At 47.6% G+C, this 142,740-nt stretch overlaps 7 protein-coding genes, 8 non-coding genes and 2 pseudogenes across 15 annotated transcripts; 6 read left to right on the top strand and 11 right to left on the bottom strand.

Moving 5' to 3' along the window:
• Window positions 1-27,151: 27,151 nt before the first annotated feature.
• LOC136474478 (probable WRKY transcription factor 12) lies at window positions 27,152-31,014 on the top strand. Its single transcript, XM_066472046.1, has 4 exons — window positions 27,152-27,645; window positions 27,733-27,785; window positions 27,893-28,066; window positions 30,542-31,014. Exons 1-4 carry the CDS (start codon window positions 27,328-27,330, stop codon window positions 30,708-30,710), a joined length of 714 nt encoding a protein of 237 aa, XP_066328143.1. The 5' UTR covers window positions 27,152-27,327; the 3' UTR covers window positions 30,711-31,014.
• Window positions 31,015-61,696: 30,682 nt separating this feature from the next.
• Window positions 61,697-64,512, top strand: LOC136474477 (cyclin-P4-1-like). Its single transcript, XM_066472045.1, has 2 exons — window positions 61,697-62,161; window positions 63,678-64,512. The coding sequence occupies exons 1-2, from the start codon at window positions 61,791-61,793 to the stop codon at window positions 63,940-63,942; spliced, it is 636 nt and encodes a 211-aa protein (XP_066328142.1). The 5' UTR covers window positions 61,697-61,790; the 3' UTR covers window positions 63,943-64,512.
• A 1,606-nt stretch (window positions 64,513-66,118) lies between these two features.
• Window positions 66,119-69,071, top strand: LOC136474476 (histone-lysine N-methyltransferase, H3 lysine-9 specific SUVH5-like). Its single transcript, XM_066472044.1, has 2 exons — window positions 66,119-66,314; window positions 66,420-69,071. The coding sequence occupies exon 2, from the start codon at window positions 66,462-66,464 to the stop codon at window positions 68,811-68,813; it is 2,352 nt and encodes a 783-aa protein (XP_066328141.1). The 5' UTR covers window positions 66,119-66,314; window positions 66,420-66,461; the 3' UTR covers window positions 68,814-69,071.
• Window positions 69,072-70,436: 1,365 nt separating this feature from the next.
• LOC136474475 (glycine-rich cell wall structural protein 2-like) lies at window positions 70,437-72,206 on the bottom strand. The gene is made up of 2 exons (XM_066472042.1): window positions 71,047-72,206; window positions 70,437-70,799 (listed from the first exon to the last, which is right to left on the bottom strand). Exon 1 carries the CDS (start codon window positions 72,080-72,082, stop codon window positions 71,240-71,242), a length of 843 nt encoding a protein of 280 aa, XP_066328139.1. The 5' UTR covers window positions 72,083-72,206; the 3' UTR covers window positions 70,437-70,799; window positions 71,047-71,239.
• A 14,369-nt stretch (window positions 72,207-86,575) lies between these two features.
• On the bottom strand, window positions 86,576-86,694 carry LOC136478936 (small nucleolar RNA SNORD14). Its single transcript, XR_010764582.1, has one exon. It is a non-coding gene; the product is annotated as a small nucleolar RNA SNORD14 (small nucleolar RNA).
• A 55-nt stretch (window positions 86,695-86,749) lies between these two features.
• Window positions 86,750-86,868, bottom strand: LOC136478943 (small nucleolar RNA SNORD14). The gene has a single exon (XR_010764588.1). It is a non-coding gene; the product is annotated as a small nucleolar RNA SNORD14 (small nucleolar RNA).
• Window positions 86,869-86,914: 46 nt separating this feature from the next.
• Window positions 86,915-87,064, bottom strand: LOC136478908 (small nucleolar RNA snoR2/U65). Its single transcript, XR_010764566.1, has one exon. It is a non-coding gene; the product is annotated as a small nucleolar RNA snoR2/U65 (small nucleolar RNA).
• A 65-nt stretch (window positions 87,065-87,129) lies between these two features.
• On the bottom strand, window positions 87,130-87,317 carry LOC136478868 (small nucleolar RNA Z112). Its single transcript, XR_010764536.1, has one exon. It is a non-coding gene; the product is annotated as a small nucleolar RNA Z112 (small nucleolar RNA).
• An 85-nt stretch (window positions 87,318-87,402) lies between these two features.
• LOC136478899 (small nucleolar RNA snoR77Y) lies at window positions 87,403-87,485 on the bottom strand. The gene has a single exon (XR_010764559.1). It is a non-coding gene; the product is annotated as a small nucleolar RNA snoR77Y (small nucleolar RNA).
• A 107-nt stretch (window positions 87,486-87,592) lies between these two features.
• LOC136478891 (small nucleolar RNA snoR31/Z110/Z27) lies at window positions 87,593-87,690 on the bottom strand (annotated as a pseudogene).
• On the top strand, window positions 87,687-88,639 carry LOC136470460 (uncharacterized; annotated as a pseudogene).
• LOC136478906 (small nucleolar RNA snoR31) lies at window positions 87,749-87,846 on the bottom strand. The gene has a single exon (XR_010764564.1). It is a non-coding gene; the product is annotated as a small nucleolar RNA snoR31 (small nucleolar RNA).
• On the bottom strand, window positions 87,904-88,001 carry LOC136478556 (small nucleolar RNA R30/Z108). Its single transcript, XR_010764282.1, has one exon. It is a non-coding gene; the product is annotated as a small nucleolar RNA R30/Z108 (small nucleolar RNA).
• LOC136478893 (small nucleolar RNA Z107/R87) lies at window positions 88,110-88,215 on the bottom strand. The gene has a single exon (XR_010764554.1). It is a non-coding gene; the product is annotated as a small nucleolar RNA Z107/R87 (small nucleolar RNA).
• Window positions 88,640-103,744: 15,105 nt separating the features above from the next.
• LOC136477851 (protein ORANGE, chloroplastic-like) lies at window positions 103,745-118,326 on the top strand. Its single transcript, XM_066476106.1, has 8 exons — window positions 103,745-104,264; window positions 113,615-113,729; window positions 116,413-116,529; window positions 116,612-116,698; window positions 116,784-116,860; window positions 116,987-117,114; window positions 117,649-117,908; window positions 118,009-118,326. The coding sequence occupies exons 1-8, from the start codon at window positions 104,038-104,040 to the stop codon at window positions 118,084-118,086; spliced, it is 1,089 nt and encodes a 362-aa protein (XP_066332203.1). The 5' UTR covers window positions 103,745-104,037; the 3' UTR covers window positions 118,087-118,326.
• Window positions 118,327-118,958: 632 nt separating this feature from the next.
• On the top strand, window positions 118,959-121,347 carry LOC136474474 (uncharacterized). Its single transcript, XM_066472041.1, has 6 exons — window positions 118,959-119,410; window positions 119,508-119,591; window positions 119,965-120,214; window positions 120,379-120,475; window positions 120,614-120,679; window positions 121,056-121,347. Exons 1-6 carry the CDS (start codon window positions 119,260-119,262, stop codon window positions 121,248-121,250), a joined length of 843 nt encoding a protein of 280 aa, XP_066328138.1. The 5' UTR covers window positions 118,959-119,259; the 3' UTR covers window positions 121,251-121,347.
• A 12,576-nt stretch (window positions 121,348-133,923) lies between these two features.
• Window positions 133,924-139,367, bottom strand: LOC136474473 (SNF2 domain-containing protein CLASSY 4-like). Its single transcript, XM_066472040.1, is given in 5 exon segments — window positions 133,924-134,298; window positions 134,640-136,509; window positions 136,621-136,761; window positions 136,986-138,830; window positions 138,832-139,367. Coding segments are annotated over 5 exon segments (4,377 nt in total). The 5' UTR covers window positions 139,315-139,367; the 3' UTR covers window positions 133,924-134,260.
• Window positions 139,368-142,740: the final 3,373 nt, after the last annotated feature.

The raw sequence follows: 142,740 nt of genomic DNA, 5'->3' as shown, positions 1-142,740 counted from the left end.
CGGTCTTTACCGCGCTAGCCCGACACCGAAGATAGCCACGACCACGCTTGGAAGCGAGCTGAAGGTCACCGGCAGTGTAGCTTAGGCGGTGAACACTGTTCCACTTAATTACAGAATTGCCATTCGTGTTCAAATTCAAATTACTCCCAAATTTGTATAACAACTCAAAAATCTCTAAAAATAAAAGTTGTTCAAAATCCAAAATTCTACAACTTTGCTTTTATAACTAACCCCTATTTTGGTCTACATTTTGAAATGAACTTTTGAATTCAAATAGGGGACATTTAACGAATTACGCCTTTTCTAATTACTTCAAATTTTTCATAATAACTTTGAAAACTCCAAAACAAACTTTGTATAACTTGACAAGCTCTACACTTTTGCTTTTAGGCTCAACCCCAAAATATACTTAGATTTTAAAATGAGTTTTTAGGGTAGGATTTAAATGCTAAAAATCAGGGTTTTCTTGAAAATTCAAATCCAAACCAAATTTTTAACTTGATTCAAACAATTCAATTCAACACTCATAACATAAATGTAAACTTGTTTTAGTGAATGCATATCAAAGTTTGCAATATGACCAAATGCCTTGTAATGCATATGATGACATGTCCTGTTTTTAATATTTAAACACCCGGGGTGTTACAGAAATGCTCACAAAATGAAGCCAATCTTGATCTTGTTTGCACACCTCTTGAAATATCACCAATGATAGTGTCCAATGGATGATCTCTTGCAACATTGGTTGGTTGAAGCACTTGCACTTGATTGCTTGTATTTGATAGATCACTTGGTTGAGATGATGAACTAGCCACTTGTTGTTGATCTTGCACTTTGTCATCACTAGTTCTTGCTTGAACTTGATCATGAGAACCACTAGCTTACACATTTGAGTTAGAGAGCACTTGATTCTTGTTATCCTCAACATCAATCACCTCTCTAGGCCTTATATCACCAATGTCCATGTTCTTCATTGCATTGACCAACTGAGTGCCTCTTACATCATCTAGATTCTCATCTTCCTCTTGGGAACCATTTGTTTCATCAAACTCCACATCATGAACCTCCTCAAGAGTACCACTAGCCAAATTCTAAACTCTATAAGTCTTGCTAGTAGTGGAGTAACCAAGCAAGAAACCTTCATCACATTTCTTTTCAAACTTGCTCAATCTAGTGCCTTTCTTGAATATGTAGCATTTACAACCAAAGACCCAAAAGTATGCTATGTTGGGCTTTCTCCCATTCAATAGCTCATAAGGTGTCTTCTCCATTATGGGATGACAATAGAGTCAGTTGCTATAATAGCAAGCCGTGTTGATTGCTTCGGCCCAAAATGAATGACTCACATTGTACTCACTCAACATTGATCTTGCCATGTCAATCAAAGTTCTATTCTTCCTTTCAACTAAGCCATTTGATTGAGGAGTGTACTTGGCCAAGAATTGATGTCTAATTCTAAATTCATCACACAACTCATCAATTCTAGTGTTCTTGAATTCACTACCATTGTCACTTCTAACTTTCTTGATGGTTGTTTCAAACTCATTGTGAATGCCCTTGACAAATGATTTGAATGTTGCAAACACATCACTCTTGTCAACAAGAAAGAATACCCATATGTATCTAGTGAAATCATCTACAATCACAAATCCATATTTGTTTCCACCAATGCTAGTGTATGTGGTTGGTCCAAACAAGTCCATGTGCATTAACTCAAATGCCTTAGATGTGCTCATCATGCTCTTCTTAGGATGTGTGTTACCAACTTGCTTTTCAGCTTGGCATGCACTACATAGCTTATCCTTCTCAAATGTGACATCTTTCAAGCCTCTAACTAAATCATGCTTGATCAACTTGTTCAATTATTTCATTCCAACATGACCAAGCCTTCTATGCCATAACCAACCCATGCTAGACTTAGTGATCAAACATGTTGACAATTGAGCTTCTCTAGCATTGAAATCAACTAAATATAGATTCTCATATCTAAATCCTTTGAATATCAAGTTAGAGCCATCTACACTTATGATCTCTACATCATCCACACCAAATATGCACTTGAAACCAAGATCACACAATTGAGCTACCGACAATAGGTTGAAGTTCAGGCTCTCTACTAGTAGCACATTGGAGATGCTCAAATCATTGGATATTGCAATCTTACCAAGCCCTTTGACCTTGCCTTTGCCATTGTCACCAAATGTGATACTATCAATCTCATTGCTCTTGTTTTCATTGATTGAATTGAACATTCTTGGATCACCGGTCATGTGTTGTATGCACCCACTATCAAGCACCCAATGCCTTCCTCCGGCTTTATAATTTACCTACAAAAGAAGATCAATTCTTTTTAGGTACCCAAACTTGCTTGGGTCCTTGTAGGTTAGTTACCAAGGTCTTTGGTACCCAAATGGCCTTCTTTTTTGGGCCCACAATTGGTGTACCAATAAACTTAGCATTCACACCGTTGGAACCCTTATAAAGCATGTAACAAGAATCAAATTTTATTGAGGATACATTAGGTAGCTTGTTCTTGTTAGTCTTGCAATTTTTCTCTATATGCCCAACTTGCTTGCATCTATTGCAAAACCGACCATTGCCCTTCACAAAGCTAGCTTTGGGAGTGACAAAGGCCACCTTACCTTTCTTGGGGGTATAGCCTAATCTCTCTTTATTGACAGAAAACCTTTGGCTACCCAAGCACTTTAGCAAGCGGGCATCATCACCATAGGCATTACCTAAGGCACGAGTGAGCTCATTCACCTCCTTCTTGAGGGTCTCATTTTTCACTTTTAGTGAGTTTTCACAATTGAGACCATCACTCAAGGGTGAAGTGGAAGTGGTAGTGCTACAAGAAGTGTTTGTGGGAGCAACAAAAATAGATTCATCAATAAGATCACATGTTAGTCCCACATCATATGATATGATCACTTGCTCCTTCTTGGCTTCCTCCACTTTGACTTGCTCAATGAGAGAGGAGTGAGCCTTTTCAAGATTAGAGTGAGCTTTGTCAAGCTTCTCATGGGCTTCCATTAGCCTCTCATGAGTAGCATTGATCTCATCAAAGGATTGCTCAAGAAATTTTACTTTCTTGCGCAATTCTTTGCACTCCTTTCTCTTCATCTCATTGCAAGCATACACTTGCTCACACATGTCCAAGAGCTCCTCCTTGGTGTACTCCTCATCCTCATCATCATCATCATTATCATTCCTACAAGAGTCACTTTCACATTCATCATCATCACTCTCATCATATTTTACCTTGATAGGCTTTGCCATGAGACATGTCGATGGAGTGTCAAAGATGGAGAGCTTCTTGTTGATGGCGATGCTTGCTAGTGCTCTCTTGATAGATTTCTTGTCATCATCACTAGAGCTATCACCATCCGAGGAACCATCACTATCCCAAGTGACTACATAGCCTCCACCCTTCTTCTTCTTTTGGAAGGTCATTCTCTTCTCCTTCTTTTCATTCTTATATTTCTTGTGCTTCTTCTTCTCATCTTTATCAGTATCACTATTGTAGGGACAATTTGCTACAACATGATCGGGGCTCTTGCAATTGTAGCATCTTCTCATATACTCTTTGCTCTTGGTGTGATCTCTTCTCTTTCTTGCACCATAGCCCTTCTTCTTCATGAATTTCCCCATCTTGCGGACAAAGAGGGTCATAGCTTCATCATCAATATCACTAAGATCATCATCATCGCTTGATTCTTTCTTGGACTTGCCCTTGTTCTTGGATAATGATGAGCTAGCTTGGAATGCTATACTCTTCTTCTTCTTGTCTTCTTCTTCCTTCTTGTCATCCTTGTCATCCCCCTCCCTTTCCACATGGTATGTCTCTTGGGTCATGACATCACCTAGTACTTGGTTGGAGTAATCTCCTTCAATCCTCCTCTTATGATGAGCAATCTCAACATCTCAAATCTTGGAGGTAGGCACATCAAGAACCGATGAGAGACATCATCATCCTTGATCTTCTCTCCCAATGCCTTCAAGTCATTGACAATCACTTGCAAACGATGGAACATCTTCGGAATGCTCTCATCTTCATTCATCTTGAAGCTTGTCAATTTATCCTTGAGGATATATAATTTGGCACTCTTCACCACCGGTGTGCCCTCATATGTTTCCCCCAATCTCTTCCACACCTTATTTGCTCTTTCACAATCCTTGATTTGCTCAAACACCTTGGAATCAATGGCATTGTATATGGTGTTGAGAGCCATTGTATTGCATTGCTTGTTGATCTTATCTTGGTTGGTGGGATCATCGGGATCAATGATAGCATAGTCATTCTCGGTCACTTCCCATACTTGATCATTGATTGAACCAAGATACATCCTCATCTTTCTCTTCCAATAATCATAGCATGTGCCATCAAAGAACGGTGGTTTGCCCCCCCCCCCCCCCCACATGGTTGAACACAACTTGAGCCATAATTTGACACCGAGGTTGTTAAGCCTTTAATCAAACGGTGACCACGGCTCAGATACCACTTGAAAGGTCCTAATATGGCTAGAGGGGGTGAATAGCCTATTTTAAAATTCTACAAATCAACTAGAGCATTTTGATTAGTAAGACAAATAGCGAAATGCAAACTTGCTCTAGCTCTACGAGGGTTGCAAGCCACATATCCAACAAATCTAGTTGCAATGATTACTAGACACACAACTTGCTATGATACTACTCACTAAGAGCTCTCAATCTTGCTACACTAAAGAGCATGCCACAACTAGTTTGCAAGAATATAGAAGAGTAAGTAGGGTGATTATACCGCCGTGTAGAGGGATGAACCAATCACAAGATGAAGATGGAATCAATCACCGAGAGAATGCCAAATGGAAAGAGACAATCAATTTTCTCCCGAGGTTCATGTGCTTGCCAACATGCTACGTCCCCGTTGTGTTGACCAACACTTGGTGGTTCGGTGGCTAAGAGGTGTTGCACAAACCTCATCCACACGATTGGACACTGCAAGAACCAACCCACAAGTGAGGTAACTCAATGACACGAGCAATTTACTAGATTTACCTTTTGGCTCTCCGTCGGGGAAGGTACAACTCCCCTCACAATCACCGGAGACGGCCATGAACAATCACCAACTCATGCTGATCCTCCACCGCTGCACCATGTCGTCTAGATGGTGGCAACCACCAAGAGTAACAAGCAAAATCTGCAGCGCAACACGAATACCAAGTGCCTCTAGATGCAATCACTCAAGCAATGCACTTGGATTCTCTCCCAATCTCACAAAGATGATGGATCAATGATGGAGATGAGTGGGAGTGCTTTTGCTAAGCTCACAAGATTGCTATGTCAATGAAAATGTGCAAGAGAGTGAGCTACAGCCGGCCATGGGGCTTAAATAGAAGCCCCCATGAAATAGAGCCGTTGTACCCCTTCACTAGGTACTGATCGGGATGACCGGACGCTCTGGTACTACTGACCGGACGTAGGGCTCAGCGTCCGGTCGCCCAATGGCGGCCACGTGTCATCCTGCGTTCAACAAGAATCGTCTGATCTCAATGGTCAACAGTTGACCGGACGCTCTAACACAGGTGACCGGACGCTGAACCTCCAGCGTCCGGTCGTTTACAGTAAGGTTCCAAAACCAGCTATCTTCGACCGGACTCGTCCGGTGGTACTTGATCGGACACATCCAGTGTCCGGTCAGTCACCCTAATCACTGTGCAGCTACATCACCTTTGACAGAGTTAGAGGCCCAACGTCCGGTCACATGACCGATGCTGGGTCATTACTACAACGCCTGACCGGATGCACCGGTCCCCCAGAGATAGACTGGCCCTTTATCATCTCTATCTCCTTCACCCTTACTCGTATGTGCCAACCACCAAGTGTATCACTTTGTGCACATGTGTTAGCATATTTTCACAAATATTTTCAAGGGTGTTAGTACTTCACTAGATCCTAAATGCATATGTAATGAATTAGAGCATCTAGTGGCACTTTCATAACCGCATTTTGATACGAGTTTCACTCCTCTTAATAGTACGGCTATCTATCCTAAATGTGATCACACTTACTAAGTGTCTTGATCACTAAAACAAAATGGCTCCTACATTTTATACCTTTGCCTTGAGCCTTTTGTTTTTCTCTTTCTTCTTTTCCAAGTTCAAGCCTTTGATCATAACCATGCCATCACCATTGTCATGATCTTCATCATTGCTTCATCACTTGGAATAGTGCTACCTATCTCATGATCACTTTGATAAACTAGGTTAGCACTTAGGATTTCATCAATTAACCAAAACCAAACTAGAGCTTTCAGCGGGTCGCATAGCTCATAACACAACAACAGATAAAGGCCCAAATGACCGAGGCCCAACAAAAGCCAAACAGGTCAGGCCAGGCGCTGAGGTCGAGGTTATCCAAGACCCCTTCCACCTGCCTTGGTCTCGCCACGCTCGTACGGCATACAACATCTCTCCGTCACGACCTTAGGAAGAGACAGGAAGAGATCGCACCTTGCCAGGTGAGCCTACCCTGATAGGGCCAAGCACGCCGCACTGACCCCGTAAGGACCAAGGCAATAGCCGTCACCTCAGCCTAGTCAGACGCCAACCCTATGCCACGCTGCATGGACAAGACAACATTGCCTCGATGTGGCAATGAAGGGTACGATGACCACCGACCGAATACGGCCCAACCAAGCAGGTATACAGTCCTACCCACTGTGGAATGGGAGTCACAACAAGGGTCTCAGCGTAGAGGCCGACCAGGCCGGTTGAAAGCCCCAACCCCGATGATCGGGGTCGTGGCCCTCAGCCTCGAGAAATGACTAGATGAATGACGACCGGGGCAGCTACCTATTGTGGGTATGACACGCCGGGGAACCTAGAACTGACAACAAAGACCATGACGGACACCACAGTGCATAGGATGGCTGACGAACCACCGATGTGCCTACAGTGCCCGCCACAGTTGGCACAGTAGCGCCACATCTCGCTCTACTGCAATGTGGCCACACGACCATGACGATGGCCATGCCCAGCTGGACACTAGAAGATGGCGTAGCTTGTAAGCCAAGTTAGTTAGGACCTCCCTTAGGCTCATGACCCTTCGATCGGGTGAACCTCCTCTTTGTATCTAGCCCTGGCCCCAAACTCTATATAAGGGCAGCCAGGGCACCCATCTCGGGACATCTTGACATTCTTCATCCTCTACCATTCCATCCATAGCAGTAGGGCTCCTGGAGCTTCTCTTCGGGCTACCCCTCGTCTAGCATAGATTCTACTACCTCTTTCACCATTCTTGCACCCCCATTGTAAGAACTTCAGAGCATTCAAGCGAGGAACATGCACTAGATCTTCTCTGAGACTGGACGCAGGGCTCCGGCCTGAACCAATATAAATCCTCATATCTATTGGATGCAACCATCGTCTTCCTAGAGCAGCACGGCAATCATATAAATTTACTAGTCCAGTTTACGAAACACCGACACAACCGATAAACATTGTTGAAATACAATTTGGCCACTTGTAGAGCAGTATATGGATGATATAGTGGTAAGAAATGGCCATATCTAGTTAATTTGTCAATCGACATCGGCACCATTAGATTTAGGAAGACCCTCAACAAAATACATAGTGACTATAGTCTAGGCTCTTGTAGGAATAGGCAATGGTTGCAATAACCGCGAGGAAGCTTAACATGCTCACCTTTATCTTGTTGGTTGTTCTCATAAAGACTGGATGTAACTTATGACAGATTGCTTCAACTTAGGCCAAGCAAAAAGGCTTTTAACTCTATGGTATGTGACATGAATTTCAGAATGCCCTCCAATGCCCTAGCATGTAATGCCGGGAGAATATGATTCTGAGCAAGGGCATTAATTTTCTGAAAGGAAGACTGTGGAGAAGAGGTCCCAAGTATATATTTAACCTCAGCTCCCACGGAAAAAGGTCAGTTTTGCCTGTTATTAAAAAAGTAAACAAATAAAAAATCATTTTTGCCTGTTATTAAAACTCAAGTCGTATATTTTACCACTTTACGCTTTCCAGCATTATAAAACATATTCCGGTTGTTACACTCGCGAACCTATAAAATAGGCTTAATTTTGAAAAAGGAAAACAAAAGATGATCTCATCGTAATAATATCCATCATCTATAGCAATAGCCTATGGGTGGGTATGGGCAAATATATGCACCAACATACAGTGCTGCTGCGCTGCATGCCTTCTTAACTTGCTGCCCCAACCTAGATCTAGCAAATAGTAATGCCGATATACTAGCAGGGCCTAGCTAGTAGTAGTAGCTAGTTGCTTACCGACCTGAAGAAAGCCACGTAAGCTAACTGTTTTCTTTTCATCCGGATATATAGGGATAGGTTTGTTTTGCAACTTGCACAAATGCAAACAATCGACACCGAAAGCAACATGCTATAGCTACGATCGAGGACGGACGGCAAAAAGCGAGAGAGAAAACAAGGAGAAAAAGGATCAGGGCTAGCTAGCTATGTGTGCGCACAGACACACATGCATGTACAGAGACAGCAGTACGCGCGCCATCATTCGTACGTGCGTATTTCCCGTTTCGTTTTCCCCTTGTCACCTTGCGTTTTCCGCCCCCTTCTCCATGCACGCATGCATGTTAATCATCTCCATCGCTGTCTCGACGTGCGCAGCGGTAAGCTACGACGACACCGGCACACCGCCGCCACTTTAGGGTTTCTATTCTTTTCTTGCCGCTGCCGCCGCTGCTTGCCCGGGCAGTACGCGGCAGCATATACGTACGTACGCACTGTGCCTGTTCACGGTTATCAGCTCCTTGTGCCGCGCAGTTTCTAGGGCACGCCATGTGAGCTGAGTTTCAAGGACACTTTCGCTAGCTCTCACATGTGCGTGACATCATAGCCACTTCAGTTCATGAGATTACACATATGCGTAGCATGCGGTTAATGACGATTTATTAGTACTTATTTGCATGACAGTAGTGCGTGCATTTAGCATTTGAAAGTTTATATAAACGTGAACTTGGAATATAATATCAGTGACAGGAGTATTTGATACCACCGTACCTGTGCTGTGCACATTGTTGAGGGGCAGTGGACCGGCCAGTGGCCCATGCCCATATGGGGACCTGAAGAAGAGGCTTTGGCAGCAGCTCGCAATGATAGGAATTCGCCCCTGCCTCCTGCAAACCGTGGCTCAATCTGGATACATCAATGTGCGTGCCTGCAGCAGCAGCTGCTGCTGCCACAGCCAGCAGCAATGTGTTTGGTTTGCCAACATCTTTTGCAGCCCCACTTACGCAGGAGTACATAATTTATCTGCATGCTTCGCTTTTGAAACCTTTTTCAGCATTTTGAAGGAAGTGCTAGTTGACCACAATTATGATGCGTTACTTATGTGTGTTGTTTGTGACGTGTTTACATGATATTTTGCATTTGTTCTTTTGTTATAAAAAATCCCAGGGAGAGCACTTTTGGAACCCATGTGGATTTTTCTGATACTACTCGATTCCACTATGAATCTGAGCTCTAACGATATTGATAGGGCTTTTTTTTTTTCATCTTATTGTCAACGAGTTTAGAGTGCAATGCATCGACTAGAGTTAATTCGGCGTTAACTAGCTAGGGTGTATTGTGGTGGAAGGGACAAATTCAACTGAGAACATCATTGGAGTCGTCATCAGGGTCAACTTCACTAAAACATTGATTTCTAAGTCCTAAGAGAAACTCCAATAGACTCTATATATACTTTCTAATTGCTAGAATACAAATTTTGGTAAAAAAAAATACCCTCCAATAACTTATTTAAATATAGCCATCTTCTATTTCGAATTTCTCGCTAGCCAACAATAGAAAACGAGAATGACTCTTTAGAGTGCACTATGCACACAAGATATAGAAAAACTGTTGAAGGGTGGAAAGATATAGAAAACGGATTTTATAGAAGTGACTCTCCAAAGGATAATTTCAAGAGTGAAATTTAGAAAGACTCTTGGAGATGCTCTAACACATATTTTATCAAATAAAGATGTCGGTGCAAAAAGTGACCAACATGTAAATATTTGTAGTTTTGCTGTACGTTGTGATCGGATGTGGCCTAGCACTCAATGACAGGGTTTATACTGGTTCAGGCAATGTGCCCCACGTCCAGTTTGAGTCGGTCGGTGAATACGTCCGGTTTGAGTCGGTCGGTGACTTTATTCCTGAGCCCAGGTGCTCGAAGTTTGTTGTGGGGTTACAAACGAGAGAGAGAGAGAGATGGGGGTGCAAGAGGTCCGGTCGGACTCCGGACTGAAGGGCCGAGAGTGACGGGAGCTCCTACGTGCGCTAAGTATTCGAGCGTGTGCTCTGTGTCACTTTAGAGTGTCTAAAACTAGCAGAGGGTGAATCGATCGTTGGTTGTTCGAATCATTCAAGTCGTTGGAGGGTTGTCGATGGATCATGTCTGTGAGACCTATCTATTAGGAGAGAGCGCATCCCCTTTTATAGATAAAGGGGACGGCCTGACAAGTGAGAGAGAGAAAGTACGTCTACTAAGTCTTGTCGCCCACGCCGTCAGGTACAAGATGATTGTAGGCGCCCACAACACTGTTTTTGCCAGACGCATGTGAGAGGTTTTACCGCATTCACCATGTATGGCAAATGACGGCGCCCACAATATTGTTGATGCCCAGAGGCATGTGGGGGGGTTTACTTTGTTCGCCTGGTATGGGAATTGATGGCGCCCATAACACTGTAGGGCAAAACGTCGGCGCCCACAACACTGCTTGGGTTCTGACGTGCCTGGAAGGTTGCAGGGCACCCTTTTGACATGTCCTGTCGGTACTGTCCTGCAGGTGTACAGGGTACGGTCCTTGGTTTTGCAGTTGACTTGAGCGCCCCGCCTTACTTGCTCCGTCCGTTTCCTGGGTCCTCACCGAGCGGGCGTCCCCGGTCGATTGGTCCTAGTCGGCTCTGACTGCGCCAGTCGAAGAAGAGCTGTAAGCAGAGGTTCGGTGCATCCCCGGTCGGAGACGCTGGTTGGAGTCGGAAGTGGCGTTGGCTAGGCCTTCCGGTCGAAGAAGCAGGTCGGAGTCGGAAGCGAGCGACATTCCTCCTTGGTCAGGCCTTTCGGTTGGAGAGGCAGGCCAGAGTCAGAAGCGAGCATTGTTCTTCCTCGGCCAGGCATTTCGGTCGAAGAGGCGGGCCAGAGTTGGAGGCGAGGCCTTCCGGTCAGAGAGGTGGACCGGAGTCGGAAGCGGGCACCGTTCCTCCTGGTCAAGCCTTTTGGTCGAAGAGGTGGGCCGGAGTCAGAAGTGGGCGTCATTCCTCCTTGGCTAGGCCTTCCGATCGGAGATTGGATCACCTTTCTGGTCTGTCGTTAGGTATCTGGGCCGACCCAGGAGTTGCGCGTCGTTCGCAATCATCGTATGCTGGGCCGAGCTTTTTTTGGGAAGCAGGTCCATGAGGGACCCGGGTTTATGAACCCAATAGGAGCCACCGAGCCCTCGGCGATTCAGGTAGAATTGTCTAGGGGATTTTTCTCTTGACAGCGGGTGCGCACGAGCGCACCCATGGGTGTAGCCAGCGAGCCCCCGGGTGATTCAGGTAGAATCGTCTGGGGGGGGTTTCGTGTTGCTAGCGAGGGAATTTATATTTTGACAGCCCCAGGGCGGTGTAGCCCCTGAGCCCTCGGGCGATTCGGCCAGAATCACCTAGGGGGTTTTGTTAGTGGGCATGAGTGTGTGCACCTTGGTGGGCGTAGCCTCCTCTTTCTAGTTTCTGACCCATCATTTCTAGGAGCATGGTCCTAGGCGTTTGGTCGTGGCTTAGGGATCGAGCGAGACAGACTCATCAGTCAGGGCGTCGGGTGTGCCAAGGGCAACCGAGGGATCGAGCGAGACCGACTCGTGGACCAAGGCGCTGGGCGCAACGAGGATCGGGCGAGTCAGAGTCGTGGATCCAGGCGCTAGGCGCAACAAGGGATCAGGCGAGTCAGAGTTGTGGATCTAGGCGCTGGGCGCAATAAGCGATCAGGTGAGTCGGAGTCATGGATCTAGGCGCTGGGCGCAATGAGGGATCGGGCGAGTCAGAATCATGGATCCATACGTCGGACATGCTGAGGGATTGGGCAAGTCATGGATCTAGGCGCTAGGCACAACGGAGGATCAGGTGAGTCAAAGTCATGGATCTAGGCATCAGACATGCTGAAGGATCCGGCGAGTCAGAGTTGTGGATCTAGGCGCTGGGCGCAGCTGAGGTCGTGCCGAGGTGTTGGGGCGTCCTGAGCCCCGTTGGGCTCGGTAGGGGTCGGTTGAGTTTCGTGTGTTACCCCGTCCATGGTTTTCTCAACCGAAGGGGCCGAGCTAACATCGCTTGTCTTGATGGCTCGAGTAACGCACTCGGTGAGCTCGCTAATGGGCACGTTCGAGTGAAATCCGGGTCCGTCGTTCGTGATGGGGTCGGCATAGCCCTCATGTGGCATTCCACTGCTCCTTTAACCTATGTCCCGGTAGATGCCTGGGTCATTCCAGAGACCGACCCAGGTGGCCCACTGGTCTTCCCTCGATGGAGATTCTGTGGGCATAGCTCGAGGTTAGGATCAAACAAGAAGGTTGAGATAACCCTGTCTGCTTCGGAGTAGACTGGGCAAGGGCTGTTGGGGCTTATCTACATTTTCTCCCCTGGCTCTATTTGACACAGGTGGCCTCGAGCCCTTCATGGGCTGACCTTCGAACCCTGGTCAGTCGTTGCTCATGTTGAATGAGGCAACTACCGTTTCATGATGCAACACGAAGTGTTGTGATGCATTTAACTGCATATGCGATGCTTTAGATGTATGGAATGAATGCATGCATGCATGGATGAATGTGTGAATGCGTGCATGAATGTATGAATGACAGCAGATGAATGAATAATTATATAAAGAAATAGTAGGGGTTGGTAATGTTACCTTGATGACTCGAGTGACGGAGTTTGAGGAGCTCCTATTGGATATGTCTGACCGGGATCCGTACTTGTCGTTCATGATGGAGTCGGCATGGCCCACATGGGGCATCCCTTTGCTCCTTACATGTCTCTTGGCGTTTGCATGAGCCATCCGATCGACTCAAGAAACCTGTTAGTCTCTCCTGGGCGGAGATCCCATAGTTGAGCCTTTCCAAGTCCCGCCTAAGAAGGCCGAGGGCCACCTATGCGCAGTTGCGCCTTATTTCTCATGCTCGGCGTGCAACAGTGGTGGGCCATACCTAGGCCACGTCCCATCTGATCAGGCGTCGTCTCGTCGGGCAAGGTGTGTCCCATCAGTCAGGGCACATCCCATCGTATCCCATCCTCATTGAATGGGGGAAGGGAGAGGGTTTCTCGCCCCAATCCTTTGCCTTTCCTCAACTGCTATGCCTTCTCCTTAAATAGGGGAAGGGAGAGGGCTTTTTGCTGCAATCCTTTGCCTATTCTCCAACCGCTGCCTCTCGTCCTTCTTCCTTCTCACCAAGAGTGCTTGTGTGCCATGGTGGTTCCTAAGTGAGAGAGAGGGAAAGCAAGAGGGAGAACTCATAGATCTGTTTGTGAATCCAGAGCACAATGTTGAGCTGGAGGCCATCCGAGGTGGCACCAGCTGCCTTCATTGAGAAGGGGCCGCTTCCGCTGAAGGAAGTGGCGCACTGGATCCTGCGTGGGCTCCTTAATTAGTGGTGCCTGGGGCTGTAGCACCTCAATTCGATTGGGGTGCTGCACGTCATCGATTTCATCACCGTCTGCGAGGCCTTCTTCGGGATGGAGCCATACATGGACTCTTTCCAGCAGATCTTCACCAGGCGAGCCTTATTGAAGGGGAAGCCGCCTAGGACCACGCCGGTGGGGGGTTTTGCCCCTATAGCTGCTCAAGTCGGCCAGTTCATAAAGTTTGATGAGATGTCAGAGACATCCTCCAGCCATGGTGGCCATACTATGGTAGGTAGCGTCCCTGTCCAGGGGCTACCCTATCTGTATGGGAAAGTCTGGAGCTCCATGTTCTTCTACTAAGCATCTATGGGTGCGATGCCCTTGAGGTACCCGTTGCGCTCACCGAAGTTGAGGGAGCAAAACTGGGCAGGGGCCCTTGCGGTGGTGGTTATGCTTGGTGGCAGTAAACGCTCTTGGATGATGCCCATGAACTTATGAACTTGTTGCGGTACTTGGTGCCTGCTTCCGAAAGACACCTGGACCTAGACTTTGCTGCTATCTACAGAGGGTATGCCGACGACTAGAGTGCAGACGCCATCTATGCGCTTAGGGAAAGTTTGCAGCCACATGCACAGTTTGGTGGCCAAGCAAGTCTCTATGTTGTGGGTGATGGAGGCTCGCCGTGCGAGCATGGCTGAAGGCATGCATCAAGAAGACGTCACCTAGCCTACGGATGGAGTGGAGGTTGGGTCGGAAGCTCCATCCGAGCTGAGTGTTGCCCCATTGGAGGGCGAGCAGCCTTCATCTTTGTCGGTCGTGTCATCAACCGATGCCACCGGGCGGCCATAGTAGAAGTACCCAGCAGATATAATAGTTTAAGTTCATGGGGGAGCCCACATGTGGATTGTTGTTTCGACAAATACATCAATTTTTGTTTTGTGATGAATTACTTCGTTCAGGGAAGCTTGTCCCATCTGTTCCTTATTTTTACCTTAACATAGCTTTGTTTTTATTCTTTCTTTTTTGCACCTACCCATTCCTCCCATAGGTTGCAGCCTTAAGAGCCCAGGCGTGGCTCACAAGGCTAAGCTGCTCATAACCGTAGGTAGAGGCGGGGTGCGATCGGTCAGAATGTTGAAACAAAGTTAAGTAAGATAATTGAAGGAATGGACTATCCTTCCATTCGGGTAAAAAATGTTTTACCATATGATAGTAAAAAAGAGGTGGTATCGCACCTTTGTGGAGCCCCCAAGCGACCCGGGCCAAAAGTGTTTGGGCCGAGGTGCTTTCCAGGAGCGAACATTGAATGAAAGAAAAGCGGTAGAGACCAAATTTTAGGGGAAGAAATGACATAATTGTTTGATGTTCCAAGTGTTGGTGAGAACATCGCTGTCGTCGTCCTTTAGTCGGTAGGCACCCGGTTAGCTCACTTCAGTCACCGTATAGGGACCTTCCCATGGTGGAGAGAGTTTGTGCTTCTCCTTGGTCGATTAGGTCCTTCGAAGCATGAGGTCTCCGACCTTGAGGATCCTTCCTCTAATTTTCCTCTTATGGTACGTACGGAGAGTCTGCTGGTAGCAAGCAGAGTGGATGACAGTGGTCTCATGGGCCTCCTCGAGTAGGTCAACAACATCCTATTGAGCCTCTACGGCTCGATTGTGGTCGAAGGACTTCACTCTTGGGGCACCGTGGTCGATGTCGGGGAGCAGCACTGCTTCAGCTCCATAGGCCAAGAAGAAGGGTGTGAACCCTGTGGATTTGTTTGGGTCATTCTCAGGCTCTAGAGGATTGCTAGGACCTCTGCAACCTATCGCCCAACGTACTTGTTGAGTCAGACAAAGATGTGTGGCTTAAGTCCTTGGAGGACCATGCCATTGGTACGCTCGACCTGACCGTTAGTACATGGATGCCCGACTGAGGCCCAGTCGATCCTGATGCTATATCCATCACTGAAGTCCAGGAACTTCTTCCCGGTGAAGTTAGTTCCATGGTCAGTGATCATATAGTTAGGAACACCAAACCAGTAGATGATGTCGAGGAAGAATTTGACCGCCTCTTCCGAGCGGATATTGGTGATGGGCTTCGCCTCTATCCACTTGGTGAATTTGTCCACTGCTATGAGTAGGTGAGTGAAGCCGCCTAGGCCCTTTTTGAGGGGTCCTACCATGTCAAGGCCCCTGTGGGGTGTACGACCCCGGATAGCCATGCCAGATCACATGGGTTGCGTCCCCAGGGGTGGCCTAGCCCACAAGACGAAGCCTTGTGGGGCATGACTCTGCTCGGTGCCTCCTGCAAGACACCGGGAAGATATCCTGAAGATACAACGAGATCTGTTAGGATATGTATGATCCCAAGATTCCTATAATTAGTTATTACTTTCCGGTTATCTCTTAGATCTAACCGACTTGTAACCCTACTCCCCAGACTATATAAGGCGGGCAGGGACCCCCTCCAAACTCATGCAATATCATACGATAGCTAATACAAATCAACAAACCACAGGAGTAGGGTATTATGTCATACTTATGGCCCGAACCTATCTAACTCGTGTGTCTCTATTACCTTCTTGTTCTTGATCTCACGCTCCTCTACCGATTAATCTACCTTCATGGGATACCCCTCGGAGGACTGCCGATGATATTTTGTCAACAGTTGGTGTGCTAGGTAGGGGTGTGCGTGCTATTTCCTTGTCGAACAAGATGGCTTTTTCTATAGGCTCTTCATCCCTTCTGCAGCCTGGCTAGATCTTCATGGTCGGATCCATCTCGTGGATCATCAACGTTGACAAAGTCGGAGAGCTCCTCAAGCCAGGGCAGATTGGTTCTGCGCCAACCACCCCTGCACCTACTACTGTAGATCTGATCTCAGAGCCAATTCTGAGGTCTCCTTCAGCAACAACTCGTCGTCCGCTTCCTCGCTACCAGAGGAGGCAGATCAACAATGATGATCTGATCGAATCCATCAATCGGGTCGGACTGAAGCTCACCGATTGTCTCTCCATCACTGAATTGGCCCTGGACACTCTGGTTCAGCGTCGACCACCCTCTAATCCAGATCTATCAGAGGCTACTCGGGAAACTGCAGGGGTTATGGCCCTACCCTTTGGGTTCACCAACGTCGCCGCTGCTCACCAACGCGCCCCGAGGGGCAAACTCACCAACCAGGTGGAGTGCAACCATCTACTCACCGACCAGGTCGCCGTCTAGCTTCTGCCAGCCGTCAACATGCTACACTTAGGTTGGAGCCCTAGGGAGCCCCTCCAGACCATCTTAGAAGAAACTCCATGCTCTGAGTCTTAGGGCTCTATGGAGACCCTCGCAGAAACCTTCTCTGAGCAACTCCTCCTTCCACCCTTTTGGGGTGGTGCGATCTTCAACATCAGCATCGATAGCCCTCCTCAGAATGGCAAAGCTGAGGAGGAGCACGTTGCTCGGGAGAACCAGAATGTCAACCACACGCAGTGCCAAGAAAATGAGGCAGCCATTGCGAGGGCTGAGGCTGCTCAGAATAATCGACTCGATTCACAAGGAAGACCGCTCTCGCTCCACCGCAACCTTGATGAAGAATTTCTCCACATTGACGGCCATGACGTCTTCAAGACTCCAAGCGCCAATCTGGCAGTAGCCACCAATGAACTCACTCATTTCCCTCAAACGCCCGAGCTCACCAAGATCACTGCCATGCTTAAAGCATCTCACTGTTAGGTCAATGAGATTCGCAGCGATCAGAGACCTTTGTGCTCTATGAGCATGATTCACCGATCAGCTGCGCCGAGATCCAATCACCGCCCTAGTCAAAGTCGTTTTGCCGACCAATCGCTACCTCTCTAGGGGGAGCCGAGGGTCATTGCGTCGAACACCATCGCCAACATGACCAAGAGGTCAAACAGGATGCTCAAGGGCACCTCAGCAACCTTTGGGATGCACGACGGCGTATCGAGCAACGTCGCTTTAGTCACCACGAAGATGAAGTGCATTGCTGCTAGGAGTATGAGCAGGAGTATGGCAACCCAGACTCAGCCCTCAAGCCTATCCCTGACCACAATGCTGCAGACGACAGTGTCGACAACCCTAAGGGGCCTTCGGCTTTCACAAGGGCACTCCAAACACTTTGGTGGCCCCGTGGTTTTAAGATCACTAGGGTCGAGCCCTATGAAGGAAGAATGAACCTGACATAATGGCTACAGGCTTACGCCACTGTTGTCTGTGCCACCGGAGGAGACACCAGCGTCATGGCGAATTATCTCCATGTCTTGCTCACACCATCCGCCATGAGCTAGTTTACTAGGCTTGTGCCAGACTCCATCAGATCCTGGGAAGAGCTGAAGAAAGTCTTCACCGACAACTATATGGCCACGTGTACTCGACTCAGCACCAAGCATGATCTCAGCTGCATCAACCAAAAGCCGTTCGAGCTCCTCCACAGCTACATCTAATGTTTCTCTGAGATGAGGAACTCTATTCCCAACATCATGGAAGCTGAGGTCAACACTGCCTTTATCCAAGAACTCCACCATCGAGAGCTCCGCTCCAAGTTCAACCGCAAGCCGCCCACCGGCATGGGTGAGATGATAACTATGGCCAATTAGTACGCCGACACCGAGGAAGCCGAGGCGCACTTCAACGAGGATGCAGGCACTCATCGCCCGTCTCACCACTACGATGACCGCCCCGACGATCGACGCCATAGCGACCGCTGCCCCGACGACCGTAGCTACCATTGCAACAGCAGTCGTGATCAGACAGGAGGACCTAGGCCTGGCCAAAATCGCTACCGCCGACCAGACCACATAGTCGCCGCCATCAGTCAACCTTGCAACAAGTGCAACTACGATGAACAGTACCAAAAGATCCTCGACGACCCATGCCCTCTTCATAAGAATGCCAAACACAAGATGAAGGACTGCATTGGTTTGGCTAAGGAGTTTCAGGACAAGAGGCTCGATGACAACGCCAATGATGGAGCTAGAGGTCACCGACCACCTAGGGGCACCAACAATGCCTTTTAGGACCACGATAAGGTGGTCGCCACTATCTTCGGGGGCCTTGCCTCCACTGAGACCACGAACAGTCAGGTGATGGGGATGGTTTGGAGCTCCTATGCCAGAAAATAAGTTTGCTGAGCATAGAACTAGCATCCCTTGCACCTACGGATGACCTCCTCTGCATCTCGTAGTGTGGTGGGCTAGTAAAAACCTTGGTGAAAGGATTTTCTGACCAGCGACCTTGGGACTATGTGATGTCCGCAGATTCTGGCATGGACCTCGAGGAGGAGTTGTTTCCCTTGGTTGGTAGGGATGCACTTCATGAGTACCCCTAATGGACTTCGCTTGTGGAGTTCAACACCCATGGCGATGAACGTCTTGGCGCATCGAGCGATCTGTTGAGCTTTAGTTCTTTTGGGTGGGAGAACCTCCTTAAGGAGGTAGGCGAAGTAGCGACGCTCGCCAGTCAGTTTGATCGAGTGCCAACATGGCGACATCAGTGGGCGACATCATCATGGAGGCACTGGGGTCAGAGCCCCCAAGTGCTAGTTTAGCATTGGGGTAGGAGCCCCTGAGCACTGGGTTGGCGTCGAGATATGTCTAGATCAGACCTTCCATGATGCGGGCAGATGGCTCATGGAGGTCATTGATGAAGACCCCGCTCGAAGACGAATCCCGCCTAGCGGCCAATTTTTGTGAGAAAATTGGCGACATCGTCGTCTTTTTGGGGGACATAATGCAGCTCAATCCCCTAGAATTTGTCCTTGAGCTTTCGCACCTCTTGGTAGTATGCTGCCATGAGGGGGCTTTTGCGGGAGGACTCCTTCATGACCTGGTCGACGACTAGCTCCGAGTCACCATGAACGTAGAGTCACGTAGCTCCAAGCTCGATGGTGATGCTCAGTCCATTGATGAGGGCCTCGTATTCTACGGTGTTGTTTGAGGCCGAAAAATGAAGGCGGATGGCATAGCGAAAACTACTCCCATCTAGGGAGATCAGAACCACCCTAGCCCTCGAGCCAAGCACCATTACGGACCCATTGAAGTACATCATCCTGTACTCGTGGGTGATGTCTGGGGTCGGTAACTGGACCTCCATCCATTAGGCGACAAAATCCACGAGAGCCTAAGACTTAATAGCGGTATGGGGGATATACCTGATGTCGTGGCCCATGAGTTTGAGTGCCCACTTGGAGATCCATCTTGAGGCATTGTAGTTGTGGATAATGTCTCTGAGCGGGTATGAAGTGACGACCATGACTTCATGGTCGGTGAAGTAGTGCAGGAGCTTTCAGGTCACCATCAGCACAGCGTATAGGAGTTTTTGCACCTAGGGGTACCAAACCTTGGGGTCAGTGAGTACCACTCTAGCGAAGTATACGGGTCGTTGGACCTTAAGGTGGTGTCTTGGCTCCTCCCTTTTGATGACTAGGGCGGCGCTTGCCACGTGGTTGCTTGCCGTGACATAGAGGAGGAGGGGTTCTCCCCGTTCGGGAGCGACGAGAATTGGGGCCGATGTCAGTGATGCTTTGAGGCTCTCCAAAGCCTACTGTGCTTCCTCAGTCTAGACAAACATGTTTGTCCTTTTGAGTAGCTTGTAGAGAGGCATCCCTCGCTCGCTGAGCCAGGAGATGAACCAACTCAGGGCGGCCAGACAGCCGATGAGCCTTTGTATGCCCTTGACGTTGCATATAGGGCCCTATTGGAGATGGCCATGATTTTTTTAGGGTTGGCCTCGATACCATGTTCAAACATGATGTATCTAAGCAGCTTCCCCTTCGAAACCCCGAAAACACATTTTTTGGGATTTAATTTGATGTTGAACCTTCGGAGGTTCACGAATGTCGCGGCCAAGTTTATGATCAAGTCACAAGCTTGAGCCATTTTGACCACTATGTCATCAACATAGATGGTGATTGCTGGTTTCGGTAGCTTAGCTTGATCAAGCTGATCGAGCGGGTCGATTTGATCAGCGAAGCATTGCTGAAGGCACCTTTGGTAGGTGGTGCCAGTGTTCTTCGAACCGAAGGGCATAGTTACATAACAGTACAAACCATACGAAGTGATGAACAAGATCGTGAGTTGATCAGTCTCTTTCATCGTGATCTGGTGATAGCCTGAGTAAGCATCTAGAAAGGAGAGGATCTCGCATCCTGAGGTGGAGTCGACTATCTAGTCTATGCGCGGCAAAGGAAAGTGATCCTTTGGACACGCTTTATTGAGTCTAGTATAATCAATACATATTCTCCTTTCCCCGGTCTTCATTTTAACAAGAACAGGATTGGCAAGCCAATCGGAGTGGAATACCTCTCTGGTGAATTTGGTTGCCAAGAGTTTGGTGACCTCCTCGCCTATGGCCCTATGCCTCTCATTATCAAAGCGGCGTAGGCGACCTCCCATGGTATGCCTGGCATATCAGAAGGTTTCCATGCAAAGACATCATGATTAGCGCGCAGGAAGTCGACAGGCTCGCATTCCTATTTGGCTAAGAGCTGGGTCCTGATCCGCACCATTTTGGTTGGATCAGTGGGGTCAATCCCCACTGCCTTGGTTTCCTCGAGTGGGTGGAAGGTCGTTGAGGAGGTTGGTTTGTTGTAGTCCGAGACTGTTGGGGCCGACAACTCCCCGAGCCATGGAAGCTCGAGCGAGTTGATGATGGCAGTGGCAAGCTTGAAATGCTCGTAGTCGTACATGAAGGCATGCGAGAAGGTGCTACCCACAGTGATGATGCCATTCAGTCCTGGCATGTTCAGCTTCAGGTAGGTGTAGTTGGGGACCACCATGAACTTGGCGTAGCATGGCCACACCAAGATGGTGTGGTAAGACCCTAGAAAGTCCACCACCTCGAAGGTTAGGACCTCCGAGCGAAAGTTGGCTCGGTCACCAAACATGATGGGCAGGTTAATCTACCCGAATAGGTATGCCTGCGCTCCTAGGATCACACCATGGAAGTGAGAGCTCGCCGGTCGGAGCTTCGACCGAGGGATGCGCATGGCGTCAAGGGTGTCAACGTAGAGGATGTTGAGGCCACTGCCTCCGTCCATTAGCACCTTGGTGAGGCGCTTCTTACGGACAATGGGGTCGACGATGAGTGGGTAGCATCCTGGTCTGGCGATGTGAGATGGATGGTCCCTCTGATCAAAAGTGATTAGAGATTCCGACCAGCGAAGGAAGGAGGGGACGGTCGTTTCGGCGACGCACGCCTCTCGGTAGCGCATTTTGTGTTGGCGCATGGAGTAGACAGCATCGGATCCCTCGAAGATCATGATGCATTCCTTGGGGTCAGTGAAGCAGTCGCCATCCTTGCTCGTCGTGCCTCCTTTCTTGGCTACTACCTCCTTGCCTTTTCCTTCTTTTGGCCCTCCAGCCTATCGCAGGAAACGCTTGAGGAGCTCGTAGTCCTTATAGAGGTGCTTGATGGGGTAAGCATGGTTGCTGTAGGGGCTATCCATGAGCTTATCGAAGTGGTCAGGCAAGCCCTGCTGGGGCTACTTGGTCGCGCAATCAGCTACGGCGACCAACTTAGAGTTGGTCGGTCGGCGCTGATCCTTTTTGTTCTTTTTGCCCCTCTATGTGGTGGGGCCCTCATCTTGGTCCTCGTGCTTGGCCTTGCCCTTGTCCTAGCCTCTATTGAATACTGCTCCAATTGCCTCCTCGTCGGAGGCGTGGTTCATGGTGAGGTCGACCAGGTCATGAGTGGTACGGGGCTTTAGGTAGCCAAGCTTGTGGATCAGGGACTCACAAGTCGTCCTAGAGAGGAATACGCTGATGATGTCCATGTCGACGACATCAGGTAAGGAGTTGCACCGCTTTGAGAACCTACGGATGTAATCCCATAGGGACTCACGGGGCTCCTGCTGGTAGCTCTTGAGGTCCTAGGAGTTTTTAGGGTAGACATATGTCCCCTAGAAATTTCTGACAAAGATCATCTTGAGGTCCACCCAGTCGCAGATGCTGTCATGCGGGAGGAATTTGAGCCATGCTCGAACATGACCCCCCATGCAGATGGAGAGGTACTGAATGATGAAGTGATCATCATCCACTCCCCCGACTTGGTAGGCGAGCTAGAAGTCTTCAAGCCATATACCAGGATTCGTCTCCCTGGTATATTTGGCGATATTGGTCGGTGGTCGGAAGCGCTATGGGAACGGCACTCTCTGGATGCGCCAGCCAAAGGCCCATTGTATCAGGCCATCCGGGCTGGGACTCTAGTCATTGGGTCGGTGACCACGCCTAGGGTGTGTTTCATCGGTCCCCTCGATGGCCCGATCAGAGCCCATGTCATCTGCTCTCACCACCGCCCGATGGACGTCATCGTCATGCTAGGCCCGACGCCAGTTGTTGATGACGTTGCGAGCATCTTAGTTTGGTCCAAGGCGTTCACACATAGGCGGTCGGTGTGGAGCAGGCACCAGGTTAGGCCATGGTGCAACTATGGCCTCCTGTTCCATGCCTGGTGGCTGCAGCGGTGAGCAGATGGAGCGATTTTGTCTAGTGCGTCCCCACTCCCCTAGTGGGGAGAGAGACCGTGAGTCGGTGGCACGATGCGGAGCTCTTCGCCTGTTGAACAGCGGTGGTTTCCACCAGTGCCTAGAGGTTCCGGTGGATCGCCTATTCCTAGGGGTTGTTCGGCTCGAGAAGGTCACGTAGGAACATCGCCGCCGCGACGATGTTCTGGCTAGCCTGAGCAAACTGTGGGGGATCGTTCCCCCTGTCGATGATGTTGCGCTGGACCTGGCGGGCATGACCCTAGGCACCGCTCACCGGGTTATGCTCATGGGGCACATCGTGGTGCGTTGAGCGCGCCGACGCAGGTGGTGGCTGGTTCTACCGCCTTTGTCGTAGCTCCTCACCGTGCGCCTAGGCACACGCGAGGCCATCCACGCGAGGGTCTGGAGGGGTGTGGGTCTGTAGAGACTCCGCCACCACCGGCGGCTGTCCCGGAGCGTCTGCCATAGCGCACTCCCAGGATAGAGGGTGGCTGGGTGCCGCGACATCGCCGATGCTGGAGCCGTCACTCTCAACATCGTCATCCATGAGATCGTAAAAAGAGGCAGGAGCGTAGCTCGCCATCCCCAAGAATTCAGATGTGAGAGGGGGCGGCGTCCGCATCCTTCGAAGCCCCCAGGTGTACGCATCCGTGGGGGACGCGAGGCCATAGGGGAACCAGTCGCATGGCGGTCACGGCAGAGGCAACAGGGGTCCCTCTTGAGAATCGACGAAAGACAGTAAATAGCGAGTAAATAACAAAGCGTACGTTACTCATAGTTGGGTTTGAGCCCTATGCGGGCTCGAAGCGAAGCGTAGGCGCCTCGTCGTTGAAGTCACCGAGAGTCCTGGAGCCGACGGAGGGTCCGGAGGACAGGCGCCGGAACAAGTGCCTCCTCGCGGAGGTGTAGCACGCCGAGCCGGTCGGCGACGAAGTCCAGGCTTCCGAAGACGAAGGCCTGGGATGGCTCAAAGATGGGTGGAAGCACATCCCAATAGGTGGAAGTGCGGGAAACTCCAGTGAGCCGAAGCGAGTCATATCGCTTGAGCCTGTCATGGTGAAGATGGCAAAAAAGTGGTCCATCCGATGACCAAAAGCGTGAACGTACGATGTCTTCCCCACGGACGACGCTAATTGTCGGTGCAGAAAGTGACCAACACATAAATATTTATAGTTTTGCCATACGTTGTGATCGGATGTGGCCTAGCACTCATTGACACAGGGTTTATACTGCTTTAGGCAATGTGCCCTACGTCCAGTTTGAGTTGGTCGGTGACTTTATTCCTGAGCCCAGGTGCTCAAAGTTTGCTGTGGGGTTACAAACGAGAGGGAGAAAGATGGGGGGTGCAAGAGTTCCGGTCGGACTCTAGACTGAAGGGTCAAGAGTGACGGGAGCTCCTACGTGCGCTAAGTATTTGAGCGTGTGCTCTAGTGTAGCTTTAGAGTGTCTAAAACTAGCAGAGGGTGAATCGATCGTTGGTTGTTCGAATCAGTTTGAGTCGTTGGAGTGTTGTCGATGGATCATGTTTGTGAGACCTATCTATTGGGAGAGAGCGCATCCCCTTTTATAGATGAAGGGGACGACCTTACAAGTGAGTGAGAGAGAGTACATCTACTAAGTCTTGTCGCCCACACCGTCAGGATACAAGATGATTGTAGGCGCCCACAACACTGTTTTTGCCAGACACATGTGGGAGGATTTTACCGCATTCACAATGTATGGCAAATGACGGCAACCACAAGATTGTTGATGCCCTAGAGGCATGCGGGGGTTTTACTGTGTTCGTCTGGTATGGGAATTGATGGCGCCCATAACACTGTAGGGCAAAACGTCGGCGCCCACAACACTGCTTGGGTTCTGATGTGCCTGGAAGGTTGCAGGGCACCTTTCTGACATGTCCTGTCGGTACTGTCCTGCAGGTGTATAGGGTACGATCCTTGATTTTACGGTTGACTTGAGCGCCCCGCCTTACTTGCTCCGTCTGTTTCCTGGGTCCTCACCCAGCGGGCCTCCCCGGTCGGTTGGTCCCAGTCGGCTCCGACTGCGCCAGTCGGAGAAGAGCTGTAAGCAGAAGTTCGGTGCATCCCCGGTCGAAGACGCGGGTCGGAGTCAGAAGCGGCGTTGGCCAGGCCTTCCGGTCGGAGAAGCGGGTCGGAGCCGGAAGCGAGTGACGTTCCTCCTTGGCTAGGCCTTCCGGTTGGAGAGGCGGGCCGGAGTCGGAAGCGAGCATTGTTCCTCCTCGGCCAAGCCTTCCGGTCGGAGAGGTGGGCCGGAGTTGGAGGCGAGGCCTTCCGGTCGGAGAGGTGGGCCGGAGTTGGAAGCGGGCGCCGTTCCTCCTGGCCAGGCCTTTCGATCGGAGAGGCGGGCTAGAGTCGGAAGCGGACGTCATTCCTCCTTGGCTAGGCATTCCGGTCGGAGATTGGATCGCCCTTCTGGCCTGTCGTTAGGTATTTGGGCCGGCCCAGGAGTTGCGCGTCGATATGCTGGGCCAACTTTTGCTAGAAAGCAGGTCCACGAGGAACACTGGATTTATGAACCCGACAAAAGGATTTACAAATTTTGTCAACTCGGTAGCACTACCAAGATGGTGTGATGGCATATGGCATCATATCCATACAGGAAGGTAGTAGCGTAAGGCGAGCTGACTGCATTGATGTCGTTAGCAAAAAGAAAGAAGTGGGCAAGGATATGTGGGTGAGGATGAAATCTGGATCGACCTTGATAGATCAAGGTTGGGGGGGGGGAGGAAGAGTATGCTAGGGACAATTATAAGGGCAGCTCCAGTGTCGCGTCAAATCATGCGCCTCGAACAAAAGTAGAGTTCGTTGCCTCCGGTGTACGCATCGACTTGCGGGAACTGAATGGAATTAAAAAAACACTGTTTATCAGCAATGCTCGCGAGAATAGGGGAGTTGTGGGAGGCGACCTGTCCGAAAGAATTCGCCCCATTCGCTTGAACTTACCAGGCTGGCTTATCAGTCATGGTACAAGTATTTTTCTCTCACAACTAATCAGCTTCAGCCGGCTTATCAGCCGTAGAAACCATCAACCGGTGCGACTCATCTACAAATTGCAATTTTCTTCACATAGTTCGCTTGTGGCCAACACTGGAGCTGCTCTAAGTGGGTTAGGGTTGAGGCTGCTGTATTTCATTGAACGATGAAAAATGGCACTATATATATGGAAATAAATGTTAGAGAAATAGTACTGCTATTGTAGCGAAGTATCGACGTGGGTGTCTAGATATATTTTCCCTGCAAATTAAAGCAATAGAGCGAAATGGGTGGCTATTTTTTCGGAAGGGTTAGGTGGAAAAGCTAGCAAAACCTGCCCTGACCCAGCCCACTCTGAACACGTACCCAAGACGGTGATGATTCAAAGGAGAGGAAAGGCCGGACTGCAATGTGCGCGCTACAGAGATACTGAAAACGAGTGAACCGGCCGGCCAGTGCATGCTCTTTTTGTGAGGAGAGCATCCTATAGCTAAAAGGACATGCATGTAGATCGATCGGTCGATTGGGCAATCGATCGCAAGGGACAAAAGGTACAAATCAGTGCTATCCCTGTACGCTGAACAATCGCTGCAATAATATGTGCCCTGGCTGATGAAAAGCCTTTAGTTTGCTGCGGTTGAAGCGCCACTGAAGACGCAATTAGCTTGAAAGAAAGCTGATCGAGGTAGTAGAGAAGCATATGCATGCATGCAACGACTGATGATCATCAACATTCAACAGTTAGTTTCCCCGTGCTTTTAACAGAAACGAAACGTGATGATCGAATTGTACTATATAGTTAGTTTCCCTTTATTAATTACATCAGCGCGCGCATCTATGATGATAGATGAGATAGAAATTTAAAAAAAGGCAGATCTCTGACAGCATATGAAAGCTGCTGATGAATTAGCACGCACTAGCTGGGGCCTGCAGGGACAGGCCAACAGCTAGTACTGATGCAAGTACTGTACACTACAGCACAACTTGAGCTAGAGGCCCTTTAAAGGGCTTGCCTAGGCTAGCTGCTTGCTCCGGTACCCATAGTACTCGATCCTCTGAAGCGGCCATATAGCTAGCCCACACCACCACTAACCCCAAAGCATCATCGTCATCGTCAACCTTATCGTGCACAGTTATTGACACCAAAAGGAGAGAGATCCATTCCGATCCATCCTGCGAATTTTCTGCCCCTGCCGCCCAACCAAGAACCACACTTTGATCATCAATCGATCGCTAGCGCATATGCAGGCATATATGGAGGGAGGGCAGTTGAGTGCTTGCCTTCCTGGCTTCTTTGTGCCGGATCACTACGCCGCCTTCCCTCTTCCTCTCCTGCTACAACTCCCTAGCCAACCAAACAACAAGCTTTTCCAGATGCCGTTTGTAGTTGACCAGGAAGAGACCAAGAACCATGGCGGGATGCTCTCCTCCGACCATTGTGGTGAACTATACCCGCTGCCGGCACTGCCCTTCGTCAGCAGCTCCGGCGCCGCCACCGCAACAGCATGCGGTGGGAAGCCTACGGCCGGTTTCATGCCCAGTACTATTGGCGCTGAGGAGGTGAGGTGATCTAGCTTAGCTTGAAGCTTTTCTGTCGTCGGCGACCTTTCTTGCTTGTTTCTTATGAGAGGTTTCGTTCTTCCGCAGGTCTGCACCTCGGTGACTACTAAATTAGGTTGCAACGAGAGTAATAGCACATGGTATGCTCTCTTGTAAATGTTTCTGAAAACTTTATTGGCTATAGTTAATTAGGGTACGGTTTGATGGTGTGTGAAGCTAAGTGGGGAAGTGGCGTGTGATTGTGCAGGTGGAAGGGCTCAGCAGCTGCGACGATAGCGGAGAGAGGGAAGATGAAGGTGAGGAGGAAGATGAGGGAACCGAGGTTTTGCTTCCAGACCAGAAGCGACGTGGATGTACTGGATGATGGCTACAAGTGGAGGAAGTACGGGCAGAAGGTTGTCAAGAACAGCCTCCACCCAAGGTATCTGCAATAATCCAAATCATATTCCATGAATTAATTTGATTTAGAGGTTGTTATCCATGACCAGCTCTACTAATTGTACACACTCCATGCATGCATGCGGCATGCCATGCTTTTCTTTTGTTGGTTATGAATATGTGGAATCTGTTCATCAAAAAATATGTGGAAGCTAGCAGATTAACAAGTAAACCTTAGATGATTAATTTTATAAGGATCCAATAACAAGTATGTTTGCTTCACTCCAAATGCATGCTAGAATTAATTCGAGTTACATTTCATCTCTATTTTTGCAGAATCATACTACTATATATATAGGACGAATAATGTTCTCCTTTAACACGGTTACAAACACATTTATGCTAATAACAACTAGCTAGTAGTTTGTGATTTAATTCCTATTATTCTATCTTACGGTTTTCTTTCTCCTCTAGAATTTATTTAAGTGATATATTAGACTTCTTAATTGAGCATATAGCGAATTGTATAATGAGTGAAATTATTGCAAGAGGTAGCATCATATATGTTGAAGAAGAAAACCAAAGAGTGGGAAACGAAAAAAAGATGTGCCAGTGCATATTAATGGCTGATCGGTCGAGTTAGTTCTGAACCGTATAGGTGGGATAGACACTTAATTAGATAGTGGATCAGAAGTTCAGTCTTTCAGATGATAGTGTCCCATGCCTGGTCTACCCTAGGCTACAGCAAACAGGTACGAATGAAGTGTGTGCACATGCACATATATGCACACACAGACAGGTGTATCAGAACTGTCCCACAGTCTCTAGATCCTAGCTTGTGTAGTTGTGTTTCTTCAAAGATCAGATGCACACACATATATAGCTAGCTAGATCGAGCTAACCTAGCTAAGAGATCTATATATATGCACCACGATGATAATCATTTAATTTGGTGTAACCTACAAATGCACAGGGTCTGAATACTACAATCTTGATTATTATTGCCAAAAGAAATGCCTTAATAGATGGTCATGTTTGGTTCTTTAGACGCTCCTAAAATTCTTGTCACATCGAATGTTTGGATACATGAATGGAGTATTAAATATAGACTAATTATGAAACTAATTAGCACAACTTGCGACTAATTTGCGAGACGAATCTTTTAAGCCTAATTAGTTCATGAGTTGGACAACGTTGTGCTACAGTAAACATGTGCTAATGACAGATTAATTAGGCTTAAAAAATCATCTCACAAGTTAGCCTCCATCTATGTAATTAGTTTTATAATTAATCTATATTTAATTCTCCTTATTAGTATCTAAACATTCGATGTGACATGAATTTTAGAAAGCGACTAAAGAACCAAACACCCCTAAATTTAACACTTCGAAACACAGAATTAATTAAGTTGATTTCTACTGTATGAACTACCTCTGGTCACTTGATGCTTTGACCAATATCCAATCAGTCTTTTGAAACTTGACTGTTTTATAGTAGTTTTCAAAGTATTCAGTTTGCAAGCGTAAAAATCATGCATAGATTCATCTTTTAAAAATCGCTTTGATTATCTCATACCTTTTTTAGATTATAACTGCTTCCTTTTGTTTGAAATTACAAGGCATCATATAATTTGTTCAAATATATAGGTAAAGTAGTGGCCAATGTTTCACCTCGGGCATTGTTTGGATGTAGTCGGATTCACATTAATCCATGTGTGTTGGGATTGATTGGAGTGGAACTTAAACTAAATTCCACTCCAATCTACCCCCGCACATGTGAATTGAGATGAATCCGACAACATCCAAACAAGGCCTCCAAGAGCCTGTTTAGATCGGCTAAAACTAACTGTTAGCCGCAGCTAAAAATTAGCGTGCTAACTATATGTTAGCAAGTGCAGATCTGTAGCCTCAGCTATCCCTAGCAATGTACTGCTATTAGCTCTCTTGTTAATTAGATGGTTATCCCTAGCTAAGGGGCAAACAACTAGCCAGCCCTAATAATAATGTTTATACATGACAATTAATAACTTACAGGTCTTGATGAATAATAAACTACGTATCAGTTGAGAGAAGAAGAAAATCAGAAATATATGATAACCCAGGTAATGATCAAATATATCTATATATGGCAGGTAAATGCTCCTATCATGGATAAATTTGCATGCATGTATCTTATTTAGAGTAGGGAAATTAAAATTTAAAGATCAATACGTTGTCTCGCTAGTAGAGACTATATATCTAAGTAAATAACTAAATACGTATCATATTAGTCATCTTGCCTGAAAAAATATATGAATTTTGTATGTTTCCTTTAATTACTATGGAGAAATGTGAATCTGATCGAGACGACTTATTAGATGTGAAACATGAACATGCCGAAATATGTATGGGCCCAAGCCTGAGGGAGCTTAATTGCTGTTCAATATATATATATATATTATAGAAGGTATCCTCTATATATCTGATTAACGCCGGCGCGCGCCTTGTTTCGCGCTTGGCATGTCATGTGCATTATGCAGGAGCTATTTCCGGTGCACTCACAGCAACTGCCGCGTGAAGAAACGGGTGGAGCGGCTGTCGACGGACTGCCGCATGGTGATGACCACGTACGAGGGCCGCCACACGCACTCTCCCTGCAGCGACGACGCCTCCTCCGCCGACCACACCGATTGCTTCAGCTCCTTCTGATGAATCTATCTGTCCCAACTACGACCACGATTGAAGCTGCCGGCGAATCTCGCAGTTAAGTAGTTCTGAGTTGATGCAGCGAGGTCGATTGAGGGCAATATATCTCGATCTTCAGTTTTAACGGATGGATGACCCAACGCGATCGATGAACCCGTGTCATGCATGCGTACTACCCATCATGCATGTATGTAATCCGATGTGATCATCCGCCACCGTGCAAATGATCCATCCGTCGATGTATGCGGTCATGTAGTATTATGTCAAATAAAGCTACACTTATTTTTTCACTTAGCACGTTTTATTTCTGCGTGTATGCTATATATATATACCTGCTCCAGTGAATTCCTGATATCTTGCAGTGGTTATTAACCATGCATGCTGAAGTGCAGAAAGAAAACAAGCACACAGGCATGACTGCAATGTACTGTATATGACCACTCCAGTTGGCCGGCCAATATATGCGTCATGCGTGTTATGAAGATCGTACTGCCTGCTGCTAAGTAACGTTAGAGACGTACGGTACTGCTCCGGCCGGCTGACGTCTAGCTGACAGGACAAGAAGAGCTAGCGGCAAACACACACCATTAGTTTGCATGTACACCCTGCGTTCATGCACGCTAATGATTGTGGAACAGGCGCACCGGCACCTGCTGCACTGACGACCGAAAACGAACACGGGCTCCCAAACAAAGCACCATTAATTCGGGCGTGGTTTTCTCTTCATCTTCAGAGAGAAGAAAGGCATGGCTGATGGCTTTGCAGGGTCATGATATATAGGTGCAAGTGCGACCTGGCCTGGTCGTCAGGTCCCCAGATATATATGGTCGCCGGAATCATTGTGAAATCCAGCGTGTGGCAGGATGCTGCATGGATATGCATAGCCTCATCCTCCATCCATCCATCCATCCATGCCGCGTATAGGCGTCGTATGCAAGCAGCGGCTCTTTTGCAAGGGAAATGCTAGCGCACAGATCGGACGCCTGCACGCACGCATGACAAGCCTACCCCACACTTAAACACCCCCCCCCCCCCCCCCCCCCCATCCCCATCTGTTCGCCCCGCTCCCGCAAACGCACCCCGGACTGCTGGTCCCAGCGCGCCGCACGCCACGTCCGGCTACCGGCTTGCTGCGCCCCTGACTCAACAAGAAACATGTGCAACATGAAACACTTGAATGCAACATACGTAGATGAAACATCTGGAATATACACTTGCAATATATGTGTGAAAACATATGCTACATCTAGATAGAACACTTGCAACATGAAAACACTTGCTGCAATAGAAGACTGAAATAGATGAAACATTTTGGAACACATAGTTGCAACATATGTGTGAAAACATATGCAACATCTATATCAAAATGCTTGCAATATACGTCTGGAAAAGATGAAAAAATTGAACAAATGCTTGCAACATGCCTCTGAAAAACTTACAATATATGCAACATCCACTGATCTACTTTTGCAATATCCATATGAAACAATTGCAACGTGCCTCTGAAATGTCTGAAACAATTGAAACATACATTTGTAACATAGGGGGAGAGAGAGGCCTGGGACGGTCAATTCCGACCGCCGGGGTGGGATCCGGCGAGCGGCTGCGAGCGAGCACCACCCAGCACTAGAACCAGCGGCGCGCACGAACACCACCACCAGCGCCAACGGCACCGGGCTTGGCTCGGCGGCGACGGTGGGGCATGGGGGGCAGGGAGCGCCATGGCCGCTGGGGTAGGGGGGAGCTCGGTTGTCGGGGTGAGAGAGGGTGCCACCGGGGTGGGGATGTAACACCCCGGTGTTATGCCTGCATTTAGGCACTGCAAATCATACATATCATGTATCATCAAGCATCCAAATCATACATGCCTAATCATGTAAATAACAACTGAAACACTGCTTCGAAACATATGAAACATGTTCGTGAAACGTCAATGTTGCATACACCTGTTTAAGAGTTATTTTGCCCTGATTATGTTGCTAGGCTAGTAAAACATGTTTGGCTATCATGGTAAATCACCTAGAAATGTTTAGTACAATTTTTGGAGCAAGGTTTGTATTTGAATTATTGCCAAATTTTGCTTCAAAAATAATTTCCCAAAAATTAGGGTTTTGAGTTAAACATTTACTTTGATTTTATAATTCAAAATCTAGAAAGAATTTGGCTTTGGTCATAAAAGCAAAGTGGTAGAGAATTACATTCTAATCAACTTTCATTTTTGGTACATTTTCAAAAGATGTCATTTTCTTGCTCAAAATGATATTTGAAAGATGGTATTTGAAAAATTCTTGAAAATATTAATTGAAAAAGGGTTTTTCTCACTTCGCGGGCCGCCGCCTCGTTTCCTGGCCCACGGCCGAAAGCCGGCCCGGCCTGCAGCCATGAGCCTCCCACGCCAGCGCCGCGCGCCTCGCCAGCCCAGCCCAGCCCAGCGCCGCGTCTGGCCTGCCTCTGCGCTCGCCCGCCCGCTGACGCGCCGCGCCGTGTCCCGACCAGCAGCAGAGCTTGCCCGCCGCGTGGCGGCCATGCGCCGTCGACGCCGCCACGCGTCGCAGCCGGCCTATGCCCGCGCCCACGCGCCTGCCTACTTCTGCTGGAGCCGTTGCGCTCGCTTGCACTCTCCCGCGCTGCCTCTCCTCTCCGCAAGCGCCGAGCTCACTCACTCTCCCCCTCGCCGCGCCACCGCACCCGCCGGCCAAATTCACCGCGTCTCCTCCACCTCGGCCAGCAATCGCGCGCCAGCAGTTCCGCCTCGCTCTCCGGCACGTGGTGCTCGCGCTTGTGCCGACTGATTGAGCCCAGGTAGTGCCTTCTAGCGCCTCGCCACCATCGGCCATGGCGCCGCCGTGCTCGGCCGCCGTGGAAGGCACCCTTCCTCCTCTTCTCCACCCTGCCTAGCTACCTGCCCGCCTTCGCCAGCTTCTCACGAACCGCATGCTCCCGCTAGCTTGCCCTGGCACGGTCGGTGATGGCCACCGGCCTCGTGGCCGAGCCACGCCGCCGCGGCGTCGTAGCGCCGGCGTGGCCTTCGCCTCGGCCGAGCCAGGCCAATGAGGCCATGGGCCGAAGCCCGGCCGGGCCACCTCCCCCTTCCCTTCGCTCGGGCCGTGCAGGCCAAGTGTGGCCGTGGGCCGACTGATTCCCACGGGCCGGCCCAGTAGCAATAGGAGGATTCGTTTTCAATTTTTCTTTATTATTTGAAAATAGAAATGGTTTGGAAAATGTTTGGATACTCAAATTTGCTCCAAATCTGTTGAAATAAATTTTGCTAGGTTCCTTATCATCAGATCTACTTGGGAAAATTATTGCATGTCATTTTTGAGATACTTTTCTGTAGAACTTTATTTAATCATGGATATTGCTGATAACTTGAAAATATGTAGAAAAACCTTATAAGGCTTCAGAAAAATATGATTCCTAAGTTTGTTGATCTTCTTATGTAATGTACTTCCTAGGAAAAATATATTTCATGCATGTGCTGTGGGAAAATTTTGAGGTGTAGTTCAAGTACCTTTAATGGCTGATTTTTGTTATTTTAGCTAGAGAGCAAACTTTGTATAAAATATGCATGTGATAATTTTTGTACAGTAATTGTATGCTATGAAGAACATAGGAAAAATACTAACTCTGTTGTTTGACACTTTTCACAGTACAAAGTATTTTTATGTTCATAATCATGCCATAGCTTGTTATTTTTGTGTAGGCTAATCCACTTATTCAAATACCATGAAAATCTGATAGTAGACTACTTAGGGTAGTACTGTGCTGTAGTAATTTTCTAAGATTTTTCTAAGCAATAAAAATAGATGTTGCTATTCAAACCTATTATTAATTAGGGTTTAATTAAGTGTTGCCTTAGGTGTGATTAAGAAATTAGTAAAGCTTTGGTGTATCTTTGAAGCAATTTATAAGATGTGTTGATTTAGCATATTAGTAGTAGAAGAGAATGCAGTAGATGACATGTGCTTGTAGTATGTGTTCTTGGATGATGTTGACTACCTTGCATTCAAACATATCCATTGTATTCATCTCATTCGATGCACCGATTGCATAAGCGCTTACGCACATTGCATCATATAGGATCGCAAACCGAGAACCCAGTCGTCATACCCGAGGAGCCCGAGGAGCAGCTCGAGGTGCAGCCGCAGGAAGTGCCCGAAGCCGATGAGGAGGACGTTGAGGAACTTCCCGAGTGCTCCTGATCACCGCCCGAGCTCCTTCGAGAGAGGCAAGCCCCGGAGCATTTTCTCTCTGATTTGCAATTATTAATTCAATGCTTTACTTTAATTGATGCATTACGTTCAGGAGTTGTTTGCAACCGTTGCTGCATTATACCTTGTTTACCTTTAGTTATACTATATCCTTGTTACCCTGGTATCCGTAGTCGAGTCAATGCTTAGCTGGCTTAGACCGGTAGAAGTCGGGTGATTTCCTGTCACCTGCGAGCTATAGGTGGTTACCTGGATCTGCTTGGATGACTATGAAGTCATGGTATAACTAAGTGTTAAATGAAGTTGAGACCGGACGGAGACTTACAGAGTTTTGGACTGTAGTGCTTTCCGTCTATGTCGATTAAGGACCGACCGTTGTTGGGCCTCGAGTCATGTTGAACGCATGCCTTACATTTAGCTGGCCAGATAAAGTACCTTCCGACCGCGAAGCTGGGAGATTATTTGGGCCAAGTAGATTGCCCGCAGCGTACTGTGCCGGAGCAGGTGTGGTAGGACACTGGGGCGAGATGATAAGACCAAAGTGCAGTCAGTCGGCCCCCGGGTACATGTGGTTCCTGGCAAACTCGAGATTCCCGGATAGTTGACTCGATGATCAATACCTCACTTTAGCAGGTGAGTGAGGTTTGTGTAAGGAATAAATCAACAGCTGGTTAGGAATCGATTCGAATCGCCATCGCTCCTGGATAGTGAGCACTTGACTTGAGTGACTTCATCGTAGTAAGTGTTTATGGAACACTTGGATAGTTATAATGAATATGACAATATGGAAGTTGTTTAATGATCATTGGTTATCATTATCTGCTTAATCACATGTTTGCTCTAGTATAGGTGCAAATCTAGTCGACAGGTTAATAACAATTAACTTGACAATAATGCTTTTGAAAAGGATCTTGAAATGCTAAAAATGCTTCTTTTTGCTAATGAGTCAGCTACCCTACTATAAAGCCCTTCATAATCCTTGGTGTCATTTATTTTCGGTTATGTCGGGTAAGTCTAGCTGAGTACCTTCTTGTACTCAGGGTTTTATTCCCACTTGTTGCAGATGGGCAGATGTATTACGGCTACTGTATCAACTACCTTTATCCTGCGATGGGTGATGCTTAGGACCATGGGCATGGTCATTCCTTACGTCTCGTCTGATGCTTTTGTTGGAGATGATCATTCGCTGGCACTGTATTTGAACTCCGTGTGAGTGTGTGTGTGGTTTGAATAAATGACTTCCGCTACTTTTATTCGAACTTGTTTTGTAATAACTATGTTGAAACTCTGATGTATCTGAGATTGCAAACTTTTATGTAATATATGATGGTGATCACTAAACTTATTACGATCTTGGCTAGAATGGAAGTTGGTTTGAAATCCTTCGTGATTTCACGGACTACCGGGTTATACGGGCTTAAGTTTGCTAAATCGTCTGCTCTGGCGGATGATTTTCTTACTTAATTTCATATAATTGGTCGGTTCTGTTACAGCTGGCATCAGAGCATGGTTAGCGTGTTACTGTTCACAAGTGTATTTAAAACAAAAAGGCATTTAGAAAATGTGATTTTCAAACTATAAAGTGTGCCAGTGATCATATCCTTTATGCCCAGTTAAGGACTCTAGGTGGCTTAATTAAGTACTGACTTGGGGTTCTTGCATCATATTTCTCTTTCGTCGCTCATACGGCGTGCTATTGTATGAGTGCCACTTGTTTGAGTGGTAATGTATGGATCAATTGCCTCTACGCCTCGGTAAGTGTGAGTTGTGAGAGCATGATCGGATACACCGCCGATCTAGGGTGAATGCTTATATGATGCTGGAGTAATTACATGTTCTACGCATGTTTTACAAAGGTATCTCATGTATGGGTCTTCTGTCTGTTGAGGCGATGTCGTCAATAGGACGATGGTTCGGGTAGTTACTACCGTTGTACACGTATCTGGGGATTCATGTAGAGCGTGTAGATAGAATTTACTGCTTTTATGCATTCATTGGGAATTGGGCTGAAATGAATCTTCTGTAGGTACATAACAACGCTATCATGTAGAACGTATTAGCTACGTATTTGAGAGATCGTGTGTATACCACCGAATTCGTCATTAGAAATTATTCATTTCATAAGTTTGTGAGAACGTACGGCGCATACATACATCATATTACTTGTGCATTTCATTCATGTCATGCATTCCTCCCCTTATAAATTGATTATCTCCTTTTGATAAAAGTTGTATCACCTAAAATATGTTTTCCCTAGGGTAATAAAAGAACTTTTGCTACAGATGGCCCGCACGAAGCAGACCGCCCGTAAGTCCACCGGAGGAAGAGCACCTCGACGTCCGTTGGCCCTGAGGGAGCACCGCACCACGGACACCTTCTTGAGCGAGTTTGGCATGCCGACCTTGCTTTGGAGAGTGCTCCATGATGTGGGGTACCCAGAGGGTCAAGAGCCGGTGTACTCCTAGAATGAGAGCCAGTTAGCAGAGGATGGACTCGCAGTGGTAGAAATCACGGTTCCTGCTCTTGGTGATGCTCCAGATTAGATGGTTGGCACTTGGAGTTTGAGGGTCGCACTCCTGCTGAGGGTGCAGAAGGAGCAGCCTTCCGTGTCATCAAGGATATTATGAGCAGATTTCCCAGTGAGCTTGCAGCAGCTCTAGCTGGCACTTTTCCTAGGGATGATCCTCGTGATGCCATTTGGGTTCAGCCTCAGGGAAGTGCATTGGTCAGAGGTCCAGCTGAAGGACAGGCTAGCGACAACCAGGCAATGAGTGCTATGTTCACCGCCATCAGAGCGTATGAGGGTCTCGAGAGTACCTACTGGACTTTGACTGGCTTGCGTGGTCAGGATAAGCTCAAGGGGAGAAAGTAGAAGAAAAGATAGGCACGTGCTATAGCTAGCTTGCAGGAGCAGTTAGCTGATATGAACTTACAGCGAGACCAGGCGGTTGAGAGAGGTGATAGAGCTATGCAGCGGGTGCATACGTTGACTCAAGCCAACAACAATACAGACCGCATAATGGAACAGTTGGTTCAGGAAAGCAATGAAGCCTAGGACGAGAGGGACCTTCTGCTGCAGAGGGTCGATGAGCTAGAGGAATACAACGGCAACCTGCACTGAGGAGTTTCACTGCGCTCTACAATGGGGTTGGCCCATATGCTCCACCAGACGCTGTGGGCATGGACATTTATGACGACAACGAGGACGAGCCTGTAGTTTCACCTGGGGGCGATGGTGACGTCTCTGATCCCGACGATGGCCCCGAGGAGTAGGCTAGTTGCCTTGCGCTAGTATCTAGGTCCTGTCACGATGAGCTTTCTTTTGTTGGCATGTAACCTATTGTATGTTGCTTCGAACGTATGAGACTTGGCATGTGGTTGGAACTTGATTACGAATGCGATATCTGAACGCATAAAAGTCCAGTGTATGTATACTGGCAAATTTGGTTGTATGGACGCGATGTTTGCCGTTGAAGTAATTTGATTAAGTGCTGTTGTTTTAATTGGGATGCGATTGTTGTGCCTCTGTTTTATTGTATGAATTTATTCTCTCCAGTAAATTCAGTACGGCATAATTTTTCCTTCATTCGCAATTATTACAGCTTCACTCAATCATTACTTGTTGCTGAAATATGCAGATGACAAACACTTGCCGAACCACATATGAGGCCACTGAGACCGGTGCTAATGGTGTGGGGACCGGTGGTGGTGGTGGAAACCACGGCAACAACAATGAACCTCCCCATGAACCGCATTTGCCACCTCCTCCCCCGTTTACCCCCGAGATGTTCCTCGCACAGTTGCTTGGGAGTCAGCGCAACGCGGAACAATCCCAGAAGAACATGGAGGATTTTCTGCGTACCATCGCCAACAACGTTCAACGTGGTAATAATCAGGGTGGTGGCATGGGAGTGAACCAATATAGCAGCTTCAAAGATTTTATGGATACCAGGCCGCCAGTCTTCAAGGAAGCAACAGAGCCACTCGATGCTGAGGAATGGATCAACACTATGGAAGATAAATTCCATGTGTTGAGGATGACTGAGGTGTTGAAAACGGAGTATGCTGCACTTCAGTTGCAAGGACCAGTGGGAATGTGGTGGAAGCACCATCACACCACCTTCCCTCCAAATGCTCAGATTTCGTGGAGAGAGTTTGCGGAGGCCTTCCGTGGAGTCTATATTCCACCCGGGCTGACCGAGATGAAATTGGGAGAATTCTTGGTGTTAAATTAGGGCACCAAGACCGTGACGCAATATCTGCATGCCATCAACAACTTGTGTCACTATGCTCCCGACATGGTTGACATAGATGCTAAAAGGGTAGCCAGTTTCAAGAGGGGGCTCAATCCAAAAATGATGAAGCATGTTGGTACCAACAACCGCGTCAGATTCAATGACTTCATCAGCGACTGTCTGAAGCAGGAGAAGAATAACAACGCCAGCACCGCAGCCAAGACACGTAAGAGAGCCCTTGAAGGTGGTCCGTCCCAAGCTAGAGCACCTATGGGAGGTCGTCCTCCATATCGCCCATCGGCACCTGGCGCTAGGTTCAGGCCACCTCAGCAAAGAAGTCAGAATTTCCGTGGACCCTAGAAGCCTTACAAGATGGCAGTACAGCCCAACAAAGCAGCCGTAACTGTGGTACAAGGCAGTTCCAAGGGAGCTGTGGGATCTGCCAGGACAGTGAGGGGACCCTGCTATAACTGTGATCAACCCAGCCATTTCTCGAGGTTTTGTCCGTATCCGCCCAAGAAGAAGAAGCAGACTTATAATGCTAGGGTGCATAGTATGACTGTGGATGAAATTCCTGAGGGAGAGCCCATCACTGCTGGTAAGTTTCCTATCAACGAAAACCCTGTAGTTGTTCTATTTGATTCTGGATCATCACATTCTTTTATGAGTCAAGCATTTGCACAGAAACATAAACAACTATGCACAGAATTGGGTTATGGTTACCGTATAAGTTCAGCAGGGGCTAATGTTTTGACCAACCGGATGGTTCGAGGGGCAACCCTTGAATTAGGTAGCAGGAAGTTCCGAGTGAACTTGATAGTTATGCCTGGACTAGTTTTGGATGTCATTATAGGGATGAATTGGATAAAGGATTGGGGAGCAGTCATAGATACTGGAAGTCGAGTACTTACCCTTAAGGATCCTCTGTGTGAGGGTACTTTCCAAGTACCATTGCCTCGGAGAACAGACCTTATAAGTGTTACATGTGCTACGACAGTCATTCCTATTCATCAGATTCTGGTAGTGTGTGAGTTTCCGGATGTATTCCCAGATGAGCTACCTGATCTTCCGCCGGATAGAGAGATTGAGTTTGGAATTGAGTTAATCCTAGGAATAGCTCCGATTTTGAGGAGACCCTATCGGATGCCTCCAGATGAACTAGCTGAGCTGAAGAAGCAATTAGAAGATTTATCAAAAAAGGGGTTTATTCGGCCAAGCAAGTCTGAATAGGGATGTCCCGCCTTGTTTGTGAAGAAGAAGAAATAGGGCACGTTGAGAATGTGCGTAGATTACAGGCCACTCAATGCTGTAACCATCAAGAATAATATCCCTTACCTCATATTGATGTTTTGTTTGACCAGTTAGCCAAGGCCAAGGTGTTCTCAAAAATAGATTTGAGATCCGATTATCATCAGATTAAGATCAGGCCACAAGATATACCAAAAACTGCATTTTCCACCAGATACGGGTTGTATGAGTATCTTGTCATGTCCTTTGGCTTGACAAATGCTCCTGCATACTTTATGTTTTTGATGAATACAGTTTTCATACCAGAATTGGATAAGTTTGTGGTAGTGTTCATCGATGACATTTTGGTGTACTCCGAGAACGAGAAAGATCATGAAGAGCATCTGAGAACTGTCTTGACCAGACTTAGGGATCATCAACTGTATGCTAAGTTTAGCAAATGCGAATTATGGTTGAGGAAAGTTCCTTTCCTTGGTCACATTCTGTTAGAAAATGGAGTTTCAGTCGATCCAAGTAAGGTGCAAGAAGTTATGAATTGGAAAGCACCAACCACAGTGCCTGAGATTAGAAGTTTCTTAGGACTAGCCAGTTATTACCGTCGCTTTATACCAGACTTTTCGAAGATTGCCAAACCGATGACAAGTCTCCTATAGAAGGATCACAAGTTTGTGTGGACAGAGGAGTGTGAGGCAGCTTTCCACACTTTGCGGAAACTGTTGACCACTGCTCCTGTTCTAGCACAACCAGTTATCGAGAAACCATTTGATGTGTTTTGCGACGCATCGAAAACTAGATTAGGCTGTGTTCTTATGCAAGAAAGGAGAGTCATTGCTTATGCATCACGTCAATTGAGGAAACACGAGGTCAATTATCCAACACATGATCTTGAACTTGCTGCAGTTGTGCACGCCCTAAAAATTTGGAGACATTATCTACTTGGTAATATGTGCAACATTTTCACAGATCACAAGAGTCTTAAGTACATCTTTACCCAACCAGAGCTAAACATGAGACAGCGCAGATGGTTGGAATTGATCAAGGATTACAACTTGAATGTGCAATATCATCCTGGAAAAGCCAATGTAGTGGCAGATGCTTTGAGCAGAAAGTCACATTACTTGAATGTGCAGCCATTACTTGAAGATGGGTTCGATCTAATGTATCCTGTTGTGTTACATAGTATTCAGATTAGTTGCTCTTTGGAGAGTAACATAATAGAAGGCCAGAAAATTGATAAGGGAATATTCCACATCAAAGAGAAAATAAAAGAAAAGTCGTCTCAGCACTTTAAAGTGGATGAACAGGGCATGTTGTGGTTTGACGACCGTCTTGTGGTTCCTAAGGATCGAGAGCTTAGGAATAAACTCATGGATGAAGCTCACCTTTCTAAGCTATCTATCCATCTCGGAAGTAGTAAGATGAATCAAGAACTAAGATCTCATTATTGGTGGACCAAAATGAAGAAAGAAATTACAGCATATGTTGCCAGATGTGACACATGTTGTCGAGTGAAAGCCATTCATATGAAACCTGCCGGTATGTTGCAACCCTTATCAGTCCCTAGTTGGAAGTGGGACGATAACAGTATAGATTTTATCTCGGGTTTGCCCACTACTCAAAAAGGACATGATTCGATTTGGGTAATTGTGGATCGTCTTACTAAGACCGCTCATTTCCTACCTATCAAGACAACTTATCGACCACCTCAATATGCCGAGAAGTATATCACAGAAATTGTGAGGTTGCATGGTATACCAAAGACCATAGTATCTGATAGAGGCTCACAGTTCATGGCTCACTTTTGGGAACATTTACACAAAGGCTTAGGAACTAGTTTGATTCGTAGTACCGCTTATCATCCTCAGATAGATGGTCAGACTAAACGAGTGAATGCTGTTTTGGAGGATATGTTAAGAGTCTGTGTATTGTCTTCTAAGGGATCATGGGAGTCATGGTTACCATTAGCTGAGTTTTCTTATAATAATAGTTATCAAGAAAGCATCAAGATGGCTCCCTTTGAAGCTTTGTATGACAGAAAATGTAGAACACCATTGAATTGGGTCGAGCCTAGAGATAGAAGGTATTATGGCATTGACTTTGTAGAAGAAGCCGAGAAGAAAGTTCATATTATTCAGCAGAATATGAAAGCGGCACAATCATGTCAGAAAAGTTATGCAGACAGAAGAAGGAGACCCCTTGTGTTTGAAGTTGGTGACTATGTTTATCTGAAGGTCACGCCAATGAAGAAGAAAAGGTTTGGAGTCCGAAGAAAGCTTGCCGCGAGATTCGTAGGACCATACAAGATCTTAGAACAAAGAGGTCCGGTAGCCTACAAGTTAGAGTTACCTGAGACAATGAGTACCATTTCCTAGTTTTCTATGTATCACATCTCAAGAAATGTTTGCGTGTTCCAGAGGAAAGAATAGAACCTTAAGGTATTCAACTCAAATCAGATTTGGTGTATCATGAGCAACCAGTCCGTGTGTTAGACACTAAGGAACGTGCTACTCAGAATAGTGTGGTGAAAACATACAAGATATAGTGGGATCATCATGATGAGGGAGATGCAACTTGGGAAACGGGAGAGTATCTACAAAAAGCTTATGAAGATTTTTATAACAAATGGTTCGTAACCCAAATCTCGGGACGAGATTTTTATAAGGGGGGAGGGCTGTAACACCCCGGTGTTATGCCTGCATTTAGGCACTGCAAATAATACATATCATGCATCATCAAGCATCCAAATCATACATGCCTAATCATGTAAATAACAACTGAAACACTGCTTCGAAACATACGAAACATGTTCGTGAAACATCAATGTTGCATACACCTGTTTAAGAGTTATTTTGCCCTGATTATGTTGCTAGGCTAGTAAAACATGTTTGGCTATCATGGTAAATCACCTAGAAATGTTTAGTACAATTTTTGGAGCAAGGTTTGTATTTGAATTATTGCCAAATTTTGCTTCAAAAATAATTTCCCAAAAATTAGGGTTTTGAGTTAAACATTTACTTTGATTTTATAATTCAAAATCTAGAAAGAATTTGGCTTTGTCATAAAAGCAAAGTGGTAGAGAATTACATTCTAATCAACTTCCATTTTTGGTACATTTTCAAAAGATGTCATTTTCTTGCTCAAAATGATATTTGAAAGATGGTATTTGAAAAATTCTTGAAAATATTAATTGAAAAGGGGTTTTTCTCACTTCGTGGGCCGCCGCCTCGTTTTCGGCCCACGGCCGAAGCCGGCCCGGCCTGCAGCCACGAGCCTCCCGCGCCAGTGCCACGCGCCTCGCCAGCCTAGCCCAGCCCAGCGCTGCGCCTGGCCTGCCTCCGCGCTCGCCCGCCCACTGACGCGCCGCGCCGCGTCCCGACCAGCGGCAGAGCTCGCCTGCCGCGTGGCGGCCATGCGCCGTCGACGCCGCCACGCGTCACAGCCGGCCTGCACCTGTGCCCACGTGCTCGCCTACTTCTGCTGGAGCCGTTGCGCTCGCTTGCACTCTCCCACGCTGCCTCTCCTCTCCGCAAGCGCCGAGCTCACTCACTCTCCCCCTCGTCGCGCCACCGCACCCGCCAGCCAAATTCACCGCGTCTCCTCCACCTCGGCCAGCAATCGCGCGCCAGCAGTTCTGCCTCGCTCTCCGACACGTGGTGCTCGCGCTTGTGTCGACTGATTGAGCCCAGGTAGTGCCTTCTAGCGCCTCGCCACCGTCGGCCATGGCGCCGCCGTGCTCGGCCGCCGTGGAAGACACCCTTCCTCCTCTTCTCCACCCTACCTAGCTACCTGCCCGCCTTCGCTAGCTTCTCGCGAACCGCATGCTCCCGCTAGCTTGCCCTGGCATGGCCGATGATGGCCGCCGGCCTCGTGGCCGAGCCACGCCGCCGCGGCGTCGCAGCGCCGGCGTGGCCTTCACCTCGGCCGAGCCAGGCCAATGAGGCCATGGGCCGAAGCTCGGCCGGGCCGCCTCCCCTTCCCTTCGCTCGGGCCGCGCAGGCCAAGTGTGGCCGTGGGCCGACTGATTCCCGCGGGCCGGCCCAGTAGCAATAGGAGGATTCGTTTTCAATTTTTCTTTATTATTTGAAAATAGAAATGGTTTGGAAAATGTTTGGATACTCAAATTTGCTCCAAATCTGTTGAAATAAATTTTTGCTAGGTTCCTTATCATCAAATCTACTTGGGAAAATTATTGCATATCATTTTTGAGATACTTTTCTGTAGAACTTTATTTAATCATGGATATTGCTGATAACTTGAAAATATGTAGAAAAACCTATAGGCTTCAGAAAAATATGATTCTAAGTTTGTTGATCTTCTTATGTAATGTACTTCCTAGGAAAAATATATTTCATGCATGTGCTGTAGGAAAATTTTGAGGTGTAGTTCAAGTACCTTTAATGGCTGATTTTTGTTATTTTAGCTAGAGAGCAAACTTTGTATAAAACATGCATGTGATAATTTTTGTACAGTAATTGTATGCTATGAAGAACATAGGAAAAATACTAACTCTGTTGTTTGACACTTTTCATAGTACAAAGTATTTTTATGTTCATAATCATGCCATAGCTTGTTATTTTTGTGTAGGCTAATCCACTTATTCAAATACCATGAAAATCTGAATAGTAGGACTATTTAGGGTAGTACTGTGCTGTAGTAATTTTCTAAGATTTTTCTAAGCAATAAAAATAGATGTTGCTATTCAAACCTATTATTAATTAGGGTTTAATTAAGTGTTGCCTTAGGTGTGATTAATAAATTAGTAAATCTTTGGTGTATCTTTGAGGCAATTTATAAGATGTGTTGATTTAGCATATTAGTAGTAGAAGAGAATGCAGTAGATGACATGTGCTTGTAGTATGTGTTCTTGGATGATGTTGACTACCTTGCATTCAAACATATCTATTGTATTCATCTCATTCGATGCACCGATTGCATAAGCGCTTATGCACATTGCATCATATAGGATCGCAAACCGAGAACCCAGTCGTCATACCCGAGGAGCCCGAGGAGCAGCTCGAGGTGCAGCCGCAGGAAGTGCCCGAAGCCGACGAGGAGGACGTTGAGTAACTTCCCGAGTGCCCCGATCACCTGCCCGAGCTCCTTCGAGAGAGGCAAGCCCCGGAGCATTTTCTCCCAGGTTTGCAATTATTAATTCAATGCTTTACTTTAATTGATGCATTACGTTCAGGAGTTGTTTGCAACCGTTGCTGCATTATACCTTGTTTACCTTTGTTATACTATATCCTTGTTACCCTGGTATCCGCAGTCGAGTCAATGCTGAGCTGGCTTAGACCGGTAGAAGTCAGGTGATTTCCTGTCACCTGCGAGCTATAGGTGGTTATCTGGATCTGCTTGGATGACTATGAAGTCATGGTATAACTAAGTGTTAAATGAAGTTGAGACCGGACGGAGACTTACAGAGTTTTGGACTGTAGTGCTTTTCCGTCTGTGTCGATTAAGGACCGACCGTTGTTGGGCCTCGAGTCATGTTGAACGCATGCCTTACATTTAGCTGGCCGGATAAAGTACCTTCCGACCGCGAAGTTGGGAGATTATTCGGGCCGAGTAGATTGCCCGCAGCGCACTGTGCCGGAGCGAGATGATAAGACCAAAGTGCAGTCAATCGGCCCCCGGGTACATGTGGTTCCTGGCAAACTCGAGATTCCTGGATAGTTGACTCAGTGATCAATACCTCACTTTAGCGGGTGAGTGAGGTTTGTGTAAGGAATAAATCACCAGATGGTTAGGAATCGATTCGAATCGCCATCGCTCCTGGATAGTGAGCACTTGACTTGAGTGACTTCATCGTAGTAAATGTTTATGGAACACTCTGAAGTATCTGAGATTGCGAACTTTTATATAATATGTGATGGTGACCGCTAAACTTATTACGATCTTGGCTGGAATGGAAGTTGGTTTGAAATCCTTCGTGATTTCACGGACTACCGGGTTATACGGGCTTAAGTTTGCTAAATCGTCTGCTCTGGCGGATGATTTTCTTACTTAATTTCGTATAATTGGTCGGTTCTGTTACAGGGGAGGGCGCCTCACCGGGGTGGGGGAGAGCCTCTCGCTCCCCCGCATGCAATACCGTCACGCCACCTCCATGGATCTCGCCGGAGGCGAGTGGATCTCGCTCGTGCTCCATGGATCTCGCTGGGGTGGGGAAGAGGGCCGCTGGATCTGCGGGCATTGGGGGCTCCCGGTGAGCACGCTGGGGTGGGGAGGGACGCCGGGCATTAGTGCGCTGCGGCAGGGGATGAGGAGAGCAGAAGGGGTAAAGATGGGGAGTAGGAAGCGAAGGGATAAGTTTTATTTTAATATACATGTGTGCAGAGAGCGGCAGGGGTGAAAATGTCGTCCGGCGTTTGTGTGGTCCATCGCACGACACGTAGCATTTCCGCTTTTACATTGCCCTTGCTAGTCGTCTCGTTCTCTACCTTATATATTAAGTTTTTTTAAAAAAAAAATCTCAAGGTCAACAAAGGAGTCTGACGAAACTAACTATTTTTGAAGCTATATATGTATACGCGCTCAATTGAAAACGCACTGGCACTAGTGGTAAGCAAGGCCCACGCGATAATGGCCGGCCGCAAGCGGCCTGCGCTCGACCACCATGGCCGGCCATGGGAGCCGGCCGACCGACCCGGGTGGTCCCCTGCTGCACGCCAATCTGTCCCAAAGTTGTAAGCAGGTCAACTTCGCATGGATGGACTAGAACTGGATCATGCACATGCCAAGCGAAGCGGCCGGCCGGCCGGCCGCGCGCGCTCCACCACCAGGCCACCAGGGACACCACCTCAACGCCTCAACCCCACAGTTCTTGACGATTCCGGCAGCGTGCTCCTCCTGCTTGCATTATTGCCGGCCCTGCAGTCGCCTGTCGCACGTTGACGAACATACGGGCCGCCGAACGCGGACTCCACGACGTACGGGCCGCCGCACCGGAGCAAGAAACTGGTAGAGGAACGCGCGCGCGGCCGGCCGGCATGGAGATGTAGACATGGGCAGTTCGTGGGCTGGCCACACGCGGAACGGCTGCTCGTGGGCTGATCTCTGATAGCGTGGGGCTGGATTTTCTGCTGGTCTGCTGCCTGCGGCTCGGACAGCCCCACCCTACTTATGACTGGGCCACATTTGGGCTGCACGGGAACCGAATCCACCCAAGGTAATCTTTCCTCTCAGGTTCTTCAGAATCTGTTTTGGATGGCGAATGTTGACTCCGTGCAAAATGCAAATCAAGCTTTAGATCCACTCCCAGATTTTTCTTCGGAATCCCGCCTGCAAAACATCTTCGAAACTTACATGCTAATCCGGTCCTTGGGTGCCACAGGAGGAGTATCCATCTGAGGGTCTATTTTCCCCTCAAAAAAAAAAACTGAGGGTCTATTTTATGAGAACGGCAGGTGAAGCGTTTGTTAGAGAAAATTGACAGGGACCGCGCTGCCTCCGCCCTCCGTTCAAACATAAGGTGCTGCTTTGCTATGCAATCTTTGTCGAACGAAAGCAGCTAATTTGTCAGCACCGTACTGATGACAGTACAGTGTACAGAGGAAAAATAAAAAGCACGTGGGGAACAAGAGAGGGAGGACTACAAATTAAAAGTGGTTGCAATGGCAAACCTCAATCTATCAACCCTCCTTGATTGCATTGCATGCTTACATGGAACGAGGAGCATGCAGAGCGCTGCAGTAGTTACAGTAACGACAGATATCGTTCACCAGCCAGATCAGGGAAGCAAGAAGCAACACCATAATCAACTGTTGGATATGCGTCTCATGATCCAACATTTATTCTTTTATGTATATGAGTTTAAACATTGAATGTGCTTGCAATATTATAGATTGATTGATGCTTCTTTTTCTTTAAGAGAAAAGTATGAAGCAGGAACTTCTTTTTCTTTAAGAGAAAAGTATTGTCGGGTTCATGAACCCTGGGGTCCCTCGAAGACCGGCCTTCCACGCCCGGGCTCGGCTCAGGAAAACAACATATAGTTCATGGGCCGGCCCAAGAGTCTAAAAAACAACGGACCGGAAGGGCAGTTCGGTCGCCGACCGGAAGGTCTACTCATAAGAATAAGTGTCCGTTTGACAGCTTCTTCGGCCCACCTCTCCGACCGGAGCACTCGCTTCGGGTACCAGCCGTCTCAAAGCGGTCTCTCCAATCGGAAGGCCTGGCCCAAAACGCTGCTTCCTACTCTGAACCCGCGACTCCGACCCCGCGACTGGGGCTCATGGGAACCCTGCTCACCGCTCTTCTCCGACCGGCGTACTGAGAGCCAACTGGAGTCAACTGACCGGGGGCACCCCGTTCGGAAGGAACCAGAAGACGTGCGGAAGAAAGGACAAGGCATGGCTCACAAGTCAAAACCATTGTACCAGGGACCATACCCTGCACGAAACAGTGCTCTGCAGCCACCCTTACACAAAGTATTGTAGGGGCCGCTAAAAACTTCCATACGGTAAGCCCCCCGTGTGTCTCTGGACATCGATCGCAGTATGGGCTCCAGGATTTGCCATACCGGGTGAACATAGCGCGGCTCCTCACATGATGCTAGGCATTAAGAAGTATTTGCAGGTATCGGCGTCCATCCTTCCTGAAGAAGATAACTCGACCACCCATGCGCATCTGACATTCTACTGGCTGACATCAACAGTGTTGGGGTCACCTACCATTATCCAGTCTTCATCAGCGTAGGCAACAAGGCTTAGAAACATCCGTATTCTCTCCCTCTCACCTGTAAAGCCATCCCCTTCATCTATAAAAGGGGATGCGCTCCCTCCTACAAGACGACGGACTTCTTCAAGTTCAGACTCACTAGATCGATAGCTCACAACCGCAGGACCTCCAAGTTCCGACCGCAACCCTTCCAGGTCGGAGCTGACCAGACCTCTTGAATACCCCTCCTTTCTCCTTCTCGTTTGTAACCCCACTACAGACTTCGAGCACCTAGGCTCAGGAATAAAGTCATCGACCGACCCAAACTGGACGTAGGGCACATTGCCTGAACCAGTATAAATCATGTGTCATTGAGTGCTAGGCCACCTCCGATCACAACGTACAGCAAAACTATAAATATTTACTAGTTGGTCACTTTCTGCACCGACAGTTGGCGTCGTCCGTGGGGAAGACGTTGTACGTTCAACACTTTTTGGTCATCGGATGGCCCATTTCTCCACCACCCCCGTCGTGGCGGGCTCGGGCGATACGATTCGTTTCGGCTCAGCTGGAGTTCCCCGCACTCTCGCCTGCCGGGATGCGGGTTCCACCTGTCTTCGAGCCATCCTAGGCCTTCCACTTCGGGAGCCTGGACTTCGTCGCCGACCGGCTCGGCATACTCCACCTCTGCGAGGAGACTCGTGACCCGGCACCCGTCGGAGGGACGTCCTCCATCAACTCTGGGACACGCGACTTCGACGACGCGGCATCTGCGCTTCATTCCGAGCAAACTCTCTGCTCAAACCCCGTTGTGAGTAATATACATGCTGTTATTTACTTAATACGCTCTATCTTCCACCAAATACCCAGTGGGTTACCGTTGTCCCCATCGTAGCTGCCATACGGCCGGTTCCCCTATGGCCTCGCATCTTTCGCGGACGCATACGCCCGGGGACTCTAAAAGGTGCTGGCGCCGCACCCTCTCACGTCCGAGTTCGTGGGGATGGCGAGCTATGCTCCCACCTGTTTCCTCAACATCATGGATGACGATGTCGGGAGTGATGGCTCCAGCATCGGCGACGTGGCGCCTAGCCACCGTCGGTCCTGGGAGTACGCTGCGGTGGACGCCCCAAAACAACCGCTAGGGGTAACAGAGTCCTTCTAGACCCACGCCCCGCCGGGCCCTCACGCGGAGACCCCCGAGCTCACATGTGAGCACAGGGAGAATCTACGACGACAGTGGCCGCATTAGCCACCAACTGCACCAACGCGCTCGGCGCACCACACTGCGCCCCGTGCACATAGACCGGCGAAGCGGCGCTCGGGGTCACGCCCGTCAGCCCTAGCGCAACGCCCCGGTTCAGGGGACCGACCCCCCATGGTTCGCTCGGGCCAGTCAGAACATTGTCGCCACGGCAATGCTCCTACGTAGTCTGTTCGAGCTAAATGACCCTCACGAACAGGCGATCCATCGGAACCTTCGGGCACTGGTGGAAACCGCTGCCATTCAATAAGCGGAGTGCTCTGTATCGCGACGCTGACTCACGACCTTGCTCCCCGTCCGGGGAACAGGGACGCAGCAGATGGGGCACTACACCCCGTCACCGCCACAACCACCGAGTGCAGCACAGGAAGCCACAACCGCACCTCATCTTGACTTGACGACCGCCTCGTACCGACCGCCTATCCACGCGCGGCTCGGGCCGAACCGAGACGCGCGCAGCGTCGACCGGAGTCCCAGCCCTGACCGCCTGGGACCACGGACCCTTGTCCAACCGCTCCAGCAAGCGTCGTTCCTACCATGCTTCAATGGAGGCCGCGACAAGGGTAAGGCCAAGCGCCAGGATCAAGACGAGGGCCCCTCCACGCAGAGGGGAAAAAGAACAAAAAGGATCGCCGCCAACCGGCTAACTTCGCGTCGATCACCACGGCCGATCACATGGGCACGCAGCCCCAGCAAGACCCTCCGGGCCACTTCCGTGATCTCATGGAGAGCCCGTGCACCAACCACGACTACCCCATTAAGCACCTCTACAAGGACTGCTAGCTCCTCAAGCGCCTGCTGAGGTAGGCTGGCAGGCCCAAGGGAAGAAGGCAGGGAAGCAGCAACCAGAGGCAGGGGCACAGCGGGCAAGGATCTAGACGACTGAAGTGATCCGACCGAAATCCTATCGACTGAAGGACGATGACGATGATGCCCTCTCCGAGGACCTTGGAACAGCTATGTCATTTTCTTCTTTTCCTAAGTTTCAGTCTTACCTTTACTTAGTGAACGCTCCTATAAGAGCACTCTGACCCAAACACTTTTTGACTTGGGGGCTCCACTAGGGGGCTCTACTACCCCACTGTTTTTGCTTTCACCTTAAGTACTCTTTTACTTTCGTATGGAGAAACTCCTTCCTACCTGAACAAAAGGGCAGTTTGTTCCTTTGATTTACCTTACGTAACTTTGCTTTAGAACATTCCGACTGATCGCACCCCGCCTTTTCCTATGGCTACGACCGGTCGAGCCTCGCGGGCCACGCCCCGGGCTTACAAAGTTGCAGCCTACAGAACAAACGGACAGGTATGAGAAAGAAAGAAATTTAAAACAAAATTATGCTAAGGGAGGACTAAGAAACGAAAGGGAACAAGCTTCCCTGAATGGAGCAACTCCATCACAAAAACAAAAACCGATTGTAGTCATTAAAACACACACGAACGTTTTACATAGGGGTTCCCCCCCCACGAACTTAAACTTCTTACATTTACTAACTACTTATATTTAAAAAGGTATTAAACCGACCCAGCGGCATCTGCTGACGGCGCGACCGACGAAGGCGCAGGCTGCTCGCTCCCCGGCAGCGCGATGTTTGGCTCGATCAGGGCCGAGGCGACGTTCCCCCCTAAACCAGGCTTCGTGCTATCTGCAGGCTCGAAGGCATCCTCTCCACGCATGCTTCGGGCCATGTCTTGGCGGCGAACATCCATCACCCACTCGGCGGAGACTTGTTCTGACACTGACCGTGCGTGCGGCAGCAGGCTCACCCCGATTGACTAGATGTCCTCCATGCTCAGGCCTTCAACATACCCGCCGCAGATGGTGGCGAAGTCCAGATTCGGGTGGTACGTCACCACCGAGGTTAGCACCCCCAACACTCCATAAAATAGCCCGCTCCTGACAAGGTCCTTGACCGCGTCCGGGACCTCCGCCAGCTGAACCGCGGGCGCACTGGTACTTGGCGTCGACCCAAAGACTTCTGAGACAACGAGCTGGGCAGCATTGTGGATCTGACCGAGCTCCCCTTCAAGAGCACATCGCTCTTCATGGGACTTGGCTAGCTCCTCGACATTCCGGCTAAAGTTCGCCTTGGTCGTCTCCAGGTCTCGCTCCAGCACCTTCACCTTTTCACCCAGCTCTGCAAGAAGGGCGACAAGCTCAGAAACAGGCTAGGGGAAAAATCAACATCACAAGAAAACAAAAAGGTACGCACCGATGCAAGAGGCCTCAAGGGTGGAGAGATCCTCTGCTTGTTGAGCCACCTGCTCACGCAGCTAGGCACTCGTGTCCTTCATCCCCATCACCTGGTCCCGAAGCACGAGCACCTCCTGATCCGCTTCCGACCGGCCCTCTACTCTGCCTCCAGGGCCTTCTGCGTTGACTCCAGGGCGGCTCGCTCTAGCTCAAGGGCTGCCAGGGCCTCTTGAAGCACCGCCTCGGTGTTCGCCAGGGATGTCCGCAGCCCTACCTCAATCTCCTCCTGATGAACCTTTGCCGCCTCGAGCCTTTACTCGGTAGCAGTCGCCCGCTCCACCGCATGCTCCCCCTCCGCCCGCGCCGCGGCCACCTCGGCCGCCCGGACCTAGGACTCGCGGCAGGCGGACTCCACCCGGTGCTCAAGCTCGGCCATCTGGGCATGTTCTGCCCGGAGCAAGTGAGACTTGTAGGACGACACCTTCCTTATTTCCTGTAAAAAACAGGCATGATAAAAACAACCGATGAAAGATTCAAAGGGCAAGGGGAAGTACCAGAAACTCACCTCCATGGCGAGCTGCAGGTCGACCTCAACCAGCTATCGAGCAAACTGAGCTTGCTTTCGGGTGCTCTCCAGCTTCGCGGACAGCTTGGTGAGCTTGGACACCACGGCATGCCCTTGCCCCCCAAAAATGTCCCAGAGCTGGTGCTCCCGAGAATCCCAGAGGATGAACCTCGCCTTCAATGGGTCCTCATGGAAGGGCCACTCCAGGTCACCCCCTAATGAACCGCCGGAGGGCCCAACCTCCGACCGGACCACCACCAGCTCCCACGGCGACACCGGCGGTTCCGCCACGGTATCCGCCTCGTTGTCAGACAGGATCTCCACCACCACGTTCACATGGGACGTCGCCTGGCATCCCAACTCCATCCCAGCCATGCTTCCCTCTTGCGCCTTCAGCTCCAACGGCAAGAATGGGTCGTGCAGCCCTCCACCTGGCGAGGTGAGGAGCTCGCCCCCCCCCCCCTCGTCTCCTCCACCGCGACCGGCGGAGGAAGGGCCGCAAGAGTTACCTCCGACTCCACCTCCGTCGTCAGCATCGGGATCGCCGCCAACAACGTTGCTGCCGCTGTCACGTTATCAGCAGCCGCCCCAGGGGACACCACCCCTGGGACGGAAGGCTTTACCGCCGCCCTGCTGCCCCCTTCGCTCGCCGCAACACGCTGCAGAGTGGGCCTCCAAACCTTCTACACAGAGGCCGGGGCAATGCTCAACCTCAGCGTCCCCTGGCCGCTGACAAAAATCGTGGGTAAGCCACACTCCAAAAAGACTCAACCACCAAAAGTCGAAGAAGCAACAAAAGGAAACATACCGGGTGACGAGCGGCACTACTCTGAAGACAGGCTCCAATGACGATGGGCCCACCAAACGAGGACCGCTCCCGGACGGCGACCCGCGCCCCCTCACTTCAGACGGGGTTGGAGTCATCCCAACCTGCTCCTGCCTGGCCTGTAGGTCGTTATGACCTCCGGCTCAGGGCTCCCTGACCAGAGCAGCGGGCGGGGCGTCCCCCGACTGTGAGTCGCGCGTCGACCGGGCGCCAGTCTACCCCTCAGGCTGCCTGGACTGCTCGACTGCACCCACGGTAGGCGAGGCTTCCTCTGGTCGCAAGTCTGGCATTGGCACCAGCCCCGTCGCCACACAGTCGTCGGGCCACTCCTCGGACCGCCCAGCTCGTCCAGCCACGTCCGCCACAGGCGACGACAGAGCTGGCAACGCTGCCGAGGGGCGCGGTGACCGCGTTCGCTTCGCCGCCCATTCACCGACGACATCCACACTCGCAGCATGCTTCCTCAATGCAGGAACCTCCACACGTCGCGCGGCCTCCTGCTCCTCGCTAGCGGACGTCGTCGCAGGGTCACGACGTACCGCCAAGGTCACAACGATCTCCCGACTCTCCTCCTCATCGAAAAAGACCATGTCCTCCAGATCCGTAGGATCATTCGACACGAGTTCCGACTCGACGTCGCTCGCACGTTCCCTGGCTCTCACGCGTCGGGCGACCTCCTCCTTCTTCTCTTCTTTCCGATAAACCTCCTTGGTTTTCTTCTTCTTCCGGGCATCTACCGCCTCCTTCTGGGTGGCCTACTGGACCTAGCCCGTCGGCCCCTTGGGAAGGTGTAGCTGGGACTTGTACCTCCTAAGCCCCTACAGAACAAATGAACCGAAATCAAAAAAGAAGGGGGCAGAGAAAAAAGCACGAACAAAATAAGGGAGCATACCAGCGTGGGCACGATCGAGGCATTGAACGGTATGGGTTTTCCCACCACCGTCTCTCTGGGCCTCTGCTGCACACTCAGCCGACACGACTCCAGATCTCGTCGTCCGCCAGCTCCTCCGGCGACGCGTGGTCTGGGTTCGATCGGCCGTCATACATCCACATCAGGTGCGTCCTCTCCGCCAACGGTGCGACCCGACGGCGGTAAAGGGTGTGGAACACCCACACCCCATCGAGGCCACCCCTTATGAGCTTTCGGAGCTCCTCCTCGATGGCCTCCACCTTGTGCTTCTCCATGTGGGCGCAGCCCCACTACCAACTCTTCTGCTTCACCGGCCTCCCACCGGTAAACGCTGGAAACGGCGCCTTTGCCGGATTCCTAATGTAGAACCACTCCCCATGCCATCCCAGGTTGGAGTCATATGGGGAATATGCGGGATATGAGCCTCCCGCACGCGGCTTCCTCTGCAGGGCGAAGCCTTCGACCGGTGTGATCTCGGACGAACTCCAGTCCGCCATAGCTCTCCTGAAGAAGAAGAGCCGAAAGAGATCCACGTGCGGCTCCATCCCGAGAAAATCCTCACAGATGGTAATGAAGCCGGCGATGTGCAGCACCCCCATCGGATTGAGGTGCTATAGTTCCAGACCCCACTCATTGAGGAGCCCTCGCAGGAACCAGTGCGTGGGGTATCCTAACCCACGCTCGTGGAAGGTAAGGAAAGAAACCACCTCATCGGGACGAGGTTGCGAGAACTCCTCCTCCTTCCTGGGGACCCTCCAGTGCACCACCTCCTGTGGCGGCAGGAACCCCTTCACGACGAATGTCTCTAGCACCGATGCCCTCACGGTGGATGACCTCCAGTCCAACATGTCGGTGAGTTCCTCTCTTCTCCCTCGCCCTCTCCCCTTCTTTCCTAGAAACCTCCGTGGCTCTCAGGAACGCTCACGGCAAAGAGGAAGAGAGAAGGCGGCGGCAGACGAAGAACAGGCAAAAGAGCGGAACGAAAACCCTCTCCCCTCTCCTACTTAAGGGAAAGGGAGCAGCGGTTATGGAGGGACGTGTCGATCGGGGAAGCTGGAACGACGGGGTGATTTTTTCTCTTTCTTTCATTTAATGCAGATAAGACGTGCCCTGAACCAATGAGACGCGCCCTGCTCGATGGAACGGCTCCTGATCGGATGGGACGTGGCCTAGCCGTGGCCCACCACTACCGCACGATCAACCACTACCACACGACGGCACAGGAACTGAAGCGCCACCACACGCGGTCGGCTCCCCACTTCCCCAGGCCAGACCTAAAGGAACCCAAATGACAGGTAAGGATAGACACCGGATGGTAGGTAAGGAAGCGAAGGGGTGCCCCATGCAGGCCACGCCGACTCTGTCGCGGACGACGAGCACGGGTCCTAGTCGGACGTTTCCAACTAAAGCTCTCCGAATCCCGTCACTCAGGTCGTCAAGGTTCCAGTCGGACTTTTTCGACTGAGGCTCTCCGAGCCCCGTCACTCCAGTCGTCAAGGTAAATACTATCAAAACCCCTCTATTTCATTACAAATCATTCATACATCCATACGCGCATTCATCTCATACGCCTAAACCCCATGGACGGTTAGGGCATGAACCGCCCGAGGGCTCGGGAACTAAGCATCGCACGTGCAGCGAAATGCACCAGAACGCTCCGTGTTGCGCCACCAGAACGCTCCATGTTGTGCCACGAAGCGGCGGCTTGCCTCATTCGACATGAGCAACCAAATAGAGCTAGGGGAGAAAACCGTAGATGAGCATCGTGCGGCCTTAGCTCGATCTACCAAACCGGGTTATCTCAACCTTCTCGTTCGATCCTGAACCTCTCGCCAAGCCCACAGAATCTCCATCGAGGGGAGGCTATTGGGCCACCTAGGTCGGTCTCTGGAATGACCTAGGCATCTACCGAGCTGCAGGTAAAGGAGTAGTGGAATGCCACAAGAGGGCTATGCCGACCCCGTCACGAACGACGGACCCGGATTCCACTTGATCACACCCGTTAGCGAGCTCACCGAGCTAGTCTTCGAGCCCGAGCGATCGGGACAGGCGACGAAATTTAGCCCCTCTGGTTGTGAGGAATCGGATGGGGTAGCGCAAAAAAACTCACACCAACCCCCACGAAGGCCCGACAAGGCTCGAGGGCTCAAATGCCACGGGACCGCGACTCCAAACTCGCGTCGACAGGATCGGCGACATCCGGCTATGGCTCTTGAGACCGTGACTCCGAACTCGTGTCGATAGGATCAGCGACATCCGGCTATGGCTCTTGGGACCGCGACTCCGAACTCACGTCGACAGGATCGACGACATCCGGCTATGACTCTTGGGACCGCGACTCCGAACTCACGTAACGGCTTCACTAACTAAAACTAACTCTCGATCCACGGCGCGCACCGATGCCTGGGTCTACTAGCGACTCCACCTTGCTCGATCCCACGGCGCGCACCGACGCCTGGGTCTACTCATGATTCCGCCTCACCCGATCCCACGGTGCGCATCGACGCCAAAGATCAGTAAGCTCTGTCACATCCAAACTAAACTTCATCGCCCGATCCCCGGCGCGCACCGACACCGGGATCAGTAAGTTCTGTCTCAATCCAATCCCCGCGCTTAAAAACACCTCGACTGCACAACAACGCCATGGTTAAACAAAATTCCGTCTCAAAACTAAATACACGCACACCCATGGGTGCGCTCGCGCGCACCCATCGACACAACACAAGAAACCCCCCAGCCGGTTCCGCCCGAACCACCCGGGGGCTCGGGGGCTACACCCGCGGGTGCGCTCGCGCGCACCTGCCAGCAAGACAAAAATCTCCCGGACGATTTGGCTCAAATCGCCCAGGGGCTTGGGGGCTCCTGTCGGGTTCATGAACCCGGGGTCCCTCGAAGACCGGCTTCCACGTCCGAGCTCGGCCCAGAAAAACAACATTTAGTTCATGGGTCGGTCCAAGAGTTTAAAAAACAACGGGCCGGAAGGGCAGTTCGGTCGCCGACCGGAAGGTCTACCTATAAGAACAAGTGTCCGTTCGACAGCTTCTTCAGCCCACCTCTCCGACCGGAGCACTCGCTTCGGGTACCAGCCGTCTCCAAGCGGTCTCTCCAATCGGAAGGCCTGGCCTAAAACGCTGCTTCCTACTCCGACCCCGTGACTCCGACCCCACGACTAGGGCTCGTGGGAACCCTCCTCACTGCTCTTCTCCGACCGGCGCACTGAGAGCCAACTGGAGTCAACCGACCGGGGGCACCCCATTCGGAAGGAACCAGAAGACGTGCGGAGAAAGGCAAGGCATGACTTACAAGTCAAAACCATTGTATTAGGGACCATACCCTGCACGAAACAGTGCTCTGCAGCCATCCTGACACAAAGTATTGTAGGGGCCGCTAAAAACTTCCATATGGTAAGCCCCCCACGTGTCTCTGGACATCGATCGCAGTATGGGCTCCAGGATTTGCCATACCGGGTAAACATAGCGCGGCTCCTCACATGCTGCTAGGCATCAAGAAGTATTTGCAGGTACCGGCGTCCATCCTTCCTGAAGAAGATAGCTCGACCACCCGTGCGCATCTGACATTCTACGGCGACATCAACAGTGTTGGGGTCACCTACCATTATCCAGTCTTCATCAGCGTAGGCAACAAGGCTTAGAAACATCCGTATTCTCTCCCTCTCTCCTGTAAAGCCATCCCCTTCATCTATAAAAGAGGATGCGCTCTCTCCTACAAGACGACGGACTTCTTCAAGTTCAGACTCACTAGATCGATAGCTCACAACCGTAGGACCTCCAAGTTCCGACCGCAACCCTTCTGGTCGGAGCCGACCGGACCTCTTGAATACTCTTCCTTTCTCCTTCTCATTTGTAACCCCACTACATACTTCGAGCACATAGGCTCAGGAATAAAGTCACCGACCGACCTAAACTGGACGTAGGGCACGTTGTCTGAACTAGTATAAATCATGTGTCATTAAGTGCTAGGCCACCTCCGATCACAACGTACAGCAAAACTACAAATATTTACTAGTTGGTCACTTTCTGCACCGACGAGTATGAAGCAGGAACTTTTCTACCACCCCGTGTCCAAATTATAGGTTGTTTTGTCTTTTTTACATACATAACTTTTGCTATGCACTTAGATATATAATATATCTAGATATATACATAATAAAAATTGTGTATATAGAGAAGCCAAAATGATTTATAAATTAAAAACGGAGGAAGTTTATATGAAAAAGTATCACACGATATAGAAAATGTGATAGACAAACAACTGGCCGGACCAGAAAGGCAAAGGTTGCTCTTGCTTTCTTGTTGGAGCGATGCACACGTTTGTTTTGAGTGAAAGGCCTTCTGCACTTGCTGAGTGCATCCTGCATAAATCAGCACATAAGGTTGCATGCTGCATCAAAAGCAACTTGGGCTGCATCCTGTTCTATTTTTCTTGATATGGGCCAGGTTTGCTTATCTTATAATTCGTACTTTTTAGCTTGTTTTTAATATAAAATAGTGTTTTAGCTTGTTTTTTCAGCGAAGCGAACGGGGCCATAATGTCATTCTGTTCTACATATGTGGTGCATGCTGGACATCCGTGGTGAGCATGCTGCGAGCCCTGTGCAGGAACGAATGTTGTTTTAACTATAGAAAAAGAAATTAGACGTGGCAGGTGTAGGACTTCCTAGCTCCTTTCCCAATATACAGAAGCCATTAAGCCGAGATAATAACGGCGGTTTGACATTACCTGTTCGCTTGTCTAAATTCTGGAGGAATCTGGATGGTTTGGAGGAATGCTGGATGAATTTATGAGAGAAAAACACTGTTTCGGATGAAAAAATAAGTGGATCAAGCCGGGTTTAAGGGCACGCGAACGGGGCCGTAGAATGCGTCCATTTTTTTTAGTTTTTACTAGCTGGTCCAAATTTCGTTTGTTAGTTATTTTTTTCCGAAACATAGAATATTGACAACAACATTTAGGGCCTATTTGGAACTGCTCCGCTCCACGTTTTTAACCAAACAGATAAAGCTTCAGAAACTCTGCTCTAGGAAAAAAAGTGAAGTTCAACTGTTGGTGTGCTTCGAAACTCCATGTTTTTCGTAGAGCGCTCCACTGTGTAGTTTTTGGTGTAGAGTTCATGGAGCGGCCCTAAACAAATACTTAAATACATGTATATATTTTGTTCATTAAAAAGAAAAAGGTACAAAGAGGTGCATTTTTTTTTTGCCTAACTCTCAAAAGTTAGACCTTGACAGTTATTTCTTAAATAATTTATTATTTATAGCGACTAAACTAGTATGGAGGGAAAGTGTGGAACTATTTATCTTATATTATACACAAATATAGTTTTATTTGACTAAGTTTAATGAAAAAACACAAATTTGACCCGCCATAGCCCTTTGAGGGGAAGTCCCAATCTCATATGAGATCGATAGATGGAGCTAAATCTTACTGCCTTCTAGAAGAAAGGCCGAAGAGAAAGAGCGTGGCTAGCGCCCGGTCGTCTGGACGCTAGCTCCCTGTCCGGACATGCCCACATTGTTGTCTCCCATCTCGCGTCCCACGCCTGCTCGTCCACGTCTTGCCTGCTGCGCCCGCCCGGGCATGCCCGCGTCAGTGGGGACCGCTTCTGCCTTCCCGTGCCTGACACCGAGGCGAGATAGCAAAAAGGCGAGGAGGGAGATGCAGCACCCGATCTGATTTTGAAACATCCAGATGCAATAAATTACAACATACGTCTGAAAACACATGAAACATGCGTCTGAAATATTTGTAAAAACACCTAAAAACACTTCAAACCATTGTAAACATAGGCAACACCCACATAAAACACTTGCATCATATGTGTGAAAACATATGCAACATACATCGGGGAAAAACACATATGAAACCTTGAGAGTAGGAGCTTGCAACATACGTGTACAACCATTACAACATGTGCAACATCCCGATCTACTTTTACAACATTCGTATGAAACATTTGCAACATACCTTTGAAACATCTGTATGAAACACTTGCAACATCCTGATCTACTTTGGTAGGGCCGGCAACGACCGCCCCGCCACGACTCGCAGGTGGCCACGCGCCGAAACCAAGAGAGGGCAGGCGCGCGCCGCATCTGGTAGGGCTGGCAGTCGAGCGCAGAGCCGAGCCGAGCGCCGCGTGCGGGAATTGATTTTATTTTTTTATTAGGCAAGCGACACATGCGACAGTGAGTGGAGGCGAGACATTACCAGAGGATGAAAATGATAGGAACAAATTCCAGTGCAAGAAAAGTAGTTTTTACTAGTAAAAAATTAATATTAGGTACTACCAAACGTGCACGTGCATTGAAACATACCAATATATATAGGAATATATGTATCATCGTTAGATTCGAGTTTTTCTAACTTGTATGAACGCAGATTATGAGTCTAGTTCACATATGAGATACATATAGGGTGTGTCCTAATATGTATTCGAATCGGACTTCGTATTCATAATCGCTAGATAACTCGTATGGGTACGAGCTATGAGTCCGGGTTACATACGAGGTACTGAAGGAAAACTCTTCACTACCCGCGGTAGTTAGGGAGAGGATCGACGAATAAAATGGGTGGATATAAATTTAGGTATAGATTAGTATTATTAGATATAGGATATAATATAAACATAGATGTAGATATAGATGTGAAGATTAGTAAATCGGTTAACCTTTTAAACTCAATGATTCAATGTCGTTGACTTAAACCAAGTGGTAGCCTCTTGTTTCTCAGTTGTCACCGAAGATGCTAAACTAATGATTTGTACGTTTAGGTTAAGATCTCCTAAATCAGCACGAAAGAAAATCAACGAAAACCGAATTAACCACATCTGTTGTCCTCCGATCCGTTCTATAAGACATGTTCTGATAAACTCTCCCCACCTGCTCTCCACCAGCCCCGGAGCTCAACACGTGCGCCACACCAGAGCCCAGGGAGGGAGCCCGGCCCGGAGACCGCCATGGCCGAGTGCGAGGAGCTGGTGGAGAGCGGCGGCACCGAGGACATGCCCCGCGTCGTGGCCGCCCTCGCCAGCATCCTGGAGCGCGTTGCGGACCGCAACGACCCGGCGGCGGCCGCGGAGCTCTCGGCCGTCGTGGCCCCGGCGTCGGCGTTCCGGGCGACGACCAAGCCGGGCATCTCGGTGCGCGCGTACATGGCGCGCATCGCGCGGTTCGCTGGGTGCAGCCCCGCGTGCTACGTCGTGGCCTACGTCTACCTTGACCGCCTCCTGCGCCGCGGCCGCCGCCTCGCGCTCGCCGTCGACTCCTACAGCGTGCACCGCCTCCTCATCACCGCCGTGCTCACCGCCGTCAAGTTCATGGACGACATGTGAGTCCGATGTATCCCTCTCTCCATGCCTATTGGTATCGCGATCAAACGAACCAACTTTCTAGCTGAATTTGCGGCGTAGCTGCACGTGATCGTCTTCTCGATTAGGTATCTGTCGGTCTATAATTGGGAACACGTAGGTCAAGTGACTTGGTGCGGTTCGCTCTGTTATGGTATGTTCAGATGTTCTTGATTCTGAAATTTACATGTGCTGCGTAGAACGCCTGGGAGAAAATCAATTGGACCACCTGAATTTCTCTTCTTTGATATTAAGATTTGTACCATGGAAAAATTCAAATGTTTTGGATTCTTGTGCAAAGAGTTGCTGTGACAAAGTGCTATATTATTACAACTCAACATAGGCATCTTTCGCTGCTCCTCTCTTCTCCCAGCTCCCAAGTTCAGAATTCTGCTAGCCAGCCAGGAATAGTTTAGGAGTGCCGTCCAAGTAACTCAAGCATCATTTCCACTCCTAGGAAGCTAGGATCTCTCCGGAATTGCGTCCCATTGTTATGTAGCTACTATTCGGTGAAGTTACTTCTGGTAAACGTCAAAAGAAAATGGAAAATTTACTTGTGAGAACATTATCGTGAAAGTGTCTGTATTACAGTATCATATACAACAGTTTGTCCTAGCAGCATAAGAAAAGTGTGCAAAACACTCATCAATTCAGAACTTTTGGCGGCAGCCATTGATCCATACATACAGTACTGTGCTAATGATCATCACAAGACAAGAGAAGGTAGGAGTCCTAGTAGTAGGCTAGGCATTCACTTCAATAGTTCAACTATGCTATGTGAATGAAACTAGGCCGTTCATTGGGTAATACAAGCCTTCAATTTTGTCGTCCTTGCAAACAAGGCAATCGACCATGGACGACAAAGTTATGCTTGTCCAGCGAAGCGACCCCGGTTGTTCCTGAGTAGCTTGCGTGCATCCAACCACACACATCCACCGTGGACCCGAAGACAAAAACTAGAATTTCCACCCTGCCCCCGTCACCTTTCTGCGGCTTGGAATTTAATCCGGCGCCAGTTGTAGGGGATTGGGACAGCCAACTTGCCATCTGCTGCTGATGTTTGCCTCTTGCTCACTTCCTCATGTCAGGGTCCCAGGAGCATCCAGCCATCCCCCTCTTCTTGCTTTTATGGTTATTATTAGTCTTTGCTTATTATTGGGCAACTTGCCATTCTTAAAAGGTTCCGTTGGGTGCCTGTTCTGTTTGGTAAAATTTAGGTCGCGCTTTTGTTCGGTTGCATGATTATTGCCTTGTTCGGTTGCATGATTATTGCCCTGACAGACACTTTTACTGTAATTTTGTCGTCAATCATTGGCCAAACTCAATCATAAGACAAGCAGAAAGAATACAAGAAATTTACTCCTATGTAATATGACAAATTGACAACGCGGTTTTTCTTTGGAAAAAAAAAAGAAGTTAGGCTGAGAAGAAGTTACAGTTGAATGAACGCTGAAAGAGAGTCAAAGTAGGCTGATGTGTATTTGTGCACGCACGCAGATGCTACAACAACGCCTACTTCGCCAAGGTCGGGGGCATCAGCCTGGTGGAGATGAACTACCTGGAGGTGGACTTCCTGTTCGGCGTCGGCTTCGACCTGAACGTGTCGCCGGAGACGTTCGGCGACTACTGCGCCGTGCTGCAGTCCGAGCTGCTGTGCGCGGAGGCGGAGGCTCCCCCCGCGCCACTCAGGCTGCAGTACTGCTGCCTGTCCGAGGACGACGCCGGCGCCGGATGCAGCGCCCAGCAGCAGCTCGCCGCATGAAACCCAAGCCGATGTATCGACTTGGGAGCATGTGCATGTCAGTCGGCACGCGTCGACGACGTATGTACTACTAGTTAGCTGGTTGCTGTGTTCTTGATGTGCACTCTTCCTGCATTTTTGGTTGGTGTAGTGGTGGTGTAGCCGTGTAGGTGAATCAAAACATATATAGTGTTGGTGTCTTGGTTGTACCAGCTGCAGTAGATTGTATATATAGTGTTGGTGTCTTGGTGACTTTCTGAATCGTGTGCGTATACGTTGGTTCTGATAGCAAAGGTAGCTTTAACAAGCAATGAGGATGAGGTGTGTGCTATATGCAGCAGTGTCTCCATTGGATGCAGCGATGCGCCAACCACTACTTAAAGGTAAGGGCTGGAGCATCGTAGTAAGCAACAAGGCAGACAGTAGGGCTCACACGAAAGATCCGATCGTATGGCAATAATTACGTGCAAGCATCCAAATCTTTGGTACAGGGACACTGCGACACGATGAAAAAACTTTGAACATGGTGGTGGCGTTTTCAGGTGAATGAGTAAGGCCACTCTCGGTACAAATTCCATTATTCTCTTTTAATGGAGTGTAAAAGAATCGATTCAATGAGTGTATTTGAAACAACGCAATGAATGAATTAAAGAAAAAAAGGTCCAATGAGTTCCATCTGGATGAAACCTCCAGGAACTCTATTTTTAAGTCTGCCACAAAATTAAATGCAATGAGTTTATTTGAAACATAAAAGTTGAAACTATGCATCATGCTAAGGTTGATCCAACCATATGAATCAAATGCTCTATGCTGATGTGCCATATTTGGAAACAACAAATAAAACTATCAATTTAGATCGGTCTAAACAGTCACTCCTCCACGTGTACAACTTGTGGTGATGCACACTTGAGGCAACTTTATTCAGTACACACTCAAACTTGCTAAGTAGCACTGCCACTAGCCCCTCCCCCTTTTTCCCTTTTTGGCGTTCTTTGTTTTTGGAGTTTTTTTCTTTCATATTATGGAAATTTTCTTGATCTTCTTATTGTCATTCCTCCCTACATCCCTTCTTCCTTCTAGGGTCCGATGGCTCCATCCCCTTCAACCTTATATGGCTGACAACGCAACCTCAGCGTGTTGACCACTGCCTTCGGCTTCCACCACCACCCATAGTAGTGGAAACATGTTGCCTACCCTCTCATCTCCCCAAATCCACTAACCTATTTGCTTTCTCATCCATGCCATCGACCCCCATGGTCCTCCACAAACTATGCGCCCTTGCCTTGCCTTGCCACTGCCATGTCGTCGCCCACCCACAACTATCTTTGTATAGCTACACTCATCTATTTTTTTCCAACTTCGATGTCACCCCTAACCCTAAGCCCAAAACCTAAACATAGCACCCACCGTTGGTTTGATGCAAATAAACATTATCACCGCCACGAACCGGCGATGAAAATCATTTCACGAATGGTTCGTAACACGAACCAGTGGTGAAAGCGACGGTGGTGGTGATGACTTGTAGTAGTGACTGCTATAGATGGACGACACTCGAGGTCTCCCAAGTGGGAGCTTGAAGGGTGTGGTGTTGGTGGCCATGGACATGACGATATCGAGAACGGCTCTTGTGGCAGCACAAAAGGCGACAGGGTGTGTGGCGAACACAAGAATGGAGCTGTGGAGAGCTCAATCTCCTTGACACGTCGGAGTCGCGTTTTGTCGTGATGTGGCGGACGTGATGTGGCGGACGACAATGGTATTTTTTATGCACCAATACTTCAAGTGCAAGCTGTAGTATTTAAACATAGCACAAACTCACATCACACGCATGCACTGATGCACACGCGCACACACCATGTGCAAGCTACATCCGCATTTGAGACTGCAAGCTGCAAAGAAAATGGAAAAAAAAAAACCAATGCGAAACATACATTGAGCAGTGCTCGTACTCAGGTCGCGGGCGCTTCCACTGAGCACATCCAACCACGGAGTCATCAGATCGTTCGCTTTTTGCAGTGGTATATATTTAATCTAAATAAAACCAGTTTTCCAAACATGCCCTAAATAGTTTTTCTTTCCTATTTTGATTTTTTTTTAGATTTCTTTCCTATTTTGATTGAGCTCTGCTTGGGCCCATAGTTTTCGTCTGGCCCAATTCGGCCCAACATGCCCTGCCATCACCGTCTATCTGTGATCTTAGAATTTTTTTGGTTCCCCTGATTATATTAGGAAAAGGGTTCGTGTTCGCCGGAGTCACGACTCACGACGGCGCAGTCGCACGGCCACGGCCGCGCTACCCGCCTGTTCCTAAACCCCCAGACCTCGCCGCACCGCGCCACCATGCCATGAAGTCCGAGGCGCTGATCGCCCATCATCTTGGCCCCGCGGTGCAGGTACTCAGCAGCCACCATCACCGCCTCCCGAACGGGCCCTCTCCAGTCTCCACATTGCCCGCTCGGCCGTTTCCTTAGATTTTGTCTGACTGTTAGCGCTTGCAGGTATCGTGGGTCGCTTGTTTGGTCTGACCGCGCGAGGCGTCGATGGAGGGCGGGGGCGGGGCGCCGGTTTCGCCTATTGCGGGCGGCGCGCGGCGGCGCAAGGTGCTCGCGCCGTGGCGCTTCCAGAGCGGCTTCGTGCGGCGGGAGATGAACGTCGGCGTTGTTTCCGATGGGAAGCGTGGCGGCTTGGAGACGCTCCAGATGAGCTGCCAGACTTCGACGAGTGACGAGCCCTCCGTCTCCCTGAACGACGGAAGCGGCGTGGATGGGGAGAGCCCCGCGACCGATGGGGAAATCGTGGTTCCGAATAACAGAGGTGGCGGAGCGGTAGACGGAGAGAATCGCGGCTTGGGTGGTGTCGACGGCAATCCGGCTGCCAAAAAGGGCGATTCACTACCCAAAGATGGCGAATTTCCTGTGGACCTTGAGAACGACAGAGTCACAGTAGATCCCCATGGGATGGCCAAACCTAGTGATCTCCCGGATTTTCAGAACAATGGCCCTGCCGAGGAGACCAATTTGGCAGTGAACAACTCAGAGGGTTTCATGACCAGTGAGGGCACTGTACCAGGTTGCAGAAAGGGGCGCAAGGCTGTTGTGCCATGGAGGTTCCAGATCGGGTACCAGCCCAAGTGGTCACGAGATTTGTTCTCAGGAAATAGATCTAATGGAGAAGCTGAAGATCCAACATCCAAGGTCGGAGATGGATCAAGGAAGGCTGCTCCTGCCATGGCATGCAATCACTCTCGTCTCAAAGGTTCAGCTACTAGTAGACGATCTTCAGTGAGAATTCCTAAAGGAACTGGTTCAGCACCAAAGAAGAGGAAAGTTGACAAGGATGACCAGTATGAAGCGATGGCAGATAACAGAATTTCCGTGGTCAGAGAAAATGTATTGACTACGTTGCGGGAGTTCCGGATAGTTTACAAGAAGCTCCTGGAGGAAGAACAGATCAAGTGGAGGGAAAGGGGGCATGGTCTGAGCCCTGATCTTGCAGCTTTCAATATTTTTAGGGAGAGATTTTGTGCCAATTACGATGACCTGAAGTATGACGGAAGCATTCCTGGAGTTCGTATTGGTGATGTGTTCAATTCTGTCATGGAGCTTTACACTGTTGGTATACACCGTGCACAATCGTTAGCAGTTGATCACATTAGAAAGAAGGATGGGACGTGTCTAGCTGTTAGTGTTGTGTCGTACGCACAACCTTCTGCTTTTGATAGTTTGGATTTCCTGTTACACGTTGGATCAGTGACTGACACGTGTGATCAGGAAATGGAAGGAACTGACATGGCACTAAAAGAGAGTATGGACACTGATACCCCTGTCCGCGTTATCCATGCAGTGGTAACGGAGCTAGGTGATGACTGCCAACCCAAACAGCTTACTAGTTATGTATATGGTGGTTTATACTCGGTTGAGAAATTCAACAGAGAAAAAACATCAGGAAGTCAGTATGTTAGTATTTTTCATCTAAGAAGAATGGCAGAGCAGCAACACATCGACCTACAAGTTTTGAAAACTAAAATGCCAGAATCATTTGCTGGCACTTTCATTGTAGACATATCTGGAGGTCTTGAGAAGGTTCCTATTTCTGCTATTAACTCTATATCAAATGAGTACCTGATAACATTTCACTACATTTCACAAATACAGTATCCCCTAAAGTACAGGCCAGATCCTCCATCAGGTTGTGACTGTGTTGGTGGGTGTTCACTCTCTCAAAAATGTGCATGCGCGGTAAAAAATGGCGGGGGCTTCCATTTCAACGATACTGGTGGACTTACGGAAGGAAAACCTCTTATTTATGAGTGTGGACCATCATGCAAGTGCCCTCCTACTTGTCGCAATAGAGTTAGCCAGCATGGAATCAAGTTTCGCCTCCAGGTCTTCAAAACCAAGTCAATGGGGTGGGGAGTAAGAACTCTTGACTTCATACCAGATGGAAGTTTTGTATGCGAATACGTAGGAGAGCTATTGACGGATGAAGAGGCCCAGGAGAGAAAGAATGATGAATACCTATTTGCTATTGGGAATAGCTATTATGATGCACCTCATTGGAAGGCCGAGATCAAGGCTATTCCCTCTCTTCAGAATGGCCCTAGTGAAGATGACGAAACTGTCTTTGCTGTTGATGCATTGAACCAGGGCAATTTCGCAAGGTTCATCAATCATTGTTGCACCCCGAACCTTTTCCCGCAGAATGTCCTCCATGACCATGACAATATAAGTATGCCTCACATCATGTTTTTTGCTAGTGAGGATATTCCTCCCCTTAAAGAGCTATCGTATGATTACAATTATCAAATAGATAAGGTTTATGATTCTGATGGTAACATTAAGATGAAAGAATGTTTTTGTGGGTCTAATGAATGCAATGGACGGTTGTATTAAATCGATCCTATGATTACAATTATCAAATAGTTTATGGTTTATGCTTCTGATGATAACATTAAGATGAAACCATGTTTTTGTGGGTCTAATGAATGTAATGGACGGTTGTATTAAACTTAGTTCCTTTGTTTTTGTGGACACCATGTTATGAATGTAATGGACGGTTGTATTAAATTTAGTAACTTTGTTTTTTGTGGACACCATTGTTTTTTATAGAATATGTATGGACAGTCTTTTCCAATGCGATAAAATAAAGCGACATTGTGTTTATTTTTCTTTGCTAAAGGGGTATTTCCATGGGTTTGCCTTGGTATCGTGTTCATGCATATAATGCACACAGCTCTAGTTTCTGGTTGGGTTTTTTTGATCTATTGAGTTTACCTTCTTTGTTTAGATGAAATTTGTTTATGCTTGTAGGTTGCCTTGTAATTTTAGTTTGTAATTATGTCTTTCAGTATTGGATTGGAATAACTGGTAAGTACACTAACTCATGCAGACTTCCTATTTTTACTAACCTCGATCGTTACCAGATAGTAAACACTTCACATACTTCTTGTTCATACAAATACTTTGCACTTTAAACCTATGCATTCATAAAACAAATTGTTTGATCCTTCCCATTTACTAACACTTTTGATTAATTAAATTTGAATAAGAATAGTATATTAGCTCGATGGGTCATGTTGACCGATTACGAGAAATAATCCAAGATTCTAGTATTGTGCGCCCTATCTGGGACCTATGGTCTTTGCCCATTACTTTCTTTAATTCGAATTATCTGTTGTGTAGTGTCTACTGTATCTGAAAAACAGACATGAATTACTGTATTTGAAACACATGCATTTTATTATTGATTGTCAGTTGTGTCATATTTTCAGCTTCCATCTAGTGAACTTCATGTCTGAATCTAGAATCCAACATGGAACACTGCTCATTTTAACTGCCGCACGATTTGATCCCCTGAATAAAGAATCAATTAAAACTAGCTGTTGTCTTCTGGATGCTTATTGTAAGCAAGCTTCCAGGAATATTTATTTATGCTTTCATGGGCAAAAAAGGGAATTCTGCCCTTGCATATCTTGGTCATCGTGGTTGGAAGCTGATTAGCACCTCAGTTTCTTGAACACTGAGATTTAAACCTATGTCTGCAATGAGGATATAAAAAAGGGAATTCTGCCCTTGTATATCTTTGTCATCATGGTTGGAAGCTGATTAGCACCTCAGTTTCTTGAACATTGAGATTTAAACCTATGTCTGCAAAATCTGAAGTTCCTGAAGCTAAACCCAATGTATGCTGTAATCTGACCCGAGTCCATTACCTCCAACATTATCTGCTTTTAGCTGTTTCCTAAGCTTACCTTAGATTTTGGAAGCTAAGCACTTTTCTGCAAGGATCCAGTTGTGTTCCATCACATCGATTTTACTGATGTCTGATTTTAGCTGCTACGTTTCGTCAGTACTGATTCTGAACTAGATGAGTTTGGTAGCATCTCTGAAGTCAATAACTGGTAACAATGATATATGTGCCAGTAGAGAACTGTTTTTAAGGTATAGCAAATTGGTAATAGCCACAATACCTTCTTCTGGTTTATCGTACACATCACAGGCACCGGAGTAATTTGCACTGGCGTCAGCCAGGGAAAGGTAAGCATCAGTTGCATACCAGGGTCATGATTAGGGATGAAAATGGTACGGATATTTTTCGACCGTATTCGAAACCGAATCCGTCCATATCCGAGTCCGGATATCCAACATCCGATACCGTATCCGTATCCGAATACTCAAATCGCATATTTTATGATGTCGATATCCAATTGTTTCCTATCCGACATAGTTGACACTATCCGTATTCGAATCCGAATCCGGACAGAAATATGAAAACAAATGTAGTATCGGTGATATCCGTCCGTATCCGATCCGTTTTCATCCTTAGTCATGATACAGCTCTTATGCCCAAACTGAAGCTCATATTTCTGTTTCTCGCACCTATGGCCTTGTTTAGTTCGCGAAATTTGGATTTTGGGACTACTGTAGCACCTTCGTTTTTATTTGGCAAATAGTGTCCAAACATTGACTAATTAGGCTTAAAACGTTCGTCTCGCAATTTCCCACCAAACTGTGCAATTAGTTTTTCTTTTCGTCTACATTTAATGCTCCATGCACGGGCCGCAAACATTCGATGTAACAGGTACTATAGCAACTTTTTGGATTTTGGGGTGGAACTAAACCAGGCCTATATTAGTATTGAAACACTCCGCATAAGGACACTTATGAGCTATGACAGTCGACAAGAAGCGCTCTTGATAACACCATGGATGCACTATATTACATCGCACATAGCTACAGTACATGTCAATTTCTGCGTTCTGTAGACAACATATTTTCTGTCATTGCTAGTTGCAGGTTGCAAACAAGGACGGGCAGCTTCATTTGTTGCCGCCACCGTCCTTGTGTGCTGGTGCCGACCTCCCGCCGCGGAAATGGCCACGCTTGCTCCAGCCTCCACCGCTGAAGAGCCCCTTGCCCTTATACCCAGCCCCACCTCCGTCGCCACTCCCGCCAGATACACCATGAAGCTCATCACCATCTCCGGCGCCAGCACCGGAGCTGCCGTATCCACCACCAGAGCCGTCACCGCCACCATATCCTCCACCGCCGTTCCCATCTTCTCCAGCATGCTGACCACCACCGAACCCACCAGCGTCTCCACTGCCGAAGCCACCCCCGTTGCCACCACCGTAGCCGCCGCTGCCACTGCCGAAGCCACCACCGTTGCCGCCTCCACCGCCACCGCCGCTGCCAAAGCCACCCCCGCTGCCACCACCGTAGCTGCCAGAACCGCCGCCTCCAAAGCCGCCATGATGGCCTTTATACCCGCCAATGCCAAAACCAAACGCCTTTCCACTCCCTCCACCTCCGCCACCGCCACCTCCACCGCCACCACCACCACCTTCGCCTCCACTTCCACCATAACCAAACCCGAACCCTCCTCCCTTGCCATCAGGCCCCGCAGCCCAGCTCCATCCATGCTCCCATGAACCACCGCCAGGGCTCGACCCATGCGCGGACCCCGAGTCACCGGTCCACCCGGGCGGCAGCGTCTGCCCCGTCGTCTCGGGCTCTGCCACTGCCGGGCCTCCGCCCTCCTTCTCCCCGTCGTCGACGCCCGCGCACTGCACGAGCGCGAACGCGGAGACGAGGAGGGCGAGAGCAAGCACCAGTGCCCGCTCTCTCCGTTGCTCACGACTCGTCCCCATCGTCGCTTGCATGCCACTCCCTTCAACAAAGCTACGGCGAGCCTACGAAGACTCTCGCGCGCGCTAGCTCTTGCTTTCTACCAGGTCCAGGACTCGTGTTTGGGCTCGAAAGCTTCAAGTCGGCTTGTGATTTGTTGCCGCCGAATGGATGTCCCGTGGCCGGCCTATTTATAGCCGCCATGCCATGCGTTGGTAAAGTGGTAATGGACGGGTGAAAAAAAATCTGTCCACGAGATCTCGCGCACCACCACCGGCCCATTCTGAAGCGATCTGCTTGACTGCTTCTACCGCTGCTGCGTGCATGCTTTTGGCATCCGCTTTGCCGCATCGTGCCTGCTCTCTATGTGCTGGCTTGCTTTGCGCCGGCCGGTCGCCGTAATTGCTAAAATCTGTCACGAAAGTAGCTTTCAGGCTTATCTCCTCCGTGACCGCACTGGAATTGCATGAAAGCGAAGCATTGTTCGTTTATCCGATGGGAGTATTTTATCTTCGCTGTGCGTGCTGGTGCTGGTTGCCAAGAGTCCCCGAGTCCCGTGAGCCCGTGACCTGAAGAATCTGGTAGCCGTTGTCCGTTGGCTAGTGTCGACATATGCTTTGCCGAAGTCGGCGAAAAAATTGATGCGCGAGACACTGTGCAGGTTGCTTGGCTTTGTTCGTCCGTTCCAGAAGTGGGGCTGTGGGAGCGACACTGCCAAGCGTCTAGGCATCTACCAAGTAGCATGGCCGGGAGGCGCGCGCGTTGCATTCCCGTTTGATGGGGAAGCCAGTATGCTAATGCTTCGAAAAGTTTGAAGAAAAAAAAAACTATTTCTAGGAGCAGTTCAATTGATATTGTCAACCGTCCATCCGTCTTTACAAATCAATTTTTATGAACAGTTATATTTTCGACCGTGAATGGAAATCGATTTCTAGGGACTGTCACATAAAACCATAACCAGAAATACATTATTTCTAGACTCTTGGACCACCCCTTATAATTGATTCTGTACTAATGGTTATGATTGTTTAGTTCTTGATATGTCGATCTATATTATTTCTGGGGTTTTTTTTTTACTGATCTTTCATTACCGCACCACCAAGTATGCTACTCTAGGTTTAGAATGACGATGTATCTTCTATTCTTGTTTTAATGAAATGTAGTGTAAGATAGCAGAGGAATTCGGGAAGAGGAAAACGGCAGGGGGATCTGGTTGACTAGGACTATAGGACTATAGGAGTAGTAGAGAGGAAGGATTACAAGTAGTTTGTTCTTCTTTTAAAACTTAATTCATCTCATATTGGTTATTGCAACTCGCCTCTGGTGCTAATTCCCGCAGATCGAGCAGCTTCACGCGTACGCGACATTCGGGCTTGCTAGCACCTGGTCTCCGGAGGGACGGGGCGTTCGGACGTTCACGCCTGCAGTCCGTTTCCTGCACCGTTTCATATGTGCACGCGAGGCCCACGCTGTCCCAAACGTCACCAGCATCGAGAAAAGAGGGAGGGGGCGGCGGATGGCCAAACGGCGCCGGGAGGAGAAGGAGACACCGAGACAAGGAGGGAGATGAAACAGTCTACTTTTCAAACATTCATATGCAACTGTTACAATATACGTCTGAATGCAGATTAAACACATGAAACGTACATCTGAAACACTTGCAAAAACACCTGAAAATCATTGTAAAACATACACAACATCCAGATAAAACACTTGCAACATATATGTGAAACATATGCAACATCCAAATAAACACACTTGCAATATACGTCTAGAAAAACAAATAAAACATTAGCAACATAAGCCTGCAACATACGTGTACAACCATTGCAACATATGCAACATCACGTTCTACTTTTGCAGCATTTGTATGAAACAATTGCAACATACATCTAAAACACTTGAAACATACGCTTGCAATATGCGTTTTTCACCCTTCTTCTTCCGTACGATGCAGCGCACAACGGGTGATGGGCAGGCGGAGGGCAGCGCCATCGCGGCCCCTTCTAGAAGCGAGCGGTGGGGGGCAGTGGCGACAGGCCACCGGCGTGCTTTGGCCGCGCTGCGGGCTATCATCGTCGCAGGCGGGCGGAGAGGGAGGCGAGGACATGCTAGCAATGGGCGCGGGGCACCGGCGGGCTCTGGCCAGGCGAGGGCTAGGAGGAAGGGACCGGCCGCAGGTGCAGGCGACTACCGACTAGCTCTGGCCAGGCGGGGCGGGAAGGGGCCGACGCGGAGGTCTGGCTAGGCGGGGGACCAGAAGAAGGGGCCGACGGAGGCGCCGCAGGGGATGGCGCAAGATGGAGGTGCCGTGAGGAGTGAGACGAGCAGACGGCCACATGTGGGTGTTTTTTTAGAGAGAGCAGAACGGCCCGCACGCGATGGCGCGGGATGAAGGTGCCGTGAGGAGTGAGACAAGCAGGCGACTACATGTGGTTTTTTTTTAAGAGAGAGAGCACCTCTGACGTCCTCATCCTATTATTATCACGCGCCATCGGCACGCACGCTGGGACGCCTGGGCCGAGTGCTGCGTCTTGGCCCGTTTGGCGTAGCTCTTCGTAGGTACTCTTGGACTCCTCGCCATCCAGGTTGATGACACGAAAAGCCTATAAACAAGGAAAAAATGTGATTGAGGCAAATACAAGATCTCAGTACGCAGCTTAGAGAGGGATAGGTGTCAATAATAACTCAATATAGGCCCCGCAAATTGTTTTCGAATATATACGCTTCGGTTTCGTGTCCCCTTTCACATTATTACTTGCAAATGTGGCGGTTTGGAAGGTCATAATCAAGTAGACGTGACACGATGATATCGCACACACTGCACGGCCATGATGATCACGGGCGTTGTCATAGATCGTGGTAAAGCACTAGAGCACAGCCGACAACTTTGACTTTGGGATCGAGGTGAGCCAGCAAGGACCCGAGCCCTTTGTGCACCTGTCGGCACAGCACAGCGCTGCTGTGTCAATGCCATCGCCCATCTCCTGTTCCCGTGCCATGATCTTTCGCTTAGCTTGGGCTTGTCGTGCGTGCTTTGTGCCCTGACTGGCGATTGAACGGAAGAGGAAGGGCGGTGCAAGTTCCGTCAGGATTTTAGGATCGGAATGGCGGATGGCGATGTCCTTAGAGATGAAAACGGAGGAAAACAGGCGGTAAAACGCCTCTCCTGTTTTCGTTTCTATATTTTTTAGCGGAAACGGACCGGAATCAGAAAAAAAAATAGAATTAAAAATGGATGAGGATATACGGAAGTACGGAAACAGATAAATACGGATGGAGAGCCAGAAAATTAAGTTAGAATAATATGATTAAATATTCTCTAATATACATGAACAAAGTCATAAAATAATATACACATGTGAAGTTGTCGATCCAATATTCACTGCAATGCCATGCGTTAAAACGTTAACATGCATAATTGGTGATTAATAGGTTTATGAACATATCAATTTCTAGGCATATCTCACATGGATAGAAAATGGGATGAAAAACGAAATAAATATGGGTCAATTCCGGATAAAAACGAGATCCCGCAGAAACGGACAAAAAAACCCGTTTCCGTAAATACGAATTACGGAAACAGGATCCCACAAATACGGAAAGAGGCGGAACAAAATAGAAAACTGAACGGGTCGAACGGGAATTTTTCCGTCCAGTCTTCAACCTGAGATGTCCGAATGGCTTTTAAGGATCCGATGGCGTCCTTGTGCGGGCGCGGCCGCGGGTGCGGGCGCGCCGCGCGTGTGGAAGGGTCGAGCGTGGAGAGCGCATCACTTTCCATATGACTTAGGGCGAGTTCGATGCAGTTTTCGCGGGTTCTGGCTCAGCCATTTCCATGTTGCTGCTAGCTATACAGTGTTTAATAGTGCAGATCAGTATATGTTGAACCGGAGCACACAGCCTGTGCACAACTGTTTATCTGGAGCGTGGAACCGGATCAGGGAGCACAAGGAGCGCCTTAGGCCACCTTAACAATGGAGCCAATTTGTTAGCTTATATGAACTAAAAAAATAAAATAAAATAACCTATCATGATAGTATAGAAACATGTGTGAGTTTAAAGTGACTTGAGCTAAATGTTTTAACGCTTGCCGCGGACGTCGCCGACCGCACTCCATCTCCTCAGATGGCTTCGGCCGACAGACACCTCAAGCGCTTCACCGAACGGATCACATAGAGGAGGCGGCCGCCACTCTTGGAGCTACCTGGTGATAATACAGCCCACGACAGATGTGCACCACCCGCGCTCCCCATGCAGAGCAAACTGATAGCGGCACAGAGCATATCTCATATCCCGGCATCCAAGCGAGGTGAGTACCTTGTCATGAAGCGTCTGGGATTAACTAGCAGGATGTTGTCTCCGTCGACGTCGGCACTGAAGGCATATGAAGAAATCTTCAACGGTGATCCTGCTCATATGCAGGCGTTGTGTGAGTTGTTCCCGACGGATGGTGAGGTGGGCGTGCAAGCAGTGTCGCCGTCGCTTGGCAGCCCGAGCATAGGCTTCCTAGCCAGCATAGCTTACAATACACTAGGGAAGATTCGAGCGTCCATGTATAACTATTTTTACCCCATAGGGCGCCGTTAAGGCGTGTTGCATTGAACCTTTTCTCTGTCTTAATACAAAGACGTGTAAACATTTTGCGTGATCGAGAGAAAAACACCGGTAGAGCTATCCATAGTAAGGATTCAATGGATGGTATTCAAAATTTTCAACAAACAATTTTTTTATACATATACCTAGTTTTTGGCATTCACAAATTTCATAAGTAATATGTTGAAAAAGGTCAATTAGCAAAATTACTTCAAATCTACGGAGAAAGCATTCTTGTGGACCGTGGATGCATCCTATCAAAGACAACTAGTGATTTGCGCGCGCCCATGCGCGCGAGAAATGGCCGAAAATCTATCTGGGAAATGGCACAATGCTGACAAATAACAAATATTATAGGCGCCTAACTAAAATTGAGTTACCTAACTGACAGCTGTAATTATCAACGATGATGAGATACTGTAGCGAGCATATATTATACGAAACATAGAGTTTGCCATGGTAGCTGTCTTATGTAATTTTACACAAAAGTGGCAAGAGAACATTGCTAGCGATGCAGAATTCAGGAGCCAGGCTAACACAACACAGATGACGCTCGCAGTGATAGATTGCACACTTGGAGAGAATGTCGAACGAAGGGGTGCTGGTTTCAGAAGTTGTACCGATCCTGTCAGGTGTAGCGCAGGGCCATTCAGGTCGTAGCTTGTTCAGATGGGGGGACATGTCCTGGTCGGCAGGTTCAAGAAGTCGGAGTAGCTCCGCACGTAGCTTGGACAAGGTCATGGACAGCTTGGAGTAAACCGACGACGGATCTGTGTTGCCGCTGCTGCAAATCGGCTGCTGGCGTGCTCTTTTTTTCGCTGGCGATGCCTGCTTGCATGCGAGGAGGGGGACCATGGAGGACGTTTCAAGGCACACTGAATTTAAGGAGTGAAAAAACCGTTGTAGCGCCGTGTTCTTTGCACTGATATCTTGTTTTAGTTTTTTAGCTTTATCTTCAAACAGCATAAGCCATGTTTTAGAGAAAAGCATGTCGGCCTTTAGTTCTGAGACACGTTCCGCATTGTAGTCATCAATCTCAATCCGTTTCTCGTTTTCAAGGTACTTAAGTATACTGTGGTATGCATTCTCAATCGCTAAGTTCTTCGAGATTGCGGCACCGCCAATAAATTCTTTGGTTTCGATGTCATAGGAAACTCTTGCCAGCATATTGCCAAGGGTTAGTCTACTGACGAACATGCCGTCGTCAGTCTGTGTGGTTGCCTCTGACTGGATGGTCAGCTTCAGCTCCTTCGCGGCCAGGGCGAACATCTCTTTTCTGCTGATCCTAAGGAGTCTGGGAAGCTGAAATTAGAGGCAAGAAATATTTATCATCAAGCAACAACAGAATCATCATTGACGTCATTGACAATAGACTTGTGCTCAGTAACAAATGCACAGAATGTAGCAGACAATGCAAAGAGAAGAACACAGGCAAAAGAGAATTGCTAAGTTATAGTGTCACTGTCATCACAAAACAAATGCAGGTAGTAAGAATCATGGAAGGGTGATATAACAGATCATCATTGCACAGTCCTATCGTCTCAGTACCCAAAAAGTTCATCACTGCACAACCCCAAAGCCTCAGTAGGTAAAAAAGAGGAATGAAACAATTAATCATCACCATACAATGGAGGTGGCAGCAACAAATGGCTTCTTAGGAGAGGGGGGGGGGCAAATAACAGTGACGAGAGGGAGGGAAGGGAAGGGGGAGAACGGGCGAGAGCGCACCTCCACCGTATGCAACGGGCCAGATACACTGGTGTGGGGCTCCTCCAACGATGAAGGCCAGGGGGTCAGCTGCACACACGTACGTGGCCCCGGCGCTTGCAAGGAGAACACTTATCATAGAGGAAAAGCGAGGATGGCATGGAGAACAGCGCCTTCAGATACCAAAGAATTCGCTGGCCATCTGAGACGCACGACGCAAAGACGTCACAATAGACTTGTGCTCGGTAACAAATGCACAGAATGTAGCAAACAAAGCAAAGAGAAGAACACATGCAAAAGAGAATTGCTAAGTTATAGTGTCATTGTCATCACAAAACAAACGCAGTAGCAAGAATCATGGAAGGGTGATATAACAGATCATCACTGCATAGTCGTACCGTCTCAGCACCCAAAAAGTTAATCACTGCACAACCCCAAAGCCTCAGTAGATAAAAAAGAGAAATGAAACAATTAATCATCACCGTACAATAGAGGATATCAGTTGTTTGCATGATCCACACGTTTTAAAACAAGAGTGGCAGGAGCAAATGGCTTCTTAGGGGAGGGAGGGGGGGCAAAGAGCCCACCTCCGCCGTGCGCAACGGGTCAGCTACACTGGTGTGGGCCTCCTCCAGCAATGAAGGCCGGGGAGCCAGCTGCACACACGTACCTGGCCCCGGCGCTTGCAAGGAGAGCACGTATCGTAGAGAAAACACGAGAAGTGAGGATGGCATGGAGAAAAGTGCCTTGAGATACCAAAGGGCGTGGAGTCCACAGCTATTGTAGGGGACAATGTGTTGAACAGCAGGACAAGAAGGCGAAGTGGAACAACTGGAAACCACCAGCTGCAGGGCAATCTGTGTCAAAGAGTCAGAGAATATAAGAACAGACTTTAGATTTAAATCTGGATGTGTAACATATACCTAGGAGGAACATGTTTATATGTGCACACACAAACAAGACGAAGCGGATTAGTACAGAATCCATCTAAGAAGCAGAAACGAGCATGCAGAAGAATGAACGGACAGTAACAAAGGCGTAAAATTGATGCGCGTTGGCTGCCCAACAAAAGCAAAAAGAGACCCATTGGTGCTGCAAAAATTTGTGACGAACAAAAGTAGCACATACACCAGGGCTATAAGCTAAACCGAAACGTCCACAGGCCTATGGCGCTAGAATATGTGAATATCGAAAAGACGCTTCCAAACTACACAGACAGGAGGAGGCATGAGAAACCATGGAGCTATAATGAATTAAGCATATCAAATAAGGTGGACACGTCAGTCCAAATTCCGGAAGGCACAATCTGAAGCATAAGCAGAAAAGATATTGGACTCTGATGTTTTAATCTTTCAGGCAAACCCAGAGGAAGCCTAAGAGGTAGCACTGAGTAGGAAAATACTCAATCTCCCTGTGTCGATCTAAATCGCATATCAAATGGTCCCATATGAATGGTCTGTTAATCTCTCAGCCGAACTTTACTTAGTGTGTTCCTAGGATTGCATCTAATTTGAGAGGAATCAATGAGCGATGTTTTGCTACATACACATCAAAGAAAAATCAACAGAAGCCATGAAATATTTGAGCAATAAAAGGAAACTAGCATATTACATGCCTAGAACAAGCCACTGGCGGAGCCACCCTAGCGGCGGGGTGGGGCGGCCGCCCCAGCTACCGGCGAGCTCGTCCCAGACCCCCGGACCCCCGCTTCTTCCTTAAACTCAGGTCCCTGGCGGCGAGGAGTCGCAAGCACGAGCAGAGCTACCTGCGCGATGGTGCATGGAGGAAGAAACCGGAAGATGGGCTTTTTCTTCACATTGTTCAGCCCAATAGAGGTGAGAGGCCCGCCCACCGTCGCACACTACTTCCCTAAGTCCAATTGGCAACCGGTGGAGTCGTTCCCCAATTCCCCAATTTGCAGCGACGCACCGACGCCCTAGGCGAGGTCGCGACTCGCGAGGAGTTGGTCGCCGCCCAGCCGCCCGCCGCCCACTGGCTAACAGGGCACCGCGCCACACGGACGCGGAGTGCCAGAGCGGCCACTCGCCTATCACCACCCGCCGCTCGACACACCGGCTTGCCACCCGGCCGGCCCGGCGCCGCCCGGCGCCCCCGCCCGCCTCCTAGCGATGTTGGCTTCTACTGCTCTGCTCCGATGGAGGGAGGAGGGGAGGAGGTCCGTCACGAGGAGGGTGAAGGTGTATATGGATTAAGTGATCAAGAACTATTAGTTTATTCTTCAAATTTGAGGTATGTGAACATACCATTTGTGATTGCAGCGTTTTTGTAATAATTGGGGTGATCGTAGTATGTGGATTTTGTGTGATTGTAGTATGTTAATAAGGTGCGATGTGAATGCGGTGCCTTTTGGATCATTTTGTCATTGCAATTCGCCCCAGCTATAATTTTTTCCTGGCTCCGTCATTGGAACAAGCCTTAAAATATTACTTGGATGACTTAGGAACATCTATAAAAAAACATATAAGAATGTTCCTAAATAAGGAACTCACCATTTGTCAAAAGGTGAGAAAATACAAGCTCATTCCAAGCATCGGGGACTCCTGGAAGGCACCGGTGGCTGCAATCAAGTATGGTATTAGGATGACTCGAAAGGCCAATATAAGCATCACTTCTAAAGGCCCCCATGAAAGTAACATTTAGTATGGTCACAGGGACACTCATATTTGCCACAAAGGTGGGAAAATACAAGCTCATTCCAAGCATCTGGAACTCCTCGAAGGCAGAAGTGGCTGCAATCAAGTATGGTATTAGGATGACTCGAAAGGCCAATATGAGCATCACTTGTAAATGCCCCCATGAAAGTCACATTTAGTATGGTCACAGGGACACTCATATTTGCCACAACCGCAGCAAGTATATACCAAAATTCTCTCCTGTCATTTCCATTGGCCTCAGTTGTAGGTTGATCTGTTACTTCATACACCTTTTGATTCAAGCCACTGTAAATGTGAAAAAAAAAACACTAAGTATGTACTTTCTCAAAATGACCTGCGCACAGTGCTTAATTGTTTTTTGAGTAGCCACATAGTCATAACGTAATTTTGAGGATGCAGTTCTCTATATCTTCATTTTGAATTGTACCTACTCCTAAAATTCAATAGGGAAGGAAGCAAAACCTCATTTGTATGGTACAAAAACACACCTCCAATGAGACGGTTCACATGTGCGGAAGAATACTCGTGTTCGCCTTAGATCGATTCTCTCTTTCACCCATGAAGCCCAAGTTTCCAATGCCATTTTGAGGGCAACAGTAAGGGATGTTTCCAGTTTAAGCACACCTCCAGCCTCAAAATAGCAACCCCTGTTGCAAAGATCAATCTTGGAAATCAAACATATATGAAGTTGACATCAATGCAAATCAAGAAATTACGATGGGTTTACACCTTATAATACCAATTCCATTGACAGGTACTCAGTAGGTACCCTACCCAAGCTAAGCATTGAAAATACTTAAAAATGACAAGTTTATTACTCTGTTGCCAAAGACTATACAAGGGGCATAAAACACGCACACAATGGAAGATGAATTTCAGCAGCAGTAATGTAACAGCGAAAATTGTTGGGCTGCAGAATTAAAGGTCTGATAGTTCAAGCAATCTGAAGCATGCGCTGGGCCGGTGGTGACCTCAACAAAATGCAAGGCACACGAACCTGGATGAGGAGCGCGTCCGCGGCCGTCCGCTATGGTGCCGCCGCACTTGATCCAGCAAGGAGAGGACAGTTGCAGCCATAGGGGCACGCACGGCACAGGGAAAGAGAGAGAGAGAGAGAGAGAGAGAGAGAGAGAGAGAGAGAGAGAGAGAGGAGATGGGGGCGGGCTCGGCACTGAGCGCTGACAATCTAGGGTTTACTGTAGCCTGAGCACACGCAGACCAGAGGAAGGAGGCGGCGCCAAGAAGGCAGCCACGGCGGCGCCCACCAGCAGGGCCCGCGCTGCGGCGTGGCGGAGGACAGCCACCGCCAGCAGCGGTGGCGTTCGGCGCTGTGTGGCAGGATGGCGGCCGCACCCGCGCCGCCTCGCTCTCGCACGCCGCATCGGGAGAGAGAGAGAGAGAGGGAGCGAGTAGAGAGGAGAGAGGGAGAGAGAGGGGAGGGCACGCGGGGGGAGGGGAGGAGGAGGGCGGCCGCAGCTGCGCCGGGCCGCTCGCTCCGTCTACCGTCGCCCTGGCCGCATCGATCGAGAGAGAGAGGGAGCGAGCGGAGAGGAGAAGGAGGGCGTCGGGGTTGGGAACCATCGGGAGGGGGGAGGAGCTGGAAGGAGAAGCGGGAGCGGCGGTATATATCTGTCTCACCGGATTTAAACGTGAAGCCGGAGAAGTACAGAAGAAGCCTGGGAATCTCACGAGAAGTTTAAGAAGCCGCTCCCGACGAAATCGGCTTCAAGAGATCTGGGCCATCAATTCAAAGATCTGACGGACCAAAAAATTTGAATCGACGTGGACATGCTGGCCTCGCAAGCTGGCCACAATGAATTTACACTTTAAATGCGGCGCTTGGCACTCGTGTGCACCCATCCGACCCGGCCCCTGGCAGTTCGGCACCAATGCACTATAGCCGCGCCGTCACCGCACACAGTCCTAGCCCTGCCCTAGAACGCTCCCTCAGCCGCTCGCAGCCTCGCACCTTGCGGCCCCTGCGCGTATCGGTCACCACGACACTGCTTGCCGCTGCCACGCGCAGGGGCGGAGTCAGGATTTAAATATAGGGGGCCACGAAAACCGGCAACAATCACGCAGTTAATTAAAATATATACATGGCAAGGTATACGGAACACTCAAATAAACGTTTCAGTAATACAAAAGAAAACAGAAAAACTAAAAAAATAAAGGAAAATTAATTAGCCTCAGGCCTCTAACCTTCACCCGGAGATCAATCTAATTCTTTGGCCAAAAAAAGAATTACGGTAATAATAAGTAGTTAAACAGGGCCAAATTTAATTAGCACTAGATCCTAAATGTTAAGTGGCAAACAATCGGTCACTTGTCGTTTAGCCTCGGACAAAACAGTCACTTAAACAGGAAAATGGTTGTTCAAATAGACAATTAAACGGTGGCGTTTAAATGTTGAGTACACTCGCTAATGCTAAATAATATACATTTCATTGGAGATCAATTTAGAAGGATAACAAGGAAAGCACTGATTTTCAGTTAACTAGCTAATTAGAGTGTGTGTTATGAGGACAAACTAATGTCTGATAGGCAATAATAAAAACAAAAGATACGGAGGAAATATTACGAAGACTTAATTTTTATTTATATAAAATACTATTAGAGATTAATATGGAGTAAGTACAAAAAAAATGTAGTACAAATAGTATCATTAGCTAGCTAATTAGATAAGTAAGCACCTAATTTAGGGGTGCATTATGGGAGGCATGGGAAGGTTGGGGGGTGCCTGGCCCCCCTCAGCCCCTGCCCCCTTCCCTCCGCCACTGGCCACAATTACACGCCGGAGTCAAGAGTCCGCCGTAGCTAGGGTTTGAGACAAAGGGGAGAGTTGGAAGCAGAAAAGTAGTGTTCACATCGCACTATAAAAAAACGATAATGCTTTAGTGAGAGCGTTCGTCCAAGCGCTTCTGTCGTACGCCCGGTTGCCGGGCCTGTGCAGCGATCGGGCCAAATAGACCTGCTTCACTCCACCTTCAGCACGATTTCTGCAAAAAGAAAAAAGGACAGCGACATTTCCTTTCCCCCACCGCCACACGCATGCGATCCTTCCCCCACCACCGCACGCATGCGACCATCGCGAGCTCCTCCATCGTGTCGCACACATGCGACCGCTGCAAGAGTCTCCATCGCGGGGTCCACTCGTCGTGGCCTTCTCCAGCGTGGCAGCGCCACACCCGCCCCCCTCCCCCCCCCCCGCTCTGCTCTGCGCCCCACGTCCCTTCCGTTGCTCCAACCGCCCGCCCCGCCTGCTCTTGCTTCTGTCCTATTTCGCCGTCATTGCTCCTGCGCCTGCTCCGCGCGCTCGCCTCGCTGCACTTGTCGCTGCTCCGCCGCCCGTCCTAGCTACTCCTACTGCTCCGCGCGCTCGCCTCGCTACACTTGCCACTGCTCCGCCGCCTGTCCAGGTGCTCTTGCTCTGCCCGCCCCTCCCGACGACGCCGACAGCCACTGCCAGCGCAAGGAGAAGCACCGGCCCCTGGTGCGGAAGCCCTCCGGCCTCACTTCTTGCTACATACATACGGTGAAGGATGCCACACTAGGATACGATGCATGTTGCAAGCGCACATTTTAAATGTTTCAGAGATATGTTGCAATTGTTTCATACGGATGTTGCAAAACTAGATGGGGATGTTGCATATGTTGTAAACGTCTGTGCCCAATGTTTCATTTGTTTTTAGACGTATGTTGCAAGTGTGTTTATTTAGATGTTGCATATGTTTCACATGTGTTACAAGTGTTTTATCTGGATGTTGTGTAAGTTTTTTCGCGTGTTTTAGACGCATGCTTCGAGTATTTCATCTGTCTTTTTTGTGTGTTTCAAATGTTTTAGACGCATGTTTCAAGTGCGATGGATGTTTCATCTGTCTTTTTTGTAGCCGCAGGCGTCCGGACGCTAGCAGTGCTGTAAAAATAAAAGAACCATCCATCGCACTATATAAATAAAATAGAATAAGTTCGATCTCTTATAATTTGAGGCCTCCTAAAGTAGTTCTACTGAATCAAACAATGGGTTATTAATAGAATTCTATGTCCGTGGCAAAATCCGTACCGACAAATAACTAACCCAAGTTAAATTGGGAAGGTATAGTAATGCTGAACTCATGAATACACTATGGTTTTGGCTTTATTATTGTTTCTTCTAATGTGAATACATTGTCCGTGGCAAAATTCTATGTCCACGGCAAAATCCGTACTGACAAATAACTAACCCACGTTAAATTGGGAAGGTATAGTAATGCTATGAACTCATGAATACAGTATGGTTTTGGCTTTATTATTCGTTTCTTCTAATGTGAATACACATACACTATGTATACAAAAGTTTTTTAAAAAATAATAGCTATTCAGCTGAATATCATTTAAAATAAAAAGGTAGACACGCCCGCCGACGCACATGGAAATGTTGTGGCCGCGTTGCACTGGAGGAGAGGGTGCATTGCTATTTTGTTGTCTGCTTCTACCTGTAGCAGCATCGGCATAGCGTTTGAGTGAGCCGCAATCGCAATCCTTTTACTTGTCAAAGTGCCAAACAGGGCTGACTGTCAGCGGCCCAACTGTTTGGCACTTTGCCAGGGCACTGTCGTCGTTCCTGCTAAGTAGCCCCCGTTTTTTAACAGAGAAACCGGATTGGCTTCTCAGCTCCACCGGCGAAGCTCTACATAGGAACCCGAACTCTACCAATTGAACCATACAAAACCTCACGAAACTGTCTCATCTATTTCAGAGCATCTCGAGAGACCCCGTATCATCTAAATGTTTAGGAATAGAGATTTTGGTAAAAACTACTCTTCAATAAATTTTCTAAATGATCATCCCAATATAACCATCTTCTATTCCAGATTTTTTCTTACCAAAAATAAAAGACGAGAACGACTCTCTAGAGATACCAAAAAAAAAAAAACTGCTAATAAAAGATATAGAAAACAATTTTTATACAAATATTTCTCCAAATGATGATTTAGAAAGACTGTTGGAGATGCTCTCAGCCACCTCGGAAAACTGCCTCATCTATTCCGTCTTGCAGCACTTAAAACCTCATCCAGCAATACTGACCCATGAAACTGATTATCATTCTATTTTGCCACAAAGCTTGCATATTCTTACAAATTCTTCAAATAATACAGAATCAATAAATTGATTGCATGGCCACTCAACCTTTCCAATCTGCAATAACACTTGCATATTCTTACAATTTCTTCAAATAATACACAACCAATAAATTGAATACATTGAAGCACAAGGTAACGATTTAACAGATTTCAAAGAAAAATTAACTCATCCAAGTTAGGAATTAGCAGCATCAGCTCTAAGCCTGGCAGGGCGAAAGCTCTAACGCGGCAACTGGGAATGTACAGAACAAGCCTTCACTTCTATCATCATTGGGCAGAGTCAGAGATTCAACGCTCAACAAAGAAAGAATGGCAAACATCAAACACAATGCAAATGTAGAGAACAAGCCAACAATTCAAACTCTCAACAAAAAACAAAGGCAAACACCAAAGAACAAACAAAAACAACTCATTATTCTTATTGTTTTGCATCAGACATCCAAGGAAGGATTTAGCAGCAGTAGCTCTCCAGCCTGGCAGGGCGAAAGCTCTTAGGCGGCAACTGCGAATGTAGAGAAACAAGCCTTGATTTTGTCATCATTTGCAATCAAAAATCAAATGTCTAACACATAGGCACGAAAAAAAATGTTTGAAACATATATGGCTCAGACATCCAAGGAAGGAATTAACAGCACTAGCTCTCAAGCCTGGCAGGGCGAAAGCTCTTGGGCGGCTACTGCGAATGTTGAGAAACAAGCCTTAGCTTTGTCATCATCGCCATACACAATGCAAACAAAGTAATTTAAAATAGAGTGCGCGTGCAGAAAAATGTAATCACATTAACCGGCTCTGTGGACAGATAGAGAAGCAGTCCCCAGGTTCCTATCAACATGTGAAATGTTGAAACAACTTTGTTTCGGCCCAATCATAGCATCTCTGGTCAATGCCGTGGCTAACAGAGACGTGGCATCAGGCCCAAATCTCATTTCATTACAGTTCATAACTAAAACATGTTGAATAAATTAACAGGCAGTTATTATGACCCCTCAGAGACCCGATTTAAATCACACACCACAGCTGAATCCAACAAATACAGATGGGGCTCCATCCCAGACCAAACCACAAAGGTTATGGTCGAAGAATAGACAACTGCAGCAGAAAGAAGCAGCTGCTGTTTACAGTGTCAAACGGCACTTCCTATCGGTAGGTCTTGAGATCCTCATTGGGACTATGGGACTGCAACTACGTCTACATAATTAGATTAAACTAACATGAGTACATGACGAAAACAGAGATGTATAATACGTATACTTGCATAAGCCTCAGCAAGCCAGACAATCTTCGTCATAAGTAAATCTGACGGTAATTCCAGATGTATAGCTAATCATCATTGGCTTACATACAGATCACATGACAGTGTAAGGTTGTAAATATACCTGCCTAGAGCAAACAATTTTAAAGACCAAAAGATACCAAAAAACGATATTAAAAGGCAAAATCAAAGAGTATCATCAGAAAAGAATTGCCTTCTCACTCACAGAGCTACCAGCACTGTGTCAGAAGGTGTCCTAAGATAGTTTCGAGGTTTCATCATCTGATACAATGACAGTTCAACAACACAAAAATTCAGATCAGCGAGAGACGGTTCAGCACAAAAAATCAGGATTCAGATTCAGAGATGCCTGTGCATCACTCGCTCGGCAGAAGCCGACCTCGGATCAAGTGTTGGATTATGCATCAGTTGATCTTCACTATCCAAAATCAAATTACGGAGCAAGAAAAACAACAACAAAAAAGATTGGAGGGGATCTGTAGTTACTCAGTGGTGGCAATATGGTTATTGGTTCGATTCTGCCAGCGAGTGTCCTCAATGCTTTCAGAAGAGGGAGCTTGGTATCCTCATCGCAACAGTCTGTTCCACGCTCCAATGAGGAAAAAAAGGCAAACAAAAAAAGAAATCTCCCGGAGAAAATATTTCGAATCGAATAGCAAATAAACAAGAGACCCAAATAGAGAAATTAGATGGCTTGGTTCAGCGGAAAAATCGGCATACAGATCAACTCGTGTAGAGAGAGACCTGTGATTCGGTCTGTTGAGCTTGAATATTACCGAGTCGTCACTGCCATCCATCTCACTTGACACAGAGAACAGATTACGAAAAGAAAGCAAGATGCATCAACGATCTGAAGGTGTTCTAAACTCGCGTTGCAGATCTGGCTTGGCGTCGGATGGATTGAGGCGAGGTGCTCTACCAAAAGCTCGGCGGCGATGCGGGGATTCCAGTAGAGGCGGCGTTTATATGGAGGGGATTGGTGAATTAGGGTTTGAGCAGGAGGTGTAGTGGCTGGGCCGTGGCGGATGAGTGGGCCTAATCCGTGGCCGTGGGCTTTCCACAGGCTATGCTTCGGCTTGGTGACCTGGTGGGTTTGGCCTAGCCCACAGATGGCCTGCACTCGCCCGCACGGCCCTCACCTCACTGCGCCGACCGTCTGCAGCCAGCCGCCTCAGCCGCGCCGTCAGCCTGCAAGTCCCCCTCTTCTGCAGTCGCCGGTCGTCGGCAGCCCGCCAGCCCGGCCGTGGTCGCCATCGCAGACCTTAAGCAGGAGCGACGCCTGCTGGCGAGGCGGCGCCAAGCATGTAGCTCCCCAGCGAGACGGCATGGCCCGCGCGTGCGAGCCGAGCACGGCGTCGCACGGGCGTAGGCCCCAGGGTAGCCAGACACTGCCGCCACTGCGGAGGCGCGGACCCCAAGCGCAGGCGCCAGCCATCAGCGAGGCGGCGCGGCCGTGTGGCCCGCGCAGGCGACCTGAGCGCGGCGTCGCATGAGCGTGGTCCCCTGGAGCAGCTAGTCGCGGCCGCCGCCCACCGGCGAGGCGCCGTAGCGAACCGACCACATCACGGATTCACGGCACGGATGTACAGGACCCCCGCGTGAGGCGGACGCCACCGGCGTGGGCATGGGCCACCGACGAGAGTCACGAGACGGTGCCGGCGAGACGCGTGTTGCTATCCATCGCCCTCGTTGATCCCTGAGCAATGTGCAAAAACAGCGACGCCCTTCCTGTTAAGGCCTTGTTTGGAACGGAGTTTTTTCACGGGAATTTTAAAGGAGTGCTCTTCCTCCGTTTTGCTGACATCATGGATGTTTGGATGGAAGGAAAGGACGATCCTCCCGTTCCGGAGGAATGTTTTGCTTTTCTACCCAAAACACATGAATAATAACCATGTGTTTTACGTAGTTTCGACACATAAATTTTTTTGCACCATAGAATTAAGATCCAACAGCCTCCACCCTTCTTCTATCTCTGGCCTCCAGCTTCCACAGATCACAGATCACAATTTTTTTTCTATGGAAAGACAAATCACAGATCCACCGTCGCCGCCACCGCCACTGCCATGCCCGGCGCGGGCACGGGGAGGCGCGCCGGGCGTGGGCGCCACCGCTGCCATGGCCGACATAGGTGCAGGGAGGCGGGCCGGGCGCGGGCGCCGGGGCGAGCTCGCCGGTCACCGACGCCGGCGCCGATGGTCACCAGTGAGAAAGAGAGAGGGAGAGAGATAAAAAATATCAATGTATTTTTTTTTACTAAAACACATATGTATTGTATAGTATTTCTATAAAAAACATCCACACCAATCCAAAGTTTTTCCATGGATGGCCGAGGCAAGCACACGGTGGAGAGAGAGAGGGGATGAGGGTGGGAGACAATCAGACAGAGAGACGTCGCTATGCAACCGGCAATAAAGAGGGAAGGACATAGTACTTCCAAATAAAAAATATATTAAAATATAGAAAGGTACTAGCTGTGAACCGGCCAACTAAGGGTCCGTTTGGTTGTGCTTTTAGCTTTGGCTTTTGGTCTTAAAAGCCAAAAGCCCAACTAAAGGGGCTGCTTTTCCAGGCGACTTTTTCAGAAGCAGCTGCTTTTCCGTAGTACAATTTTGAAAGCTGGTTTGACCCTGCTTTTGGCTTTTGGCTTTCTGCTTTTCGAAATTGGTGGAATAAAAAGCTCTTCTATAGTTGTTTCAAGAGAGATAAAGATAGAAGGTGTATTTTATACTTGTTTAACCAAACAGCTTTCAGCTTTTCTACAGCTCACAGTCCACAGCAGCTTTCCCACAGCTCACAGCCCACAGCAGCTTTTTCCCACAGCCACAGCCCAACCAAACACACCCTAAAATCTCATACCCAAATGTACTAAAAAGATGAAGTTAATCAATCAGTATTAAGCACTAATATGTTTCTTATCTTATGCATGTTTCAAACACCTCTTCTTATATATTTATGTACTTTTCCAATGCTCTGTATTGGTACTACACCTTCGTCGCATTCCTTTGTTTTTTCTGGTTGCTCTGTTCCAAACGTCCTAAGACTGGCCACAGTGTGTGCATCGATGCTCAAAACTTAAAGCAGAAACTCAGCATCGATGGAGACAAGCTGCAATGGGCAAGCATCGTGTAGGACCCACTAAACAGTAAAAAGCAACAACTGTAGATAGCTTTCCTCTCTCTTGTGCATATTTTTCTCTCTCATGTACATGCATGTTGCTAGAGAGAGGTTTGAAGCATCGATGCTTCTACATGACTCGGTGCCCAATTTTTCTGGGAATTCGACATCGCTCGCAATGGTCGGCACCGGTGCTTGGACCTTCTCTCTCCTCTTCAAGCACCGGTAAAACTACGGGCAGTCTAAGCCAAGAGCTCCGCTTTCTGCTTGCTGCAGTGCAGCTGTAGTGCTTGATGAAATGTCCATGTCGGCAGTTCGACATTTACACTTCCGTGCGAGCACTCTGATGCGGTTTCCATTGTATGGTTATGATGCAGTATTGTATTTGGTTCACTTATCACCTGAACAAGTAATTATGCAAATTAGAAATGATGATGATTACTTAAACCTTCTAGACAAACTTCTGTTGCAAAAGTATTCTAGAATAGCTTGTTGTACATAAGTGATTGAGTACTTACTCCCATCCCAGTGTTCTTGATTATAGCAGACATGCAAAGTTAATCTTGATTTCTGTGATTTTTGTTCTAATTTTGGGATCTGATAGTCTTTATTATGTTTAACTGTGGCAACTTAAATGCCCTAGCAAGCCTTTGATCGGCTGTAAAAAATCTGAATTGTGGATTTATTTAATGTGAAAGTATATATGTTTTTGATTTGGTTGTAGAATTTACAAAATTTTGAGTATGATAGATGGATTAACCTGATGTGAATGGAGAGAAAGCCATGCAGTAATGTTATTGTCATGGCTCCTCTATTCCATTAACTGAACAAAGCACGAAAATATATACATCCTTGTGACTTATATTTGGGTGAAAAACAAAACAATAAATACATTCAATTTATTTCATTTGCACTCTTTTGTTACTGAACTGATAAACCATTTCTTCCCCTCACCCACAACCACAAGATCATCTTTGTTGGTTCAGTTCCTTCCTACATCCATATGCAACAACTGGCAATAATACCCTATGTAAAAATGGGAAAAGGAACTATTCACTTCTTAGGACCTGAAGATCTGAATTCAACTGTCCCCAATCTCATCTCATCTTCTTAGGGACCGAAGCTCTGAATTCAAATGTCCCCAATCTCATCTCGTCATCTCTCCTCGATGATTTGTATGGAACAAACTTATTGACTTAACTTAGGATTGCATAGCTAGCCTCAGCTCTTATACTCCATTGCAGCTACCATGGTTTATAATTATCTATCTCTGATCAGGTAAAATATTGCTGACATATAAAACCAAGCTACAAAAGGTGATTTTTTTTTAATTTTAACCCTTTTTTGAAAATAATTTTAAATCTAACACTGACGATTTTTTTTAAAACTAACACTTTTGGCCGCGCCTATTGCCCTGGCGCGGCCAAATGCCTGTGCCGCGCCATGCATGCTGGCGCGGCAGAGGGCTGACGTGGCGGCGACCAGGAGCGCTGACCGCTGACGGGGCAGGGCTCTGCCGCGCCACCGTTCTTGGCGCGGCAGAGCCGAATATAGCTCCCGCCGCGGCCTTCCTTCTCCCGTGCAGGAGCAGCCGCAGCAGCGCAGCGCAGCGCCTGGCCACCGCCACGCCCGCCTCCGCCCGCGCCAGGCCGCCGCGCCACGAACGCCAGCAGCCCGCCCTTCGCCCGGCCCTCCATTGCCGCCTCCCTCCCCTCCCTTCCATTCCCCGGTCGCCTCCGTCCCTCGTCCTCGTTTAAGGTAATGATGCACATTTTATATTCGTTTGTGGCACCATGGTGGATAGGATATTATGAATGAGAGTTAAGGTTAGAAGAAAGATTATGTATGAAGGAAGATATTAGTTTGATTTTGTCAATGTTAAAGTTAATTATTTAGTTAGAAGTTTATTTATCATGTATTTTTTTTGTTGCTATAATTGTCGGTTATATTATTTTAGTTGCATTGCAAATGATTATATTTTACATTAATCTTCGTAGTTTTGATTGATATTTAATTTGAACCGTTGTATTAGATGGAAGACATGTTTCGGGAGTAGTTATGGCGGAAACGGGGTCGTCCTAGAGAATTGTACCCCGACGCTTCTAGTAAAGATGCCCCCGTTCCTCCTGAACTCCCTGTCCCTAACTGTGACTGTGGGCGTCCGGCCGACGTGTTTCAATCGAGACATCCGGACACAGCGGCTCGTTGCTTCTACACATGCAGTCGTTTCAATGTAAGTAATTGTTTCCATATGTTTTTTTTCTTCATTTGTATTACTAGGTTACTAATATTTTGTTTGAATTTTGTTATGTAGACCCATGAGAGGTGCTTTTTCTTTCAGTGGATCGACGGTGCAGACAAGTTTGACCCCAGGTACCTCCTTTTCGACGATTGGTGGAGGGGGCGAAATCCACGAGAGCACTTCCAGCGGTGGGTTCCACCTCCCCCTAACCCCCTCTAATGACGGCTAAGGAGAAGCACTTAGTCGCAGTTAGACGACTCGAGAAACCTCCTCTATGCCATTGCGGAGATCGAGCCATGATAAACCCTGACAATACGTTGGAGTTTGTGTGTCCAAACAAGCATGAAGTAAGTGCAAAGTGTATTTGTTCAAAAGTTGAGCTATATGTGTCATGTACTAATGTCATGTTATTTAGGTGTATTCAATGGCGAAGTGTCGTTTCAAGGAGTGGTTGTATGGTCCTAAGAACAAATGGCCCGAAGAACCTCCAAAAGCAAAACAAAAGAAGCTAGATGAGCACAGAAAGCGAGCTGGTCGCACCGTTGAATCACCGATTATGGTGTCTGATGAGGAGGACGAGGAGGAGGACGATACTGCAAGACTGAGCGTGCTCATCACTCTAGCAGAGGCGGGCCTGTCGATGGAGGAGGCTGAGGACGACACTGCCAGACTGAGCGAGCTCATCGCTCTAGCAGAGGTGGGCTTGCCGGTGGAGGAGGCTGAGGACGACACTGGCAGACTAAGCGAGCTCATCGCTCTAGCAGAGGCGGGCTTACAGGTGGACGAGGCTGATGACGACACTGGCAGACTGAGCGAGCTCATCGCTCTAACAGAGGCGGGCTTGCAGGCGGAGGAGGATAACAACGTGTTCTTCACTCAGGCCGCAGAGGCTGCTTACTACAGGCGAAAGGCAGATAAGGGCAATGCAGGTGAGCCTAGCCACAGCAACATAGTTGTGGTTGAGGATTGGTACTCGGACGACGAGTTGCTTACTCAGTATGTTTCTGACTGAGGGTTTTTTATTACGCCGTCATGTATCATGTACTTGGATTTATTGTACCCATATATCATGTACTCGGATTTATTGTACCCATGTATTATGTACTCGGTTTGTAAAACGAACGTAATCGATCGAAATTATCTCAAACAGAGCGCCGTAGCCCACTGGTTCGGCCGCGCCCGTGCGCAAGTTGAAACGAACATGAAGCAAATAAATGAACAACAAGTTCACACACAACATGTTCAATGGTTTATGAGTCTGCAAGTTTTCGGCGACAATATTCATTCGATAAAAGTTTGACGTAATGAACTAAGTTCCAGAAATGTAAGGATCCCTCGAACGTCTCTTGGAAACCTCATCGTCCGATGGAAGAAGGTGGTCGTTGTACTCCACCTCAAGAAGGTGGTACAGCTGGTGCGGCGTGGGATGGGCCATCCTATTACAATTTAATAAACAAAGGGTTAGAGTATTCAAATTAACAATATTCAGATTAACATTACGTAGCCATTTTCAAATTTGAAGTACTTGTTATGCAATACGAACACAATATAAAATCACCTACTGCCCTCGTACTCTATGCCAGATAGCTTTATGACCAGATTGTTTACAAACGGAGCAAAGATTCCTGTCACATGTCTCGTTGAAGTCTCCCCCGCCGTACATATCTTCGTTGTACCCTCTCATAGTGTCCATGTCCCCCTTGAGTCGCCTCTTCTTCCTCCTACCCTTCCCTACCTTCATTAGATCCGGATGCGGCACGTAGTCATAACCATTATAAGGTGGCCACTGTGTCGGGTCAAGGTATGGCTCGAAGCTCATCTCCCAAATACTAACGGTGTTCGAACGGAGATACAAGGGTGACATATATGGCAGATCCTCATAGTTGTACCCGCGAACCCTGCAGGCCGTGATCATATGAGAGCAATGGGCATGCATGATCTAAGGGATGTTGCAACTGCACTCTACCTTTTCAAGATCAACTCAGTAGTTTCGTCCACCATAACGTTCGCCACCCAAGCTTATGCCACCCTTGCCCTGTACACTAAAGATATGACGGCGGGGTCCATACGGCTCGGCAGTGTGCTGCTTGGCCAATTTCTCGGTCTCCTTCAAATGTTCAGCTCTAGCCTTTCCAAAACGCCCCTGCTCAGCTATATTCCTCTGTGCAAGTCCCCACCTCTTTACAAAATATTCGTTGCACTTATGAAAGGAGAACTCAACAATTCTAGACACAGACAACGATCGTACTCCGATGAATACACGGTTGAAGGACTCCGAGGAGTTAGTTGTCATGATGCCATACCTGAAACCCCCCTCGTCATATGCTAACGCCCACTGAGCCTTCTGTTCCATCTACGCCTCTAACCAAGCCTTTCCCGCTGCATTTACCATCTTGTCTAGTTTTCTCTTTATCTCCTTGAACTAGTGCTCTGTACGTACACAACATAGAGCCTTTACCTTGTCACATACCTCCTGCTTCCGTTGACACCGTCAGAAATTAGCGACAAAGTGTCTCATGCACCATCTATGTACTAGAGGCGGGAACCCATCTATATGCTCAGCTGCAGCATTAAGAAGCCCTACGTGACGGTCGAAGATCAAACATATAGTGCGAGTTGGGCCAAGCACTTGCACACGAAGAAGCCGCATGAACCATGACCATGATTCATTGTTCTCTCCCTCTGCCAAAGCAAATGCGACAGGTACTATCTGGTCCTTAGGATCAACAGCAGCAGCCATCATCAAGGTGTCCCTATACTTTCCTGTCAGAAAAGTGCCATCAACAAGTACGACTGGCCGACAAAACTGGAATGCATGTTCCGTTTGCGCGAATGACCAGAACACACGATACAGGACATGCCTCAATGGGTCCTGAAAAAACATCCCTCCAGTGTCCACAAACCATTTCAAACCAGGGTTATAGTAATGCATTGCATATAAGATGCGGGGCACCCTGTTGTATGCTTCCTCCCAAGTACCCCATCTAATGGCCAGAGCTATTTGCTTAGCACGCCAAACCTTTCCATACGTCACATCGTACTGAACAAATCCGGATATGGACTGTTGTAAAGAAGACACCGAGATGTCGTTATTGTCATCAACGAGCCCCAATATACGACAAGCAAGGTAACGTGCAGTGAGCTGCTGATGATTTTCCTTCCCCCTATTGTCTAAGCAACTGTGGGGTTCAACAACTTTAGTTATCCTCCACTTGCCATCACTCTGTCTCCTTCGTGCATTTAACCTCCACAGACAACCGTTTTTGCATATCACGTGGTACCTCAACTCCTGGTCCGAATGAGTCATGGTGTACGGCCTATGGTGGTACACAGCATAGTCCTGAAGGAAGAGTTTCATCTCTGACATTGTGTTGAATATCATCCCCTTTCTAAGGATTTCTTTCTCATGGTTGTATAATGAATTCCTACACATCTGGAGATCGGTGTCACAAACTGCCATGTCAGTCATGCTGACATCCCTATAGTTCGGAACGCCCCTGAAAGGTACGTTCTTCGACCTTAGTTGCTCAAGCTCAATCGCTGTGTAAGGTGGTGGTGGAACATACTGCTGCACTTCGCTAATTCTGGCCCATGAATCATATGGGGTATCATCTGCAGCCAAATCTGTGACTAGTCTACCCTGAGCCTGAGCACCATACAAAACCTCAGTTGGTACTAATAATGGCATAGTATGAATAGGTACTGCCATGGCATCAGGCGATGTTGGCATAGCATCTGTATCTTCTTGGTCCTCATCATAATCGTCTGAATCACTGCTGACTACATCACCGATCCTATCCTCCTCCTCCTGCTCCTCCTCTTCCCGTTCAAACTCATTCACATCGAAGTCATTGCTTATACAACCAACTGCAGTTGAATGAAACTGCTCCTGCGACAACTGACCGTCCAAATCCATGTTATCCTGAGTTGCTTCCCCTTCGACCCCTAATTCTTGGTCATTGCCTCCAAAACCAACAATGGACGGGCCGTCATAAACACCCTGCATCCTGTACCCATTGTCCACCACCACCTCAGCCATGGGCACATTGGAACCTTGAAGAACCCTATTGTAGCGGGACCAGTGAGTAGGGTCGTGTAAGGGCATAAGGACATAGTGTGCCCTAGTCTTTCCAGTATCAAACCTCCTCTTTAGTGTGAAATCACCGCCAAACTTTTTATTCAAACGGACACAAAGGTCGTTGAAGCTAGGAGGTTCATCAAACCATTCCAATTCTTCTTCCATATCCTCAAATATACCATCTTCTCTCCTGACACTTCCTCCATACAAAACTCAAACACAACAATCCGTCTGCAAGACCATTTCCAGAAACTTCATCAAGTCATCGAAATCGTCGTACGTAATATCCATAGTTTAATAACTATACTCGCTATACTAACTACACTTTAATAATTTAACTAACTATAATAACTATATTAGGGGAGTACTTCGCTGCAGCGGCCGTGCCATGCCGAGGCCTGAGGGGGTGGCGCGCCGACGTGTGGGCGCAGTGTCCGTGCCGTGCTTGGCGATGGGCTGCCTAGAGAGGGCGGACGCGACTGGCTCGCTGGCTGGCACGGGAGCACGCGGGCGTGGCTTTCGGCCTGGCGCGGGCGGAGGCGGGCACGGCGGCTGGCGTGCTCGGCGGCGGCCTGGCGCGGGCGGAGGCGGGCGTGGCCTACTTTGCGGTGGCTAAGCGCTACGCTGCTGTGGCTGCTCCTGCACGGGAGGAGGAAAGCCACGGCGGGAGCTATATTCGGCTCTGCCGCGCCAAGATCGGTGGCGCGGTAGAGCCCTGCCCCGTCAGTGGTCAGCACTTCTGGTCGCCACCACGTCAGCCCTCTGCCGCACCAGCATGCATGGCGCGGCACAGGCATTTGGCCGCGCCAGGGCAATAGGCGCGGCCAAAAGTGTTAGTTTTAAAAAAAATCATCAGTGTTTGATTTAAAATTATTTTCAAAAAAGGGTTAAAATTAAAAAAAAAATCCAAAAGGTCAATGTACCGTGATGCATCCACTAGAAGGCTCCAAGCAGAGCGTGGTTTCTAGTGTTTTATGAATTTTCATCAGCTTTATAACGGCATACAACAAGTTGTCAAATGTGTAACAGAACCGACCAAATCATAAGAACGTAAGTACAAAAACAATCACCGAAGTGATCAAATTCCTGTACTTAAGCTCCCATAATCCCGGTAGTCCGGAAATCACGAAGGATTTCAACCAACTCTCGACATACAAACCAAGACCGTAGTGATTCAACACAACACATCATTCGTTACAACATTTCACAAGTGGCATTCAGATTACATCCATCAGAGTTCAAATAAAATATTACAAACCAAGTTCGAATTTGCGGAAGCAACATAGTTTAGTAAATAACTTCATAGTTTCAAATACATTGCCAGATCTAAGTCATGTCCCATAAAAGCATCTTCAGGTACGAGAACTAGGAGAGACCGTGCCCAACGGTCTAGTCTTCATCCCCAGCTAGGAGAAGGCAATACTTGCAGCAACCAAAGTAGAACTAGTCATCTGCAACAGGTGGGAGATAAACCCTGAGTATGAGAAGGTACTCAGCTAGACTTACTCGTCAAAACCAGAAATAAAGGACATCAAGGGTCATGCAAGGCTTATAAGGTGGGCTAGCTGGATACAGTTGCATAAAAGAGCTTATGAATATAGTAACCAATTTAAACTTCGCGTCAAGTTTATCATCATTTACCTGTCCACTAGATTTGCACCTGTACTAGAGCACTCACTTATTAGGAGCAAACAATATTAACCATAGCAGGTATAATAAGGCTGTCATCATCATATCATCATTTCTGAACCATTATATTATTTAGTGTATCTACTTTGGAGATAAGCCTGTCAAGTTCTCACTAACCGGGAGAGACGGCAACTCGAATCGAATTACATCTCAGCTGAGGGGGTATTCCTAACTCTCACCATGGCATACTTTGCAAGGGTAGCCGTGGGTCACCTTTGGGACAACTCAAGAACCAAATTCGTGGGTTCGATCAGCGCCAGCGCTCTCAGGGATTACCCTTCTGCCAGGACGATCAGGACTTTTAAATCACCTGCCCTTGGACTCACGCCTACGGCTCCCTTCCGAGGCGTACTTTATACTTATCGACTCCCGGCCTGAGTTGAGCTACTCAGCTTCACAGTCGGTCTTTGGACACGGCCAACCAAGAGAGAGGCATGCGTTCAACATGAACAGGAAAGGCTCCAAGATTTAGTCCTTAAGCGACATAGACGGAGTCACTACAAACCGGCAAGCCTCCGCCCGGTCTTCATTTCAAATTAAGACAGGTTCTTTTCCACAATAGCAAATATAGCCAACCGTGCCATATGTATATTCCTATATCTCGCAGGTGACAGGAAATCACCTGACTTCTACCACGTTTAAGCAGGGCTAAGCACTACACGAACCTGAGCTACATAGGATTCAGGGTATCAATATCTAGACAAGGATTGAATAAATAATGCAGCAAGTGTTTGCATCCAACACCTAAACTTAATGCAACAATATAGATGCTCATGATGAATGGATTACAATAAGTGTTTAACGAAACATCAATAGATACTCGTTTACCGATTAAGAATAGCTCTATTCAAATCACTTTAAAACATGTATCTAACTTAACTTGAAGAACGAGATCTACTTACCTAACTTGCATAACCTAAGATAAAGATGCTCATCTTCAGTTAAAGACCTAACACCTAGGAACATTACCACAAGCTTAGGAAATAGTAAAGGCATACTTAAATCAACAGTTAAAGTTTCAAATGCAAACGAGCAGTCCTTTAATTCGATCACAATAAGAGTTCTATAAATTCAAATGACTTGCAAGAGGACATTCTGGAAAGCTTATGAAATTCTCTACAATTCATTTATAAACATCAAAGCATGATTCTTACGTTAACCAAATCAAATTAAGGTAAACATGGAATCTGTCCAGAAATGACAGGTTTACTAAATTAATTATTTAGTGATGATGCAAAAGCATAATTGGACCAAACCAAGTTTACCAACTTGTTGCACATACCAGAGGAACATCAGAAAGTATAGTGCCAACCTCTAAATAAATTATTTAATGTCCTTTTCTAATTTATTTAGTTAATTAGGTGATTAAAGCAATATATAGTAAAACTATTCAGAAAAATCTACAAAAATTACAGTAGCTATCTCATGCTTCACATAGACTACCATAAAAATTTCAAAGCAATTGGTCAAGCAGAACTTGCTGTATCAAAAATAACAGATGGCAGGGCTATTTTTAGCATAATTAGGAAACCCTAATGAAAAGTGTCAAGCAACAGATTTCACATTTTTTCTAGCATCATTCTAGCATAAGAATAGCACTCACCAAATTTTACCTTTACTGGATCTAAAGAAAAATTATGAAAATTCACACAAGATCCATCCATGCAAACAAGAGAATTTCCTAACTCCTACATACAGTGTCCAAAATGTATGAAAATTTAACTACAAACTATTCATGATATGAGCAGTACATCATAAAAATTTCATGCCATTTAGAGCTACACAGAAAAAGATATAATTACCCATATTTTCCACCTGATTAAAAGAGATAATTATCAACTCCATTTTTCATAACAGAACATGGCATAAATTATATTTTTAATATAAACTAGACATTACCAGAAACTCAACAAAATTGGAACCATATCATTTGGATCTATCAACTAGGAGATACACATTTTTGAAAATGTACACAAATATGTGAAAAAGAATAAACAAAACAAAAATGAAAAACCTAATCACTACAGCTGGGCCGGCCCGGAGGAATACGGTGGCCCACGAAGCACGCGCTAGCACAGCCCAGACACGGTGCGGCCCAGGTCAGGCTCCCGCCTCAGCTCGGCGACTGATGAGCGGGTCCCGCGAGTCAGTGAGACAGACAGGGGAGGAAAAAGGGACGACGGCGTAACTCATCGCCGGTGGTAGCTCCGGTGAGGCCATCGGTGCCAACGTGTTCGCCTCACCCATGCACACCTAGGGATACCATCTATTGTAGCGATTTCAGCGGCTAGAGGGAGTGGCGACGGCCATGGTGGCGCGCGGCCATGGGTTGGCCGGCTCTGGCGAGGTGACAGCGTCACGACCCTAGTGGGTGACCGTACGAGCATCAGCATCACACACAGGACCCAGAGCAAGGAAAAGAGGGGATGGTAAGAGGCCTGAGCGGCACAGCCACGTGCGAGCTCGGCCGGCGGCGGTCATGGCGACCCGGTGGAGCCGCCTTCGCGGTGAGCTCTACCTGAGGCGAAAATGGGATGACGGTGTGGTCGCGGACGTGGAGGAGCTCACGGTGGTGCTGTGGCTCAGAGGAATCGGTCAATGGCGCTCGGTTTTGGTGTATTTGGCTCGGTGGCGGCCACGGCTTCCCGGTCGTCGTGCTCGCGTGGAAGGAGATGGCCGAGAGGAAATGGCGTGATGAAGAGCGGGTGAGCGAGGCGCTGGCTTTCATCTGGAGCACGGACGCGTGACGTGGAGGCACTGGCAGAGCATGTACGCCACGCGGTGATCAGCCCCTGCACCGGTCGGCCACGGCGCTCACTGAAGGTTTTCTGAAACTTTGATTCAGTGTTCCATGCCGACGACTGACAAGCGAAATTAACAGTGTTGGATCTCTTAAACCGTGACAAGTTAGTGGAAGTAATGTATACAAAAGTTGTAGAGCTATGGTAGGTCTACAACTTTGATTTAGAAATCAACAGCTAATTCTCCCTAGATCCTGAGTTGTATCAAGCCAAAGTTGGCTCGATCCAACTGGAATGGCATCTATGACTTAGAAAAATTTTTAAGTAAGAAATCCACAGGGAAATATAACTTGTGGGCCTTGTTTGAACATGTTCTAGCCATTTTCATGAGATGGTCATATTGAGACTTTTGTTCCTCGATAAATTGGCTACAACTTTGGTAAAGGGTGCACAGCTATGCAAGATCTCTAGGTTGGTCTTTTGAATCAGTCAAACAGTGGCACTTTATAGGTCATTCTAAGTCAAACCTCCACTAGAGGGCATTTTAGTCATTTTGTTCCACATAAACAATGTCCCATCAATTTCCCTAAGTGTAGTTAAGGTGTATTAGACCATGATTAACCACTCTACACAAGTGCTACCCCAACTTCTAATGATCACATGTGATGAAGCAACAAAACACTTCAATTTTACTCAAATGTTGCAATTCTATGTTTCACATGTTTCATGCCTTTGTTGCAATTTTAACTTGCCACATTCCTACCATGTTGCCATATTTTCAAGGTATGAGAAACTCATGTTGCATTCACATGTTGCACTACTACCATTCACAGGCAATCAAGTATGAAACAAACATAATTGCGAATGTTGCATATGCATGTTTCAGTGACAATGGCATGATGAGATAGATAATGCACATGTTTATGAAATGAAATGCAAATTTTGTGGGAGCCAAACACCTAAGGTGTTACAAAATGTTTATAATAACTTTTCAATTATGATTGTTTTATAGGTAGACGACCATGGATATTTTTTTGTCTCACCATCCTTGTGCCAGATCTTTGTGTCTCCGTCAGACCCTTTGGCGCAATGTGAATGTTGGGCAAAGATGAACACCAGCGCCCATGTTGGTCTTTTTTTCTCAAATACGAAAAAGATTTATGTATCACTGTATTATCTCCCTTCTATTGATGTTCTTGGCAAACGACGCGGCGTTCGTATACAACCATACATTGCGTATCTCACGGTCCTAGGGAAAACCAATTTTGCAATTTTGTGTAGCCTGACTTCTTCGCCCTCGTATAAGCATGATTATATGATGTAGCATCATAATAAAACTATTAAAGCATTAAATGGAAAAAAACTATGTGTTATGTACTACCGGCTAACATGTACATTGCCCGACCGTCCGACTTTTATATGGTCCCTCAATTGTTCTATCAATCTCTACAAATAAGTCAGTTAGTCTATTACAATCATGCTCTGACGGATGGTTCGATAAGGATATCGGATAACCCGCTACAACTTAAGCCCTCTTTGGCATGGCTCATCCAAAACGGCTTCACCGGTGAAGCCAGAAAAACTAGTTTTTCCCGGCTTCTAGTTCATTTTAACTCCGGCTTACAAAACGGCTTCACGCTACAGTGTCCCGATTTACGCAAAATAGATAAAGCCGAAACCGGTATAAGCCATGCCAAAGAGGCCCTTAATACGACCAGTCTGCAACATTAGAGGTGTCTACCTACCCCTGGACCTGGCCTCAGAGATTAGTACGAACACACACACCCAACAACTATTCCAACCTTTCTCTCGGCCTGTTCGCTTGTTGGTTTCAGCCAGTCCAAACCAGCCAGCCAACAGTGTTTTCCTCTCACAATAAACCAGCACCAGCTAGCCCAAACCAGCCCAGAAACCAACCAGCGAACATGCCTATCTGTAGCGAGAAAGAAGAAAAATCTCTAACACCCTGCTCCTTCCGCCCAAAAACAATACAATTCTAAAATTATATTTTTTTTGGATGGGGAATATATTTTTATGTTAGGTTATTGTTGATAAGAAAAACATATTTTCCCCCTCAAATATATGCTTGCATGAGTCATAGCCAATCTTTTTAAAAGTTAGTAAGTATCTATCTAGATATATAATAAAAATGAGTATGTACGTAGAAAAGGTTATAATTTTTATAATTTAGAATGGTTGGAGTATCTGATTTCAAAGTTCCAACCTATTTTTTTTTAAAGTAATCGGTCTATTCGCTAGTTGATTTTTGGACTGATAAGCCCGATCAACACTGATTTATTGTGAGCTGATTGACAAGCGAGCAGGCTGAATGAGCGAGCAGGCTGAATGGTGTTGTCGGTGGCCGCCTGGCCGGTGGATGGAGGCGACGAGGCGTGCGTGTCCTCCAGCACTCTGCACTCCGGCACAAGTGCCCCGCCATCAGAATCCACTAATTCCTGATATTTTTTTTTTCTTCTCCTGTCGCAATCGCCATTTTTGCTAGAGAAAAGAAAAACAGGGCTCGAAAATACGAGCTCCACTACTCCTTGCTTCAGGCACGCTCATCTTCCCCGCTCCAGTGCTCCACCGATCAGGAATTCAGAAATCACAGCCACCGCCTGCTCCCTCCTCGATAAATCCAGCCTATTATCCAAACTGTCTCCCGTCTGATCCGTCGCCGTCGAGGAGTCGATTCGTCTATCCACAGGCATAAGAAAAAAAAAAGTGTATCTAGCGGGGAGCGTCGCCGGCGATGCTCTGCTCCGGCCGCATGCTGGCCTGCAACGGCCTCTTGCCCGGTCGGCTCCGGCTACCGAGAGCCGACGCCTACCGCCTGCGCCCACCAGCGCTCGCGCGGAGGTGGCGCATCGCGGCCTCCGCTGCGTCATCCGGCGGCACCTCTGACCTCCCATCGTCGTCGTCTTCGCCGCCTACCCCGCCGTTCGGGGTCGGGGACGACCAGGCCGCCGCATCACCTGGGTAAAAACACTTTCTGTAGGAACTAGGAAGTTGGTAATTTTTAGCTCTGCTGGTGAGCTGTGAGGCGTGAGCAAAACATGTTTGTTTCCGCTGGTCTACCTGCGTGTGACTAATGAGTCGGTTTGTGATTGCCCGTGCGACGAATCTCGTTCAGGCATAGCTTCTCTATCCATCAAGAATACATGGACATGTTGGATCTCTGTTTGAAAGTAGGTTGATATGTTGGATCTAACTGACAAACTGTTGGCCTTGAACTTTCCATTAATATTTGTTTGTACTCTTTTGCATGAGTAAAGTGCATCAGCTGTCCCTAAACTTACCGTTGTATCACTCCGGTCCCTAAACTCGCAAATCGATCGTTTATGTCCTCAAACTTATTCATCTGTGTCATCTCGGTCTCTAAACTTATTTGGTTGTATCATCCCGGTCCCTAAACTTACAAATCACCCGTTTAGGTCCTCAAACTTGTTCAGTTGTATCATCCCGGTCCCTAAACTTGATTTTTAGTCTCATCTGAATCAAAACAGGGTGATCTAAAAACTTTATATCAAAAAATAATTCATAACTTTTTCATATGAACTCGAATGAAGACAAACTTTATATCAAAATTGTAGCCCTCGACACGATCTACGACTTTGTATTTGAAATTTTTTTGAATTAAAATTATTTATGGTCCCAAAATATTATTGTATGCTTATAGATTTTGAAATTTGAAATTTAAAATTAAATTTTGGGACACTAAATGTGTCGGTACAGAAAGTGACCAACTAGTAAATATTTGTAGTTTTGCTGTACGTTGTGATCGGAGGTGGCCTAGCACTCAATGACACAAGATTTATACTGGTTCAGGCAACGTGCCCTACGTTCAGTCAGGGTTGATCGACGACTTTAATCCTGAGCCCAGATGCTCGAAGTCTGTAGTGGGGTTACAAACGAGAAGGAGAAATGAGGGGGTATACAAGAGGTTCGGAAGGCTCCGATCGAAAGAGTTGCTGTCGGAACTCGGTGGTACTGCGGTTGTAAGGGGTTGGTGTCGATCTAGTGAGTCTGAGCTTGAATAAGTCGATCTCCCCTCGTCGGAGGGGGCGCATCTCCTTTTATAGATGAAGGGGATGGTTTTTACAGCTGAAAGGGAGGGAGTACATATATTTCTGAGCCTTGTTGCCTACGGTGATGAAAACTCGGAGACACGGGGTCGAGGTTGGAGGCGGTCCTCGAGTCAGGCTTTCCGAGCGGAGGCCGTGTGAAGGTGGCCGGGGTCTGAAGCCAGCGCTCCGATTGAAGAGGCCATTCGGAGTTGGCACGAGCTTGAGGTGCTCCGGTCGAAAAGATAGGTCGATGGCGGCCAGGGCCTAAAGCGAGTGCTCCGGTCTGTTGAGTTCATACTCTTGGGCCGGTCCAGAAGAAGAAAAGGCCGTTCTTCTAGGCCGAGCCTTGACGTCGAAGCCGGCCCCCAAGGGACCCCGGGTTTATGAACCCGACAGGAGCCCCCGAGCCCTCGGGCGATTCGAACAGAATCGTCTGGGGGATTTTTGTCTTACCGGTGGGTACGCGCGAGCGCACCCGCGGGTGTAGCCCCCGAGCCCTAGGTGGTTCAGGGTGAATCGGTTGGGGGTGTTGTCTCAGCAGGCGTTTATGCATGTTTTTTAGTTTGAGATGGAATTTTGTTTAACCATGACGTTGTTGTGCAGCCGAGGTGTTTTTAAGCGCGGGGATTGGATTGAGACAGAACTTAACGATCCCGGCGTCGGTGCACGCCGAGGATCGGACGAGGAAGTTTTTAGTTTTTGAAACAAGCCCTGGCGTCGGTGCGCGCCGTGAACGGAAATAACTTAGTTTTGGATGCAACATAGTTCGATCTTTGGCGTCGGTACGCGCCGTGGAATCGGGTAAGGTGGAGTCACGAGTAGACCTAAGCGTCGGTGCTCGTCGTGGATCAAAAGAGTTAGTTTTAGTTAGTGAAGCCATCTGAAGCCGTTACACGAGTTTAGGAGTCACGGTCCCAGGAGCCGTAGCCGGATGTCGCCGATCCCGTCGACGCGAGTTAAGGAGTCATGGTCCCAAGCCGTAGCCGGATGTCGCATATCCCGTCGATGTGAGTTAAGGAGTCACGGTCCCAAGCCGTAGCCGGATGTCCCCTATCCCGTCGACGCGAATTCGAAATCGCGGTCCCATGGCGTTTAAACCCCCGAGCCTTGTCGGGCCTTCGTGGGGGCTGAGTCGTTTTTGCGCTACCCCATCCGGTTCCTCACAACCGGAGGGGCCGAGTTTCGTCGCCTGTCCCGATCGCTCGGGCTCGAAGGCTAGCTCGGTGAGCTCGCTAACGGGTGTGATCGAGTGGAATCCGGGCCCGTCGTTCATGACGGGGTCGGCATAGCCCTCTTGTGGTATTCCACTACTCCTTTACCTGCAGCCCGACAGATGCCTAGGTCGTTCCATAGACCGACCCGGGTGGCCTGACGGCCTCCCCTCGATAGAGATTCTGTGGGCTTGGCGAGAGGTTCAGGATCGAACGAGAAGGTTGAGATGACCCAGTTTGCCGGACCGGGCAAAGGCCGCACGGTGCTCATCTACGGTTTTCTCCCCTGGCTCTGTTTGGTTGCTCATGTCGAATGAGGCAAGCCACCGCTTCGTGGCGCAACACGGAGCGTTTTGGTGCATTTCGCTGCACGTGCGATTCTTAGTTCCCGAGCCCCTGGGCGGTTCATGCCCTAACTGTCCAGGGGGTTCTGGTGTATGAGATGAATGCGCGTATGGATGTATGAATGATTTGTAATGAAATAGAGGGGCTTTGATGGTGTTTTACCTTAAAGACTGGAGCGACGGGGTTCGAAGAGCTCCAGTCGAAAACGCCCATCCGAGACCTGCGCCTGTTAATCGTGGGTTAGCTCTCATGTGAACAGTTTTGTATTTAATGAACACATGCTTACCTTGATGACCTGAGAGATGGGGTTCGGAGAGCTTCAGTCGAAAATGTCCGACCAGGACTCATGCTCGTCATTCGAGATGGAGTCAGCATGGCCCGCATGGGGCGCCCCTTCGCTTCCTACCTGTATCTCAGATGCTTATCCTGAGTGAATCGATCGACTCAGGAGGCCGGTTGATCTCTTCTGGCGTTCAAGTGAAGTTGTTGAGTGGCCATAGCAGTTTTAAATTTGTGGGGGAAGCCCCCGTATAAAACATTCGTGTGCTTAACAACTATAATGGTATTTTGTTTTCTGTGATGGAGTCATTCCGTTTGGGGAAGCTTGTTCCCTTCCATTCCTTAGTTTCTCCTTAGCATAATTTTGTTTTAAATTTCTTTCTATCTCGTACTTGCCCGTTTGTTCCGTAGATCGTAACTTTGTGAGCCCGGGGCGTGACCCGCGAGGCTCGGTCGGTTGTAGCCGTAGAAAAAGGCGGGGTGCAATCAGTCGGAATTTTTAAAGCAAAGCTACATAAGGTAAATTTAAAGGAATGAACTACCCCTTCGTTATGGTAGGAAGGAATTTCTCCATACAACAGTAAACAAAACAGAGAGGTAGTACTCAATATTTGTATATTTATGGAGCCCCCGAACGACCCGGATTGAAAGTGTTCGGGCGGGGGCGCTCTTACGGGAGCATGTGCTTTAACCGAAGGTGTTTAGACCGATTCTAAGGGAAAAAACGACGTAGTTGTTCAATATTCCAAGTGTTGTTGAGAACATTGCTGTTGTTGTCCTCCAGTCGGTAGGTGCCCGGTCGGAGGCTGGGCCCTCCGGCGGTTCATCGGAGGGTGACCTGGAGTGGCCCTTCCCTGAGGATCTGTCGAAGGCGAGGTTCGTCCTCTGGGATTCTCGAGAGCGCCAGCTCAGGGAAATTTTTGGCGGACAAGGGCATGCCATGGTGTCCGAGCTTACCGAGCTGTCCGCGAAGCTGGAGAGCGCCCGGAAGCAAGCTCAGTTTGCCCGGCAGCTGGTTGAGGTCGACCTACAACTTGCCACGGAGATGAGTTTTTGGTACTTCTCCTTGCCCTTTGAATCTTTCGTCGGTTGTTTTTATAACGCCTGTTTTTTACAGGAGATAAGGAAGGTGTCATCCCACAAGTCGCACTTCCTCCGGGTGGAACACGCTCGGATGGCCGAGCTAGAGCGCCGGGCGGAGTCCACTTGCCGCAAGTCCCAAATCCAGACGGCCGAGGCAGCCGCGGTGTGGGCGGAAGGGCAGCGTGCGGCGGAGCAGGCAACTATTGCCGAGCAAGGGCTCAAGGCGGAGAAGGCCCGCCATGAGGAGATCGAGGCGGGGCTACGGACGTCCCTGGCTAATACTGAGACGGCGCTTTAAGTGGCCTTGGCGGCCCTTGAGCCAGAGCGGGCCACCCTGGAGAGGGCACAGAAGGCCCTGGTGGTGGAGCAGAGGGCCCGGTCGGAGGTGGATCAGGAAGTGCCCGCGCTCTGGAGCCAGGTGATGGGGATGGAGGACGCGAGTGCCCGGCTGCGCGAGCAGGTGGCTCGGCAGGCAGAGGATCTCTCCACCCTTGAGGCCACTCGCGTCGGTGCGTACCTTTTTGTTTTCTTGTGGTGTTGATTCCTTTTCCCCCAGCCTGTTTCTGAGCTTGTTGCCCTCCTCGCAGAGCTGGGAGAAAAGGTGAAGGCGCTGGAGCGAGACCTGGAGACGACCAAGGCGAACTTTAGCCAGAATGTCGAGGAGCTGGCCAAGTCCCATGAAGAGCGACGTGCTCTCGAGGGGGAGCTTGGTCAGATTCGCAATGCTGCCCAGCTCGTCGTCTCGAAAGTCTTTGGGTCGGCGCCAAGTACCAGCGCGTCCGTGGTTCAGCTGGTGGAGGTCCTGGACACGGTCAAGGACCTCGTCAGGAGCGGGCTGTTTTATGGAGCATCGGGGGTGCTGACCTCGGTGGCGACGTACCACCCGAACCTAGACTTCGCCACTATCTGTGGCGGGTATGCTGAAGGCCTGAGCATGGAGGACATCCAGTCAATCGGGGTGAACCTGCTGCCGCACGCACGGTTGGTGTCAGAGCAGGTCTCCGCCGAGTGGGTGATGGATGTTCGCCGTCAGAACATGGCCCGAAGCATGCGTGGAGAGGATGCCTCCGAGCCTACAGATAGCATAGAGCCTGGTTCGGGGGGTAACGTCGCCTCGGCCCTGATCGAGCCAAACGTCGTGCTGCTAGAGAGCGAGCAGCCTGCGCCTTCGTCGGTCACGCCGTCAGCAGATGCCGCCGGGTCGGTTTAATACCTTTTTTTAAATACAAGTAGTTAGTAAATGTAAAAAGTTTAAGTTCATGGGGGGAACCCCTATGTAAAATGTTCGTGTGTGTTTTAATGACTGCAATCGGTTTTTGTTTTTGTGATAGAGTTGCTCCATTCGGGGAAGCTTGTTCCCTTTCGTTCCTTAGTTCTCCCTTAGCATAATTTTGTTTTAAATTTCTTTCTATCTCGTACCTGCCTGTTTGTTCCATAGGTCGCAACTTTGCGAGCCCGGGGCGTGGCCCGCGAGGCTCGGCCGGTCGTAGCCGTAGGAAAAGGTGGGGTGCGATCAGTCAGAATGTTCTAAAGCAAAGTTACGTAAGGTAAAACAAAGGAACGAACTACCCTTTTGTTCAGGTAGGATGGAGTTTCTTCATACAAAACCAAAAGAGTACTTAGGGTAAAAACAAAAACAAAGGAGTAGTAGAGCCCCCTAGTGGAGCCCTCGAGCGCCCCAAGCCAAAAAGTGTTCGGGTCGGGGTGCTCTTACTGGAGCGTTCGCTAAGTAAAGGTAAGACTGAAACTTAGGAAGAAAAGAAGAGACATAGCTGTTTCAAGGTCATCAGAGAGAGCATCGTCGTTGTTGTCCTTCAGTCGGTAGGCTTCCGGTCGGATCCCTTCGTGCTCCAGTCGTCTGGATCCTTGTCCGCTGTGCCCCCTTCTTCGGTCGCTGTCTCCTCTCCTTTTTCTTCCTTTGGCCTGCTGGCCTACCTCAGCAGGCGCCTGAGGAGCTGGTAGTCCTCGTAGAGATGGTTGACGGGATAGTTGTGGTTGGTGCAAGGGCTCTCCATGAGATCGTGGAAGTGGCCCGGAGGGTCTTGCTGGGGCTGAGTGCCTGCGTAATCTGCCTTTGTCTTGATCCTTTCTGTGTGGAGGCGGTGATCCTTTCTGTTCTTCTTTCCCCTCTGTGTGGAGGGGACTTCGTCTTGATCCTGACGCTTGGCCTTGCCTTTGTCGTGGCCCCTGTTGAAGCGCAGCAGAAAAGGCGCTTGCTAGGGGTGTTGGACAAAGGTCTATGGTTCTAGGCTATCAGGGCTGGGACTCTAACCGACACTGCGCGCGTCTTGGTTCAGCCCAAGCCACGCATAGATAGGCGGTTGGCATAGGGTGGCCGTCAAGTCAAGACGAGGTGCGGTTGCGGCTTCTTGTGCCGCAATCGGTGGTTGTGGCGATGATAGGGTGTAGTGCCCCATCTGCTGCGTCCTTGTTCCCCGAACGGGGAGTGAGGTCGTGAGTCGGCGTCGTGATACGGAGCACTTCGCTTGTTGAACGACGGCGGTCTCCAACAGTGCTCGGAGGTTCTGGTGGATTGCTCGTCCACGAGGGTCGTTCGGCTCGGGCAGGTCACGCAGGAGTATTGCCGCGGCGGCAATGTTCTGGCTAGCCCGAGCGAACTGTGGGGGGGTTGGTCCCCCGAACCGGAGCGTTGCACTGGGGCTGACGGGCGCGACCCCGATCGCAGCCTGCCGGTCCATGCGCATAGGGCGCAGCGTGGTGCGCCAGGCGCGTTGGTGCAGTTGGCGGCTGATGCGGCCACTGTCGTCGTAGATCCTCCCCGTACTCACGTGTGAGCTCAGGGGTCTCCGCGTGAGGATCCGGTAGGGCGTGGGTCTAGAAGGACTCCGTTACCCCTAGCGATTGTTCCGGGGCGTCCGCCGCAGCGTACTCCCGGGACCGACGGTGGCTAGGCGCCACGTCGCTGATGCTGGAGCCGTCACTCCCGACGTCGTCATCCATGATGTCGAGGAAACAGGTGGGAGCATAGCTCGCCATCCCCACGAACTCAGACATGAGAGGGTGCGGTGCCAGCACCTTTTGGAGTCCCCGGGCGTATGCGTCCGCGGAAGACGCAAGGCCATAAGGGAACCGGCTGTATGGCGGCTGCGATGGGGACAACGGTATCCCACCAGGTATTTGGCGGAAGATAGAGCGCAGTAAGTAAATAACAGCATGTATATTACTCACAGCGGGGTTTGAGCAGAGAGTTTGCTCGGAATGAAGCGCAGATGCCACGCAGTTGAAGTCGCGCGTCCCGGAGTCGATGGAGGACGTCCCTCCAACGGGAGCCGGGTCGTGAGCCTCCTCACGGAGGTGAAGTACGTCGAGCTGGTTGGCGACGAAGTCCAGGCTCCCAAAGCGGAAGGCCTAGGATGGCTCGAAGATGGGTGGAACCCGCATCCCGACAGGCGAGAGTGCAAGGAACTCTAGCGAGCCGAAGTGAATCGTATCGCCCGAGCCCGCCACGGCGGGGGTGGCGGAAAAATGGGCCATCCGATGACCAAAAGAGTGTTGAACGTACAACGTCTTCCCCACGGACGGCGCCAACTGTCGGTGCAGAAAGTGACCAACTAGTAAATATTTGTAGTTTTGCTGTACGTTGTGATCGGAGGTGGCCTAGCACTCAATGACATATGATTTATACTAGTTTAGACAACATGCCCTACGTCTAGTCGGGGTCGATCGACGACTTTATTTCTGAGCCTAGGTGCTCGAAGTCTGTAGTGGGGTTACAAACGAGAAGAAGAAAGGAGGGGTATACAAGAGGTTCGGAAGGCTCCGACTAGAAGGGTTGCGGTCGGAACTCGGTGGTACTGCGGTTGTAAGGGGTTGGTGTCGATCTAGTGAATCTGAGCTTGAAGAAGTCGATCTTCCCTCGTCGGAGGGGGCGCATCCCCTTTTATAGATGAAGGGGATGGTTTTTTACAGGTGAGAGGGAGAGAGTACAGATATTTCTGAGCCTTGCTGCCTATGGTGATGAAAACTGGATAATGGTGGAAGCCCCTCGATACTGTCGATGTCGCTGTAGGATGTCAGATGTGTACGGAAGGTCGAGCTATCTTCTTCAGGAAGGATGACGCCGGTACCTGCAAAATACTTCTGGATGTCTAGTGGCATGTGAGGAGCTGTGATATGTTCACCCGGTATGGCAAATCCTGGAGCCCATACCGTAATCGATGTCCAGAGACACGCGGAGGGGGCTTACCATATGGGAGTTTCTAGCGGCCCCTACAATACTTTGTGTCAGGGTGTCTGCAAAGCACTGTTCCGTACAGGGTATGGTCCCTGGTACAATTGTTTTGACTTGTGAGCCATGCCTTGCCTTTCTTCGCACGCCTTCTGGTTCTTTCCGAGCGGGCGTCTCCTGTCGGATGGTCCCCGGTCGGAGAATAGTGATGAGCAGGGTTTTCTATGAACCCCGGTCGGAGACACGGGGTCGAGGTTGGAGGCGGTCCTTGGGTCAGGCTTTCCGAGCGGAGGCCGTGTGAAGGTGGCCGGGGTCTGAAGCCAGCGCTCCGATTGAAGAGGCCATTCGGAGTTGGCATGAGCTTGAGGTGCTCCGGTCGAAAAGATGGGCCGATGGCGGCCAGGGCCTGAAGCGAGTGCTCCGGTCTGTTGAGTTCAGACTTTTGGGCCAGTCCAGAAGAAGAAAAGACCGTTCTTTTGGGCCGAGCCTTGGCGTGGAAGCCGGTTCCCGAGAGACCCCGGGTTTATGAACCCGACAAAATGACTTCAAACAAAAAACTTTCCAACTACAAAGTTGTAGATCGTATTGAGAACTATAACTTTCATATAGACCATATCAATATCCAAGATTGTTTGATAATTTTAAATTATAAATTTCAAAATCTATAAACATACAATAATATTTTGGGACCCTAAACAGTTTTAATTCAAAAACTTTTCAACTACAAAGTCGTAGATCACGTCGAGGGCTACAATTTTGATATAAAGTTTGTCTTCATTCGAGTTCATATAAAAAAGCTATGAATTATTTTTTGATATAAAGTTTTTAGATCACCCTGTTTTGATCCAGATGAGACTCAAAACCAAGTTTAGGGACCGAGATGACACAACTGAACAAGTTTGAGGACCTAAACGGATGATTTGCAAGTTTAGGGACCGGGATGACACAACCGAAAAAGTTTAGGGACCGAGATGACACAGATGAACAAGTTTGAGGACCTAAACGATCGATTTACGAGTTTAGGAACCAGGATGACACAACGGTACAAGTTTAGGGACCGCTGGTGCAATTTACTCCTTTTGCATTTATCGATAGTATTCAGGTATGGTTTGTGCTGGGCGGAGCTAACATTGCCCCCTGCTTGGGTTTTTGCAGGTTTTGCATCATTGAAGGGCCTGAGACAGTCCAAGATTTTGCAAAGCTTGACTTGCAAGAGATCCAGGATAACATTAGGAGCCGCCGAAACAAGATTTTCTTGCATATGGAGGAGGTGTGTTGACTTTGTATTCTTATAGTCTTACATTGCTACTTGTTTAGTTAAATATTAGCTTTGTAAGCTTGGCACTATGAAATTGCTTGTCAAAATAGATAACACTAAATAGCATGCTACCATCTTTGGTTACTGTGACACAACTAAAGCTGAAAAATGGTCACACTCCTATCTAAAACATGTGTAACTTCATTTGAATTACTCCCTCCATTCCAAATTATAAGTCGTTTTGACTTTTCTAGATACATAGCTTTTGCTTTGCACCTAGATATAGGCTATGTCTAAATATATGGCAAAAGCTATGTATTTAAAAAAGCCAAAAGGACTTATAATTGGGAACGAACTGACTAGTTAGTTACTGAAGCTTAGTGTTATTTGTAATGTGAAAATTTGTTCTATAGTATTGAAAGATCGCTTCTTTTTGGAAAATATCACCGAAAGAACCTAATTCCATGAAATACCACCGAAAGATACAAACATTATGGAATTTTATCTCTTTGTTAGAATTGATCGGCTTCCAGGACGTTTTCCTTGCTTATTTTCTCTAGACACATACCTGACAGAAATTCCCACGCGCTAGACTGGCCAGAACAAGGCTGAACCACACCCTACCAGTCAGTGGCGGAGTTCCAGGGTATGTCTGACCGGCATGTACTAATAACATATATGTATTATATATCTGTATTCGTATTAAAAAAAGGAAAGAAATCACTTGGATCACAGATGACGCTATATCCATCACGGAAGCAGGAAGTTAGAAGGCCCAGGAGGCCAGTTCGCGGCAAGGTTATTCTCGGACCTTCCACTTTTTGGCTGTTATCTCGATCCGTCGATTTGTTAAAAAAAATCTCGATTCGTCGATCAGAGCTGAGGAGTCACGGTTCACGAAACATGCCGCCCCCTACCGCCCTCTGATTGACTGTTGACGCCGGTGTGACGGTGACGCCCTGGTTTTGGTGGCTGGTGCCCTGCTGCCTCCGGTCACTCGTGTGTAGTTTGCAGTTTGCACGACCACGCAATCACAGAGGCTCGCTGATTCACTATTTCTCCCTGGTAAAATTTAATCTTCTACTCTTCGTCTTATTATAGAAAATTATTATCTACTTTAATAGCTACTCCATTCTAATTTATAAGATATTTTGATTTTTTAGATACATTATTTTTATTATGCATAATCTAGACGTAGTGTATATATAAGTGCATAGCAAAACTTATGAATCTCGAAAAGCCAAAACGTCTTATAATTTAAAATGGAGGGAGTATTTGCTAACATCACAAACAATAAATTGATTAATTATTTAGCATTGTATTTTTTAATATTTATGCTCTTCTGAAGAGAAACTCTCTCAGTTAAGCTTTTCAAAATAAAGAGGCACAAAGTGTATTAATGGTTTATGAGCATCTCAAATTGGTGTTGCTTCTACCCGTGGCAACGGCAAGTGTTGAAAGTATTTTCTGCAATGATTTTAGTGACAACAAAGTTACGAAATATGGTGGAGATAGTCTTTTAGATGATTGTCTAGTCACTTTCACTGAGCGGAATATTTTCTTTAAAGTTGATGAAGATGATATAATCAAGATATTTATGTCCCTTCGAAAGCGTCAAATAAAATAGTCAGAAATAGAGTTGTAAGTCTCTTGTACTCTTTTACTCCTATATTTCAATTATCAGTATGACTTTTGAACTATTTATATTGTATTTAGTGGATGGTTTTAACTTAACTAATCCATAAATTTAAGCCTTATTGTGTTATTTAGTGCACTTATACCGAATCATGTAGTCAATTTTATAATTATTACTGAATTACTAATATGAATTTATCGAATTGTATATGAAAATTTTTAGACGGCACACCCTGATCTATAATCCTAGATTCGTCACTGCTACCAGTTCTGTCTCCGAATTGATGTGGGTATGCTCATGTGCTGTGCGCACTCTCCTTTGCTCCTCTCTGCGACTCTTCCCAGGCTGCTGCTCGCCCCTGTTCCATGCTCGGCCAGCAACCCTGCTATGTCCCATCCAAGCACCAGACACCACCCTGCTCATCGCCGCCAAGCCAAGATGTCAGAAGCAAGACAAGGAGGATAGCCCCAAAGCAGGATTAGTTCATCTGTGCTGAAATGGCAACAGCTATAATCTGTGTTGAGAAGGCAGCTAGCATGTCTGTGGAGATGGCAGGTAGAAGTCTGGAGATGCTGGTGAGATTGTGTTGAAATGGCTGGTTGTTGAGATGGTATGGGGCGTTTTCGTCCAACTTAACGACAGCCAGTCCAAAATCAAACAGAATAACAGATTGCTAAATACCATAATGTTTGGATCTTTCGATAGTATTTTACGGAGCCAGGTTCTTTAGGTGGTATTTTCCAAAACACACGATCTTAGAATGAATTTTCCGTTGTGTAATTGGGTGCTGTTGTTATACTCAATTGTTCTGGGCGTCCATGTTATGCAGATACTAGCCCAATGTGAGCTATCAGAAAACTTGAGATTGATCTTTGAAAAAAGAAAACTTGAGATATCCGGCGATGTTTGCATGTCTTGTGCAGCTTCTTTCGTTCTGTACTTCAGATTGAGTGTTTTAGTTGGCTCTTCTAGTTGGTTCTGGTTGCGGTGGTGCCAGAAAATGCATCATATGCTCTTTCTGGGTCTTATATCCTTATTTTCCATTTGCCTTGTTCATAGATTCGACGGTTGAGAATACAGCAAAGAATAAAAAATGTGGAACTCGGAATTTCAGATGAAGAGAGTGATAGGGAACTCCCTGATTTTCCGTCGTTTATTCCATTCTTTCCTCCTCTGGTATGTATCTGTGCCTTTCAGCACTCAGACACTACGATGCATGGTTGTTACTGACGTACAAACTTTTCCCTTATGCGAACAGAGTGCAGCTAATCTAAAGGTCTACTATGCCACATGTTTCACCCTCATAGCTAGTATAATGGTCTTCGGTGGTTTTCTTGCACCAATCGTAAGTCACAGTTCTCAATTTTTGTATCACTAATGGTGACTGTTCTAGTTTATTTTGCCATGCAACTTGATGTGCTATCATGCAGCTGGAACTTAAACTCGGTCTAGGGGGTACATCTTATGAAGACTTTATCCGCAGCGTTCATCTGCCCATGCAGTTGAGGTACTACCACTTTTCCATGGTCCATTCATCTATCAAGGATCATCTAGCTAGGGAAATCAAGACTGATCTGCCATGAGCCCATGACTACTAACTGATTCTCTCTTCATTTGTCTACCTGCACTGCAGTCAGGTAGATCCCATTGTGTCATCTTTCTCAGGCGGAGCAATTGGAGTTATCTCTGCCCTAATGGTTGTTGAGATAAACAATGTCAAGCAGCAGGAGCATAAGCTGTGCAAATACTGTTTAGGAACCGGTAAGTTTTCCTCTAAAACTTTTTTATTTCTCAAAGATGCAGGATAGCTGCATATCATTGCATTAAGAAGTAGAACATTGTTGAACAAACCCACACAAACATGTGCCCGGAAGCACATGCACTCCACACTAGCTTAACTAGCCTCCAAAACTTTTTCATGATCTTATAACATGAACATAAGTTGTATGGAAGATTGCATATGCAATTCAGTTTTCGCAGTTATATAGTCCAGTGTAAGCATTATTTATGTTGACCTGAAACCCACACTGAAGTCTGAGATATGTTGTAAAGTTCATTGCTTGCTCAGCTTTAGTGCAGTAATAACATGTTGACACCTGGGTCAAAATAGTGTTGTGAATTTGAAGTGCTGATAGCTCTTGGGCCCCATATCAGAAATTTGCTATGCATTCTGTACGACTACTAAAATACTCTACTTTTGCATAGAAGACTTCCTTTTTAGCTATATATGTGTGTATAAGCTGAATTTACTGTTTGTTCAGACGGTGACAACAGTTCTATGTTCATGTCTTGTAGGATACCTGGCATGTGCCCACTGTTCAAGCACGGGCGCTCTTGTGCTCACAGAGCCTGTTTCAACATTCAGTGATGGCAATCAGCCTTTCAGCCTGTTCGCTTGTTGGTTTCAGCCAGGACTTATCAGCCATGGTACAGTATTTTCCTCTTACAACAAACCAGTACCAGCCGGGCTTATCAGCCCAGAAACCAACCAGCGAACAGACTGTTTATCCGCACCAAAGACAGAGAGATGCCCGAATTGCTCAGGCTCGGGAAAGGTATTTGGATCTTTTTACATGCTGAATGGAATAGTCTCGTGTCACCGAGCCCCCTCAATAGAGATTCTGATTGCACATGAATCATTTGTGAACAATTCAGGTGATGTGCCCAACATGCCTCTGCACTGGGATGGCAATGGCAAGCGAGCATGACCCCCGGATCGATCCGTTTATTTGAGGTGCACCTTAGTCCAATAACTGCTGTAACGTGTGGAACATGCTTTGTAGATAATAGTATCGACAAAAGACTCACAGATAGGCCGAATCGCGAATTTGAATCGACGTTGTACGGCACGAATAGGATGAACTGAAGAAGAGTGCAGAGAGGTGTATGTTGTAAAGTAATAATTCGCGCGTCACTGTATGCTACTAGAACTTCGTTTCATGACTTTCATCCAACACTAATGATTCAATCTCATGATGAATTTGGTCACGCATGTCATACGTGTATCTATAGCCACAAATGATGCTGACGAATGTCGATGCATTGATGCGCTTGGTGTTCCAGCCATGCAGTTGTAAGTTATCTTTGCAGACTATCTCGAGTTGGTGACGAGCGGCTCTTCGCTTTAGGGTTCCCGGTTCCTTCACCATTCAAACAGTGGAGCCCCGGTCTCTACTTTACTGCCAGTCTGCCACCACTCAGCCGAACTTCCAGTGATTGTTGCAGTTCACACATGTGACGAATCTTCTCCTTGATCTGCATATATGTCTGAAAGCCTCACTGGCGTCACTTCGCTAATAAGAACCCTTGTCTGGAAATCAACGTTGTTTTCAGCCCTCAGGTTGAACATGATTGACGTGGAACATCGAAGCCTCTTAAATAGTGCAGACTCCACTGCCATAGCAACTCTGAATGGAGCTTGCATCACCTTCATCCAAGATGTTCTGCTAACTTGCATACTATCCCATATATTAGGTGTAGAGATTACTGGTCCCTTCGAAATCTAATTGATGGAGCAGTTTTTTTTTTTTTTTTTTTTTGTGAATAATGGAGCACTTTTGGTTATGAATTGTCTCAGATTAGAGTGATTGGGTCGAGTTTTGGCTAGCCGCAGTCGCGGGCCCTACCTATCAGCCGTGGCCCCCATCCGTCAGCCACTCGTTCACATCTCCGTCCTCCCGTTTCTTGCCTGCGCGGCCGCCCGTCCAACACAACTCTTCACGCCAGCGCCGCTACTCTCCGCGAAGCGACGCCCTCCCCGTGCCTCCCACCGGGCCACTTCGCTAGCGCCGCCCACTGCATCAGTAGCCGTTGAGCGCGGCGCTCGCCACCGACTTCTCTCGCGGCCGCGTCGTGGACCCACGTCCCCACCGATTCGGCTGGGGTCCAACGGGGGGAAGGCAACCGATGGACGCGATCATGGCGAGCTACGCGTCTGACTCCGACTCTGACGGCGGCGAGCCGGCTGCCGTCTCTGGAGGCGCCCCGGAGGTCCCGGAACCTTCGGCCTTGCTCCCACCTCCTCTCCTCGACCTCCTCCAGCCCCCCAACTTCGTAGGCACGATTCCTTGCGCTCCCATCTCTTTGAACCTTATATCTGATGATGTTCTGAGTGCTGACGGTATCTGCCTATCTGGGGACAATACGTGGTGCAGATTACTCGGCGATGGCGCAGGGGGGTCGTGTCCGGAGCTTCCCCCATGTGGAAGGCAACTATGCTGTACATGTTTATATCCCTGGTCTGCGCTTTTGCTTGTTGGTCTTGCTACAAATGTTATTGTTCTTTGATGTTAATGTGCACTTAGAAATCGAGATCAAATATATATGATGTATCCTCTTAGCTATTATCTGGTTGCTCGGTGTCTTTTCAAGGATTAGAATGAGCTTGTCAATAAAAAACTTGGCAACCAACAGAACATGTCTGGAAATAATTTCTCAGGTTCATTAGTGAAGGGGGAAAAAAGATTATGCACATTTTTTTTATTGAAACTGTGGCCATCATATGATCCTACTGCCCCAATGTTCGCCTGAATACTTGCAGAACTAGAATCACAACAATTTTTCAGTCTATAACTGCTCCTCACTTATATTTAGCTGTCTTATCTTATGCAGTCATCATACCTTCTGATGCAAGGAAACAGCTGGCCCTTTCTATGAAAAGAGCTGCATCTCTTGTGCCGGATCTCTATGCTGTTGACGCAGACTATGCACTTTCTGAATTGTGCAAAGATGAACAGAAGCTTGAGAAAGTGCTTCTGAGCAGGGAGTTTCATGTAAGCTTGGGAAGACCTGTTGCAGTCCAGGTGCATCAGATTGACTCATTTGTTGCAATGCTTCGCCAGAAATTCCAGCCACAACAACGGTTAGTCATCTCTAAGAACTTCGCTGCTCCGTGACTACTAGTTTGTCCCCTCTGTGGACGCATTTTCCTGTACAGGGTTACAGTTGCCCAGTATTCTTTTTTGTACTTTTCAACCTTTGTGTCTCATTGTTACTGATGGAGATCTTTATACATGTGGAACAAAGGTACTGTATGGAGTTCAATAAATGGGAGCACTTTGTCAATGACGATTGTACACGGTCATTTCTTTCATTAGAAGTTACAAGAACTGGTTTGCCAGAGGTATTTATGGTACATTATTTGTGCCATCTTGTGTTTACATGCATTAAGGGTGAAGCGTCTGCCTATATCTATGTCATATTGAATTTTCATAATGAGAACCTTTTGCATCTTGTGTTTACCCTCAGTTTTTTTTTGCAGATAAGGAATCAGATACTTATGGTAGATGAAGTATATCGATTGCATGGGCTTCCTGAATTTTACACGGTAATAGATTTTGAGTTATGCATTATATTAGTGTTTAGGACGAGTGACAAGATGCTATGAAACATGATCTTTTCCTTGATTTCAAATTAATTCATTGAATTAGATAAATCGAGCACATAATTCATTCAATTAGATAAATCTAGCATCTTGCTTGTAAACAAAAGTTAGCCAATTCATTCATATGGTACTAAGGCCAATAGTATGCAAAAAAGAAACTGGTGTCTTTGATGTAAGCTAATGCAATTGTTGATTTGGAATATCAGTACATGACTACATGAAGAAGTAATCAGTAATCTCTGTCAGATTAAAATGACTCTTCTAATTTTGTCACCAAATCTAAATGATATTATTTAACTGTCATTTGATCATTTGGCAGAATCCACGGCCACATATATCGTTGGTGTGGGCATTGGGTGATGTCAGCGGCAAACTAAAGCAGGCAATAAAGGACATTGAAAAATATCAGAGCAGTATGAGCTCATTGCAAAAATGTAATGTTCGATGCAAGTTCAGTCGTGTAGTTTGTAAAGTAGGTAAGAAGGTGTATGATATCTGTAAAGTTGCAGATTGAAACACACATGAACTACGTTCGATAAGCTTTGAGGTACTGACCTCTTGTGGTCTGGGCCAATTCTTGTGATTGGAACAGTGAAACACAAATTTATGCTCTTCTTCAGTACATGGCAGTTACTGCTAACTTTTCCCATGCAAAATACGAAATGATAAAGAGGTCTATTGAAACTTGGTAAGAGCTATGGGTACAAAAGACCAAATTGTGTGATTCTGCTACCTTTTTGAACTCTCCCCAACTATTCCTTCTACTGCACCCACTTCTCCTGAGTTCAGCTGAGCAAAAACAAATGGTTATAATAGCTGATCATCCCAAGGTTGCAGTTTTGAAATTTGCATATGGCCTTAAGTGCCATAAAGCACGTCACATGCTTCTGAAGTTCCTAGTTCAGACGTTCTCATCATCCCACATGAAACCTTGAATATTCTGCACCATTTCAATTGGGATTAACAGAGATGCCAACAGAGTTAAAAAATGCCTGCTCTCTTTTTGGTAGTGGTGGATCCATATGCTGTACCGCAGGTATCTAGCAGTTCACTTAAGAAGGCCATTGGATTCAAAACAGAGGTATCCTACTGTGATGCATTGATGGTCCTGAAGTATTGGATAACATCAAAGGTTCCCTTCAGAGCAAGTATGAGCCAGATGTGCAAATTCTATACCATCTTGTCAGAAGGTGTGGCAGACAGATTGACATTAAACGGGAGTTCATTGTTACGAAACGGTGTCTCTTCCTAACAGACACCAGTGATCTCATCAACAGATGAATAGAACTAGCAGTTAGTTAGTATAATAGTTAACACTACGAAGGGGCATGTCCCTTCGGTAGTAGGCTGTCCAGTGAACAGTTACATTTTCCCGAACAGTCACGTCCGTACGATGCGACCCTTCACTTGTATATATATCTAAGAGATCAGTGAAAGCAACAGTTGTTCCTAAATCATTGTTCATTCCATCTACTTTCAACACGTTATCAGCACTTTTGCTCTACTGGACAATAGAACAACGACGATAGAGGCACATGTGAGTCAAATAATGGGGTGAAAGAAATTTCCATCAATTACATAGATTCTGGAGAATCATACGATCGTAAGACTACTATTGTCGACATGTACTTCTCCGCAGCAATTGCAGAAATCTTTCTCAATGATCTAGATCCCAAGACCATGGCAGAGTACAAAAAGCGCTCGGACTGGGCTCAATTGAAAGAAGCAATTCAAGCTGAGATAGCTTCGCTCACTAGAAGAGGGGTATTCACATCTGCAATACATACACCTTCCAAAGTCTTTCTTGTAGGCTTTAAATGAGTTTTCGTCCGGAAACGGAATGAGAACAATGAGGTGGTGAGATATAAAGCGAGGCTAGTAGCACAAGGGTTCACGCAGAGACCCGGCATTGATTACAATGAAACCTATTCTCCAGTAATAAGTGGAATTACTTTCCGATACTTAATATCATTGGCATTTCAAAATCATCTATCTATGCAGTTGATGGATGTGGTGTCAGCATATCTATATGGGTCACTTGATTCGGACATATACATGAAGGTTCCCGATGAAATCCAAATTCCGAATCCAAACGCAAATCGCAACATATATTGTGTAAAACTACAAAAGTCATTATATAGCTTAAGCAGTCGGGACGAATGTGGTACAACCGACTGAGGGGATTCCTTCTAAAGAAAGGATACTCTAACAATGATGATTGCCCATGTGTTTTCATTAAAAAATCTCGAACGGGATTTTATATTATATCCATATATATTGATAATTTAAATATCATTGACAGCCCAAAGGATATAGATGAAGCACGCAAACATCTAAAGAGGGAATTCGAGATGAAGGATTTGGGTAAGACCAAGTATTGCCTAGGCTTACAACTTAAGCACCGTCCTTCAGGGATTTTAGTGCATCAATCAGCCTATATCCAGAAGATATTGGAGAAATTCAATATGGATAAATCATACCCTAATAAAACTCCGATGGTTGTTCGTTCCTTAGAAATAGGGAAAGATTCATTTAGACCACGGGATATTGGGGAAAAGATATTGGGACCAGAGATCCCATATCTTAGTGTCATTGGTGTACTTATGTATCTTGCAAATTGCACCAGGTCTGATATCGCATTTGCAGTGAACTTACTAACTAGGCATAGTGCGGACCCAACTCACCGTCATTGGACGGGAGCGAAGTGTATCCTCAGATACCTTAATGGCACAAAGGATCTTAGTTTATTCTTCAAGAAAAATCATGATCCCAGTATGATTGGTTATACTGATGTAGGTTACTTATCTGATCCTTATAACGGAAAATCCCAAACATGATTGTATTCCTACATGGAGGTACAACTATTTCATGGAAGTCTTCTAAGCAGACTCTGACAGCGACCTCTACTAATCATTCTAAAATTATTGCTCTATACGAGGCATCACGAGAATGTGTATGGCTTCGTAGAATGATTAACCACATACAACAGTCATGTGGTATTGGTTCAATTGAATCACCTACAATTATCTATGAAGATAATTCTGCTTGTGTTACACAGATGCAATCAGGTTACATAAAGAGCAATATCACTAAGTATATTGTCCCTAAACTGTTTTATCCCCATGAATTATAAGAAAACGGGAAAATAAACATCTTGCAAATCAAGTCATGTGATAATCTCGCTGACCTATTTACTAAGTCCTTACCAACTTCTGTGTTTCAAAAATTGGTATATGGAATTGGTATGCGGCGACTTCGAGATTTGCCAGAATCAGAAGGAGACATCTCCTAAATGTTGACCTGTACCAGCATCATATTATACTCTTTTCTTTCACAAGTTTTACTTATAAGGTTTCTTGTTAAAGTTTTTAATGAGGTAATATTAACATAAGTATGTGTCATATTTTTAATTTTCCCCACCGGGGTTTTTGTGGAAAATATCAAAGACACATATTGCCCTCACAACTTATACATAGTTTTTCCCTGAAAAGATTTTTCATGTGAGTTATCCAAGAGGCAATACCAATAATATGTTGTCATATTTTCTCCTAATTTTTCCACTGAGTTTTTACAGGAGTTTTTAGCGACATATCACTTTATATTGCTCCTCATATTTTTCCTGAAATGATTTTTGAGGGAGTAATCTATATGTTGTATCTCCTATATTTTTCTCCCACTGGGGTTTTTAATGGGATACCAATGACATAATGATTTATTTAAATCACACTCATATATGCTATTTTCTCCTTATTTTTCTATAAGGTTTAAAGGAGTTTTTATAGCATATCTATACATACATATTCCTCAGATTTTTTCCACAGGGTTTTTCGAGGAATTCTTTCGAGGAATTCAAGCATACAGTTACATTGATCTCAAAGAAGATTCGATCAAAAGGGGAGTGTTACGAAACGGTGTCTATTCCTAACAGACACCAGTGATCTCATCAACAAATGAATAGAACTAGCAGTCAGTTAGTATAGCAGTTAACGCTACGAAGGGTCATGTCCCTTCGGTAGTAGACTGTTCCAGTGAACAGTTACATTTTCCCGAACAGTCACGTCCGTACGACGTCCGTACGACGCGACCCTTCACTTGTATATATATCTAAGAGATCAATGAAAGCAACGGTTGTTCCCAAATCATTGTTCATTCCATCTACTCAACATTCATGTCATCTCCCTCTATATTTACACCACTACAGCGTCCTCGGGCAAGTGAGGTTATTCCTGGATGGTTTTTGGCGCCAGAAGACCTATTGGCATGACCCAACAGGAGGTTCTGAAATAACAGAGGATTTCGTGGCAACGAAAAACAGAAGCATGTTCCCAAGAAGAATGCTGTCTGCAGCCTATCCAAACCTTTGTGAATTATTTACTCTGACATGTGGTGTACCAAAGGCTCCAACAACATCAAATTATGTTGAGATGCTGCTACGGCTGTCAACCACTGTATTGCCTTCACAGGCAGCAAACCATGTCTTTTGTGTGTTTGTGAGATGGACTAAGTATCTGCAGTCTGAGAGTGACAAGACGAATGATATATTGTACTTGAAAAAATCTCTTCAGAAATTAGAAACAACAATATTGCCCATCTCAGCCGATAAATGGGTCTCTCTACATCCTTGTTTGCTGGGTAGATGATGATGAGTTGAAGCAACAGTTTATTAATTCTAGTGATGTTTAGTCCATACAATTTGGTGACCTTTCTTCTGAGGATAAGCAAATGCTGTATGGAAGAGTAGCTGCTTTGATGAAAAGCTTAGGCATCCAAGCACTTTCGGAGGTTGTGTATCGTGAAGCAATATTTTATGGTACATCAGAGAAGAGAGAAAAAGGTTTCCTTGATTTGTTGGCTTTTGCCATACATGCAACGGTACATCTATAAGATGCATAGAGATACTTATATCAACTTCCAGAAAAACGACATCATGAAGATTAGCAATCTGCAAGTAGTAGTTGTTGACAAGTTTTCCACAAGTATTGTCTTTTGCAGGGAGATAATCTATACGCAACACATGATGCTGATTCACATTCAGTATTTTTGGAGCTTTCTAGAATTTTCTTTGATGGGTCCCCTGATCTTCATGTTGCAAATTTTCTACACATGATCAAAACCATGGCAGAATCTAAGCACCCATGCTGAACAAATAGAGTCTTTTATCGTTAATAATCAGAATGTTTCTGAGTTACCTGAGCATGAAGCTGTCTGGTCCTTCTCTTCGTTGCCTGCAGCAGACCAAGGTTCAGCCAACCAAGGTGGTGCTGATACCCAGGGGGTTGATTTCCAACCTGTTCGTGAATTCAGTGCTCCCAATCATCAGAAGGCACCAGGAATGGTTTCAAGTTGGCCTCTTAGCCATTGGAGAACAGCACCCGTCTTCATAACACCTCTCATAAACCAGCATGCAAGAGGCAAAGGTGAATGATTCTGGACCTTTCATCAAACTTATGTTAGGTTTCTTTTTAGTCATGTTCATCAGATCGGGATATTTAGCATAGGAATAGGTGTTCGGGTTTCACAGAGAGACAGAGAGAAAGGGGTGATAGGTTGCAAACCATCGAATGCCGTAGTTGTCGAAGCTCCGGCCGGGGTTTCGTTGACGGGCGCCATCTGCGCGCCGGCAGCGACGTTCGGTGGAGAGGGAGTCGGCGCTGTGGCGTCCTCGGCGGCGGCGTATGCGTCGGGGTGGCGTTGCCAGCGTCGGTGGTGCTTCCCGTCGCTGGCAGCGCCCCTTCTCAAGATCGGGTCTAGGGTTAGGATGTCGGTGGGGTGATTGGCGGCGCGGTAAACCTCGTACTGCGAGCCCCGGCCCCCACCTTTCCTTTATAGCGCTGTGCAACGGGGGCCCACCAACCATGTAGGGTTGGACGCCCCCGATCAGGACGCGAGAACAAGGCCCAAAAGGCCGTTGGGCCTAACTGGTGGGAGATCAAACCTAACATTCTCCCCCTTGATCTCTCATCTGTTCTTCATTCTTTAATTTCATACTCAAAACTTTCAATTCATATTTTTCTTCCTTCCATCCTATTTCATCATAGATTAATGCATAGAACTATCCCATCGTCACAGCAATTAGTGCCGCTAGACTAACCGCCACAATACACTTCTCCGTCTTGAAATGTAAACTTTCTTTGGGCCCTTCGTATGTTCGGGAATCATAGGCTTTCCCTTAAACCCATACCGGCTTCGTGTTCTCTGAATACGTTGGGTGGTAAGCCCTTTGTGAGCGGATCCACGAGCATTTTCTCTGTACTTATATGCTCAAGATTTATTATATGATCCCGAACTTTATCTTTCACAACATAGTACTTTATGTCAATGTGTTTGGCAGCACCACTTGACCTATTGTTGTGAGCATACTATACCGCTGGATTGTTATCACAATACAATCTCAGTGGTTCATTTATATCATCAATCACTTTCAATCCGGGTATGAATTTCTTCAGCCAATTCACCTGCCCCGTTGCCTTATAGCATGCTACAAACTCGGCATACATTGTCGAGGATGTAGTTACGGTTTGTTTGGAGCTTTTCCACGATATAGCCCCTCCTGCGAGAGTAAATACATATCCTGACGTGGATTTTCTTTCATCTCCCGCATAATCAGAATTTGAATACCCCTCTATCTGCAGGAAATCAGATCTTCTATACGTAAGCATGAGGCCTTTCGTACCCTGCAAATAACGCAGGACTTTCTTCACTAATTTCTAATGTTCAATTCCTGGATTCTTTTGATATCTGCCAAGTAACCCAGTAACAAAAGCTAAGACAGGGCGTGTACACACTTGAGCATATTGTAAACTTCCAACAGCTGAAGCATACGGTACCGCTTTCATTCGGTTAATTTCATATTGGTTCTTGGGACACTGATGTTCCCCAAATCTATCGCCCTTGACTATAGGAGCAGGTGAAGGACTGCACGCATGCATATTAAATTTCTTCAGGACATTTTCTATGTATGCCTTTTGCGATAATCCTAGAACCCCTTTTCTCCTCTCGGTGAATCTCTATTCCCAAAACAAACGAGGCCTCACCGAGATCTTTCATATCAAAGTTTGAGGACAAGAATTTCTTCGTTTCCATTAGTAGATTGATATCACTACTGGCAAGCAAGATATCATCCACATACAAAATTAGGAATATGTACTTTCCATTCTTAAACTTTGCATAAACGCAATTGTCCTCAACATTTTCTTCAAACCCAAAACCTTTTATCGTTCTATCAAACTTCAAATACCACTGTCTTGAAGCTTGCTTCAATTCGTAGATTGATTTCTTCAGGCGGCATCCCATATTTTCTTTTCCTTTTACGACAAAACCTTTCGATTGTGCCATATAAACATTTTCTTCCAAATCCCCGTTTAGAAAAGTTGTCTTTACATCCATTTGATGTAACTCCAAATCATAGTGGCCTACAAGTGCCATTATAATTCTGAAGAAATCTTTACATGAGACTGGAGAAAACGTCTCATTGTAATCAATCCCTTTTCTTTGCGTGAAGCCTTTCGCCATAAGTCGTGCTTTAAATCTTTCTATATTCCCTTGGGAGTCATATTTCGTTTTGTAGACCCATTTACAGCCTACTGTTTTGGCTCCTTTAGGAATATTTTCTAAGTCCCAAACTTTATTGGTACTCATTGATTTTAATTCATCTTCCATGGCCTTAAGCCACTTTGATGAGTGGTCGTTTCTCATGGCTTCTTCAAATGAGGTGGGATCATCCCCCATCTGACATTCTTCTGTTTCATAAACTTCATAGTCATCAGTAATAGTTGATCGTCTTATTCTTTGAGACCTTCTAGGTGCCTCTGGCACTTGTTCCACATTGGGCTATTGTTGTTCTTCCTCATGTGCAACATTTGGTTCTATAGGTTCCTCAAGGATAGGTTCCTCATGTTCATTCATTGTCGCCACGGGAGAACTTGCAATAGGTGTTGGCACTACAGTGTCCTGCACAGTCGGTGCAACAGCAGTAGGTAGTGTGAAGAATGGTTCTTCAACCATCGGAGTGGATACATGTACCCGCTTCTCCTGTAGGCTGATTTCTCGTGCTACCATGCTCCCCCTGATCATGTTATCCTCTAAGAACACAGCGTGTCTTGTTTCTACAATCTTCGTATGTTTGTTAGGACAATAGAAGCGATATCCTTTCGATCTTTCTGGATAGCCAATAAAATGGCAGCTGATTGTCTTGGAGTCTAACTTTTCTATGTTTGGGTTAAACACTTTTGCCTCAGCTGGACAGCCCCACACACCAAATGGTTAAGTGAGGGTTCCCTTCCTGTCCATAATTCATACGGTGTTTTAGGCACCGATTTACTTGGTACTCGATTAAGTATATGAATGACGGTTTTCAGTGCCTCCATCCATAAACTAATTAGTAATGTGGAGTAACTCATCATGCTTCTTACCATATTCATTAAGGTATGGTTACGTCTTTCAACCACTCCATTCTGCTGAGGCTCCCCCAGTGTGGAGTACTGAGCAACTATGCTATTTTCCTGTAGGAACCTTGTGAATGGTCCAGGAATTTGGCCATATGGGGTATGTCGTCCAAAGTACTCTCCACCTCGGTCTGATCGTACTATCTTGATTTTCTTATTGTGCTGATTTTCAACTTCAGCTTTAAATATTTTGAATTTATCCAATGCTTCCGATCTTTCTTTAATTGGATAAATATTGCCATAACGAGAGTAGTCGTCTGTGAATGTTATAAACGAGTCATAACCATCCACACTTTTCATAGGAAAAGGACCACATATATTTGTGTGGATTATTTCTAAAATTTCTGTGCTTCGTTTGGCATCTTTCTTAATTTTCTTGACATACTTTCCTTTGATGCAATCAATACATTGTTCTAAATCTGAAAATTCTAAGTGCGGAAGAATTGATTCCTTAACCAATCGTTCCATTCTCCCCCTCGAAATATGGCCCAAGCGACAATGCCATAATTTCGAAGAGACAGTATCAATTCTCTTTCGCTTTTTAGTTACATCCGCAGATGGGGAATCATTCACATTCTCATCACATACATTGTTCGCATTCTCAGCAAGAGATAATAAATAAAGTTTATCTTGTCGGAAGGCAAGACCAACACATTTATTATTAACCAGTATCTTACACTTGCCATCATCAAAATGGCAATCAATTCCATCATCAAGTTTCGAAACACATCAAATTTCTACGCAAAGAGGGAACATAAAGTACTTCTTTAAGTCTAAGTACAAAACTATTATTCAATTCTAAAGAAAAATCTCCAATGGCTTTAACATTGGCTTGCATTCCATTTGCAACTTTAATCGTTCTTTCTCCTCTTTGTAAGGTTCTCGTCCCACTTAACCCCTGTAAAGAATTTGCAACATGAGTAGTTGCTCCTGAATCAACCCACCAAGTGAATTTTTCATAACATAAATACATGAATTCCTCTACAAATGTAATAAATTCATCACCTTTCTTTAGCAGAGATTTCAGAAAGTCTGGATAATCCCTCTTGTAGTGTCCCTTCTTAAAGCAGTGCTTGCACTGATCTTTTTCAGCTCCACCATACTGCTGATTCTCAGAATCCTGGGGTTTCTTTCCCTGTGAACTGGAGGAAGATGTCTTATCCCACTTATGTTTTCCTCGTGGTTTAGAATTCTTGCCATTAAAGTTCTTTCTTTTGTTATCCTTCACAAAATGAGTAGATTCACCTTGTGAGGACTTTATCCTCTCCTCTTCTTGAGTACACATTGAGATGAGTCTTTCTATGCCCCATCTTTCAGGCTGCATATTGTAGTTCACAATGAAGGTGTCATATTCTTTTGGCAAAGAAGCAAAAATCAAATGAATCAAGAAATCCTCCTCCTTCAAATTCATTTTTTTTAGCTTGGATGTCGTAGTGTTCATCTTCAAAATGTGCTCTCTTATGCTACCACCAGTGAATTTCTCATTCACAAGCTTCTTAATCAGTGAACTTGCTGTGGCCTTGGTAGACCCAGTAAACTGACTCTTGATTTTCTCAAGATATTCTTTGGCAGTAGCACATTCAGGGATTGAGCCCCTTATCTGTTCTTCTATGGTGGCTTTGGCTACCAACAGGCACTTGCGGTTGGAGAGAGTCCATTGCCTATGTTCAAGGTCATATTTCATTCTTATTTCAGCATGATCACGCTTTCGAGAAGCGAAATCAGCGTCAGATTCATTGTCATCTCTCACTGGGTCCTCTGGCTCCGTAGGACACAGTGAGGTGATGGCAAAATCGACCTCTCCCAACGCAAGTTCCAATTCATACTTCTCCCGCCACACACGGTGATTAGTTCCGTTGAGTGTCGAGATGTTGACAATGTTCACAATGCATTTGCCTCCTGAAATCACACCAGAGTAAGTAAGAAACATTTATACATAAAATTCCATGCTTTAACTCAACGTTGGTCAAATTAAAACTTATAATTCATCCATGCAAACATTTTACATCACCGTTGGGCAGAAGTAAAATTAATGCGCAATTTCTCATGGATCAAAAATTATAATATTGTTATTAATAACGTTGGTCAGAAAATAACAATATCATAATCGCATCAAAATTATCAGAAATTCATTTCTCTTAAAATTAAATTATCCCGTTGGTTCAAATTTAATCAAAGAGAACAATAAATATCATGCACAGCGGAAACATTAATAATCTTTTCATATTATTATTTTCCAGAAGCACTAAAAAATTCACTGCTTTCTGAGCAAAATATCGTTGGATAAAATTTGCACAGAAAATTGTGTCAAAATCATTCAAATTCATCAAAATATGCATTTAAAATTGCTCCTGGAAAATAATAAGAAAAATTTTCTTCTTCTTCTTTCATTTCAGCCCAGCGCGGCCCAAGACGCGCTGAAACCCGGCTCGGCCCAGCTGTCCTCGCGCGCACTGGCCGCACCCAGGCCACAACCTGGGCCTGGGCCGGCAAAGTGCCACGCGCGCTCGCGCTCGCCTGGGCCGGCGAGTTGGCCCATCCAATCTCGAGCGTCCGTCTCGATCCGACGGCCAGGCGCACGTTTCGCCAAGATAAAAAACGTCGCCGCGGCCAGCGCCCTGGAAACCCTAGCGCATTCGTCCCTTCCCTTTCTCTCTCTTCTTCGCCGCTCTCTCTCATCTCTCTTCAGCCGCAGCAGCGAGCCGCAACCGAGAGCGAAGGAGCGACGAGCGAGCGGGCCTTTGCGCCGTCGCCGGCCCCCTCGCCGGCGCGCGTGCTCCCCAACGGGTGAGCACACCGCCGTCGAGCGGCCTGGCCGCGGCGCTTCCTTGACCGAGCCCGGCGAGCCAGCGCCCCCGACTCGGCTTCTTCTCCCGCGCCACGAGGGTGGCCTCGGCTTCATCCCGCACGCCGGTGCGGGTACGGGGAAGTACCGCACGGCGGCGGTCTCTTCCTCTCGGCGAGGGATGACCGCTCGTTCTTTGTCCCGCGCGGTGGCGATGCCGCCGGCGGGATGAGGGCCCAGGTAGGACCCCATTCTTGATTCATGTTAGGTTTAGGGTTAGGTTGACCGATTTGATTTTTTCCTTTTTTTTTGTTCATCCGAATGGGAAAACTGGGGTTAGGGTTAGGATTTCGACCCTTTTTTCTTTCTTCTTCCCCTTTTCTCTCTTTCGGATTTGTGTCTAGGGTTCTTGGAATCCGACCCTCCCTTTTTCCCTTCTTCCGATTTGATTTGGGGAATTAGGGTTAGGTCTTAGGGTTCGGTTTTCTATTTTCTTTCTCGATCCGCATCAGATCGGTCGGTTTCACTTCCCCGATCTGATTTCTTGTCGAACCGTGGCTCCGGTACCATTGTTAGGTTTGTTTTTAGTCATGTTCATCAGATCAGGATGTATTGGTAGGTGTTCGAAATCACAGAGAAACAGAGAGAAAGGGGTTGATAGGTTGCAAACCATCGAAAGCCGTAGTGGTCGAAGCTCTGGCCGGGGTTTCGTTGACGGACGCCATCTGCGCGTCGGCAGCGACGTTCGGTGGAGAGGGAGTCGGCGCTGTGGCGTCCTCGGCGGCGGCGTGTGCGTCGGGGTGGCGTTGCCGGCGTCGGTGGTGCTTCCCGTCGCTGGCAGCGCCCCTTCTCAAGATCGGGTCTAGGGTTAGGATATCGGTGGGGTGACTGGCGGCGCGGTAAACCTCGTACTGTGAGCCCCGACCCCCACCTTTTCTTTATAGCGCTGTGCGACGGGGGCCCACCAACCATGTAGGGTTGGGCGCCCCCGATCAGGGCGCGAGAACAAAGCCCAAAAGGCCGTTGGACCTAACTGGTGGGAGATCAAACCTAACAACTTAAACATGCCTGCTATGTATGGACACACCGAAGATAGTTTGCTTTCTGTTGATCTTGAAGGGGATTGGATTATAGAAGAGAAACCAAGGTCTGAAACTACATTGCTTGGAGATAGTTCAGCGGAAATCCTTGATGAGCCTCGGACGGTGATGTCTGCTGAATCTTTCAATGCACATGCTTATTTGAACTTGGAGGCTGGAAGTTCAAGCCCAACGGTCCATGTTGAACTAACAAATTTCGATGAGAATCTGGCCAATCTTGCAGAAGACAAGAATCAGCGGCCTTCAGATGCAAGCCAGTTAAGAACAGGGAGGCTTGGTACTGGTCGAGAAATGTTTTGCCAAACAGCTAGGTTCCAACAATGTTAGGTGGGTGAACAACAGAATTGTTATAACACACCCAGAGGGTTTCACAGAATATGTGGAGGTTAAAACAACTGTATTTAAGAAAAGATTGGTTTGACGTCTCAACAAGGGAATGGCAGTTTGCCTTGGAGAAAGGGGATTTATTTAGCATTGCTCGTGTCATGTTAGGTACAAAGAAAGCAAGTATAGAATTTATCAAAAAAAAGCAAGTATATAAATGTTAAAAAAAAAACCCACACAAGATTTATAAGCAGAAAGCATTGTGGCTTGGTCTCCTGATATCCAGATAACATATAATCTCGTCAGCAGCAACCTAGACCAAAATGTCAGTTTTGTTGAGGCTAGCACCGATGATCTTTCTGCAGATTGTTATGATTACTCTGACTAATATTAATTGAGATACAAGAAATGTCAAAAATTGGAGAGTCCATCATCGGAGACATGAGAGATACAAAGAGAATATTCATTGAATAGCTCTTTAAATAAAGATATAGAGCCTCTTGGATTTGCTCTTATATTAATTAAATGCCGGGTTTTCGGATCTTAAAAAAAAAGAATAGCTGTGTTCTGTGCACGTTAGATTGATCGATGCACCAGAATGGAAAATTAGAAACAATGCAATTGTCATAGAATCCAGTACAAGAGCAATACAATCAACATATCCACTTTCTGCAGGTTTAGCCACAGCTCACCTACGCTGTGCAGATAAACTTCTAGGTCATCCCCTTTCGACTCTAGCTTAGAACCCTCACGGATCTGAGGTCTTAGAGCATAAGAAACCCACCAAACTTCCTTGGCAGCGACAGCATCTTGATAATCTGTCATCTGGTTTAGTGCCCTTCGTTGTTTTCCACAATCCTGTTTCATATTATTAGGCCTGTGGACATGTATTGTTCTTCTCCATCTCTCCTGCATCCATCCACAGAAAAGAAGACAACATCATTATTACCAGTAGCTCAAACAACCAGTTAAAATGAAAGTTTCCACACTACTCCAAAGTAGTATGGCATGATGCACAGAAGGTTACTAGTAGTGTATATCACCAATATGCTTCTTCACGGCCACGTTCTTATAAAGGACATTCGATCTTCTAGAACTTAGAAGCTTCAGTAAAAGAGATATAGCAGGAATGGGGGAACATACAAACAGTATTGAACATCATAAAAAATGTAAGGCAAATAACAAAACAATGCATAAAAATCAGAATCTATTGCACTAATAAGATTACTAATCTCAGAAACTTCACTTACCACTTAACCCATCAGTTTGATTGTCAACATAAATCTTTACAAACAATTCTTTGAGGTCTTCACGTGCAGTCATTTCTTCCAAAACCCTATCATTGAACGTCAGTTCTGGAGGCAAGTTGCATTCTCCATGCTCCGGTTCTTTTGAAAAGAGCAATTTAGACATGTGCTCCTTCTTAGCTTGTCTGTCATATTTGCTCTTCTCTGTTGTTCCTTCTGCAATTAGATTGTATGTGTACACAATCTTTTCCTGACCAATTCTGTAAGCTCGGCCAATCGCTTGCCTTCCAACAGAGGGGTTCCACACAACATCAAGTAGAACCACACGTGATGCCCCGATAAGTGTAATGCCCTCACAGCATGCCTTCGTTGATGCAAGCATTACCTTGGCCTTGCTTTTCATGTTATTGAAGATCTCCATCATGGTTTCGCGATTTTTAACAGGAACATTTCCACTCATTAGCAGGATCTCTTTGCCTTCAGCCCAATTGAACTTTTCTTTCAGCTGCTCCATGATCATGGACAATGGTCCAAGATATTGGCTGAACACTAGAACCCGTTCATTTAGCGCTTCACACAGACGGACAATCTCCAAAACAAACCTCGTCTTAACCCCTTCAGATGGAGAGGAACGTAAACTCTTTAGCTTAGGTATGTCCAAGATAGATTCCTCTTCTTCAGACAATTTTGCACTGGCAAGGAGGGAGGGATGTATTGATGCAATCGAGATTTTGTATTCCGCATCAAGACCCATCGTTGCCACAGCCTTCTCCATACTTGCGATGACTTCTTTCTGATAAGGAAGAGGGTTCAGAATCACAACGGATTCTCTCAGTCCTGAGAGAGACTTCTGAAGAAATTTGCCACTATGGATGTGCACAATAGGGTCCAATTTTTTCCTCACTTCATTTATGTTTGCCTTTGTGATGTCATTCAATCTTAATGAAGACCAGAAATCTTTGCCCTCGTCCGTCTCTAGATGCACTGTATCTGCATCCTTTGGCCTGACAAGGCGCAAGGTGTTATAGAGCTCCTCAAAGTTGTTTTGGAATAGAGTCCCCGATAGAATTATTCGCTTTTCAGTGCGGACCCTTTTAAGAACCTTCCAGATAAGACTCTTCTTGTTCCTTGGCGTGTGCCCTTCATCAAGGACAAGCAGGCCGGGTTTCTCAAGCAGCAGCTTCCTCACCTTATCCCCGTCCATGCCTTCATGATTAGCTAGCTTCCTGAAAAGTGAGTAGCTCAAACCGATTATGCTGGTTCCATTCATCCAGGACCCTAACTTCACCAATCGTCTATAATTTTGATCCATTTTATCTGTCAGTAGCCTTCGATGAAAAGTTCCATTCTTCGCAACCTGTTCTTGGATGGTCTTGTCTTCACTCCAGTTGATCTCAGTGGAATTCAGTACATGAAAAGGGAGCTTTACCTTCCATTTCCTGAACTCCTTCTCCCATGTCGCTAACATCCCCCTGGGAGCAATGATAACCGGGCTACAGTGTGGGAAAACCTCAAGGTAGGATTGAACAAATGTGATTGCTAGTCGCGTCTTTCCCGTCCCAGGTGCATGAGAAATTACACAACCACCTCCAGCATCAGATTTTACGGTTTCCTTTAGCTGTTCAATTGTAGTACCTCCTGCCAGCTTCGTCCACAAGAACTCAAATGCATCCTGCTGGTGTGGGAACATAGTTTCCTTGACTCCAGGAATGAGATCCCAGACTGAACCAGCTTTGTGACCACCAAAATTGCATGGTAGTTCATGTCCATTTGATACCAGCACATCATTTTGTTCAAAAACATTGAGCATTTCCTTAAGCATCTTGTCCAACTCAGGGTCGATTGCTGATTCCCTTTCTGCAGAAAATTTCCCCTATTGGACGAGGAAAAAAAATGAACTTATTAAAGGGGTTGGTGCTACCTAGCAAAGCATAATCATGTCTTACAGGAACATGTTCTATACTTGTATTGAACATTTGCTTACCAAAGCAGGCAGTACATGTCTGATTTCGAGATCGACAACATGACAATGCTTGCACCGAACTCCTATTTGTTCATCAATAATGAATTCATGCTGCCCATTATTGCAAAAAGTAACTTCCACTGGAGGAATTTCTTGCCCATCCTGAACACAGTAGTGTAAGCATTAGTTTTTTATTTGGATCTTAAATGTAATTGGAGTAAGAGAAAATGCATAATCCACAGAATCCATCAATGCAAGCATGCATTTTTCTGAGGGAATCCAAGCTCAAGACAACCACTCCAAACTAAATACAACATTCGTAAAATCAGAAACACCTTGATTAGAAACAAAGTATAAACTGAATGATATAGCATAAGGTTAAATACCTCTTCACAGCTGTTGGAACCAATATTCATGGATTCAAAAGCAATGTCGCATTCCCTCCACAGGTCTTCTTGATACTTGTCATTTTCTATATTCTCTTCTGCATCCTCATCTCCGAATGCGAACACCAAAGGCAAACTATTTCCAGCTGCTGCATGATCAGGATCATTTATATGATCCTCCCAGCCAGAAAACAAGGAATTAAGGAGTTCATCATATGCAGCTTTCGCTGCTGGACCGCGCTTCTTCATTCGAATCGTATGTGCCTTTCTTTTGAAGAGAATAGCATCCTGTTCATTGGACATGTTCATTGGGTTCTCGCCATTTGGACCATTGTATTTGGCATGCCCAGGATTTGAACCATCATACCTTCTACAACCTTCCTTGCCAGCCTGAAGATTGGATAGCCCTTTCTTCAGCCTCCGAAAAGGCCTATCTTTGGCGTCCCTAGCATATACTCTGTACTCCTCGTCACTACTGGTACTCGATCTCTTGCGCCGTCTGTTTTTTATTGCTCTTCTGCGCTTCCTTTTGCCAAAAGTTATGTTGTCTTCCTCACTTGATGACAGAAGTCCTTGTTGTGGCGCTGGTGGTTCATTATCCTCTTCAGAATCAGAAGTCGAGTCCGGAATATCAATATTGTAGGGTTTACTGAAAGTTCCACGTCTGAGCAGTTTTTTGTCCTTGCATTTTCGCTGTGATCGCGTCCGCCCTCCGATGCCCTTGCCAACAGTCTTGCGTGGCTTCTGAGGCAAATATATGCCCTCAAAAACCCTCCTCCTGAAGACTCGTGTGTCATCGCCTCCTGACCTCATACTGCTACCTGCAATGGTGTTGCTAGGCGTGAATGGTTGCGCCTTTCCTGTTCCATCCAGTTCCTGTTCGTCCTCCTTCCCTGTTCCATCCAGTTCCTGTTCGTCCTCCTCCCCTGTTCCATCCAGTTCCTGTTCGTCCTCCTTCCCTGTTCCATCCAGTTCCTGTTCGTCCTCCTCCCCTGTTTCATCCATTTCCTGCTCAATCTCTTCAGACGCGTCCTCTTCTTGTTCTCCTTCGCCATCGAAGATGCTATGGCTTTCTTCTTGATTGCCACCTTCCTCCTCTTCCGACAATTCCTTTTCCCCCACCTCCTCCTCCTCACTATCAATCAAAGCATGGCTATCCTGCCTGCTCCTTCCCTCCAAAGCCTCGTCCTGCTCACTCTCTTGCTGTATGCCATTGCCAGCCCCATTGTTGTTGTCGACATCATCATCATCTACCTCCATGGACTCCACATCTTCCCCATTGTTGTCATCATCATCATCATCATCTACCTCCATGGACTCCACATCTTCCACTCTCTTCTGCTTCTGCTTCTGCTCCTGCACTTCGTCCTCCCCTGTATCCTCGGACGACACTCGAGCAGAGTACTGCACTGTGCCCTGCTTCCGCGACCTTGACCGGATCCGCGACCCAATGCTGGTGCCTATCCAGTTCGCAGGTGCTACACTAGTGCTCCTCTCCCTTCTCGCACCTCCTCCACTCCTCGCCTTTCCCGGTGCACCCCTGGATTCTTCGCTGGACACGAGGGCCTTCTTGGCCGAACCCGGCCGATCACCCACGCCTCTGCTTGCTTCTCTACTATTCACATCCCTAGAGCTCCTGGCATCGTCAGCCATCCACGCCGTGGCCGTGCGATGCCCAGCCCCTGAAGCGCTCGAATTCCGGTCCAACGCGTGAACGCCGCCGCCGCCGCGCGCGTAGGGCTTGGCTCCGCCGGGCGATCCTCTCTTCCGCTTCCTCTTCACGTGAGAGCTTCCGGAGGCCACAACCGCCACCAAGGCGCGCTTCGCCTCTGCTGAACGAACCCAAGTCGCAGTCCAAGTCGTCGGAAGCCTCCTCCTTGACGCGACGGCTGCTCCCCTCGACCATGTCGAGCGGCAAGGCGCCATGGAATCGGGAATTGTCATCGTCGTCGTCGTCGGAGATGGCGATAATCTCGGGCTGATTCCGGACCTCCGCGGCGACCGGCGACGGCGAGGACGGCGCGCGGGGGCTTGGTGCCCGTGGCGAGGACGGCGCGCGGGGGTTTTGTGCCCGCGGCGAGATAGGCACCACCCCAAGAAGCGGCGCCCCCGGACCCACCGGATGGAGGCCCGCATCGTCGACGGGCTCTGGCTTGACGAGCTTTATGGACTCGCTGGCGGCGGCGATCGCGGCGCCGCTCCCAGGCTCGCGCCCTGCCTGGCGGCCGCCAACGCCGCCGCCGCCGCCTTCCTCGTCGCTATCGATGACGATGGTCACGCGTTGCGTGGTGCGGCCCTTCCCGGCCTCTGCTGATGGCGGCGCGGGCATCGCCGGCGGTGGGGAGAGGAAGCGGCGCGGCGAAAGAGGGTTTTCGCTCTCGAAAGTCGAGGGGCCTCTGTTCTGTGCGCGCGTGTAGAATAGGAAACCAGAGCTGGGAAAAGGCAGCGTCGTCGCCGCGCGCTTTGGGCCCCACCTGTCAGTGGCGTTACAGTTACAGAGTCTCCGGTGGCCGGCTGGTGGAGATTGGACTGGAGAGCATCGTCACGAGAAACGGAGACGTCTTGCTGCAGCGGTGCCACCTGCTGTGTCAACAGCGGTCCCCGAGTTTCTCACTCGAAATGCGGGGCCCGGTTGCCAGTGTGGTTTCCATCGTATAGGTTTCCAGTTCCGGATGAAGGCCAGACGCCATTGCTTTTACTCCTGCCTAGCTGTCTTGCCTCCAAATGGCATTTGTAGAACCATGGATCGGAGAAATGTAAAACCGCATGTTACTGCCAGTAGGCCGGTTTGAGTGAGTGATCTACATCTACCACTTAGTGAGTTCAGGTGCTTGTATCCAGCATGTTACTGCCGCAGCTTTAAATTTGTAGACCAAGCATTGTATCGTATCCAGCTTTAAATGTCATCTATTAGATCCGAAGTTTTCAATGGAACACCACAATCCACAAATCAAAGTCCAAAAAAGTAGTTATAAAGTTCTAAGTGAAATTGAGTCCTAGATATGCAGATTGTTCCATAATTGTCGACAGAATATCGTCGGCATTCATTCGAGAGGTATCACACGAAGGTAGATTGATCGACAGCGGTGCGCGTAATTAAGAACAAGAAGGCAACAGAGACACAAGAGTTAGATATGTTCAGGCCGTCAGCACGACGTAATACCCTACTTCTGTGGTCTATCGGTTTGTATTGGCTATCGTATGATATTACGTGTGATCCGATGTCTTAGACAAAGCCTAGGATCCGTATAGGGATGTCGACTAGGGGACCTCTGCCTCTCCTTATATGCTCTGGAGGGGTAGGGTTACAAGAAAAATATCTTATTTGATATTATACAATATCTAATAAATCACATCTTCTTATAGACTTGAGATGCACGCCGACCAGTGCCGTGCACCGCACGCCTTGATCTTGTGGGCTGGGCCACCTCTAATAGTGCGGCCCATGTCTTGTCCTGTGGGTACCGGGGGCCATACCCCCACAGCTAGTCCCTGTGGGGGGTATTAACCCCTATACCCTTACGGCTAGGCCTGGGCCGGACCAGACCAGAGGGCCTGGCCCGTTAGAAGCCGACGCGCGGCCCAGCCAATCTGTTCGGAGTCCCGCGCAAGGAATCAAGGCAGATTTGGAGATCAAGCAAGATCCTAGTCGGTTAGAATAGAAATCCTTATCCGGCCACCTATGACAATTGTAACTGGTTAGGATTAGTTTCCAGATCTGTAACCCTGCCCCCCGGATTATATAAGGCGGGTAGGGGACCCCTCTAAAAAACATCTCTCATTGACATACAGCAATACAATAGACGCATGACGTAGGTATTACGCCTTCACGGCGGCCGAACCTGGATAAAATCTCGTGTTTGTCTTGCGTCACCATCTTGTTTGTAGCTTGCGCATCTGTTTGCCGATAATCTACTACCTTAGGCATACCCCTAGGTAGACTGCCGACCATATTTCGTCGACAGTGGCGCGCTAGGTAGGGGGGTATGCGTACTGCTCTCCAGGCGAACAAGATGGTCATCATCCCCGGTTCCATGGCTACGCCGAACGGCCTCACGTTCACCATCGGCCAGATCACCTGGACCACTGGCTTCGACGACTTTATCGCCATGACCCCAGAGGAGGAGCAGGTTTAATCTGCGTCGACCACTACTTCACCTGCATCGGCTACGGCTCCGACCACGGTGGATCTGGCTCCGACCACGCCAGCATCATCTTCAGCCACGCCGACAATCCGTCGTCCGCTTCCTCGCTACAAAAGGAGGCAGATCGACAACATCGACCTGCTCGACTCCATCGATCGGGTCGGCACCAAACTTGCCGAAACCCTGGCTCTGGTAAGTTCGATTCAAAGTCAACCTAATGAGCAGGTAACTACGATTCACAACAGATCTACCCGACCAGCTCGGGCCAGTCATCCTGCACGATTCGGTACGGATCTCGTGGTCACATCTACTCCTGAAGGGCGCTCCGTTTGTCGTCGGCCAACCCCTGCGATGGGTCTCCGGCTCTCCGAGTATGAAGCCTCGATGGAGAACCACCAAGCCTAGCCCTACGGCCTGCACAACTTCGTCAACATGGTCCGAATTGAGGATTATCAAGAAGGATCGGTCCACACAGTTCAAGAGGGTGGCTCAAGCTCCTCATCCGGCATCGCATCTAAGGCCTCCGTTCACACCGCGCTCCAGCATCATGATGATGAAGGTGTTGAATACGATCTGGATATCCCAGACCACGCCCCGGGATTCTCACGATTCCCATCCTTCCCACCAAGGCGAGGAGGCTTAATCAATGTTGTCAGTAATGATGAACCACCGGCAGTCGGCGAAACAGAACAAAAAGGCTAGCACGCGAAGCACGCAATATTGATCGGTTTAATCGCCAACAAATCGAAGCCGAGACAGAAGAGGAGGCCCGACACATAAGGGTCCAGCCACGCGACCTTAACAATACCTTTGACAGGGTAGGGGACAAGCAGGTCTTCAGGACTCCAAGCGCTAACGTAGCTGTTGCTATGGCGACAATGCAACGACTACCCAATACCCCAGAAACACAGGCAATTCATGATGATATACAAGCTTACATGACGGCTGCTATGGCCTAGACCACAGAGATTGTAAATCAAGCCCGGGCTCCATCTATCTCAGTCGAATCAAGCCACAGCCGCCAGTACTCAAGTCGCTCATAGCCACCCAACCAATGTGGCTCGCGCAACAATGACCCATCAGACAACCGTCAAGGCGGAAACGGTGGCCATGAGGGTGGTCAGGACGACAACCACCGTCAGGATGACAATCGCCGCGACTTCCGGGACGACAACCGCCGAGACAACCGTGATAATCACCGCGATAACCACGGTCGTAGAGTTAACCAGGGTGGCAACCAAGATCGCCGCGATGGCAATAACGATCTACGCCATTACTTCGGAGAACGCGATCTGCGCGATCGCATTAACCAAAGAGCCAACGATCGCGCATCCCATGAAAGTTATCGCCGTATGGAATATGATACTGCCCATGGCCCTCCGGGTTTGAAGCAGTTTACTCCACACCTTCGCCAAGTCATATGGCCCAAGAACTTCAAGCTCGAAAAACTTTAGAAGTACGACGACAAGGAGAACCCCGAATTATGGGTCATGCTCTACGAAACCGCATGCAGATCAGCCATGGCTGACGAGCACGTCATGTCTAACTACTTCCCAGTCGCTGTCGGCCATGCAGGTCACCAATGGCTGGTCAGCTTGCCGGCGAACTAC

This window comes from Miscanthus floridulus, chromosome 8 (genome assembly GCF_019320115.1).
Source record: "Miscanthus floridulus cultivar M001 chromosome 8, ASM1932011v1, whole genome shotgun sequence".
In the NCBI taxonomy this organism is placed as follows: Eukaryota; Viridiplantae; Streptophyta; class Magnoliopsida; order Poales; family Poaceae; genus Miscanthus; species Miscanthus floridulus.
This window is presented reverse-complemented; position numbering and strand designations above follow the sequence as displayed.

Coding starts and splice junctions, on each gene's coding strand:
- LOC136474478 (XM_066472046.1), top strand. CDS start 27,328: ATGCAGGCATATATGGAGGGAGGGCAGTTGAGTGCTTGCCTTCCTGGC. Junction 27,646..27,732: donor GTACTATTGGCGCTGAGGAG/GTGAGGTGATCT, acceptor GTTCTTCCGCAG/GTCTGCACCTCGGTGACTAC. Junction 28,067..30,541: donor AAGAACAGCCTCCACCCAAG/GTATCTGCAATA, acceptor TGCATTATGCAG/GAGCTATTTCCGGTGCACTC.
- LOC136474477 (XM_066472045.1), top strand. CDS start 61,791: ATGGCCGAGTGCGAGGAGCTGGTGGAGAGCGGCGGCACCGAGGACATG. Junction 62,162..63,677: donor GTCAAGTTCATGGACGACAT/GTGAGTCCGATG, acceptor GCACGCACGCAG/ATGCTACAACAACGCCTACT.
- LOC136474476 (XM_066472044.1), top strand. CDS start 66,462: ATGGAGGGCGGGGGCGGGGCGCCGGTTTCGCCTATTGCGGGCGGCGCG.
- LOC136474475 (XM_066472042.1), bottom strand. CDS start 72,082: ATGCAAGCGACGATGGGGACGAGTCGTGAGCAACGGAGAGAGCGGGCA.
- LOC136477851 (XM_066476106.1), top strand. CDS start 104,038: ATGCTCTGCTCCGGCCGCATGCTGGCCTGCAACGGCCTCTTGCCCGGT. Junction 116,530..116,611: donor TTCCATTCTTTCCTCCTCTG/GTATGTATCTGT, acceptor TTATGCGAACAG/AGTGCAGCTAATCTAAAGGT. Junction 117,115..117,648: donor CAAATACTGTTTAGGAACCG/GTAAGTTTTCCT, acceptor CATGTCTTGTAG/GATACCTGGCATGTGCCCAC.
- LOC136474474 (XM_066472041.1), top strand. CDS start 119,260: ATGGACGCGATCATGGCGAGCTACGCGTCTGACTCCGACTCTGACGGC. Junction 120,215..120,378: donor AAATTCCAGCCACAACAACG/GTTAGTCATCTC, acceptor TGTGGAACAAAG/GTACTGTATGGAGTTCAATA. Junction 120,680..121,055: donor GGCTTCCTGAATTTTACACG/GTAATAGATTTT, acceptor ATCATTTGGCAG/AATCCACGGCCACATATATC.